The sequence below is a fragment of the Diplotaxodon limnothrissa genome, linkage group LG3 (genome assembly GCF_057381915.1).
Source record: "Diplotaxodon limnothrissa isolate DT_005_m linkage group LG3, D_limnothrissa_male_GT1.1, whole genome shotgun sequence".
NCBI classification, from domain to species: domain Eukaryota; kingdom Metazoa; phylum Chordata; class Actinopteri; order Cichliformes; family Cichlidae; genus Diplotaxodon; species Diplotaxodon limnothrissa.
In genome coordinates this window covers 25,501,589-25,645,767 of record NC_140598.1, presented here as the reverse complement: position 1 = coordinate 25,645,767, position 144,179 = coordinate 25,501,589, and the positions used below count along the sequence as shown (strand labels likewise).

At 42.9% G+C, this 144,179-nt stretch overlaps 2 protein-coding genes and 3 pseudogenes across 3 annotated transcripts; 4 read left to right on the top strand and 1 right to left on the bottom strand.

Moving 5' to 3' along the window:
- The first annotated feature begins 15,739 nt into the window (after positions 1-15,739).
- LOC146635096 (zinc finger MYM-type protein 1-like) lies at positions 15,740-18,991 on the top strand. Its single transcript, XM_085350023.1, has 2 exons — positions 15,740-15,824; positions 16,605-18,991. The coding sequence occupies exons 1-2, from the start codon at positions 15,740-15,742 to the stop codon at positions 18,989-18,991; spliced, it is 2,472 nt and encodes an 823-aa protein (XP_085206149.1).
- A 7,426-nt stretch (positions 18,992-26,417) lies between these two features.
- LOC146635095 (sterile alpha motif domain-containing protein 3-like) lies at positions 26,418-44,283 on the bottom strand. Its single transcript, XM_085345207.1, has 10 exons — positions 44,190-44,283; positions 43,328-43,523; positions 43,079-43,240; positions 42,516-42,603; positions 42,261-42,425; positions 41,764-41,970; positions 40,739-40,907; positions 28,436-28,515; positions 27,917-27,958; positions 26,418-26,672 (listed from the first exon to the last, which is right to left on the bottom strand). Exons 1-10 carry the CDS (start codon positions 44,281-44,283, stop codon positions 26,418-26,420), a joined length of 1,458 nt encoding a protein of 485 aa, XP_085201333.1.
- Positions 44,284-46,372: 2,089 nt separating this feature from the next.
- On the top strand, positions 46,373-82,533 carry LOC146635094 (uncharacterized; annotated as a pseudogene). Its single transcript, XR_014905011.1, has 3 exons — positions 46,373-46,625; positions 80,708-80,848; positions 81,299-82,533. The product of XR_014905011.1 is annotated as an uncharacterized LOC146635094 (transcript).
- A 1,391-nt stretch (positions 82,534-83,924) lies between these two features.
- Positions 83,925-84,633, top strand: LOC146635093 (uncharacterized; annotated as a pseudogene).
- Positions 84,634-119,268: 34,635 nt separating this feature from the next.
- LOC146635092 (uncharacterized) lies at positions 119,269-138,082 on the top strand (annotated as a pseudogene).
- The last annotated feature ends 6,097 nt before the right edge of the window (positions 138,083-144,179 follow it).

Here is a 144,179-nt window from a genome sequence, read left to right as displayed (position 1 = left end):
GCTGTGTTTATTTCTGCAGTGACCTCATCCAAGTTGCCCAGCAAGCATACTAAAGGGGAGGCTGGAATGGTCCACATTTCCAGTACACGCTATTTTCTGCAAGTACCGTCTCTTTGCATCCTGACGCAATCTGTCTCTGTACTGTCCTTTTTATTTTAAACTGCTTTTAAGTATGTTTCTAGCACAGTTCTTCCAACACAAGCTGTGTCCCAAAACGTCGGCTGCATCCTCCGGAGGCCGCATTTGAAGGCCGATTACATCACAGTCAGGCGACGAAGGCTGTCCCAATTCGTCGACTCCTTCAAATGCGGCCGACAAACGCGTCCTTCATTTCCCCAAATTTGAAGGATGGGTCGGGTGTGTCCTTCGTGGCCCACCATATCCCAGAATTCATAGCGCGGCCTAGCCAAATTTCAGCTGCCAACAATAGCGGCCGCTGCTAAGTTTTAAAATTAGTCTTATTAATCTTTCTAGGTCACAAAATAAACTTTTAACATATTTTCAGGTGAGAAAGTAGTTGTGTAAATTACAAATATCTGCTTGGTTTATCAAGACATCGCTTATTTCGGAGACGTCTGTTACCCACCCGCTTGATAGCAAGCCGGGGGGGGGGGGGGGGGGGGGGGGGGGTTCAGTGGTCACTCGAGCCGGCGAGAGCAGCAGACTCGCGGCTTCATCGTTTTCAGACCCCCGCTCTTTCACTTCTCAGGTCAAACGTGATATATAAGTCACTCGGATAACTTAAAAAAGTAATTATTTGCCCTTTTTTGGTGTTTTATTTGTTCCGGAGTAAATCGGTTTGGCTGAGATCAAAGTTATTAGATTATTAGATTAAATAAAACTTTATTAATCCATCGGGTGGGTTCCTCTGGGATTTTCACACAGCTGAATAAACGTCAAACAGAAAACGTATTAAACAGAAGTGTGAGACGGTCGAGAATTTACCCCAGTGTCCTGTTATATTTTAGATAGCAAGGAGCAGACGGCCGAGTTTTTTTGTTTTTTTTTTGGAATACGCTTTATTGACAAAGCACAAAATACAGATATACAGATACAAAAACACAAACACAATGTCAGGGGGTTTCGTATAAAAAAAACAAGATAGACACAGTCTAATAGAGAATCACAAGATATTAAACAGGGAACATAAGTTTATGGTTTTGACAGCTTTTAGATTTTGAGAATGTTGTATGGTTTTAACATGTTGTTTGGTTTCATTTAAGAAACACTGAAAGGACAGTTTTGCGTTAGAAAAATTCGACTTATGTATATGAAATTTAGCCAGTAATATCAACAAATTAATCAAATAAAATTCGTTTGCCCTGTGCATGGGGTACTTACAGAAACCAAACACTATATTCTCGTAACTCAGAAAAGACAAAGGAAAAAACAAAAAAGTCCTGGTATAAGTTATTCCAGTAGGCGACAGCTGTTGGGACACAAGTTCTGTCTTTTTGAAACAGAGTTCGTATTTCACAATCGTTTTTCCTCTTTATAGGGGGGAAACACACCTGACCAACATAAGTAGTAAAGGGGTCAAATCACTAACAACAGGATTTCTAAACAACATTAAGACCCCAGCAGGGATAGCATCAAACACTATGGCATATTCCTTTGGTGGGACAGGAAGACCATATGTATTCAAAAATTCTGAGTAAGACAGTAAACCTCCAACAGGATTTATAAGTTGTGCAACACGATGAATCCCATTATCAAACCAATTACTTAAAAACACAGACTTATGTTTGTATAAAATGTCTCTATTGTTCCAAATATAGTATCTATGTGGAGAAAAGTTGTGTTCATAAATCAATGACCAGGAAAGAAGCATTTGTTTATGAAAGTTGGATTGTTTTAAAGGGATTTTATCAATATTGTAACTACAAAGCAAAAGAATGTTAAGACCACCAATTCATGAGAAAATATACCGTAATTGTCGGGCTATAAGCCGCTACTTTTTGCACAAGCTTTGAACCCTGCGGCTTTTAGTCAGGTGCGGCTTTTCTATGGATTGTCCATGATTTTTGTCATATCGTAAGACGATTTGTTTTGTTTGTTCCGCTGTTGTACGGCACTACGTGGCCTGGCGGAAGGGCATGTGATCAGACACACAGTATCGGGGTTCAAGAGTGGTATGTTGGTCACATGTCCATCCGCCAGGCAACATAGTGCCGTACAAGTAGCGCGAAAAACAAACTTCAAAGTAGCGCTATGTGTTCAGCGGGAGTCGTGGATGACGAGCGGCGATAAACTTGCGAAAAGCAAGTTATGCTCAATTCCACCGGTGGATTCTGACAGAGTGGAAAAGTGTGAAAACATCCACGATCACCAACGGATTTCAAAGGGCTGGTCTGTTGCATGATGGAGAGGAAGACACCGCCACGGCCCTTCAGAGGGTGTTCGACTCTGACACTGACAACGAGGACTTCTTTTGTTTTGAAAGTGACAACGAAGGAAAGAAGCTGAGAGTGGATGACGAAGCCATCCTGAGCCTGTTCGTATCCGACACTGGAGAAGAGGATTTTGGTGGTTTTAGTGCGCAGGAAGATGGTGGTGAATGACTGACTTTTCTCCTTGTTAAAGCTGTGTCACTGCACCTGATCCTAAAAGGTAGTCCGAATCTATTTTTCTGGTGTGCTGTAGGTTATTGTTATGTACTACATTTGTTACTCATTTATGAAGCACAGCACATGTGCAAATATGTACCCATAACTTGTTTTTCAAAATATTAATAAAAGGGGTGTGTCTCCAAACAGCCATCTCTTTCCTGACAATTCGCTTTGTGCATATTCTCTTACATATGATAAGTCAACATTGAAACACCTGCGGCTTTTGGTCAGGTGCGGCTAATGTATGTACAAAACAGGATTTTCCCCTGAATTTAGCTTGTGCGGCTAATATTCAGGTGCGCTCTGTAGTCCGGGAAATACGGTATACAGTGGGGCAAAAAAGTATTTAGTCAGCCACCGATTGTGCAAGTTCCCCCACTTAAAATGATGACAGAGGTCAGTAATTTGCACCAGAGGTACACTTCAACTGTGAGAGACAGAATGTGAAAAAAAAAATCCATGAATTCACATGGTAGGATTTGTAAAGAATTTATTCGTAAATCAGGGTGGAAAATAAGTATTTGGTCACCTCAAACAAGGAAAATCTCTGGCTCTCACAGACCTGTAACGTCTTCTGTAAGAAGCTTTTCTGTCCCCCACTCGTTACCTGTATGAATGGCACCTGTTTGAACTCATCATCTGTATAAAAGACACCTGGGCCCTGTTTCAGGAAGCCGGTTTAGTGGAAAAACTGAGTAAGTATACCCTGAGTTAACGAAAACTCTGGGTTTTCGGTTTCACAAAGCGAGTTCAGCTGAAGCCTGAGTGAGTCACTATGACGACACACGCCGTGAAGCTAACCTGCCCCCTAGCAGGTTTACTACAACTAACCCTGACTGTCTCCGCCCCTTTGTCGGAAACCTGACTGTAGGAAGTGTCAGACATGGCGTGTCCCTTCCTTGAAGAGCCAGTAGATCGTGAAGCCCAAATTCTCCGCAGAGCTCTCCGCCGGGAGAGAGTGATCAGAGCGCGTTTGGACATTTTATCATTTCCTGATGATTGTCTGTGCGAACGTTACCGTTTCTCAGCACAATCTATAATTTATTTGGATAACATCCTCAGGCCATATATTACGCATGTGACACATCGCGGACATGCTCTCAGTTCTGTACATATTATTTGTATTGCACTTCGGTTTTTTGCAAACGGGAGCTTTCTGTATAATATTGGTGACGCTGAGCACGTTTCCAAGGCTACCGTCTGTCGGGCAGTCAGGAATGTTACAGTTGCACTGAAACGTCTCCTGTACTGGTTTGTGGTGTTCCCCGGTCATAGACCCACAAGATTTATCAAAGAGGGATTCCACAAAATTGCAGGTATCAGGATGAACAAAACTTAATTCATGATGTGGTGATACTTGAACTACTACTTAAATTTTACATTTATTTTCAGGGTTCCCAGGCGTGATTGGCTGTATAGATGGTACTCACATTCCAATCATTGCTCCTTCAGTAAATGAAGGAGACTATGTGAACAGGAAGTCTTTCCACAGCATTAATGTACAGGTACATAGTTCCCTGTAGCATTTCAAACTAACAAATTATTTCATTATAGTAATGGATGCTAATTTGTGTTCTCTGCACTGTGAAGATCATATGTGATGCTGCCAACATTATCACAAATGTGGAAGCCAAGTGGCCAGGCTCTGTCCATGACTCACAAATATTCCGTGAATGTACACTGAGCACAAAATTTGGACATGGTGAGTTGAAAATACTTTAAAATATATAAAGACCAATTGCTTCAGGGACATTTGAACTGAAGTGTATCCTTCTGTCTTAGGAGAGTTCACTGGCTACTTGCTTGGTGATAGGGGGTATCCATGTTTACCCTATTTGCTTACCCCTTACTCTGACCCTGAACCGGGCCCACAGCAGCGATATAATCTGGCTAATTGCAGGACAAGAGCCAGAGTTGAAATGACTATCGGAATGCTTAAGGCCCGGTTCCAGTGCCTGCAAAGACTCAGGGTCACCCCAGAAAGGGCATGTGACATTATTGTGGCATGTGTGATTCTTCACAACATTGCCACAATTAGAGGAGAACACTGTCCTTCTGAACCAAACAGCAGTGATCCAAACCATGAACATCCTGACCCTCCCACGGACATACAAGATGGAAGAGCAGTCAGAGACACCATATGTCACAATCATTTCTTTTGACCCATCACCTCAACATGTTGAAAGAAGAATAAACAGATTTTTTGTTCAACTGGCTTTATTGGTCACCTGTGTTTCCTGTACACAAAGTATTAAAAGATGTAAACCTCATAAAGTGTCTCTGTTGCTTCCTCCTCTGTAACAGCTGTCAATGTTTCTTCATTATTTTCCTGTAGTAAAGAAATTAACAACATTGCTGTTCTACTGTAAACTCATATAATCTGTGGAGTATTACTCACAACTGCATGTTGGTCTGGCTCAACAGGAGGCTGCACCAGATGCAGTACACCATCACCATCAACTGATAGAATATGAGGTTTATACAGGTCACTTATAACTTACAAGGGACCAAATGGCAATTAACAAACATACCAATCACCTTACACTTCATTGTCATTATGCTCTCAAAGACAACCAAGACTGAGGGAAGGCAAGATCAGTAGGAAAATAACTTCACTACAAAATAATCCATTATGGTAAAGAGTTTATCAAATGAATGAGTAGCACTGCAAAGGTGACTGTGAAGAAAGGATGTATGCACATCATGTATTATTTTGAATTTACCCCCTATGTTGGCACTTGTGTCTTGCGGGGTTATTGACTCAGAGGATGTCCCCGCAGAGATGCCTTCGGCCACAGGGCGCCCACTGTTTTGGCTGAGGGCCAACTGCTCAGCCTCTGTGAGTGGTGGTGGTGGAGGACCCCCACCTGTTTTTCGGGCCTCCGCTTTTTTTCTGTTGGCTATAACGGGTCACATTTGAGCATACAGAGTAAGCAAATATGTACTTGTAATGTGCTCAGATAATTTCAATAAGTGCTTACAGAGGGGAAATTAATGTAGCCTCTAACTGCAATTGATTTACATCGGACAAACAGACCAAGCACTATGGCTCATAATACAATTACACCTTACCTGTTTGGACTATATTTTTATATTTCATTTTTACTTGCTGCCAGGAACGTTTGGGGCCTGTTGGGTTGCACCTGCGCTCACATCACGTCACAAAATAAAATGTATAAAATAACATGTGATAAAATAACGTGTTAAATGGGTGGAAATCCCTAGATCAATGTTTAAATTAACACTCACGCATTGACTCTGTCGGCTATGTTTTGCCATGCATGCTCACTTTCTTTTGCAGCTGTCGCTGTGTTACTTTTTTCCGCGGAATTTACATGTTATCGGCATATGCTGCCATCAGAATTTCGGCCTCAAGCGCTGTAAAATACATTGACCGCGCCTTCTTTCCCTCCGTCTCCATGGTGACTCGCTTAATCTGTGCTCCACTGATCAGGGCTTTATGTATCCTCGTCCGCGCGCTTCACTTGGGGTTAAAGCAACTCCGCGTTGACTGAACTACTTGTTATCAGCCTTTCTGAAACCGAATATTCCGAGTTGGACAGTTCGGGGTTACTCAACCCTGCGTATCGTTTTTCACTCTGAGTTTTCTAAACCGGCTTCCTGAAACAGGGCCCTGTCCACAGCCTCAAACAGTCAGACTCCAAACTCCGCCATGGCCAAGACCAAAGAGCTTTCGAAGGACACCAGGAAAAGTATTGTAGACCTGCACCAGACTGGGAAGAGTGAATCTACAATAGGCAAGCAGCTTGGTGTGAAAAAATCAACTGTGGGAGCAATCATCAGAAAATGGAAGACATACAAGACCACTGATAATCTCCCTCGATCTGGGGCTCCACGCAAGATCTCATCCCGTGGGGTCAAAATGATCATGAGAACGGTGAGCAAAGATCCCAGAACCACACGGGGGGACCTGGTGAATGACCTGCAGAGAGCTGGGACCAAAGTAACAAAGGTCACCATCAGTAACACACTACAACGGCAGGGAATCAAATCCCGCAGTGCCAGACGTGTTCCGCTGCTGAAGCCAGTGCATGTCCAGGCCCGTCTGAAGTTTGCCAGAGAGCACATGGATGATACAGCAGAGGATTGGGAGAATGTCATGTGGTCAGATGAAACCAAAGTAGAACTTTTTGGTATAAACTCAACTCGTCGTGTTTGGAGGAAGAAGAATACTGAGTTGCATCCCAAGAACACCATACCTACTGTGAAGCATGGGGGTGGAAACATCATGCTATGGGGCTGTTTTTCTGCCAAGGGGACAGGACGACTGATCCGTGTTAAGGACAGAATGAATTGGGCCATGTATCGTGAGATTTTGAGCCAAAACCTCCTTCCATCAGTGAGAACTTTGAAGATGAAACGAGGCTGGGTCTTCCAACATGACAATGATCCAAAACACACCGCCCGGGCAACAAAGGAGTGGCTCCGTAAGAAGCATTTGAAAGTCCTGGAGTGGCCTAGCCAGTCTCCAGACCTCAACCCCATAGAAAATCTGTGGCGGGAGTTGAAAGTCCGTGTTGCTCGGCGACAGCCCCAAAACATCACTGCTCTCGAGAAGATCTGCATGGAGGAATGGGCCAAAATACCAGCTACTGTGTGTGCAAACCTGGTAAAGACCTATAGTAAACGTTTGACCTCTGTTATTGCCAACAAAGGTTATGTTACAAAGTACTGAGTTGTATTTTTGTTATTGACCAAATACTTATTTTCCACCCTGATTTACGAATAAATTCTTTACAAATCCTACCATGTGGATTCATGGATTTTTTTCCACATTCTGTCTCTCACAGTTGAAGTGTACCTCTGGTGCAAATTACTGACCTCTGTCATCATTTTAGGTGGGGGAACTTGCACAATCGGTGGCTGACTAAATACTTTTTTGCCCCACTGTACCTGCTTGTAGTTTGATGGAGCAATTTACATTTTTGTACACTGTTTTAATTGCATTCTGAAAGTAAGGACCAAAGACAAATTTGTAAAAAGCCTGAAAAATAAAACCATGTTCAATCGTATCAAACGCTTTGCAGACATCTACGAATAAGATAAAGCTAGCATCCCTACACAAATCTGCATAATCAATTAGGTCAAAAACAAGTCTGATGTTGTTGGATATGTGTCTGTTAGCCATAAAGTCAGACTGAGTTTCCTCAATAATATAATTCAAAACAGCTTTCAGTATTTTGGCAAAGGTCTGAGCTAGGATTTTATAATCATTATTAAGGAGGCAAATTGGCCTCCAATTGTCAACATAAGTGGGATCTTTTTTTGGTTTTGGGATTAGGGTTAACAGAGCTTGTGGTAAAGTGGGGGGGGAGAGACTGATTTAAATGACTTTCAATGTATACATTAAGAAGAAATGGAGCCAGTTGATCTGCAAAAGTAATGTAAAATTCAGAGGTTAAGCCCTCGGTTCCTGGGGATTTATTACGTTTAAGATGTCGAATAGCAGGTAGCACTTCACTAATAGATATCGGCCTATCACAGAAACTCATCTGATCTTCTTTTACTGTTCACACATCAGGAATTTGTTCCATAAAGTTCAGAGCAGCACTCTAATCAAACTCTGACTTGTATAAATCTTTATAAAAATTGGAGCAATAGGTGGAGACTCTTCGGGGGTCATCAGTTATAATACCGTCAATATTAAGTCTCCGAACAGAACTAAGTTTAGAATTAGATTTCTCTCATTTAAAAAAGCAGGATGAATGTTGTTTACCTTCTTCTAACCATCTTCTCCTTGATCTCACAAAGGCTCCCTCTGCTTTCAGTTTATAGATATCATTTAACTTACTCTGTTGCAAAGCTAAGTCAGTTTTATCTTCTTCAGATAGGTACTCTTGTGGGATCTGAGTGAGAGCAGATATCCTAGTAATTACATTAATATCTTTATTTTTTCTTTGTTTTGCTGCAGATGAGCCATACTCTCTTAAATATTTACCGGCTTCAAATTTAAAGAGTTCCCAATTTTGACAGTAGAGATTACTGGTTAGGGCTTTATCCCAGAAATGTTCGATTAATGACAAAATATCTTCAATCACTTTTTCATGTTTTAGAAGGGAGTTATTAAGTTTCCAGTAGCAGCTCCTGCAAATTTGGGCAGCATTAGTATTGAAAAAGACCTGAAGTGATACCGATTTGTGGTCCGTGAGTGGAGTTGGCATTATATTGGCTATAACATTATTCCTATTTAAGCAATCAGATATTAACCACGAGTCAATACGGGATTTAGAAGAGTTGGATTTGTTACTCCATGTAAATAGTCTGGCTTTAGGGTTTTTTAATTCTCCAAATGTCTATTAAATGAAATTTTTACATAAATGTATTTAAACAACAGGTCAGAGAATTATTTGAGCTAGGTGGCCATCTGTCTAGTGAAGGATCTGGAGCAATGTTAAAATCGCCTCCAACTAATAACAGGAGATTAGGGTATTTTGGATAACCAGAACAAAAACCGTGGCTCAGGGGGTTGGGAAGCGCATCTGTAACCGGAAGGTCGCCAGTTCGATCCCCGGGCTCTCTGTCCTGGTTGTTGTGTCCTTGGGCAAGACACTTTACCCTACTTGCCTACTGGTGTTGGCCAGAGGGGCCGATGGCGCGATATGGCAGCCTCGCTTCTGTCAGTCTGCCCCAGGGCAGCTGTGGCTACAACTGTAGCTGCTTCCACCAGTGTGTGAATGTGAGAGTGAATGAATAGTGGCATTGTAAAGCGCTTTGGGTGCCTTGAAAAAGCGCTATATAAATCCAATCCATTATAAAAAGCGTGTTTCAAGGGCATCCAATAAGAAGTCATTCTGAAACCATACACATTGGCAAGAAGAAGAAGTGTACCATCAATGTTGACAATCATTAATCAGAATCAGAATACTTTATTCATCCCGAGGGAAATTAGGGTTACAGCAGGCAGCACGCTAATGGCACATGCGCACTCACAAAGGAACCTTCTGACCAACTTTACACAAACATCACATTAGGCAGACATGTCAGAAAGGTAGGCTGATAGGAAAAAACAACGAAAATACACTACATGAGGTAAGAGGAGGAGAAAAAAAACTCCACTCAGACTGAGCTCCTAGTGGGAGAACAGTTTGATAACAGAAAAAACACCTCAGCACAAAAGCACATGACTATCAATACACCATAGAAACACAAGACAAGCAACAGGGGCGGGTTGTCATGGTCCTGGGTCTTTTGACCCAGCGTTTTAAGTTTGAGTTTATTTTGTTCATTAGGTTATCTAAGTTCATTTGGTTATTAGACTCCTTGTGTTTTCTTCCCCTGTATTTAAGCTTCCCCTCACCCTTCGTGTTTCATGCTGCGTGTCTTATGTTATCAAGTTTGTATTATTATGCCTAAGTGTTTCTAGTTATTATTTTCCCCTCGTGTTTCCAACCATGTTAAATCTCCCCTGCTCTTCATGCGTTTCATGTCTGTGTCTTACGTTGTCAAGTTCGGGTTGTCATGTCTATGTCTCATTATGTTTCCTGTTTTATTGTGAAGAGGTCTGGTGTTCTGTGTTCATCATGTTCAGTTTTACTCTCCCACTGTGACGTCATTATGTTCATGTGTGCCAGCTGTTTCCTCATGTGTCTCCACTTCCCCTAATCACCTCCTGTGTATTTAAGTCCTCTGTTTTCAGTGTGTGATTGTCAGGTTGTCTGTTGTCCACGCCATGTTTCCTATGCCATGCTTCCAAGTTTCTTGTCTAGGTTTTTCTTATTGTTTGTTTAGATTTCCCAGTTTAGGTTTGTGTTAATTTTGCTTCAGTTTGCCTTGCCCTTTGTTTGTACCTTTTTTACCAGCCATATTAAACGGCTCACTTTTTGTTAACATTCAAGTTTTGTTCCCTGTTCCTTGGAGTCTGCATTTTGGGTCCTTTTTCAATTCATACAGTCTGCCCTCGCCAGACTGTGACAGAACGACCTGACCAGTCATGGACCCAGCAGATTCAGCTCTCACCGAGTGTCTGGAGGAGATGGCTCGCATCCAAGCGATCCTCGACTGCGTCCTTACAGCGCCCGATTTGAAGAGCAAGCTTGTGATGGTCAACGTTGCGGAAGCTATTATGGAGAGGGGTCCCTGTCTCCTTCAGCTCCCGGGCTCACCTGCTATAGTGGATGCTTTTACAAGGGTAAAAGAGATGCTGCAGGCCCAGGAACTGTCGAGTCAGGAAATGGCTTCCAGCACCCACCAGTCTCAACAACCCCACAATCAGTCATCTCCATTGCTGCCTCCGGAACCTGAGTGTGTTCGTGTCGGTTCGCTGAGATTCGCCGCAGCGTCACCACCTTTCAGCTCACCAGTTTCCACGCCCTCATCACAGTCTCGCCATACTCTTGCCACGGTCCAGTGCGAGGAAGCACTGGACGCCATAGATTTGGACTACGACGAACGTCAGTCAATATTCAGCGCTATATTGGAGGAGGAGCTCCGATGGAAGCCATGGCTCATTCCAGAGCACGAGCACTCTTTCCGTGGGACTCGACTGGCTCTCGGGGGTCCCCGGAGTTACCAGGGACTTCCACCCATTGCTCCGCCGTCTTCCACTCTCAAGAAAAAGCGGCGTGCGCGCCACCGACGCTCCTCACCACAAACGAAAGTGAGTGACTATATTTTGGCTCCTCATGTTTTTTCGCAGGAGGATATTAAAACTAACACTGCCTTACCAGTTCATGAGCCTGGCTATAATGAGACTGTTTATGATTTTGATGTTGCTAAGACTGAGAATATTTCGGCCGAGTCTTCCACGGAATATCTTATCCCTCTGCACAATTACCTAGCATCCCTGTGTATTGATCATGCTACGAACTTTGCTTCCAAGAAGCCAAATTATAAGACATTTTGCACTGGAAGTGCTAGCCATGAGGCTCAGCTAAGCCACTGTGGGACCGAGATCCAGGCCAGGTTGGAGCCAGGGGCTGAGGTGCAGTTTGTGCAGCCTTTTCCAGTGTCGGCTGGAGGGCCCGAGGAGCCCGTCCAGCCTCCTGCCACGTCAGCTGGGGGGCCCGAGGAGCCCGTCCAGCCTCCTGCCACGTCAGCTGGGGGGCCCGAGGAGCCCGTCCAGCCTCCTGCCACGTCAGCTGGAGGGCCCGAGGAGCCCGTCCAGCCTCACGCCACGTCAGCTGGAGGGCCCGAGGAGCCCGTCCAGCCTCACGCCACGTCAGCTGGAGGGCCCGAGGAGCCCGTTCAGCCTCACCCCACGTCAGCTGGAGGGCCTGAGGAGCCCATCTGGCCACCTTCTGCTTCACCACCTGTGGTTGCAGCGCCACCTCCTGCGGCTCCTGTGCCGACGCCTGCAGGACCACCACCTGCTGCGCTACTGCTTGCTGCTTCTACGCCTCAGCCTGAGGACGACGCCTCACCTGGTTCTGCCACACCTCAGTCTGAGAACTCATACAAACTCATTTCACCCACTATAGACTGTGTGTTGCTGCAACTTGAAAAGCAACCTGCCTCGTCAGCTGGAGGGCCCGAGGAGCCCGTCCAGCCTCATGCCTCGTCAGCTGGAGGGTCCGAGGGGACCGTTCAGCCGCCATCTGCGGCCGCCTCGTCATCGGCTGGTCCAGCTTCAGCCTGTGCTTCGCCTGGTCCAGCTTCATCAGAGTCTTCATCCTCGCCTGGTCCAGCTTCATCAGAGTCTTCATCCTCGCCTGGTCCAGCTTCAGCCTGTGCCTCGCCTGGTCCGGCTTCATCCGAGTCTTCGTCCTCGTCTGGTCCGGCCTCAGCCTGTGCCTCGCCAGGCCCAGCCTCATCAGAGCCTTCAGCCTCGCCAGGCCCAGCCTCATCAGAGCCTTCAGCCTCGCCAGGCCCAGCCTCCGTGTCTTCAGCCTCGCCAGGTCCAGCTTCTGCCTGTGCTTCGCCTGGTCCGGCCCCGCCGTCGTCTGGTCCTGCCTCGCCTGATCCTGCCACGACCCAGCCAGTGGTCGACGCCACGCCTCTGCTCGTCTCGCCTGCCAAGCCACGTCCAGCATGGCTATTTCCGGGGCCTGTCAAAACAGCCTGTTCACGGAAACCCACCAAGCCGCCCGACGGGTCTTGTCCACGTCGCCGCCGGCCGCCAGCCAAGCCGCCCGACGGGTCTTGTCCACGTCGCCGCCGGCCGCCAGCCAAGCCGCCCGACGGGTCTTGTCCACGTCGCCGCCGGCCACGAGCCAAACCGCCCGAGTGTGGCCAGCCATACCTGCTTCGCCACTGCCGCCTTCCTCATGGCCGACCCCCTGAACCCTTGAACTATGGACTACTGTGCCATCGGCCTCCAGGTCGGCCACCTGAACTACTCCGCCATGAACTCCTTTTCTGCCGAGATCATGGTCGCCCTCCTGAAACAGGGTCTCGGACTCTTAAGCCCTTGTGTTTGGACTGAGTGCTTCAGATTCTTTGTTTTTGTGGTTTTGTTTCAGGCCCTCCGTCCTGGACCCCCGCCGCCCGCCCTGGGTGGGTTGTTTTGGTTTTGTTTCATGTTTGTTTTCTTGTTGCTGCATTTCTTTGTTCATGGTTTTGGGCGTCTGGAATCCGCCCTTGAAGGGGGGGCTCTGTCATGGTCCTGGGTCTTTTGACCCAGCGTTTTGAGTTTATTTTGTTCATTAGGTTATCTAAGTTCATTTGGTTATTAGACTCCTTGTGTTTTCTTCCCCTGTATTTAAGCTTCCCCTCACCCTTCGTGTTTCATGCTGCGTGTCTTATGTTATCAAGTTTGTATTATTATGCCTAAGTGTTTCTAGTTATTATTTTCCCCTCGTGTTTCCAACCATGTTAAATCTCCCCTGCTCTTCATGCGTTTCATGTCTGTGTCTTACGTTGTCAAGTTCGGGTTGTCATGTCTATGTCTCATTATGTTTCCTGTTTTATTGTGAAGAGGTCTGGTGTTCTGTGTTCATCATGTTCAGTTTTACTCTCCCACTGTGACGTCATTATGTTCATGTATGCCAGCTGTTTCCTCATGTGTCTCCACTTCCCCTAATCACCTCCTGTGTATTTAAGTCCTCTGTTTTCAGTGTGTGATTGTCAGGTCGTCTGTTGTCCACGCCATGTTTCCTATGCCATGCTTCCAAGTTTCTTGTCTAGGTTTTTCTTATTGTTTGTTTAGATTTCCCAGTTTAGGTTTGTGTTAATTTTGCTTCAGTTTGCCTTGCCCTTTGTTTGTACCTTTTTTACCAGCCATATTAAACGGCTCACTTTTTGTTAACATTCAAGTTTTGTTCCCTGTTCCTTGGAGTCTGCATTTTGGGTCCTTTTTCAATTCATACAGTCTGCCCTCGCCAGACTGACACGGGTAAAGGGTAAGAGAGAGCCGGTGTAGACAGCGCATCCGGTCCTGCAGCATCTGTGCTGGTCCAGTTGACTGCCATCTTCCCCGGTAGGGCACAAGCATCGAAGGCGTTGGAAAGGGAGGGGGGATGAGTGAGTGCTTATCAGTGTGTGTGTGTGTGTGTGTGTGTGTGTGTGTGCGCATGTCCATAGTTTAGCTGAGACTGTGTCCTTCGGCCTATCAGGCTAAGTAAACAGTCCTCCAGCCAATCCAGGTGTCCTTGCATGGGATGGGAAGAATAGCCGTAACACAGTCATTATCAGGGAGTGATTGTTCGGCTCCAGCCTTGGGCCTGCAGCTGGCGCCGTGATGGGGATCCGCAATGTTTATGTTGGTTTTGTTAATTTCCATGCGAGCAGCCCAGGAGAATTTTTCAGGCTGCTCTTTAACACTCCGACAGTGGCCTCTCGATCTCCCGTTGGAGAGTCGCGAGCCTCCCCATGATGGTATCAAACTTCTGTTCCATGGTGTTATCGTTCTTTTGATTCTGAGACCTCACAACTGCAGTGATCCGTTCCGCGATGTTTTCCAACTGTCGCTCAAGGGTCTCATTTTGAGCAGGCCTCTCTCTGATGTTTCCCCTCATACGCTCAATGGTGTTGTTTTGAGCCTTCACAGCAGCTGCAAGCGTCTCCAAGGTGTTGACCATATTACGTTCGTTGTGAGAGGTTGCGCCTCGTTCCATTTCGATTCCAGCGGGCAGCCTTGGAATCAAAATGGAACGAGGACACAGTGTCCTTCTGAGTCCATTTCAGAGTGCATAAGGTTCCCATTAAATTTGTTCTTCAGAGTAATAACTCCTGCCGATCTTTCTGATCCATTTGAGAATCATAGTTCCTTGCCCCACCATGTTTTCCAAAAAGCAGTATCCTTAATAACAGAGTGTGATTCTTGAAAAAAACAAAACAAAGTCAGTATTCTGTTGATTTGCAAAAAGAAACAAAGCTTTTCTCTTAACAGTGTCTCTTAAACCCCTGACATTGAGAGAACAAAGTGATATAGACAGTGCGGCTTTAACACAAAATAATGAACAGTTTACTTCCCTTAATTAACATAGAACTGGTATTAACGTTTATCCTGAACCTCAAAATTATAAATAACTCAATTCAATTTTATTTATATAGCGCCAAATCACAACATAAGGCGCTTCATAGATACAGAGAAAAACCCAACAATCATATGACCCCCTATGAGCAAGCACTTTGGCAACAGTGGGAAGGAAAAACTCCCTTTTAACAGGAAGAAACCTCCGGCAGAACCAGGCTCAGGGAGGGGCGGCCATCTGCTGCGACCGATGTCAACTCCTTTGACACCTGTAACTTTATACCTCAAGGAGGGCATGAAACCTCCATCAACGCAGGTGCAGCTTGATCCTCAGGCTAAGTGAGCGTTGGGTGCACCTCTTTCCCTTCAATGATTACACGGACCCCGGCAAAGTGAGCTCCTTTTCCTTCTTTCCTTGCTGCATCAATAAGAGGCCAAAGCTTCTCTTGAATTGCTCTGTCTGCAGAGGACAGATCTGTCATGATCCTGGGCAGTGCCGTAGCTCCGCTAACGCACACTGCGTAGGGCACCAAATGGCCGGTAGGGCACCAAAAAAATCAGGGTCGTAAAAAAAAAAAAGTAAACCATATTAATACTATAAATATCATATGCATTAATATGGTTAAACAATACAAAAGCAACATAAAACAATTTTCCCGAGAAAAGGGGTGAATCTGCTTTGTGCCCTGTCTCCAGTCTCCTCCTGGTGCCCCCCCACTCCCAGTGGTCTGTTCTATAATTGGTAAACACCTGTTTGAACATGGCCTCGAAACGGCAACAGGAGTCGGGAGCGGAGAAAAGAAAGAAGAAGAGGAAGCATGATGAAACTCAGGCGTCGCTTGCCGGTAAGGCAATGTTTAAATAATAATAATAAAAAAAGTTCATTATTGTAGCCCTTGCTTGCACGCTCATGTCCGTCAACTCTGTGATAGCTCCTGTTAGCAGTGTTCATACTGTGTTAACAAATGTTGCAAATGATTGATGTTGGGTAGTTTGTTTACGTTGTGGATATGAATATAGAATGGACTACTAAAAGCAACTCATCATGGTCACTCAATTGACGGTTTTCAGATAACGTTAGCAATCGTGACTCACGATTGCTAACGTTATCGTGATTCGTGAGACTAGCATTTCCCTCCTCAGGTTGCTAGCTGGCTAACGTCATGCATGCTACTGATTAACCTTAACTTTGGGATAGGTCAGTGATGCAGTCAAGTATTATTATCAGATTAGACAAGATTACTTTGTATGTTGCTGCATTTCAGGATATCTATAAAGACGCATATCTTATTTATGCCATTGACGTCTGAACACATAAATAGTTCTCGTCTTTCTTTAGGTTCATAGATCAAGGGCGACATCTGTTGGTGAAACTGTAATATGAAACCTATATCTTCCAGTAATATAGATTTCCTACTTGCGCATTTATATCAAATTATGTACAGCATGTTTATATTGCCATTTGCCATTATGAAAATCTATACATGTAAAATATAGTTAGTAATTTTTAAATGTACCAGTGACTTACTTAATTTATTAGTCTTATAATGCAATCTTTCGTAGGCCTACTGTAGATTCAAAATTGTATTTCTGTAAAATCCCTGAATATTTTCTCTTGTATGCAGGGTCAATGCTTAAATATGTTCAAGGAGGATCTCAAGGACAGGATGAACCATCCAGTAGTAGTGCCATCCCTGGACATCAACCACCAGCCATTGTAGACCCTGCAACAATCCCTAGCCAAGAAGAACAAGAACCATCAACCACCAGTTCAGGTACAGTTCCATACACAAGTACCACTGAGAGTCCTGTCACTGAGAGACTATCAGAAAGTGACACTCTGGAGACATGTGTGCCCCCTTCAACCGATCCTGCTCTTTGGCCAGCTCACATTGTAGATGCTGATCGTGTTGAAATTGTGCGGAGAGGTCCTTTTAATGTCAGCTCTGATTTTAATTTTCCAAAGGGGCCTGATGGAAGAGCATTTCACACTAGCCTTAAGTTCAAAATTCTTCCCAATGGAGAAAAGGTTCACCGGAGCTGGTTAGTGTACTCACCGCAGAACAATGCTGTGTTCTGCTTTGCATGTAAGCTTTTCAGTGTGAAGGATATAAAGCTGAGTACAGAGGGCTTCAGTGACTGGTCGAACATCAACATCCGTTTGAGGGGTCATGAGTGTAGCCAAGACCACATACAGTGCATGCTTAAGTGGAGAGAACTGGACACACGGCTAAAGAAAAGCATGGCAATAGATCAACAGGAGTTGACCTTACTAGAGGCAGAAAGGAAAAAGTGGCGAGAGATTCTCAAACGATTACTCTCAATAACTCTCTCACTGGCTTCCAGAAATTTGTCTTTTAGGGGCTCTTCTGACTGTCTTTATGAGCCGGACAATGGCAACTTCTTGAAGGAAGTAGAGCTTATGGCAACATATGACCTTGTAATGGCAAATCACTTGGCCAACATAAAAGATGAAGGTTCCCACACACATTACCTCAGCCCTGAGACACAGAACGAACTAATTCAGATTATCTCTTCAGAAACATTCCGCGCCATTGTGAAGCAAATCCAGTTGGCAAAATACTTCTCCATCATTCTTGACTGTACTCCAGATGTGAGTCACACTGAACAAATGTCAGTCATAGTACGCATTGTTTGTTTCCAAGCACAACCAGATATTAAAGAATACTTTCTTGGCTATATAAATGTGGAGCAAACAACTGGCCTTAACCTGTCCAATGTTGTCCTTGACAAGTTGAAGGAGCTTGGCATTCCATTTGAAAACTGTCGAGGACAGGCCTATGACAATGGGGCCAACATGAAGGGGAAGAAGCAAGGTGTTCAGGCCAGACTGCTACAATTAAACCCGAGAGCATTGTTTGTGCCTTGTGGAGCTCACACGATGAATCTGGTCATAGCTGATGCTGCCAAGTCCTCTCCAGATGCAACTGGCTACTTTGGGTATTTGCAGAAGCTGTTCAATTTCTTTTCCAGTGCCACCCAGCGATGGGCCATTTTAACAAAACATGTGAAATTGACACTTAAATCTTGGAGTGACGTTAGATGGGAAAGCAGGCTTCAAAGTGTAACTGCTGTCCGGAGTCAGACAAAAGAAGTGAGGGATGCTCTCCTGGAGGCCAGAGAAGCTGTAAGTGATGCAGTCGCAAAGGTGGAGGCTCAAGTGCTTGCTGAGGAAGTAGCCTCATTTCGATTTTTGATTTGCTCCATCGTGTGGTGTGAACTTCTTACAATCACAAACCAGGTGAACAAGTTACTACAGTCCAGCTCCATGCAGCTCGATGTTGCTGTCAGGCTCATTGACACTGCCAAAAGTAACCTCTCTAAATACAGACAGTCTGGGTTTGATGAGGCTGTGTCAGCTGCCAAAGAACTCTGTGAGGCCCTGAACATAGAACCACAGTTGAAGGAGAAAAGGCTCAGGAGCACAAAAAGGCAGTTTGCATATGAAGCTGTTGATGAGCCCCTCCATGATGCCCTTAAAAAGCTTGAGGTCACATTTTTCAATTGTGTTGTGGACTCTGCTTTAATCTCCCTACAGGAGAGGTTTGAGACCATGAATCAAGTGAAGGAGAAATATGGAGTGCTGCTTGATTTCAGCAAAGTGAATGGGATGTCCAAGGAGGATTTAAAAAAACACTGCACTGAAGTACAGAAGACACTGACAGATAAGGGAGTAGCTGACATTGATGGACCTGAGATGATGCAGGAAATCATCAACCTTCCTCAGCTGCCACCACAGACGTCTGCTTTGGAAATGCTGTCATTTTTACATGACAATCAGCTTCAAGAGGTATATCCCAATCTGTGGATTGCTCTGCGTATTGCACTGACCCTGCCTGTCACAGTTGCCTCTGCTGAGCGAAGCTTTTCAAAGCTCAAACTCATTAAAACGTACCTGCGTTCATCAATGGGGCAGGAACGTTTAAGTGGTCTGGCTGTTATCAGCATCAATGGTGACGTGGCTCAAAGCTATCATATGATGACCTTATAGCTGATTTTGCAACCAGAAAATGCAGGCGTGTGCCTCTCTAGGCCCTAGAGAGGCACACCACGCCTGCATTTTCTGGTTGTCAGAGTATGCCCTAGAGTCTAGGGCATACTCTGACAACGAATTGTAAAAATGTTTAACATAGTTACTTAAGGAATGTGGCTTTTGTGTTCAAATTCTTATTTTTCTTATTTAAGTTTCTTATTTAAATTCTATTGTGAAACTATTTGTAAATATATTAATAATAATACTATTATATTATATATATTATTTTTTTATAAAAAAAATTACACATTATTGCCAGGCTCTTTGTTCTTGTTCCAATGTTCAATTTTTGTTTCAGTATTTATTTGTAACAGTATTTTTAACCTCCTTTAACCTTATTTATTTGTTTAACTGTCATGTTTGTTGTTATTTAATTAAACAAATTCCACTGAGAAATTCAAAAGTATTAATGTTTTTTGTTTTTTTTTCAGTGGCGGGGGGCACCATAAAGCATTTGTGCTTAGGGCACCCAAATGGCTAGCAACGGCCCTGATCCTGGGTCCTTTTGACCCAGCGTTTTGTGTTTTCTCTTCGTGATTGTGGTTCTGTTAATTCTCTGGTTAGTGTTTACTCTGTTCTGCCCGTGTGTTCCTGTATCTAGTCTGCGTTTCTTAGTTTGTGTCTTTTCTTGTGTAAATTCCTGTTTTATTGTGAAGGTCTGTGTCTTATGTGAGTGTTTTCAGTTTGCCTCCCTAGTCTCGTCATGTTAATCACTCCCAGCTGTGTTCCCACCTGTATGTACGTAATCGCCCTGTGTTCTCTGAGTGTATTTAAGTTGTGTCTTCTGTCATAGTACCGTATTTTCACGACCATAAGGCGCACTTAAAAGTCTTAGATTTTCTTCAAAAAGTGCGGCGCGCCCTATAGCGCGGTGCGCCCTATGTGTTGTAAGGAGGACGTAGTAGAGAACACCATGAGAACGTTAAAGGGTGAAGTGTGGGCGTTGATCGTATATACCGGGACAATCGCACATACCTGTATAAAAGAACAGGTATGTGCATTATGCAGGACATCGTTGTTTTAACAACCCTGAAAATGGCAAAGAGACACGCTTATGAAGCACAGTTTAAACTGAAGGCCATCAGCTACGCGGAGGAACATGGAAATCGAGCAGCGGCGAGAGAATTTAAGATTAACGAATCGATGGTTCGCAAATGGAGGAAGCTGGAAAACAAGCTCCGGCAGGTCAAGAAAACGCAGCTGAGTTTCCGCGGACATAAGGCGAGGTGGCCCGAGTTGGAGGAAAGACTCGAGCGGTGGATCATCGAGCAAAGAGCGAGCGGGAGAAGCGTTTCGACGGTCACCATTCGGCTAAAAGCAGTTTCACTAGCTGAAGAGATGAACATTGAACATTTCCAAGGAGGTCCGTCTTGGTGCTTTCGTTTTATGAAACGGTGCCATTTTTCCATCCGGACCAGGACTACGGTAGTGCAGCAACTTCCAGCGGATTATAAGGAAAAGCTGGCCATCTTCCGCTCCTACTGCAGCAAACACATCGGCGACAAACACATCCAGCCCAGCCACATCACAAACATGGACGAGGTCCCGCTCACTTTTGACATCCCGGTGAGTCACACTGTGGAGAAGAAGGGGACCAGCACGGTAGCGATACGCACAACGGGGTATGAAAAGTTTTCTTTTACTGTTGTGCTTGGCTGCCATGCTAATGGACAGAAACTGCCGCCTATGGTGATTTTTAAGCGAAAGACTTTGCCTAAAGAGAAGTTTCCAGCAGAAATCATCATTAAGGCAAATGAAAAGGGCTGGATGGATGAGGAAATGATGAAAGACTGGCTGAGGGAGGTGTATGAAAGGAGACCAGGTGGTTTTTTCCACGCAGTTTCACTAAGAGTGGAAGGCAGCGTCGGGCGAGTTACGCCACAATTTGCCAATGGATTGTAGATGCTTGGGCTAACATGTCTGCTGGCACAGTTGTTCGAGCTTTCGCAAAAGCCGGCATCGTTTCCGAGGAGCCGCACGGCACGGAAAGTGACTCTGACAGTGAAGAATGTGAACTTGGCATGTTTGATGGAGATTTAGCGCAGCTGTTCAATTCAGACACAGAGGATGAGGACTTCGATGGGTTTGATTGATGATAAAAATGTGAGTACCAAACTTTGTTTTGCTCCTGCTTTATTTTTAAATACGCACACTTGTATGCTTGTGTGTTGTTGATGATGACGATTACTGGTAATAAAAATGTGAGTACCAAACTCAGTTTTGCTCCTGCTTTATTTTTAAATATGCACACTTGTATGCTTGTGTGTTGTTGATGATGACGATTACCGGCAATAGAAATGTGAGTAAGGTACCGAATTCAGGTTTGCTCCCGCTTTATTTTTAAATACGCATACGGTACTTGTATGCGCCCTATGGTCCAGTGCGCCTTATGTGTGTGTTAAATACAGTAAGGGCACACATAACTGAGACTGCGCCTTTTAGCACAGTGCGCCTTATGGTCGTGAAAATACGGTAATTGCTGGTTCGTCTGTGTTATTTCCCTTCCACCCTTCTGTGTTGATTCTCTGGTCATTCTCCCTGCAAGTCAAGTTCGTATTCCGGTTAGTGTTTTATTTAGTTTTCCCAGTTTAGAGTTTTCACCGTTCTGTTCCTCGCCACCCTGTCTGTTGTACCTTTTGGTTGCAAATAAACTCACCCTCCACTTCAGCAGCCTGCAGTTTGGATCCATTATTATTCACACGGCTTGCCCCGGCAAACCGTGACAAGATCTTCAGTGAACCTCATGTAATTTTCTTTCAGAAAGGAGCAATTTTTAGCTTTCCTCCAGATCGGTCGCGAGCTGATCTTATCACAAATAGAATGATAACCAGCCTTGGTTTCTTCTGAATTTCGCTGTAGTGGCCCAGGGAATGAACTACATCAATGCTGTTTTTGAATCCTGCACTTGTTTCCCCAGCAACAGTGCAGCAGATGTCAAGTACTTTTCTGGTGATGTCTTCTTGCTTTTGCTCAGGGACACCTGAGAGCCTGAGATTTCATCTCCGATGGTATCGTTCAACTTCGTTGACCTTCAGTTCTACTTGAGACAATCTGCTGCTGTTTTTTCACAAGTAGATTTAATTGTTTGGGTGACATTCTTCAAAGATTCTACTTCCAAGAACATGGTCTCGATGTTAACAGTATTCTTGCTGATCATAGCCTCAAGCCTCCAAGCATTTCGTGATACACAGTCATATTTACATTATTTGTACAGTATGAATGATTTGCTTTGGTACCTGGTCAAACTTCAGTTCTCTGTCTGCCTGGCTCTGTTTCTCCAATTAGTGAGTTGGAGAAAGTTTCTCCAACATTTTCACTGTTTTTCGCTTCACGCTGCAAGTCACACTTGTGTTTACGCTGAGCAGAGACGGCAAACAGAGCCTTGCATTTTCGCCCCTCCCCCCTCTGCTCAGCGCTGAGCTGAGGGGGCGGGGCGGTAGTTACACTCGCAACAGCAGTAGCACACAACAAGAGCAGGAGGGAGAGGGAAAGAAAGCGAGCCGGGAGCAACAAGAGAGAACACCGTCTCATTGGAAAGGTACAGTAAAGAAAATGAGTGACACCAAGAAAAGAAGCAAAGTCTGGAACCATTTCAGTCTTACTGACAAAACAAAGGCAGAGTGTAGAGTCTACAAGAAAAGGATATCATATAGAGCCGGCTCCACAAACAACATGCATAGGCACCTCAGAACTGTCCACCCATCAGTGCAATGGGAAGATTAAACGCAGTCAGTTGAGTGTGACATTAATATTTGTCAATGACAACCTTTCCCTTAATTAAAGATCTGGGCTTGTCGCTGGGCGTGTTCCTTTTTGAAGGACATTTCTGTACCCTTTAGGCTTGGTACATTTTTGTACCTTATGAAGTTGTACCATCTGAAGTACAATCATGTACTTTCCTAAGACATAAATGTACCTTCAAACTATAGTACAGAAATGTTCCCTTGAAAAGGGTACAATAGGGTACCTATGAGGGTAAGCCCCAGCGACAACCTATTTCGTACCTAAAGAGACAAAAATGTACCCCAATAGTCCAAAATATTTGGTTATTTAACCATTTATTTTCGATAATAGAATCACATCAAAGCATTTAAACAACCACAGGAATACCTCCTTGATTACATTCGTATATTGCCATAGGACATGTCAAGAAAAATACATTCATTTAAAAAAAGTAAACAATCACATAAAGACATTAAACACCTGGGCCCTGTTTCAGAAAGCCGGTTTAGAAAACTCAGAGTGAAAAACGATACGCAGGGTTGAGTAACCCCGAACTGTCCAACTCGGAATATTCGGTTTCAGAAAGGCTGATAACAAGTAGTTCAATCAACGCGGAGTTGCTTTAACCCCAAGTGAAGCGCGCGGACGAGGATACATAAAGCCCTGATCAGTGGAGCACAGATTAAGCGAGTCACCATGGAGACGGAGGGAAAGAAGGCGCGGTCAATGTATTTTACAGCGCTTGAGGCCGAAATTCTGATGGCAGCATATGCCGATAACATGCAAATTCCGCGGAAAAAAGTAACACAGCGACAGCTGCAAAAGAAAGTGAGCATGCATGGCAAAACATAGCCGACAGAGTCAATGCGTGAGTGTTAATTTAAACATTGATCTAGGGATTTCCACCCATTTAACACGTTATTTTATCATATGTTATTTTATTTGTTATTTTATACATTTTATTTTGTGACGTGATGTGAGCGCAGGTGCAACCCAACAGGCCCCAAACGTTCCTGGCAGCAAGTAAAAATGAAATATAAAAATATAGTCCAAACAGGTAAGGTGTAATTGTATTATGAGCCATAGTGCTTGGTCTGTTTGTCCGATGTAAATCAATTGCAGTTAGAGGCTACATTAATTTTCTGTCTGTAAGCACTTATTGAAATTATCTGAGCACATTACAAGTACATATTTGCTTACTCTGTATGCTCAAATGTGACCCGTTATAGCCAACAGAAAAAAAGCGGAGGCCCGAAAAACAGGTGGGGGTCCACCACCACCACCACTCACAGAGGCTGAGCAGTTGGCCCTCAGCCAAAACAGTGGGCGCCCTGTGGCCGAAGGCATCTCTGCGGGGACATCCTCTGTGTCAATAACCCCGCAAGACACAAGTGCCTACAAAAGGGGTAAATTCAAAATAATACATGATGTGCATACATCCTTTCTTCACAGTCACCTTTGCAGTGCTACTCATTCATTTGATAAACTCTTTACCATAATGGATTATTTTGTAGTGAAGTTATTTTCCTACTGATCTTGCCTTCCCTCAGTCTTGGTTGTCTTTGAGAGCATAATGACAATGAAGTGTAAGGTGATTGGTATGTTTGTTAATTGCCATTTGGTCCCTTGTAAGTTATAAGTGACCTGTATAAACCTCATATTCTATCAGTTGATGGTGATTGTGTACTGCATCTGGTGCAGCCTCCTGTTGAGCCAGACCAACATGCAGTTGTGAGTAATACTCCACAGATTATATGAGTTTACAGTAGAACAGCAATGTTGTTTATTTCTTTACTACAGGAAAATAATGAAGAAACATTGACAGCTGTTACAGAGGAGGAAGCAACAGAGACACTTTATGAGGTTTACATCTTTTAATACTTTGTGTACAGGAAACACAGGTGACCAATAAAGCCAGTTGAACAAAAAATCTGTTTATTCTTCTTTTAACATGTTGAGGTGATGGGTCAAAAGAAATGATTGTGACATATGGTGTCTCTGACTGTGCTTCCATCTTGTATGTCCGTGGGAGGGTCAGGATGTTCATGGTTTGGATCACTGCTGTTTGGTTCAGAAGGACAGTGTTCTCCTCTAATTGTGGCAATGTTGTGAAGAATCACACATGCCACAATAATGTCACATGCCCTTTCTGGGGTGACCCTGAGTCTTTGCAGGCACTGGAACCGGGCCTTAAGCATTCCGATAGTCATTTCAACTCTGGCTCTTGTCCTGCAATTAGCCAGATTATATCGCTGCTGTGGGCCCGGTTCAGGGTCAGAGTAAGGGGTAAGCAAATAGGGTAAACATGGATACCCCCTATCACCAAGCAAGTAGCCAGTGAACTCTCCTAAGACAGAAGGATACACTTCAGTTCAAATGTCCCTGAAGCAATTGGTCTTTATATATTTTAAAGTATTTTCAACTCACCATGTCCAAATTTTGTGCTCAGTGTACATTCACGGAATATTTGTGAGTCATGGACAGAGCCTGGCCACTTGGCTTCCACATTTGTGATAATGTTGGCAGCATCACATATGATCTTCACAGTGCAGAGAACACAAATTAGCATCCATTACTATAATGAAATAATTTGTTAGTTTGAAATGCTACAGGGAACTATGTACCTGTACATTAATGCTGTGGAAAGACTTCCTGTTCACATAGTCTCCTTCATTTACTGAAGGAGCAATGATTGGAATGTGAGTACCATCTATACAGCCAATCACGCCTGGGAACCCTGAAAATAAATGTAAAATTTAAGTAGTAGTTCAAGTATCACCACATCATAAATTAAGTTTTGGTCATCCTGATACCTGCAATTTTGTGGCATCCCTCTTTGATAAATCTTGTGGGTCTATGACCGGGGAACACCACAAACCAGTACAGGAGACGTTTCAGTGCAACTGTAACATTCCTGACTGCCCGACAGACGGTAGCCTTGGAAACGTGCTCAGCGTCACCAATATTATACAGAAAGCTCCCGTTTGCAAAAAACCGAAGTGTAATACAAATAATATGTACAGAACTGAGAGCATGTCCGCGATGTGTCACATGCGTAATATATGGCCTGAGGATGTTATCCAAATAAATTATAGATTGTGCTGAGAAACGGTAACGTTCGCACAGACAATCATCAGGAAATGATAAAATGTCCAAACGCGCTCTGATCACTCTTTCCCGGCGGAGAGCTCTGCGGAGAATTTGGGCTTCACGATCTACTGGCTCTTCAAGGAAGGGACACGCCATGTCTGACACTTCCTACTGTCAGGTTTCCGACAAAGGGGCGGAGACAGTCAGGGTTAGTTGTAGTAAACCTGCTAGGGGGCAGGTTAGCTTCACGGCGTGTGTCGTCATAGTGACTCACTCAGGCTTCAGCTGAACTCGCTTTGTGAAACCGAAAACCCAGAGTTTTCGTTAACTCAGGGTATACTTACTCAGTTTTTCCACTAAACCGGCTTCCTGAAACAGGGCCCAGAACACAATGTTTTGACGGATCACACATGGCGTTGAAAAGAGTGATACTTGGAAAAAGCTGCCTGGCAGTCATTTATTCCACAAGTGATGCTGAAATGAGGCTCATGTGCGTGTACTAACCCAACATGTGTAATCAACTTCCTCAGAGTAAATGTCCTTTTTGAACATTTGTGGAGTAGGGGCATATTTAATAGAGTTGGTTAAGTACCCTGGTGACACTTACTGGCAGGGGTTTGTCTCCCTGGTCTCCTATGTTGACAATGCAGTTCTGAAGAAAGACAAGTGTTTTCTTGAAGTATGCAGGGTAGGTCATGTTGAACACGAAGAAGGTGGAGTATGCCGAGATGTAGGCCTCATCCAGCGAGCAGCATGAGCAAACATCCACTCTTTCATCTGTGACAACACAGCGACACTGTCTTGAGAGGGCAGTTGTCCAACTTTTTTTTTTTTTTTTTTTTTTTTTTTGCCTGTCCCGTTTGGCTCTTTTGCCATCAGAATTGTTGTCTAAAGGCAAAGAAAGATGCCCAACAGATTTACTTTACCAAATTGACCATCCCAGCCTTGCCGTAATGGTCCATTTGATTCACCTTTTATTGTTTATTTTATTTTCACTTACTGAATACGGGACAGACTTGACTGGGGGAAAGAAGGGGAGAAAGAAAGAGGGAAAGAGAAACAGCTGAGAAGAGGGACGGGGGAGAAGGGCAAAAGACAAAAACCAACAGAATGAGCAGAAAAAAAAAAGAAAAAAATGCATATATCAATCACCTGGATCACCTGCTGAGAAAGAAAAAAGAAAACAAGCAGAAGAGAACAAGAGTAATAGAATAAACAACATCACAATGATATATGGGAATATGACAGTAAATACTAAATATTAAACATTATTGTGCAGCACATAAGATCAACAGAACACAGTGTGCTTTGAGGTAGGAGCCAAAAAGAGTGTAGTTTGTGGGTGTGATCACCCGTGTGTACACCTGTGAGCATGGACGCGCTTGTTTTTTTTTTGTTTTTTTTTTTAAAAGGTTCCTTCATGTAATGATCTGCTAGAGGGTGTGGGGGGGCCACAGCCCCGTCCTCCAGGACATGAAGCAGGTATGGAGGAGATCAAAACTCCAGACATCCAGAGGGCCCCAGAACACAAGAGACCAAGGAAGAAAAACAGAGGGGCAGCTGCGCCACTGTCCCAGAAAGAGCTGAGGAGAGTCCCAGATGAGGGCTCACTCAGCAGCCGCGGAGCAGAAGCCAGGGGGAGTTGCAGTGACGCGCCCGTGAGCTCCACCGGCAGCCAGCCGTGCCTGAGTGACCGAGCCCCAGGCCGAGAGGCCGGGGGCACCCCACCTCCGAAGTGGTCCGAGCGAGCCCCAGGCTCCAGGCCCCGATAAGCGGCCGCCAAGGAGTGAGCCGGTGTGTACCTGGACGCCCATCCCCGGACACAAAGAACCACCAACGCACCGATGTCTGAGGGAGTCCGCCACTGGCAGGGGAAGTGGTGGTAGGGGGTGATAGGCCTCCAAACCTTGGAGGGCCTGAGATGTCCCCAGAGAGGTGGCGCCTGACACCCAACCTGACATATAGACACAGAAATACAGGCACACACATATACAAACATCCATTCCCACCCTCATGCTCTCATAGGGCAGTTCGAATGAAGGATAAGAGTTGGGCAGTTGTCCAACTCTTATCCTTCATTCGAATGGTTGGGTATGGACTCATGGGAGTATTCTGCAGAAGAGGAAGAAAAACATTAGTATACAGTATGTTTAAGCAATATGTGCCAAGTGGGTTTTCAACAGATTCCTCAAATTACCTTCTTTTTTTTTGCTGCAAAACAAAACTGTCTATTCTGATAACCTGTAAACATGGCCCCTACTCCAAACAAAAAGCTTCTTGACCAATGACTGTTGTGGTAGTGTTTGATAAGCTGCTAAAGTTTGACATAATATTCAAGGGCAAAAGCAATCACCCCTGACAGTGACAGTACCTGTGAAGAAGAATTTCCCTAAGGGGACAATAAAGGTCTATCTATCTATATAAACACCAGACAAAACCCAAGAGCACAGCAGCACTGTGGATTAACAGCAGTGTTTCCCCTACATTCGCTTAGCTGTGATGCTGAACCGCAGCTGAATTCAGCTCCATGCCAACAACACCGAGAATGAAACTTGTGGCCAAAGGCTATGCATTGCATCATGCATTTACCTTTCCAAGGATGATGAAATCTTCTATCTTCTCCTTGAAGATGGATGGCAAGAGGAGAAGTGCCCCCTCGAAGTCAATTCCTAGGTCATACAGATGCAAATGCACTTCATTAGATTTTGATAGCATGCAAATTCCCATTAACATGCTCTTGACATGTGTTAAGGTTCAAAATATTGGGGATGGAGACAAGAGAAAAAACCACAATAACAACACTGGTCCGGCCGGGTTGAGTCAAACGATGATTTAATGATCACACACGTGGGAGATGGACACTGATGCAGACAGCCTCAAAATCTCAAAATGGTGGAGCATTGCTCAAACTTTTATAACCTCTGGTGCCTCCACCTTATCATAAAAAGCCTAAACATTCACATGCTCTCTCTCACACAGCGCCTAAGCTACGACCTTGGCTCCCTGTTTATCTGCTCCTGCTGAAATGGGGCAGAAAACTCCAGCACACTCTGTTCTCTTCTACTCAGACAAATTAGACAATAACCTTCTGCGAACAGTATTTCTTATAACTCAGCAATATAATGCATCATAAAACAATATCATTCATTCACAACAAGTCAGCAATTTAATGTAATGCAAATCAGTTTAACTAATGCAATAGTTATCAGCTTCTAATTCAGGAGAATAATGCAAACTAAAACTACATAATAATTCACAATCTTTAATTAGGGGTATAACATGGCATAAAATAATATCATAATTTTACAATTCCCCCTGATGAGGTCATTAGAATAATGACCTCACAAACACCCTGTAGCCCAGTGTGGCCGGGTTCATCTCTTCTCACTCCTGAGGTCCTTTGTCCCCCTGACGGGCAAACCATATGTAAGATGACCTCTGTGTTTGCGCAAGTCAGGTGCAAGACAAACTATTACTACAAGGATAGCAGGTCCAGATGACACTCCCCTGTTCTCCCACAGCTTTATTTGGTGTTCCCTTATACCATTCAGACGTAGACTAGAACCTCTGTCCGAAGAGCTCTTAACCTTTATTTTATTGCTGCAGCTACCAGTTTCGTCCAGTTGGGTTATCCTCTGCTCTTAATTCTTCAACCTTAGGGGTTAGACAACCCTTCAGTCGTAACACAGATCAGGGGATTATTCTGCTCCGATTTCAAACAACGATCTGTGTATTCTCCAGAAAAAGGAACAGGAAGGTGTCCCCTTTTTGCCCAAAAGCCTCTCGAACTTCGTTGGTCTGGTGTTCCCGGATTTCCGCCAACCCCTTCATGGTTATTGCTGTGTTTATGGGATCCATCCTTTTGTGGTGACTAGCTGGAGCCCAAACGCCATGACCCTTGGACCCAGTTGATGTCTCGGCAGTCACTGTGTCTGACTCTGCTACGGAGGATCCTCGCATCTCTGTGACCTCGTCTGGTGTCTGTTCCTTTCTCTGTAAGAGACAGAAAACCAAAACACCTCTCTTCCTAACCCTAATAATCTAATGTTCTTATCTACTGACCTTCTAGTGATTCAGAATTGGTCTAAAACATTCAGAATGTCCCAGGGACTTATTCTAATCATATCTTATGTGTGTGTAAGCATGTTTGCATTTAGCCCTCCGCACTCAAGGCATTTCTTACACTTTATCAGTCCGGACAGTCACGCCGAACGAAGCTTCTGACCTTCAAAAGGCCGAGTGCCAACTCGTTATAAGCACATTTGCAAGGTGTGTCTGAAAATTATTGAAACCCCTCTTTTTGACAAAAGACAAAAAATTAACAAATCTAAGCGCTATTCAGTTCATTTCAATGAGTAATGATTAAACATGAAAGTGATAGTTTATGCTTTTTCACTGATTCTCTAAAAGGTCCGTCTTCTCGGACCGCTATTAGCTTAAGCTTTACCATTCCTAAATTATTAAAGACACAAATGAAGTTATAAAATGTTCAAATAATCCTGGTTTGATGTTAAAGCTCAACCTTCCCCCCCTTTTTTGACACATTCCAATGTGTCAAATCAACGGAGCTAGAACATTCAAAAAAAAGTTAGGCAGCTACAAAGTTTCCCAGACTCTTAAGGTGATCCGCGTGTAACGTTCTGACTCAGGTATTTAATATTTTAATAAATCTCGTTTAATTAACTGCCACTATTTAAACTAACCTTAAAGACATAATTTAAGAAAAGATCACAAAGAATAACATGATATCAGTGTTTTGTAAGCGCGTGCGGCCTTCTATGCTCGAAGCCTTTCCCCTCAATAGATCAGTCAGACATTCGCGCTGACTGTAGCTTTTAACCCTTATTAACTTGAGCACAACTCTACAATGAGCAACAAGTTGCAATATGTATAAAAATGATCATGGTTACACCTGCAATGAAAAATTATATCATTATCCTAACACCTGTAAATGGAAGATTCATCAGAAGTTATAACAATCACAGGAACACAGATGTTAGTATAAGGTCAAAAGCTTCAATAAATGATCATCGATGCAATGCTTGTTGCATGATTCTCATACAATAATAATGCTGACATTGAAAATAACAGTATAACACCCCCTTTTGTCCCGTTTCACTTGACACCTAAACGTTTATAAATGCCTCTTTAATTCTTGATTTTATTTCCCCCTTTTCTCCCCTTACTGACCACAGCAGGGGGATCTTAGTTTTGAATCAGCCATGAATCCAGCTCACCTGATTCATCAGTGAGCTCCACCATCACTGGCGTCTGACAGGGTGGCGCTGCATACTCTTCCTTTAATATCACTATTTTCAACCTGTTAATGAGAGTGTTTAAACCTGAAGTCGACTACGTCCACAACAAGTCAATACAGCTGTAAATGTGGCCAATTATCAATCTATTACCAATCAATAACAACAGATAACTTCTATTTTATGCATGCTTTTAATCAACCACTCACCCAGAGGATCTCCAATCCCAGCAAGTTCCTTCTCCTCCTTTAATGAGTCTGTCCTCCTTCCATGCCCTGGTAACCGGTCCATCCAGAGCCATATGATCTCAAATATACATACAACAAGCCAAACCACACCTTGGTCACACCAACCCCGTTCCACCCCCAAGATGTCCAATGCCACCCTAGTATGGACTGTCAAATGTGGCTTTAACGCTGACTGTTCTGACAATCCATTTTATAACGTTCCTGGTCAGATTTGCCAATCTCTGCACCAGAGTTTTAAACGTTTTGCCATTTTCATTAGGTTTTATCTTTTATCTAGTTTCGACTCCAGATTTTCAATTTTTTGCCAGTTGTAATTAGTTTTTACCAATTCTTTGCTAGTTTAGTCTAGTTTTTATTTTCTGAAAATCCTTAGTTTCAATTTAGTTTTATTTGTGTTTTGCAAAAGTTAAGTGTAACAAAATCTCAGTTCCATCATATCAGTCATGCTCTTCTAATTATCCTTGGGTGTTGAGACTAATAACTATTAACTCTTGCCGCACCGAGTGGTCCTAATTTTGGTTAAAGTTAATTGATAACCTTTTGAAGGCGATTGTTTCACACCTTTATTTAGATGTCCCAGTCCTGTTATCTCGGGATACATCACGCTGCCTTATCTGGGGTTAGCTATTTTCTTGGGATGCGAGTTAAGTGGGTGAGCTCTTCAACGAGGGGGAGCGTGCTCCCCCTGATGAGGTCTTCTAGGTAAGCTAGGTTAACCTTCTTGTGTGAGCTTTTCAAGTGCACTTTTAAGGTTTGTGGGATTTTTTGTTTTATAAATGTCCCTCAAGACCCCCTGATGACCCAGTAATTCATTTTTGCGCACTGTAGTACACATTTAGTTTTTTGCTTGTAGCTCTCATACTCTACTTGCCACTCCTCTAAGTCCTGATGTTTCTTAGAGAGGACAACAGTACCTTTAAAATTATGTCACATGTGTGGGGGTGTGGCCTTGCCAATTGTTTTTCCCACCTTTTCAAAATGGCTGGCGTGCCCACAAGCACATTTTATGGAAGAGAGAAAGGTAAGCTTGATATTTACATTTAAAATGTTTTGTTAAACTCAGATTTTTATTTTATTCAAAAAATAAACATCTGGTAAATAATTTCAGGGGTCTTTAAGAATTAGGCTCATTTACTTTCACAGGGAACATGACTAATTTATTAATGTGTGCTCTACACATTGGGACTTTATATTTATATTTATTTCACTTTTTCCTAATACCCAACTTTTGACAAAGGCGGAGAGAATTCTTAACACAATTATTAAGGGAGATTCAAACATAGATTTTTCAAAATATGAGAGGGTCAGGACCCACTAAAAGCCACAGAGAAGATTATCGAGATGCAGTGGCAGATGTAATAGAGAAAGACACAGGGCCACCTGGAATCTGTCGTCCTATCTGGTGCAAAACCAACATGTAGTAGAATCTGGAATTTTGATTTTGAGTTAAAAATAAAATATGGGTAAAATGCAGAAATGTTTTCCAGTAAAGAAAAATAAGAGTCGCAATTATAGTTGAATCCATAACACCTAATTGTTTCTACGAGATCACGTCGTTGCTGAGAGTTATCAGTGATCTCAACGTGTGAAAGAACTCACAGTATCTGGGGTTTAAGCTCCTCTTGGCTGAGAAACCTGGGACAAACATGTGAACAAGACCTGAATAATACCAGTAATGAAGACTTCTCTCCAAAGATCAATAAAAGGAAGCCCCAATCTGATGAGAGTCTAGCAAAATATGGTTCACTCCACTTGCCTGAAATGGTTAGCAGTCCAAGGCATTTCAGTTGTAGAATGATTGGGTACAACAATGAAACAGATGTGAGATGAGGGAAGTGCCAAATGTTCCTTTGTGTCTCCAAATAAAATCAGTACTTCCTCAGATATCCTAAATAAATTGACTTTTGTGAAATAGAAAGTTCAGTGCCATCACTTATTCCTAAACCAATAGTTTACAGTTAGTGAAGTGTCAGTGACTTCTGGGTTGGTCCCTGATCTTCATCTTATGAGATTGTTATTTTAATAACACTTGATTCATTTAAAAGAAAAAAGAAAAAAAAAAAAAAGAAAAAACGAAAATATTTTCTCCCTGTTTTTTCTTATTCTCTGGGTCTCAGGAGGACATTATGTCCCTCTCCACTACAAGACTCTTGTTATGTCTACAAAACAGTCATATTAAAATCATCCTCAATTCTATTCTGGCGCTGTCTCCCGACTTTTCCTGACCTGATTCTGCGCGTGAACGGAGCAGCAACACAGACGACTCGACTAACGTACTACCTTAATTTCACTATAGCAGGGCACGCACACATCAATGCAACCAAACACATTTTGCTATAAATCCAGTTAATTTTAGTTAGTTTTGTGAACATTCAGTACAGTTTTAGTTAGTATTCCTTTTTGTTTTGATTTTATTACCGTTAACGCAAATTCTTTCCACTTCTACTTTTCGTTATTTCATTTGTTGTCTTTAATAATAATAATAATCTCCTCTGCACCCTTGAATAAACACCATTAACATGATCAACCTTTTGCTGCTTGTTATTTCACCATGTTATTGAATCAAATACTACATGCTTATGTGGTTTACGACATTATAAATGTTTTAAGAATTTTTGAGGGTCAAATTTTGAGAATTTGACCATAGTGAAAGTTATGGCATTATCACCCCCTTTGGGGATTACCTTTTTCCATTTTTGATGATATTCCTCCCCGTTCTTTATTTTTTTCAAGTACCCCTCTTCGGTGGCGAGAAACTGTTGGTGTGATCAAGCGGGTGCTGTAAAAACAAAAGCTCAGGACAGAACAGTCACCAGTCATGTACTTCATTCAAAATTAACAAATATCAAGCTTCATATTGATCCTCTGAGTGTAATGGTACATTTTAATTTGCACTTCTTAAAAACAATATTTTCTTTATTTTACTCTTGTTCTTGTGCAGCACCACCCCTCAGCACATGCCCCTGTTATTTTATCTTACTTTTAAATTGTTGACTACTTCAAGAGAGCGCCCAAAAGACGGGGACCAGTGTTTATCATTACATATCTCCATTTTGAGTGTGGCTGTCTATCATTCCCCTCTTATTCATAGACCTCCGTGGAGGGTTTTTTTGTTTGTTTGTTTTTTTCTAAAATTAATTGACTCTCTATAGTGACCCACTATGGTTAATAATAACATGCTCAGTCATGAGTGGGATCAAACCTTTTCTTCACTTTAGCATTTAATATTCCCAACAATATAATGTAATACCTTAATTAAAACACAGCTACTAAAACACAATTTCCTTAATGCAAACATCAGTAGCTCAAAATTAGCAACCAAAGGGTTCAGTCTGCAGTTCACACTGCTGTGAAGCTACAGCTCTTTGGTCTCTGTCATTCTTCTGTTCTTGCAGACAAAACAAAGCAAAACAAAACATCCACCCTTCTTTTACAGGCTGGGTGAATTGTCTGTGGACATTCAATAATCCTAAAGTCAGCACCGTTTTTGTCTCAGTATCAAGTCAGTTAAACTTTTAGTCGTCAGTCCATGACTTTTAGTCGTCAGTCATATGCATACATCCACACACATTCATACCAAAAGTTGCTGATAATGGAGTCTCACGCGCAGCCTATTCGAGGCTCCATCACCAGCAAGATGACGTCATCATTTTAAAGGAAACAGCTCCTTGTTTGTTTTTCCTTCTTTGGACTGGATTGACTCGCTGCAATCCTTTTAGGCTTCAGGATCAGTGTCCCATATAAGTGAATTTTCTCCCAAGCTCATTATAATCATGGAGAAAAAATACTTTGCGACTGTTTTCAATAAGAATATTTTATAGCGCTTTAAAGTTCAATCTCTCAGGCCTGGATTAAAGAGCTGATTTGTTAAATCAGGAACTCACAAAATACCAAAATATCACCACCGGTGGATCACACCTCTCAGATGTTCTTATCTCAGTGCACTGTAACAAAAGCAAAAACAAACGTAAACAATAAAACACTCATATAATAACAGATACTGGGGCCCATTGCAAACATGTCCAAAGTTCAAACCATCTTTCTCTCTCTTAGAGAAAGAGAACAATCCAAACCTCACTGATAGAATCAACCTAGTGTCAAACAAAACCCAAAGATCAACCAAAACTCCTTTTTGCACCAACAAAACATGTTGGATTTACTTGACTCAATAGTGGACACTAGTTACACACCAACTCTTTACCTTGGCAAAAACGTAAACAACTAAGTTGAATCAACACAACCTTTTCATAATCTCTTCGAAATAAAACTCACACCATTCATTCATCATTTTCGCTCTGTACCACTGCTCCTTGTTAGACTGTGTGAAGCACAGTAAACAATTCAGTGGAGGCTTTGAGCCATAAACAGACATCACGCACAGACATTGTTTTCATTATCAAAGTGCTTCAGACCATGTCCTCTAAATCTACACAAATGCCCTCTGCGTGGCATGAAATACATTTAAGCAATAAATAATCAATCAGTTCTTGCTGTTGTAACCAACTCCGTATTTGGATGTTTGTGTGCAGCATTTGTTAGTAAAGCATTCTTCATTGCATCAGCGTGTGTGTGTGTGGATCACTTCTCAGTTCATTGAATCAACATTTTAATTTGTGTGTGTGTGTGTGTGTGTGTGTGTCATTTCTCCCTCAATCAACGAGTGCATATGTTCATATGTATGTTTCTTTTCACTCTGAGTCGGTGCATGTAGATGTGTGTGTTTGTGTGGGTGTTTGTGTTCATCACTTTCCTGTTGTAGTGTTCTGGGTAAACCACGGCCTGAAGCGTGCCCTGGGTCCTGCCCTCCTCCTTTTCAGTCTGTTTGCATCCATTGGTGCTGCTGCTCAGAGTTCTGTCCATACTGGTTCTGGCCCCAATTGAGGCAGTCCTTTTCTCCAGTGTCCAGCATCTTCTCCTTATTTCGCTCCTCCTTAACTTGACCCTTTTGCTTCGGTCTTCCTTCAGGGTTTTGATACGCAGCTCAATTGTCTGGATGTCCGTTTGTTGCTTGCACAAGTACGACTGCTGTCCGTTTGTTTGCAGGTGGAACGGCTGACATCCAGAAGGTGTATAGGAGAGTCTGCAGCTTCCACCTCCCCAGTGGAAGACCTCAATCTTTGTTCTGTTAGTTTTACACAGGCCTCAAGGCTCTCTGGGATCCCTTCTTGCACTCTCAAGCCCACGGCTGAGGTCGTAGTCGTGGTCCCATTCCAGGGGAATGGAGTCCATGGTTGTTTGGGTGTCTCGGCCCGAGCGTTCAGTCCAGAGCTGGGCAGCCCAGGACGCTGAGCGATCGGAGGACGGCAGAGGCGACAGGAAGCCATCCCCCTAACGTTCGCTCCATAGCAGACCGGACAAATCACACTGCTCATCTAGCTCCAGGATGCTCCGGCCTGATTTCAAGTCCGGTGTCTTGGACTCCAAGCCTGATGGGTTCGATTTTCAGCTAGCTCCTCCTGGGCCATGCTCAGTTTCTGCTCTGATGCCTCGAGGTCTTATTGAGGGCAGAAACCTCAGAGTCTTTTCCGCAGAAATCAGATTTAAGTCCATTGATGTTTTCCTTGCTTTGCTCCACGGCCTTTTGCGGCTCTGCTGTTCGGCTCTTCTCAGAGGTCAGCTCCTGGCTGCGCCCCGACACCTGTGCCTTCAGCTTATTTTCTCCTGGTGTTTTGTCCATTCTGAGGTGCCTCCTGACCTCAGTTACTCCTCCTGTCTCTGGCACGCCCTTTTTGCTGCCCCATGGTCATTTTTGGTCCGTCACTGTCCTGCACATTCTTAATGCAGAGTGGTTAAGGTCAGCATGGTTTTGCTCGGCCTCACTTTTCATCTGGGCTTAATGGGCGTCTCGTCACAGCTCTGTCAGCTGAAGCTGTCTTTTTCCATATGGCAAGAATGTAAAGAGTGTGTGAGAGGGGTGTGTCCAATCAGGCACAATGCTGGTGGCTTTGCGAGTGCCTCGTTTTCCAAATCCAGATGTTTATTTGTCACGTACACAGCAACAGAGAGAACAGTCTGTTGTTGGGATGGCTGAGCTCCTTCACGATCTTCCTGGTCTTGGTCCAGCACCGCCTGCTATAGATTGAGTGCAGGTCAGGGTGCTCGGAGCGGATGGTGCGCTCAGCTGATTGCACAACCCTCTGTAGTGCTTGTCTGTCCGGCATGGTGCTGTTCCCGAACCAGACAGTGATATAGCTGCTCAGGATGCTCTCAATAATTCCTTTATATAAGGTGGTCAGAATCGGTGGTGGGAGCCGGGCCTTTCTCAGTCTTCTCAGAAAGAAAAGACGCTGACAGAAATCTCCCCGTGTAGTGAAACGGGCCTTGGATTACCGCTCTCCGTCTCTGCTGCATGAGATCATTTTCCTGCAGCACTGTTGACATTTTCAAGTTGTTGTTGCGGGTTCAGCTGCTTTAGCATTTGGTCAGGGTCACATCAAAGATGGTAGAGGAGAGAGCAAAGATGGTAGAGGGGAGAGCAGGAGTCCAGGGTCAGCCTCGGCTTTTCCGGGCCGACAAAGCAGCCTGTAATCAAGCATAAAGAGAAAAAACAAAACAAAACAAAAACAAAACAAACGAACAGGAAAATCATGTTGTATTGGCTGTGTTACTCAGAGAGGGGAAAAACAACGGGACCAGGCCCTGTGTCAGCCTTCTCTCCCCCTTTTTTTTTTTTTTTTTTTTTTTCACCATATAATCCTCTCATAACCCACCAAGCTGACAGGACAACACAGGTACATGTTAAAATTCTTAAGATCATGTTTAAAGCACAAAAATGGAATTTTCTTTCATTCAGTAATCACTTGTATTAATCAATCAGAAGAAAACATGTCACAATTTGACTTTTATTAACCACTAAATTTGTCGTGTTATCACTGGTTGTGATTTTTTTTTTTTTTTTTTTTTTTGAAGTTAAGTTGTTGTCCTGCAACCCAGAGGGTTTATTTGTTAGTAGTGGATAAACTTTATTGTGTAACGGCGGGTGTATGTTAAGTTTCACTGCTTTAAACTTGCTGGAAAATCTTCACGTGTTCATGGGTGTAAGCTGTTTCTTCATTGCGTGTATGTGCGTTTGTACATGGGCTAATTTAACGTTTTTTCTCAAACGAGGCATTTCTCTAGCACGTGCCTCTCTCTCACATTTCTCTGCTTGTGTGTTTTTGTTTCACCTTCTTGTTGTGATGCTCCAGGCGCCTTCCCAACCTCCACAAGTCTGTTGGCCGCAATTTTATGTGTAAAACTTCTCTTAATTTCTCCTTTAATTCTCTGCTAGCTGCTGTCTTTTCCACAGCTGCTGATTCTTGCTGAGTTTGGTTTCCATTACTATAATTTTGCTTCGGCCGCCGTGCTTGTGGGGGCAGTTGGTCCAGCCCCATAGCCACCTGTATCAACACACTGAGAGATTTATTTAATATCATTTTCATCACTGTTAAATAGACTAGCAGGCAAAACGCCCACCTTTGCACTGCAGATTACATGCCAGTCTCCCAACACACTCCTCTCTGAGTTTCCGCTTTAAACTCCAACATCATTCACACCCTAGTCATTCAACACCTTATTTGTAGTATCATAATCAGCAAAATCAGCGTTTTACTTACAGGCATGTATCATTGTTTGCAAATCAAAATTATAAAACTCAAAAACACGCTAAACAGGAAGCAAAGTCCTCTGTGCGCGTCACAGCTCATTTGCATGTTCACACACCGTCTAAAAATAGCTCGCAGCGCTGCAGTGCGCTGTCGTCACACACAGGGTCACACAAAGCTCAGACAAAACTCTTTTATTTTATATTACAAAGACGTCTTATATTCACAATCACTGACAGGCCTGACAGATTCAGCACCTAACAAATTTCGACAAATTTAAAATAACGGGTCTCACCGAAGAAAGTCCAACTTTTTTGTAGTCAATCAAACAGTATCTGTTACTTCTGGGAACAGTTTCTGACCTAACTTCTAAATCCCTAACTCAATTTAACTTTGTCCAAACAAGCACATGACACCATTTAAAACGGTGAGGAGATTCTAACTCCTAGCTTATTTCGGGATGCCCTGTACCCCACAGTTAAAGCCAAACTGAACTACCCCTGTTCGCCGACAGGTCAAGACCGCGCGTCCACGGCCAGGAGGGGGCGTAACCCCCGGGCTATGTGCTTCTTAGCAGACTTCTGGGCTGCCGTCCTATAATAATTTTCACCTAACCGATTTTGAGAAATTTTACCATAACGGGTCTCACCGAAGAAAGATAACTTTTTTACGACCAATTAAACAGTCTCTGTTACTACTGGGAACAGTTTCTGACCTAATTTGTAAAACTATTAAACAGTCTCTGTTACTTCTGGGAACAGTTTCTGTCCTAATTTCCCTACCAAACTACCTGAGCCTTCAGCTCAATATCCAGGGACTCAAACCCAACATTCTCTGTTACTTCTGGGAACAGTTTCATATTTCTTCAACTTCATTAAATACTCTTAAGCAACTTTAACTGCATAACACACGGTGATTCTCATCAAAATCAAAACAGACACTCTACCAGTAATTTCAGTGAGTAGACTTTAATTTAGTCATATCCAATTTGGCACATTTTGGAAATAATTCAACAGGTAGTGCCTTACCTTTAGATAAGCCGGCTTTTGTCCACTCAAATCAGACCACTGGCTCGTGCCTGTCCGTTCGACAACCTCGGACCGTCCAAACTTTTAAATTCCACCCCAATACCACAGGACGAGCCCCCAAGCTGTTAAGGTTCAAAATATTGGGGATGGAGACAAGAGAAAAAACCACAATAACAACACTGGTCCGGCCGGGTTGAGTCAAACGATGATTTAATGATCACACACGTGGGAGATGGACACTGATGCAGACAGCCTCAAAATCTCAAAATGGTGGAGCATTGCTCAAACTTTTATAACCTCTGGTGCCTCCACCTTATCATAAAAAGCCTAAACATTCACATGCTCTCTCTCACACAGCGCCTAAGCTACGACCTTGGCTCCCTGTTTATCTGCTCCTGCTGAAATGGGGCAGAAAACTCCAGCACACTCTGTTCTCTTCTACTCAGACAAATTAGACAATAACCTTCTGCGAACAGTATTTCTTATAACTCAGCAATATAATGCATCATAAAACAATATCATTCATTCACAACAAGTCAGCAATTTAATGTAATGCAAATCAGTTTAACTAATGCAATAGTTATCAGCTTCTTCTAATTCAGGAGAATAATGCAAACTAAAACTACATAATAATTCACAATCTTTAATTAGGGGTATAACATGGCATAAAATAATATCATAATTTTACACATGGCACTATGGTACATCAATTATCTTTGGAAGAGAGAGCAAATGAAGTGTCACAAAATTTACTATTTGTATGAGGTCAAATTAGCACCTATAATGTCTTCAGCCAGTGCATTCTCTCTTGCCTCCATGTAGACCTTCTTCAGTGGCAAATCCTTGGTCATTTGAAGAACATTTTGAAGAATAGCAGTGAAGTTTTTGCTAAAGCGGCGACAGATGTTGTCTTGGCAGGGATGCATTAAATCAACCTCATCACACAACTGGAAATGAAAAGAGCAGAATAGACAAAAGAATGACATTTTACATTGAGGATTTGAACTTTTGAAATGTTTAAAGACACAGACTGTGTCATGATAGCTGTGTGGCAGGCAGGATGAGGACCCAAAATGCAAACTCACGGACTCAGGGGATAAACTCAAAATCACAGCTTTAATGCTGGAAGGCAGATCACAAGAAATACAAAACTTAAACCGGGAACAATAACTAACACTTGCAGAGAGACACAGGGAAATCCACGCAGCTATGAGGGAGACTACGACACAGAACTGAGGGAGACGCAGACATAAATACACAGAGGGTTAACGAGGGAAGTGGGAGCACACGGGGAACACAGCTGACACAGATAATCATAACGAGACAGGGCAGGAGTGAACACAACATGACGCATACTGACGAGAGACTGTCAAAGTAAAACAGGAAGTACACAGAGGTTCAGACAGGAGGAGAGAGAGCACGGGGAGAACACAGACATAACAGGCTGGGGAAAACATGGAATAAAACACGAAAGGGGACAAGGGCTCATGAATACATAGAGGGGCACACAGGGGGTGAGAGTCACAAAGGGAAAGCACACAGGGAACAACATAACAGGGCAACTCAGGAAACAGAACCTAAACAGGGAACTGAATACAAAAATACAAGAGAACTAAGAATACTGGGCCAACACGGCCCAGGACCATGACAGACTGGAGATAAATGTAAAGTGCTTTAACCCTTGAACAAAAATTCTAAAGATAATGAACAGATTGATTAATCAGTTAGTACAGAAAATAATAATCAGATTTAGAGACAAAAAAAATCATTAGCTGTTTCCCCAATCATCTTAACAATTCTTACCCCTGCAGATGTCCCCAGGAATGGATATCTCTTTAATAGGTCCACAGTACACATTCCTTCAGCTACCTCTCGACGTCTCCATGCAAAGGTTTTTGTCATGCGGTCTTTCACCAGTGCTGTGTCAGGATGTAGCTTCTTGTGCTGATCATTTAGCACCTTGATATGATCATCAACGGAGGCTGCATCTTCCCCCACAAAGGACAAATTCTTTGTCAAAGCAGATATCAGTATTATCATAAGTAAACTCTGATACGTTAATGTTACTCGAAATGCGGTAATTTGTACACCAAATGCTTTGAAAAAAATGCAAAAATGTTGAATAGGAATTGCAAGTTGAGCTGACTTTTGTTAAATCAACTGTGAAGTTCCTTTTTCTATGTTAATGTTATCTGTTAACATGTTTCTTTCAATTAATGTTTACTTTTAGCTTTACAGTGAACATAATAAGACTACATATGTTACCTTAGCTCTTAGAGGCTGAGGGTGTGAGGACTTACGAGAGAGGGCTTCAGTCTCTTCAGACAGGAGCTGCTCGATTCCTCTGTGGTCCGATGTTTCTGCGTGCGTCCAAACTTTTCTTTAACCCGGTTCACTTCTTCGTTGCTGATTAGCGGAGCCCGTTCTGCTTTGAACTTTCTCTTGAGTTGGCTGTGCCAGGTGTCCTAGTTGTTTCAAATGTATATAAGTAGTTAATTATGCTTACTTTATATTAATATAATCTATAAAAGAAACAAAAAAGGAGAGGTACTCACATAACCATTTCTGTGTACATCTCTTAAGAAAGGATACTTCACAATCAGGGCTTTGATTACCTGGATGTAGTCTGAGTGGGTTGGGTACCTGTTTCAAACATAAGAAAAACAACCCACAGTACACTGATTACTCTTATCCTTTCCTGGGGGCTTTTCTGTTCTTCAATTCTTCTAATCATATTGTTATTACCGTAAATAGTATGTTGTAGATCAAATCAATGTAGCTAAAGTTGATTTTAATTTTTTAAAAATGGGCGTGGACAAACAGCCACACCTCTCCCAATCTTCATTAATTAATTGACTGCAGTCCTGAATTATTAATTTACTCCTGAGCAAATTCGAAAATGAACACTTTGGATATCATAGTCCAGACAAGGTCTGGAGACACAGGATGTATGGTTTTACCACTATTGCCAGTTCATTGGAACCGTGTGTCACGCCAGACTCGAACGCTGGTCTCCAGATTGGGAGGCAGATGGGCTAAGCATTTGTTCTCTGCCTCTCTTACACCAGCAATATTAATATTAAGAAATTAATGTAATTATTCAGAAAGGAACCCTTACATTGTGTACTGTGACAGCATTTCATAAAGAGTCCCAATTATTTTGTTTCGGTACTTCTGTTCTTTCTGGACTGGTTCTTTGAGATCCAAGCGACTCTGGACATCTTGTGGGAATTTTGGAATGGAAATAACTGCAGGCAGTCTATGGCAAGAAGGTATAGAACTGCAATACAGTAGGAAAACAGCATTAACTAGCCATTTTGCAAGCGCTTAAATGCATATGCAAATTTAGACATTTATCGCAACCTACCTCTGGTTTGCTTGGGACACTGGACCTTCAACTGTACCTTCAAATGGGTCGACCGGTTGTAAAGTGATGATGACTTCCTTGTAGCGATTTGTGAAGTCTCTGAACTTCAGCTGCTTTTTGAAAGACTTGTCAAAAAGATATGCAACCATGGTCTCAGTGAGTCCACAGTCTACCGTCTCTCCATCTACATCGTTATCTGAAATATAAAGTACAGTATGAAATAAAAATAAAACCATTTTCAAATTTAGTTTTAAAGTGACATTATGGTCAATACATAATAATAATAATAATAATAATAATAATAATAATAATAAGCTATCATTGTGAATCTGTCTATATTCCCCAAAAGGAAGTTACAATTAATTCTCTTGATTAATTGTTAATATAAATTAACTGGTAATATAAAAATGTAAGTAAGTGTAAGTGTCCCTGCGCAGAGCTTACAGCTCTCATATTCGAAAATCCCACTAAGTAGGTGGAATGGTACAAATGTGTACCTTCCATTGTTTAAAATCCCTTTGAGCGGGAAACAAGTTAGATGCCATAAATTTTGCTTAGAAAACGATTTTGTTAATAGCTATATTTACATACTAGCATGTTTTGCGAAATTATTGATTTTTTTACATTGTTGTACACGGTTCGTCACTATTTATTGATAAAACACTCGAATACGGCGGGCAGATAGACGTTGAACATTCCACCAACAGTCTAAATAGTCCACATTTGTACCTTTCTTTGTTTAAAACTTAGCTAACTGCTAGCTTTCGCCCATGTTAAATCTAGCTCTTCGGACTTTTGCTAACTCTACTGTAAAATTACACGTTGTAATTTTTATAAAAACACAAAATCACACCCGACTTACCTCTAAATCTTTGCGCCTCGTCGTCTGACACATCAATGCCTTCTTCCATCAACCTTTTAAGGAGCTCCTTCGTCGATAACCCCCTGAGAGTCATTTTCTGCGTCAACGCTAGTCAGCGCGGAGGCGGAGCACTCATCGCTGCTGCCTTTTCGGCCTTTGGGATTAATGCGCGTTGCGAACTTGACACATGAAAATACAACATTGTGGTATTAATGCGCAGTTGTTTAGAAACCGTTATGCTGTCTTGGCGAACTATATTTGTAACTTACAAAATGTAGTCACCGTAACATAAAAATCTGCTTGACATTTTAACTTCCAAAGAACCTCGGTTTAACTTGATGTTGCAAATTCCATAAAAACCTCACAATTAATGAACAATTCTAGGATGTAGTAAAAGCAAAAAAGTAAATGGCCAAACATAACATTAAAATGATTTCACGTTTTTGAAAGATTTAAAACATTAAAAAATTATAACTGGAACTTAATAAAATGGAAATGGACCAGTTTTTTTTTAACATCATTTGGTTGTGCCTGCATGTCATTGTGTGTGTGTGTTTTTTAATATAATTTAACATAACTTACACAAAGGTAGGTTACAGATATTCTTTGCATCATAGGATAATTTACGTACAGAGGAGAGGACCAACAGATTTGATTATAACATGCAGCTTTTATGAGCACACTCACATCTCATATGAATTTTACAATTAACCAGGCCGATCCAGATGTTCCCATGCTGACCCATTACCACATTCTGCCACTGTCACTGCAGTACAGGTCAAAATGGTACAGATTTGTACTTTATTTCAAATTGAACCTTTAAAGGGGCATTTCTGGACTTTTAAAGACCAGTATTGTACTTTTAAGGGAACATTTAAAAAAAATGTACCTATAGGTACAAAAATGTTCTTCTCTCGTACCTCTATTTCTGAGAGTGTAGAGACAAAGCATGTACACACTTCAAAACACGTACAAACTCCGGAGCACGTACAAACTCTAAAACACAACAGAAGTGCTCCAGGATGCTAGGGGCCGTGTTGAGCTTTCGTTACCTAGTGGCTACACAAGCCAGGAAGTACCAACAATCAGATTGGGTGTGTGGTAGTAACAGGTAAATGAAGTTGTTTTTTATATATATATATATATTTTTTTTTTCCTTATATATATATATATATATATATATATATATATATATATATATATATATATATATATATATATAGTTCAGTTAACGCTAGAAATGTGTTTTGGAGTTTGTACATGTTTCGTCTCTAGGGACCCCCATAGATATTTATATATAAACATACATTAAAAAAAAAACATGTTTTTTTACATTACTAATTCCTTTTGTGCATAATTTTATATTGTTGTTGATAATTAATTAATTAAAGCAACAAAACAACCTGAAGAGTCGGCTGGGAGCCGAAAGAGCCGGTTCTCTAAAAAGAGCCGGAAATCCCATCACTATCTCCAACAGCACACTCGCAGGCAGCAGCTCCCCCCCGCCCCCTCGCTCAGTCGCTTTGTGTCTGAGTTCGGATCATACCAATATTAGGGTATTTACAGTTGTAAATTCCCACAGTGTGCACTATGTGCTTCGAATATTGTGTGTAGTTTTTGTCTTATACAGTTGTCAGTCAGGCATCTAACTATGAAAAATTGCACTCCAAAAGACCCCAGGCTTCTGAAAAAACAACCTGGGCTTAAGTCCAGTAAGCCCCCCCCCCCCTCCTATTCCGCCACTGTGCTGCAGATGTTAGTAAATCTGACCCTAAATGTTCCTTCTTCTTTAACATTCAAACGTTGTAATGAAGGGATATTTTTAGCAGGCTGTTCTCGTTTATATGACTTCCATAAAACAACAGGGTTAAAACACATTGTGACGAAGTAAGATGTTTGTTTTGTAGTCCATCTTCTGCACAATGTAGTTTCAACAGGCGGACATCCGGTGTCACATTGTTACAGAGAGACGAGTGTAAGGCTGTTCCAATTCTCAGAACCGCTCCTCTCTTTCCCTGAGTACTTAGCAATTCTCCTTCCCAAGATGACGTTTTCTTCGAGGCCAAGGAAAAGAGTTTAGATATGCCCTAATTTTGAAATAACACCTCACGTGGTTACGTTGTTCAGCTGAGTCACGTGACCGCACAGCAACAAATCACAGCAGAGCCGGAAAAGGAGGCGGAGCAAAGTGTGTGTGCAGGAGAGGAGTCGAGCAGAGAGAGCTGCTTTTTCATGAAACGGGAGTAAAGTAGTAAACTTACAGGAACATATACCACTGCCAACGTTGGGATTAATTTCTGCATCGATCAGCACACCCTTGTCTCCTGGATCGTAGCTCAGATCAGCGTGAACCACGTGGGTCTCTGCTCCCTGATTTGTTTAGAAAGACTTCCAGCTTCATCACGGAGTTTCTCTCGGTTTGTGGGCTCATAAAAGGTAAACACCGAGCTAACTTTAATGTGGGTTCAGTTTATGCTGTTGATAATAATAGATTGCTTGGTATACATTGGAGTTAGGCAGACTGTAGAGTTTGTGATTGCTTGCAACATTATAATATGGCGGTTTTTAGGGGATAAGAATACATATAGAAAAATATTCTTTAAATGTGAACAAAAGGATGGGGTGCAGGGCAGGAGAACAACCAAACCCCAGGACATGAATCCACGGGTACAAGCGTGGGGGAGGGAAACCAGCCTTTAGAATAGGACTTCATAGGACCGTCTCTGTCTTGTTTCTTTATGTTGTTGTGGGTTCTTAAGAATGACACCATTACTTGAAGATAAGGTATTTTATCGAACTGTGGTTCACATGTAAACAAAGCTTCGCCATCACAGTCTACCCCGAGGTAACTCCCTCTGCTCTCTAGCTCCCCCTACAGTCTAGGAGTGTTAACAACATAGGCAAGGCAAGTTTATTTGTATAGCACAATTCAACAACAAGGTGATTCAAAGTGCTTTACAGAGACATTAGAAACAAGAACAAATAAAAAGCATGATTTAAAATTGATTAAAACAAGCAAATAAACTAACTAACTAATTAACAAACAAACAAACAAAACAGTATATAAAATCAAAACAGATAAAATCAGAACAGTAGATAAAATCAGTAGTTAAATGTAAGTTTTGAAATTTAAGCTTAAAGTGTGGATTTGGTGCTTTATTCAAATGCAGCTGAGAACAGGTGAGTCTTCAACCTGGATTTAAATAAACTGAGTGTTTCAGCTGATCTGAGGCTTTCTGGGAGTTTGTTCCAGATATAAGGAGCATAAAAGCTGAATGCAGCTTCTCCGTGTCTGGTTCTGACTCTGGGAACTGATAAAAGACCGGATCCAGATGACCTGAGGGATCTGGATGGTTCATACTGGGTCAGGAGGTCATTGATGTATTTTGGTCCTAAACCATTCAGAGCTTTATAGGCCAGCATCAGAACTTTAAAGTCTATCCTCTGACGGACAGGCAGCCAGTGTAAGGACCTCAGAGCTGGACTGATGTGGTCCACTTTTTTGGTCTTAGTGAGGACTCGAGCAGCAGAGTTCTGAATGAGCTGTAGTTGTCTGACTGATTTTTTAGGTAGACCTGTAAAGATGCTGTTACAGTAATCAAGCCTACTAAAGATGAATGCATGGACTAGTTTTTCCAGGTCCTGTTGAGACATCAGATCTTTTATCCTTGATATATTCTTGAGGTGATAGTAAGCTGACTTTGTTATTGTCTTAATGTGTTTTTCTAAGTTTAGGTCTGCATCCATCACTATACCCAAATTTCTCGCCTGGTTTGTGGTTTTTAGATGTATAGATTGAAGTTCTCTGGTGACCTGTAATCGTTTTTCTTTGGCGCCAAAGACTATTACCTCAGTTTTGTTTTTGTTTAGCTGGAGAAAATTGTGGCACAACCAGTCATTGATTTCCTCAATGCATTTACCAAGAGCCTGTACAGGGCCTCGGTCTCCTGGTGACATTGTGATATATATTTGTGTGTCATCTGCATAGCTGTGATAGTTTATTTTGTTGTTGTTTATAATCTGTGCCAGTGGGAGCATGTAGATGTTAAACAGAAGGGGTCCCAAGATGGAACCTTGGGGAACTCCACATGTGATACTTGTCTGCTCAGATGTGAAGTTACCTATTGATACAAAGTATTTCCTGTTTTCTACGTATGTTTTGAACCAGTTTAGTACAGTTCCTGAAAGACCTGTCCAGTTCTCCAGTCGTTTGAGTAATATGTTGTGGTCAACTGTATCAAATGCTGCACTGAGATCCAGTAAAACTAGGACTGACATTTTTCCACTGTCTGTATTCAGACACATGTCATTAAACACTTTGGTCAGAGCGGTTTCAGTGCTGTGGTTCTGTCTAAAACCTGACTGGAAGGCATCGTAGCAATTATTCTGTTTTAAGAAGTAACTGAGCTGTTGAGCTGTTTTTCAATGATCTTACTTAAAAACGGGAGATTTGAGATCGGCCTGTAGTTGTTCATTTGTGTCTTGTCAAGATTGTCCTTTTTCAGTATAGGTTTGATTACAGCAGTTTTTAGTGATTCTGGAAACACACCTGATAATAAAGAAAAGTTGACGATCTGTAACAGGTCTGACTCTAAAGTCTTTGAGACCTTTTTGAAAAAACTTGTTGGCAGGACATCTAAACAGCAGGAGGAGGAGTTCAGTTGACCTAAGATGTCCTCCAGGTCTTTGCTGTTAATAGGTTGAAACTGTTTCATGGTGTTTAAACAGTTTTTTGGTGGACACAGTACATATCCTGGATCTGCTGTTGATGTACCAATTGCTTGTCTAATTTTTTGGATTTTTTCAGTGAAGAATTTGGCAAAGTCATTGCAGGCCATGGTCGAATGAAGTTCAGCTGCCACTGACACAGGAGGGTTTGTTAGCCTGTCAACTGTAGAAAATAAGACCCGAGCATTATGGCTGTTTTTAGTGATGATGTCAGAGAAGTAGGACCTCCTTGCATTCCTCAGTTGTAAATTATAATTGTGAAGTTTCTCTTTATAAATGTCATAATGAACCTGGAGGTTTGTTTTTCTCCATCTGCGCTCAGGTTTCCTACACTCTCTTTTTTCTTTTTTCACCAGTGTGGAGTTTCTCCATGGAGACTTTTTCCTTCCAGAGATAACCTTCACCTTAATGGGAGCAATAGTGTCCATTACATTTAACATGTTAGCATTGAAGCTATTGACGAGCTCATTGACTGACCCTCTGGGCAGGTCAGGTGTTAATGGGAAGACCTGGTTAAAAATTGCACTACTGTGTTCAGTTATACACCGTTTTGTGATCACTGTTGTTGATATATTTGTGTGGGCTGAGATTTTACTTTCAAAGAAAACACAGTAATGATCAGACAGGCCCACATCAGACACAGTAACCTTTGAAATGCTCAGGCCTTTGGAGATCAGTAGGTCAAGAGTGTGTCCTCTATTATGTGTGGCCTCTGTTACATGCTGAGTCAGCCCAAAGTTGCCCAGAGTGTTACTCAGGTCTTTAGTCCCTTTGTCCTGAGGGTTGTCCACATGAATGTTAAAATCCCCAGCAATAATTACACAGTCAAAATCAACACAAATCACAGACAGCAGTTCACTGAGGTCATTAAAAAAGTCTGTGCAGTATTTGGGAGGCCTGTAAACATTAAGAAACACAACTTTGGATGGGGCCTTCAGCTGTAAAGCCACATATTCAAAAGACTGAAAACTTCCAGGAGATAGCTGCTTACATTGAAATGATTCATTAAATAAGACAGCAACCCCTCCTCCTCTCCTGCTCGCCCTGACCTCACTGATAAAACTGTAGTTAGGAGGGGTCGTCTCGATGAGAACAGCTCCACTGTTACTTTGGTCCAACCAAGTTTCAGTTAAAAACATAAAATCAAGGCTGTGCTCAGTGATTAAATCATTAATTAAAAATGTTTTCCCAGCTAGAGATCTAATGTTTAATAAAGCCAACTTAAGTGTTTTAAAACATGATACTAGGCAAATAAGGATTTGCTGTTATCATTACATCTTCCTTTTTTTTCAACAATAAAATAACATACCTACTTTCACAAACATAAACAGTCTCTATTTGTTTTTTACTCGTTAAACCAGGCTTTGTCAAAGTAACGTTAACAACACAACTAGTTTTCAACAATTATGGTCCATTCAACACTAGTAAACAAACATAGTGAAACTTGCATAGATACTATGACATCATCTTCCAAACAACATGTCAACACATTACATCTGTTCAATCAGTCTCATAGGTGGCTTTACTTGTCTTACAGATCTTCTCAGTGTTTGTTCTTGTGTATGCATAGGTGTTTCAGGTGATAGTGTCTCATGTGTGTGTTGGGGTTGTTCAGCAGCCTCCAACCTCTGCTCCACTACTACTGGTCCCTTAAGAAGATCTCGGCGATTTCTTCTCAGCATAATTCCATCTTCTCTCTGAATGATGTATGATCGTGGTTGATCTTTCCTTAGAACAGTTGCTTTCTGTGCCCATGTGTTGGTTTTGTCTTTGAATCTCACTTGATCCCCAGCATGCAGTTCAGGTAGGTTTTTTGTTCCTCTGTCATAATAGAACTTCTGCTTTGCTTTTTGTTGCTCGTTAAACTTCTTCACGCTGTTTTCCTCTTTTGTTTTAAGCAGATTATCCTGAATGGGCAGGTTTGATCTCAGGCGTCGTCCCATAAGAAGCTGTGCTGGTGACATACCACACTCAAGTGGCATTGTGCGGTATACTAGCAGGCTTTGGTAGAAGTCAGCACCACTATCTCTCGCCTTACTCATCAGCCTCTTCACTGTTTGGACGGACTTTTCCACTAGTCCATTAGATTGTGGGTAGTGCGGGCTTGATGTTGTGTGAACAAAGTCCCATTCTTTGGCAAACTGTCCAAACCTAATATTGGAGAATTGTGGTCCATTGTCTGTGAACACTTCACTTGGCACACCGTGTCGTGCAAATACAGCTTTCATAGAGGTGATTACAGCCTCTGCTGTTGTTGTTTGCAGTCTACATACTTCTGGATACAAAGAGTAGTAGTCTGTGACCACAATATAGTGCCTCCAATATAGACACAAAGAGGTCAGCCCCCACTTTCTGATATGGTCGGTCTGGCACTGGGTGCGGCTTTAGTGGCTCGGCAGGATTGCTTGCTTGATATGTCAGACATGTTGAACAGTTCGACACTTCATTTGTCACATCCTGTTTAATCCGTGACCAGTACATCACCTCACGTGCTCTCCTTTTACATTTTTCCATGCCTAGATACCCTGCTTGTATCTTTTTGAGCATCTCTCCTCGCAGGCTCTTTGGGATGACAATTTTACTTCCCTTGAACACCACATCATCCACTACAGACAGTTCTGCTCTGCAGTTTCAATACTCTTGAATAACAGGTGAGCAGTTTTGCTTACAGCTGGGCCATCCATCTATGATGGTTTTGCGCAGTGTTTGTAACGTTCCATCTTTGCTTGTCTCCGTTCTGATGAGCTCCATCTTCCCTTCTGCAACAGGAAGTGCACTTGTGACCATGCTCACATATGCTCTTACATCATCATCCATCTTGGTGTTTGCTGGCTCATTCGGATCAATAGCTCGGGATAATGTGTCAGCTGTGTACATCAGCTTGCCAGGTGTGTACATCACGTTAAACGTGTAACGTTGCAGCCGGATCATCATTTTTTGGATTCTCAGTGGACAGTCATTTAGTGGTTTTTGGAACAATGCTATCAGTGGCTTGTGGTCAGTTTCAACACTGATGGCCTGCCCGGACACAAACTGGTGAAATCTCTCACAGGCGTACGTTATGCTGAGCAGTTCTTTTTCAATCTGTGCATATCTTGTCTCTGCGTCTGTCATGGATCGCGATGCATATGCAACAGGCTGCCACTCATCATACTTCTGCAGAAGAACAGCTCCAAGCCCACTCTGTGATGCATCTGATGAGATCTTAATAGGTCTCATTGGATCATAAAACTTCAGAACTGGTTCCTTTGTAAGCAGATCTTTCAAGTCACGCCATGCTTTCTCATGTTCATGATTCCACTACCATTCGATTCTCTTTTCAGTTAGCTGTCTCAGTGGCGCCATTTTTTCTGAGAGATTGGGTATGAATTTTCCCATGTAGTTTATCATGCCATTAAATCTCTGCACATCTTTCTTGCATTGCGGCCTCGGCATGTTTTCAATTGCAGACACCTTTTGAGGATCTGGTCTGATGCCTTCACTGCTCAGGATATCTCCAACGAATGTCAGTTCCTTCGCCCCAAGCTGACATTTCTCTTTGTTCAGCTTCAGATTGGCTTTTCTGGTTGCTTCAAGAACATTTCTCAGTCTCATGTCATGTTCAGCTTTTGTGCTACCCCACACAATGATGTCATCCATTGACGTGTCTACTCCTTCCAATTGTTCATAGATCATGTGTATTGTCTTGTGATACACCTCAGGTGCTGAAGCAATGCCAAACGGCAGTCGCTGGAATCTACCTGCCAAATGGGCTGTTGAACGTACACAGTTTTGAACTTGCTTCGTCCAGCTTCAGTTGCCAAAATCCTGATGAAGCGTCTAGCTTGCTAAAGTACTTCGCTTTTGCAAACTGTGACATTATCTCTTCTCTTGTAGGTAGTTTGAAATGTTCTCTCTTTATTGCTCTATTCAGATCTCTAGGATCCATGCAAACTCTGAGCTTTCCAGTCTTTTTCTCCACAATAACAAGAGAACTCACCCACTTCGTTGGCTCATCGATCTTTTCAATCACTTCCAGCTTTTCCATCCTGTCCAACTCGGCTTTCAGTGGCTTTTGTAGAGCATTCTCTTAGGTATGCAGTAAGCCTCAAACTTCTCCATTATTTTATTCAGCTTCATTCCGTCACCATCAGTAAACGCGAAGTTATTATAGACTTCCAGTGCCTCATCACCCACTATATGCAAAAACACTGACGCTTGCTTTTTATCACTTGCCTCGTCAAGTCCAATTGCTGATAGGTACAACGTGAAACGTTGCTTAAATCTTCTCCAATTTTCAGCCACATTTCCAGTCAACTGAAGAATCGGTGGTGGGTGTAAGCCGTCCATGCTTACGTCGCTAGGTCTCTTTTCTCTCCCTCGGCGAGTTAGCTACACTACGTTCACTGCTAAGCTGATCCGTCGGTACTGCTATATTGTAGTCCGTTTCCTTTCTTCAAGTCCATCTTCTGACACCATGTCTTGTTTCTTTATGTTGTTGTGGGTTCTTAAGAATGACACCATTACTTGAAGAGAAGGTATTTTATCAAACTGTGGTTCACATGTAAACAAAGCTTCGCCATCACAGTCTACCCCGAGGTAACGCCATCTGCTCTCTAGCTCCCCCTACAGTCTAGGAGTATTAACAACATAAAACATGATACTAGGCAAATAAGGATTTGCTGTTATCATTACAGTCTCCAGATGCATCCAGGCCTGGCCGTTTTGACTGAGACCGGTGTTCCAGCTTAACTGGCGTGCATATTAACTGGCTTTGGTCGATCAGATGTGTGGCAGCACAGCCGGGGGTGGCATCACGGGCATCGGCAAAACAAAAAAAAAAATGCTCGTACTCATGTTGCCCTGACGTCATGCCAGTAGATTTTGGGAATGGTGTACGCACCGATCGGTTTTCTACCACCCATTTGCTGGGAGTAAGGGCACCCTGTCAGTGTCACTGCCCGATCCGTACCGGAAACCCGATCGGTACCCCGCATGCGCGAAATGTGTCTACATCCGGTCGAAGCGTTTTACGATAGTTAGGGGTCAGAGTATCTGTTAAGATGTTAAGAATAATAAGTATCTCTTAACATGTTTCCAATGATGAAGCATTTCAATATAATGTAGACAAAAACGAAAAATAAAAAGATAGTTACGGATCAGGACTCTCCGATCCTTATTGCACATGTGCAAAGTCGGACCGTACAAATCGGGTCTACCCAATCTGTACCGCACATGTGCAGGGGTTTTCTTCGTCTTCTCTTCGTTTAATGGCAGTTTACTCCCCAGTGTACAAGGATACTGCCACCTGCTGACCGAGCGAATGAACCCTATTGTAAACTGAATTAGCGTCATTACAAACGTGTGTTAAATTTGATTTAGTGATAGTCGAGTGTGTGGAGAAGATTGATTGGAATAGTGATGATGATGTCCGCTTACACTGTCAATTGTCAGTAAACACTTAATCTGGCTGATGAACCTACACGTGAGATATTACAAAGTCTGCATTATTAACTCTGTAATTAGGCGCCATTCTTCTTATTTTACGGCGCTATTGTTCAATCGGGGGACGCTCTCTGTTGAGGAGAAAAGCATGAATTTGTTTGTAAACAGATTATCCATTGTTTAAATGTCCCGGTAGTCGAAAAGGAGGCAAATCAAATCAAATCACTTTTATTGTCACATTACATGTGCAGGTACATTGGTACAGTACATGTGAGTGAAATTCTTGTGTGCGAGCTTCACAAGCAACAGAGTTGTGCAAAATACAATAACGTAAACAAGCAAAATACAAGAATGGCTACATCTGAAACTAATAAATATATGTACAATATATAATAGTATATGCATTTCTGGATGTGTATACTAAATGTTTTTCTACGTGTGTGTGTGTGTGTGTGTATACACATATTTTACAAATTGAATAGAGTAAACAATAAAATAAAATATATAAAAATATACAGAGTTTAGACATGTGCAAAACAGTGGCATTACTGTACAGTATGGAGTGCATAATGTTAAGTTCCAGTAGTGAAGCTGAGGTGTCTATGACGTGTTCAGCAGTCTGATGGCCTGGTGGAAGAAGCTGTCTCTCAGTCTGCTGGTTCGGGACCGGATGCCGGTCGAAGCGTTTTACGATAGTTACAGGTCAGAGTATCTGTTAAGATGTTAAGAATAACAAGTATCTCTTAAAATGTTTCCGATAATGAAACATTTAATATAATGTAGACAAAAACAAAAAAATAAAAAGATAGTGACAGATCGGGACTCCCGATCCTTACTGCGCATGTGCAAAGTCGGACCGTACAAATCGGGTCTACCCGATCCGTACCGCGCATGTGCAGGGGTTTTCTTCTTCTTCTGTTCGTTTAATGGCAGTGTACTCCCCAGTGTACGAGGATACCGCCACCTGCTGACTGAGCAAATGAACCCTATTTTAAACTGAATTAGCGTCATTACAAACGTGTGCTAAATTTGATTTAGTGATAGTCAAGTGTGTTTATGCTTGTCTGTGTGGAGAGGATTGTTGGAAAAGTGATGATAATGTCCGCTATCACTGTCAATTGCCAGTAAACACTTCATCTGGCTGCTGAATCTTCACATGACATATTGTAAAGTCTGTATTATTAACTCTGTAATTAGGTGCCATTCTTCTTATTTTACGGCGCTGTTGTTCAATCGGCAAACGCTCTCTGTTGAGGAGAAAAGCAAAAATTTGTTGCGAATACGGATTATCCATTGTTTAAATGTCCCAGTAGTCGAAAAGGAGGCAGAGCTGCTGAGAAATGCTGGGAGCTTACTGGGCGCTAACCGTGTCATTCGAATATATTGAATGTTGTAATATTGGCAAAGAGAGGAAGTGATGTAAGATTTGCGCATGCGGGGTACCGATCGGGTTTCCAGTACGGATCGGGTAGTGACACACCCTCCTTTTGCGAGGTGTGCCTTCTGCTTGCGGCACAGGGAGGAGATGGTGGGAGATTCTTTGGCTGGCTGGTGCAGCGTCTAATAACTGACCCGTAAAATAATCCAAAATAAAAACAAACCAACAAACACGAAAACACCAGAGATTATGATACGGACTTATTTGTTGTTTTGATATCCCAGCTGGAGAAGAAGGGTCAGATGAGGCTGAAATATTTTCCATCAAAGCTTTATTACTAATGCGCATTGATCCCACTACATCAGAGGTGGGTCGAGTATCCAAAAAGTGTACTCAAGTAAGAGTAGCATTACTTTAAAATATTATTACTGAAGTAAAAGTGAAAAGTAGTCGTCAAAAAAGTTACTCAAGTAAGAGTAAAAAAGTAGCAGCGAGTAACTGTTTGAAATGTCCGATTTCTTTTTTAAATAAATGCTATCAGACAAACAAAAATAAATAAATATACACATTTTACCATTTTCAAAAGGAATATATGTAAAAAGTAGGGGTGCAACAATACACAAAATTCACGGTTTGGTTCGGTTCGATACTTTGGTGTCACGGTTCGATATTTTTTCGATACAAAAAAAAATGTTCATGCCTTTTTAATTTGTCATTTATTAAAATTATAAATATATATTTTAACTCAAAAGTACAGTTTTTAAATTTAACCCTAACCCTTGTGCGTGTTTTTTATTTTGACAGCGAATGCGCACCTGCGGACCACTTATGTGCACCCCTGGTTATATAGCTCGTCATATTGCAGCCACAGAAATTATTTTGTCCATGAAACCATAAAGCTGCACTTTCTTTTTGCCTTATAGTCTGATTTGTCATAACTTTTCCGTTTTGTGGTAAGCTTTTCTTTGGCTGTCACTTCTTCACCCTGACCTGTCTTATTTGGCTCAGCAGAACTGAAATATAAATCCTGCTGCTTTTACACACGGACTCACATAAGCTCAGCGATTCTCTGCGCGATCAACCTCTCACATGTTTAAGCTTGCTGCGGGAGATTTCACTTGTCATGTTTGCATAGTAAGCTAACGATTAATAAGACGATGTCAGAGGAATTGGTGCACAAATTATCATCACTCACAGATCAGTGCTGTCGCTCTCTATACACAGTTCGCGCGATTGCAAAGTGAAAGCAAAAAAAAAACAAGCGCAAATTCAAACGCGATTTCAATATGTCACATATTGACAGTGGCTCACCCATGCCAATGACATAATTACCCAGCTACATTTCAGAAAGAATGCAAAAGCATTGACATATATTTTTGCTTCCTACAATAGCCCGACGGGCAGGGCAGAGATAGATTTTGGTAGCCCGACTGGAAAAATCGCTAGCCCAGGACGTCGGGCTAGCGATATTGCGAGCCCTGTATCTGATTGAGGAATCACTCATCTTTGGAAAAGAGAGTTTATTACAGAGAAATGTCTCTTTCCAAAATAAAAGCTATACTATCCGCTTCTTCTGGGGTATATTCTCAGCAGCATATTAAACATATCAGGTCCCCATAAGGAGAATCATGTGCTAACGGCTGTCTAAATGACTCGGGTAAAGTTTGTAGCATGCATGCTTGTCTTTGCACTAGGATGATGTAAATGTGCAGTTATATTCGTTGTGTTCCCACTAGTGCTTTCAGGTTAATCTCGTTGAAATGACCTTAACGCCACAACACGGCAAATCTCCGTTAACGAGCTACCCCTGATCGCCCCGTGCATGGGGCTAGACGGCCAACACGTTAACGAGCTAACTGCGCTAACACACTAGTTCCCACCCATGTAATTAAGCATTGCATGGCACATCCAACATACTGTTTTACTTTAGTCCATGACTCGCTTACCTTCAGGGTCATACGTCACATGAAAACCAAAATAATTCCAAACGCCAGATCTGAATGAGGGTGGGGGAGGTCCATGTTGTAAGGAGAGCTTAACTTCTGTCTCGCTAGCTTGCCCTGCGCTCTTCCTTCTGATGATGCTGTCTGTGTGGAGCGCTCAGTGGATCTGCGCTCGACAGTGCAGCCTAGGCGGAGTAGTCGAACGCAGATTCACTGAGCGCTCAACACAGACAGCATTGTCAGAAGGAAAGTTGATAAAATAAATTACAAATGTTGTATTGTTCGATACATATGCGTACCGAACCGAAAGCACTGTATCGAACGGTTCAATATCGATATGAATATCGTTGCACCCCTAGTAAAAAGATCAACAAAATAAGGCACAATTCTAATTTCCCAGATTTCAGTTTTTCACAACATAAAGCTTTTTTCACCAATACCTACAGTAAATAATATAGATATACAGGGAGTGCAGAATTATTAGGCAAGTTGTATTTTTGAGGAATAATTTTATTATTGAACAACAACCATGTTCTCAGTGAACCCAAAAAACTCATTAATATCAAAGCTGAATGTTTTTGGAAGTAGTTTTTAGTTTGTTTTTAGTTTTAGCTATTTTAGGGGGATATATGTGTGTGCAGGTGACTATTATTGTGAATAATTATTAGGCAACTTAACAAAAAACAAATATATACCCATTTCAATAATTTATTTTTACCAGTGAAACCAATATAACATCTCCACATTCACAAATATACATTTCTGACATTCAAAAACAAAATAAAAACAAATCGGCAACCAATATAGCCACCTTTCTTTGCAAGGACACTCAAAAGCCTGCCATCCATGGATTCTGTCAGTGTTTTGATCTGTTCACCATCAACATTGCGTGCAGCAGCAACCACAGCCTCCCAGACACTGTTCAGAGAGGTGTACTGTTTTCCCTCCTTGTAAATCTCACATTTGATGATGGACCACAGGTTCTCAATGGGGTTCAGATCAGGTGAACAAGGTGGCCATGTCATTAGTTTTTCTTCTTTTATACCCTTTCTTGCCAGCCACGCTGTGGAGTACTTGGACGCGTGTGATGGAGCATTGTCCTGCATGAAAATCATGTTTTTCTTGAAGGATGCAGACTTCTTCCTGTACCACTGCTTGAAGAAGGTGTCTTCCAGAAACTGGCAGTAGGACTGGGAGTTGAGCTTGACTCCATCCTCAACCCGAAAAGGCCCCACAAGCTCATCTTTGATGATACCAGCCCAAACCAGTACTCCACCTCCACCTTGCTGGCGTCTGAGTCGGACTGGAGCTCTCTGCCCTTTACCAATCCAGCCACGGGCCCATCCATCTGGCCCATCAAGACTCACTCTCATTTCATCAGTCCATAAAACCTTAGAAAAATCAGTCTTGAGATATTTCTTGGCCCAGTCTTGACGTTTCAGCTTGTGTGTCTTGTTCAGTGGTGGTCGTCTTTCAGCCTTTCTTACCTTGGCCATGTCTCTGAGTATTGCACACCTTGTGCTTTTTGCACTCCAGTGATGTTGCAGCTCTGAAATATGGCCAAACTGGTGGCAAGTGGCATCTTGGCAGCTGCACGCTTGACTTTTCTCAGTTCATGGGCAGTTATTTTGCGCCTTGGTTTTTCCACGCACTTCTCGTGACCCTGTTGACTATTTTGAATGAAACGCTTGATTGTTCGATGATCACGCTTCAGAAGCTTTGCAATTTTGAGACTGCTGCATCCCTCTGCAAGATACCTCACTATTTTTGACTTTTCTGAGCCTGTCAAGTCCTTCTTTTGACCCATTTTGCCAAAGGAAAGGACGTTGCCTAATAATTATGCACACCTGATATAGGGTGTTGATGTCATTAGACCACACCCCTTCTCATTACAGAGATGCACATCACCTAATATGCTTAATTGGTAGTAGGATTTTGGGCCTATACAGCTTGGAGTAAGACAACATGCATGAAGAGGATGATGTGGACAAAATACTCATTTGCCTAATGATTCTGCACTCCCTGTATAAACAGTGCAAATAATTTCCAGTGACAAGACATGCTGTAAACTTTTTTTTTAGCTTTTTATTTTGTACTTTTTCCAATTTTATAGTACATGCAAACAAAAATATGAAAAAGGAACACAAAAGAAACAAATTAAAAGGAATATATGCAGTAAACTATATATTCATTTTTGCTCCAAATGGCACAGCAGCCTCAGAGAAAACTTTAGAACGAGGCATCTTCAACATATGTTCATACAAGGCAGCTCAATTTACCATAAATTGTATGGGTGTGCATTTATTTTTGCATATTTAGCAAAAATGTGCCATTTCTTCACTCAGTGAGGTGATGGTTAAGCTTCAGCAGCAGTTTGCTCTCAAGGTTCTTTCTGTGAAGCTGTAACTGTTTAGCAGTGAACAGGAGTCCTGCATGACTAAGAAGTCCTTCATAAGCTCCAGATGCAGGAAGAGCTGTATTGATTTTGATCGACAGCTTCTTGATGTGAGGAAAGCCATGCAATAGATCCACACCTCCAGTGAATGGACATGAAAGGTATCTCTCCAGCTCCCCTGCTTCTGGTTTTCCTGACCCCATGGATCCATCATCTTAGTCGGTTAGGCTGCTGTTTGTGCTGGCCTCATCCAGCTCTGTGTCTAGGTGGTGTCTGATGAAGTGGAGACCTGTGGAAAGATATAACGTTTGCAAAAGAATTAGGTCTGGTCATTATAAGGAGAGCTACAGGCAGAAGATGGAGAACCAGCTTCAACAAAACAATGTTGGTGAAGTCTGGAGAGGCCTCAGAACCATCTCGGGCCACAAACAGCAGAACTCTCTGCCTGGGAGGGATGTGAGATGGGCAAATGAACTGAATCATTTCTTCAACAGATTTGATTCAGCCATGAGGCAGTCTGCAACATCGGCTGCAGACTCACCCACCCCCACTGCTGCTGTTCCACCTCAGACACTTCACACCTCCTCTATTCACCCTGCTCACTCCCCCCCACCCCCAACAACAGCATCCAATACACACTCAACACAAGGCTCCAGCCTGTCTCTCTCAACCACCCAGGTTAGGAGGGAACTGAGGAGGATTAATGGCAAGAAGGCAGCGGGTCCAGATGGCATCAGCTCGAGGGTCGTCAGGTCTTGCGCGGACCAACTGTGTGGGGTGATGGAGCACCTCTTCAACCTGAGCCTGAGGTTGGGAAGAGTCCCACAGCTCTGGAAAACCTCCTGTGTTGTACCAGTGCCAAAGACTTCACGCCCCAAGGACCTCAACAGCTACAGGCCGGTGGCTCTGACATCCCACCTGATGAAGACCCTGGAGCGGTTGGTCCTGGCTCAGCTTCGGCGCCTAACAAGCTCATCACTGGACCCACTTCAGTTTGCCTACCAGCCTGGCATTGGAGCGGATGATGCCGTCATTCACCTCCTACATCGTTCCCTCGCTCACCTGGAGACCGCTGGAAGCACTGTGAGAATCATGTTCTTTGATTTCTCCAGTGCCTTCAACACCATTCTTCCCTCGGTTCTAAAGGACAAGCTGGTGAACTCTGGAGTGGACCATCACCTCACTACCTGGATCCTGGACTACCTCACCGACCGACCACAGTATGTGAGAACTCAGGGCTGTGTGTCGGACAGGGTCGTCTGCAGTACGGGGGCCCCACAGGGAACGGTTCTGGCTCCGTTCCTCTTCACCATCTACACTGCAGACTTCTCCCACAATTCCACCCAGTGCTTCCTGCAGAAGTTCTCTGATGACTCTGCAATAGTCGGCCTCATCACTGATGGGGACGACAAGGAGTACAGAGGTCTGACCCAAGACTTTGTGGACTGGTGCCAGCTGAACTACCTCCAGATCAACGCCAGTAAAACCAAGGAACTGGTGGTAGACTTCCGCAGGCACAAGCATTCTCCACTGCAACCACTGAACATCCAAGGTATGGACATTGAGGCTGTGGACAGCTACAGGTACCTTGGTGTTCATCTGAACAATAGACTGGACTGGACTCATAACTCAGACGCCCTCTACAGGAAAGGGCAGAGCAGGCTGTACCTGCTGCGGAGACTCAGGTCGTTTGGAGTGGAGGGCCCACTCCTGAAGACCTTCTATGACTCTGTTGTGGCTTCTGCTATCTTTTATGGCGTGGTCTGCTGGGGCGGCAGCATCTCTGCTGGGGACAGGAAGAGACTGAACAGGGTGATCCGAAGGGCCAGCTCTGTTCTAGGATGCCCTCTGGACCCAGTGGAGGTGGTGAGTGACAGGAGAACGGCGGCTAAGCTGTCATCCCTGATGGACAACATCTCCCACCCCATGCAGCAGATTGTGACAGCACTGAGCAGCTCCTTCAGTGGGAGACTGCGGCACCCACGGTGTGGGACGGAGAGATTTCGCAGGTCTTTCCTCCCCACTGCTGTCAGACTCCATAATAAAGACTTTAACTAATCAAGCACACACATCCATACATATGCAATAATACTAAGTGCAATAATCCTTTCTGTCATCGTTGTATTTTTACTCAGTTGTATATAGTATTTGTATTTGTATTCTATTTTTATCTTATTGTATATTTATTTTATTTTATTCTACTGTATATAGTATTTTATTTTATTCTATTCTGTACAGTTGTGTACTGTATTTATTCTTATTGTATTCTAATTTTTGCCTCATAACTTTTGCACTGTCCACTTCCTGCTGTGACAAAACAAATTTCCCACGTGTGGGACTAATAAAGGTTATCTTATCTTATCTTATCTTATCTTATCTTATAGTGCTGTATACACTGCAAAGCTGCGGATGTTTTTTTGGAGCTAGCCTCCAAAAGCTGGCCATACACTGTGCGATTTTTGGCCCATTTTGAGCCAATTTTTCAGTCGCGCAACCGTTCTGGGGATCGGTGTAGTATACATGGGGTAACGAAAAGCAGTTAACACCTCACGACCAGCTCCCAATCATCAATCGCAAGGGACAGCAAGGGACAGATTTAATATGATAAGCTTCGTGTTATGGTCGCACTGTCATGGTCCTGCGGCCATGACTCAGTGACTTTGTATTTGTGTTCTTTATTGCTATTACTTTCATTATTATTCGTGACTGTTTTGGGATGGTTTGTGTTTTGGGATTTTAGATACTGGGTTCTGGGTTTGTGCTCCCTCTATTGGTCCCTGGTGTTAGTGTTCCCCTGTCTCGTCAGGTTAATCAGGTCCAGCTGTTTCCCCCACCTGTGTGTGATTTCCCAGTGTCTCTCTGTGTACTTATAGTGTGTGTTTTCCTCTGTTCCTCGTCGCGTCGTCTGTGTTCATTCTCTGTGAAATCCCCTGCGTGCTCTCCCTGCTGTTCTCCCTTCATGTCAGGTTTGCTACTCCGTGGTGTAGCTTTTCCCAGTTTAGTTCATCCTTAGTTCTGTTTTGCCATCTCCACTTTATGTTTGGTATTGTTAATAAATCGCCCTCACGTCTGAATAAGTACTGCATTTGAGTCCTCCTTCCACTCTTCACACGGCCGCTGCCCCGAGCCGTGACACGCACAGTTTGAGCACTCAGGTCGCATCAGAGCATCAGGCCGTATAGTGTGAGACCCTGCATCGTGATCTATGAACTTCTAACCCCTGAGATTTAATTGTACAGATTGAGCAGGAGCTGAATAACGCAACTGAAAATAAATCGCACAGTGTTTGCCCAGCTTAATGCAGACTGTTTAAACTAAACAAGCTGCTGTTTCACATAATAAACCCTGTCAGCCGCAGTATTGCCTTCTGTTTTAACAGTTAAAGCAGTAGAGACGAGCTGTTTGCATGTACGTGGAACTCTAGCGTCATTAACCAGGCAAGCTGTTAGCTTATAGCTCATGCTAGCTAACCAGCGAGCAGTTAAAAAGACAGCCGAAGCTGCACAAAACACCCACAAACTTATCTCACTACAACGTAGCGCCGAAAATATGACAGCTGTTACGGCCCGGCTCGGCTAGGCGGCAGCGGACGTAACATAAACGAGCCCAGAGACCAAGGAGTTAGATAGGACGACAAACATAAGGTTTATTAACACAACTGAAATCCGTTAGTGAAACAACTCACTAGGCAGCAGGGAAACTTTAAACAAACACCACGATTAATAACACCAGTAGAGCACTGCTCTACTAAACGTCTCGCAGGAGGCAACACAAAACACAGGCAGAAGGCAAAAGGCAAAAGGGAGGGACTCTCTGTACAGTCTGTTCAAATCAACAAGTCCCTCGACGAATGAAGACTCCTCAGCCTTTTATACTATCAGGTAACTGCAGTCAGCTGTGTCACTTGTCATAACTGCAGACAGCTGTGTCACTTGTCCGTCGTACTCCAGGCTCCTGCGGGAGCCAATGGTGTGTGTAGTCTGACAGGCTCGGATCCGCATGAAGTTGGGGCGGGCATATGTCCGGGCCAGCCAATCCCCCGTGAGTCCTGGAGCACTGTAGATTCCAGGGAGGAAGGCGGGGCCACCTGAGGCCAGCGGCCGTAACACCCCTCCCCTTAAAATACCAACTATGTTGGGCTGAAGCCAACGTTACAGAGCATAAACAACAACAAAAGACAAAAGCAGTAAAACATGTTTACAAACGGGACAGACCGTCAGCTAAAACATTTTCAGTCCCCTTTTTGTGGTGGATACTTAAGTTGTATTCCTGCAACAACAGAGCCCAGCGCATAAGGCGCTGGTTGTGATTAAACATACGCGCCAGGAACACAAGTGGGTTGTGGTCTGTGTACACGACAAGAGGCAACATGCTGGACCCCAGGTACACGTGAAAGTGCTGAAGAGCCAACAACAAAGCCAGGGTCTCCTTTTCAATGGTGGAGTAGTTTAACTGATTTTTATTGAACTTGCGGGAAAAGTAACAAGCGGGGTGGTTCAAACCCAACAAGTCTTCTTGCAACAGCACTGCCCCAGCCCCGACAGCACTGGCATCAACCTCGAGTTTGAATGGTCGCGTCAAATCAGGTGCAGTTAACACAGGAGAATGGCAGAGGAGGGCTTTTGCACTCTCAAAAGCATCCTGACACTCACTCGACCAGCTAAACTCAACCTTTGGGCTGAGCAGGTCAGTCAATGGGCACCTCCCCGTCGAGCCCGCACGAGCGGGCGCGGCTGCCGGTGTTGTTTAGCCAGAGCGTTGGCTTGATTCAAACGCTCACGGAAGTGTTTTACATAACTGCTGACGTTTGTTCTGAAAACCCCTTGTGGGCTCAAAAACGCCTCTTTCAGAGCTTTGAGGGGTCCCCGTGGCCTATGGCCAAATACTAGCTCAGAAGGGCTAAACCCAAGTGACTCCTGAACGGCGTCACGGGCAGCAAATAACACAAATGGAACACCCTCGTCCCAGCTTTTATCACTCTCCAGGCAGTATTTGCGTAACATCGTCTTCAAGGTCTGGTGCCACCGTTCTAATGCACCTTGCGATTCAGGAGGGTAAGCAGAGGACACAATATGCTTAACACCCAGAGTGCTAACTGCTTGTTTGAATACCTTAGACTGAAAGTTCGAGCCCTGGTCGGTTTGTACGACCTTAGGCAAGCCAAACACTGAAAAGAAGGTTGTCAACGCCTTAACGACAGATCTCGCTGTAATTTTATGTAACGGGACAGCCTCAGGGAAGCGGGTAGCGGCACACATGATCGTGAGTAGGTATTGCTTTCCTGATTTTGTTCTGGGTAGTGGACCCACACAGTCTACTATGACATGGTCAAACGGCTGATCCACTACAGGAATGGGACACAACGGAGCCGGGGGTATGACCTGATGGGGTTTACCTGCAATCTGACATACATGGCAACTGTGGCAAAATTTAGAAACATCACGCTTCATACCAGGCCAAAAGAAATGTTTTAATAGTAGCTGGTATGTTTTTGTGATGCCCAAGTGTCCTGACCACTGGCTTTCATGGGCAAGGGCCAGGATCTTCTGCCGGTACGCAGAGGGCACGACAATCTGCTTGACCTTACTCCAATCTGCACCTTCTGCACCTGGTGGAGACCACTGACGCATTAGAACATCATGTTCTATGAAATAGGCTTGTTGCTCCTTTTTGGCTTGCTCAGCACTTACCATACGTTTGAAACAGCTCTTTATTGTTTCATCAGCTAATTGAGCTGCTGACAGCTGGTCTCTAGTCAAGGGCAGTACGGAGTCCTTAGGAAATGGATCAGGCTCCTCAGGCGTCACAGAGTCTGGAGGTGACAGAACATTGTTTCTGTTAGTGGGTACATCATTCTCCCCGGAAAACGAGGACATCAACACAGAATCAGAGAGGGCAATATCAGTATCTTTCCGAGCTTGTGCTCGAGTAATTGCACAGGCTGGATACAGCCCAGGGTGCATAGACACATCAGAAGTTTTCTGATTCAGGGGGTTGTCTAAAACCTCCAGACGAGGGAGCACTACCCCTCCTGCGATGTCGTTGCCCAACAGCATGGCCACACCCTCTATTGGCAAGGCCGGGCAAACGGCAACAGGGAAAAATCCTGTAGCAAGGCTAGATTTAATAAAAATTCTGTGAACTGGTCTAGGAGCGTAACCCATCTCTATCCCCCGCAGAACAGAATTAAAACCACATTCACTTTTAGCAGAAAATGGTAATACTCTTGAGAGGATGACAGTTTGAGAACCTCCAGTGTCCCTTAAAATACGCACAGGTTTTAACTCTGATGGATTGTCTGTTAGCGATACTAAGCCATCAAAAATGAATGGTTCGAAACAGGGGTCAGGCACCCTACCACCACACTCATGGTCCTCGTGACGGGTCTCAGCTTTTACAAAACCCACCCCTTTGGGTGGTTGAGCATGTGATGTTTTGCGTTTTAATGCTAAACAGTCAGCAATCACATGTCCGGTTTTATGACAGTAAAAACATTCACGGTGTTCCCTGGACCCAGACTCTTTAGCTGTGTGGCGCTGCTGCACAGGGCTAACCCGTGGCTTCTCACTGTCAGTAAATGAGGCTTTGTGAGTGAGTACAAACTCATCAGCAAGAACAGCAGCAGATGTGAGTGACGTCACTTTCTGTTCATTCAAATACAGCACAATACGCTCAGGAATGCATTTCTTAAAGTCCTCTAACAAAACTAGTTCGCGCAGAGCGTCATAGTCAGTCGCTTTTGACGCAACACACCACTTATCAAAGAGAACCCCCTTTTCTCTTGCAAACTCCACATAAGTCTGCGACAGCAATCTCTTTTGCTGGCGAAACCTCTGCCTATAGGCCTCTGGAACTAGCTCATAGGCCTTCAAGACAGCTGCTTTAACACACGAGTAATCTAAACTGTCCTTTAAAGAAAGAGCAGCCACCACCTCTTGAGCTTTGCCGGACAGTTTGCACTGTAGCAAAAGAGGCCAAATCTCGCTAGGCCATTGCAGCGCACCAGCGATACGTTCAAATGCTGCAAAGTATGTATCCACCTCAGTTTCTCTAAAAGTGGGCACTAAAGAAATGCACTTATCAATTTTAAAAGCAGAAGTGGACGTGGAGGTGGGACCGGAATGAACAGCAGAGACAGATGAGGCTTGAGACTGTGACTCCAGCTCAAGCTGTCGGAGCCTAACGGCCTTGTCTGCCTCTATTTCCAGCCTCCTTATTTCAAGCTGAACCCGCCGGTTCTGAGCCTTCTCCTCAGCCTCCATCTGGAGACGTGCCAGCCGCACCTTCAGCCGAGCTCCTTCTCTCCCTTCGGAACTCCCAGAAGAGAGTGGATCATAGCGAGGAAGCGTGCGCGGCGTTTTTCCCCGCTCATCCCCCTCACCATCCCCACTGGAACCATTCTGGCCCTCTTCATCTACGGCAGCTTGGCCTGGCACACCAGAGACCACAGGCAAAACAGGCGCTTGAAGCACCCCAGCACCCACCAACTTGTCCACCACTAAGGCTTTTATTTCACTCTTACGGAGAGTTTTCGAAACCTGCAGCTGAAAGTGATCCACAATTTGCAGCAAATCATTTTTGCGACAGCTATTAATAATCTCAAGAGACGGGGCAGCTAAAAAGTGCTGTAAACAAAACGCAGCCGACATAGTGCTTAATCTTTAGCAAATTCAATTTCTCCTTTTTCCTTTTTTTTTTTTTTTTTTTTTTTTGTCCCCCCACTCCCAGGAACAAAGACCCCCTATGAGGGATCCCGGACGAGCCCCCACTTATGTTACGGCCCGGCTCGGCTAGGCGGCAGCGGACGTAACATAAACGAGCCCAGAGACCAAGGAGTTAGATAGGACGACAAACATAAGGTTTATTAACACAACTGAAATCCGTTAGTGAAACAACTCACTAGGCAGCAGGGAAACTTTAAACAAACACCACGATTAATAACACCAGTAGAGCACTGCTCTACTAAACGTCTCGCAGGAGGCAACACAAAACACAGGCAGAAGGCAAAAGGCAAAAGGGAGGGACTCTCTGTACAGTCTGTTCAAATCAACAAGTCCCTCGACGAATGAAGACTCCTCAGCCTTTTATACTATCAGGTAACTGCAGTCAGCTGTGTCACTTGTCATAACTGCAGACAGCTGTGTCACTTGTCCGTCGTACTCCAGGCTCCTGCGGGAGCCAATGGTGTGTGTAGTCTGACAGGCTCGGATCCGCATGAAGTTGGGGCGGGCATATGTCCGGGCCAGCCAATCCCCCGTGAGTCCTGGAGCACTGTAGATTCCAGGGAGGAAGGCGGGGCCACCTGAGGCCAGCGGCCGTAACACAGCTGCTGTAACATAAGACATCCAGCTAACCACAGCTAAAAAGATATTTACAGAAAACGTACCGTTTCCTCAGGTTACATGAGTTGAGTTATTTCACGCTGAAAAGTTGGTTTGTTTTGGCTCTCACTGAAGAGACCGACACTGAAGACATAGCTGTTCTTTTGTACTGGTTTTAAGTGAAACCTTTTTTGTATGTGAGGAAAAGGCTGTTAATCCTCTTCAGCTCTAGAGTAGACTCTGCCATGTTTTCATGTTTTTTCTTTCCGTGTGTCCGCTACTTTAAAACGCTTGGGCCGCTCTGCCCGCCACAGTTTCAAACTGGTCATGTGACTGCATGGCCACATCTCATTGGTAAAAACGTTACCGGAAACTCCACTGGCGGCATGTTATCTAATGTGTTAAACTATTTTATTTTATTTTTTTAAAGTAACGAGTCGAATTTTGCAAATGTAGCGGAGTAAAAGTACTGTTTCTTCTTGACAAATGTACTCAAGTAAAAGTAAAAAGTATCGTGCAAAAAAGGTACTTTAAAAGTAAATTTTTTTTCAAAAACTTACTCAAGTAAATGTCCATCCATCCATTCGCTTCCCCTTGTCCTTTTCAGGGTCGCGGGGGGCGCTGGAGCCTATCCCAGCTGTCATTGGGCGAGAGGCAGGGTACACCCTGGACAGGTCGCCAGTCTGTCGCAGGGCTAACACATAGGGACAGACAACCATTCACACTCACATTCACTCGCACATTCACACCTAGTGGCAATTTGGATTATCCAATTAACCTGTCCCCACAAGTTGCATGTCTTTGGACGGTGGGAGGAAGCCAGAGTACCCGGAGAGAACCCACGCAAACACGGGGAGAACATGCAAACTCCACACAGAAAGACCCCGGCCTGATGGTGGAATTGAACTCAGGACCTTCTTGCTGTGCGGCAACAGTGCTAACCACCGTGCCACCGTGCTGCCCCTCAAGTAAATGTAACGGAGTAAATGTAACTTGTTACTACCCACCTCTGCACTACATGCAGTCACAACAAACACCAAGTGGATCTGAGGAGTACTTCTCAAAGACACCTTTATCCACAGGTTTCTGTAAGAGCGTACGTAGGCTGCCATAACAGACCACTACTTTCGTTGTCCGGTTTTATACTTCCGGTTACTCAAAGCGAAAGCCAGCGTTCAGTCGTTGCTAAGAACAAAATCAGTTACTTTGTGCTGTAATAAGCCATCTGCTGCGACCGGTTGGGGTGAGAGAAGGAAGACAGGATAAAAGACATGCTGTGGAAGAGAGGCAGAGGTTAATAACAGATATGATTCAATGCAGAGAGGTGTCACGGTTTGCAAGCCGTGTGGAGTTGTAGAAAGGACCAAAAAGGCGGCAGCTCTGGTGCAGGTGAGTATTTATTTACAGGAGTGGGTACTAACAGCAATGGTGGGAAAACATGAACCCGGAAACCTAAACTGGGTAAAACTAACAAAACCAACCAGAAACTAACAAAACCAACCAGAAACAAAGATGCAGAGAGATCCGGGGAAATACACATGGAGAGATGCAGGGAGACCGAGCGGAAACAACACAGACGACATAAGACATAAGATGCAGACCTTCACAATAAAACAGGAAACACATACACGCAATGACATAACACACCAGCTTAACACAGACTGGGGGACACAGAACATAGGAACATGAACCATGAAACAGAAGAGTACAAACACCCAAGGTAACCAAAACCACAGAATACTAATAAACTAAACATAAACACGGAGTCGCAGACTCCGGACCATGACAAGAGGTCTATTATTACATAGTGAGTGAGAAAGGTGACTGGAAAGGAAAAACTCAATGCTTCATGTGAATCCCCCGGCAGCCTACGTCTATTACAGCATAACTAAGGGAGGATTCAGGGTCACCTGGTCCAGCCCTAACTATATGCTTTAGCAAAAAATAAAGTTTTAAGCCTAATCTTGAAAGTAGAGATAGTGTCTGTCTCCTGAATCCAAACTGGAAGCTGGTTCCACAGAAGAGGGGCCTGAAAACTGAAGGCTCTCCCTCCCATTCTACTTTTAAATACTCTAGGAACAACAAGTAGGCCTGCAGAGCGAGAGCGAAGTGCTCTAATAGGGTGATATGGTACTACAAGGTCATTAAGATAAGATGGGGCCTGATTATTTAAGACCTTGTATGTGAGGAGCAGGATTTTGAATTCAATTCTGGATTTAACAGGAAGCCAATGAAGGGAAGCCAAAACAGGGGAAATATGCTCTCTCTTTCTAGTCCCTGTCAGTACTCTTGCTGCAGCATTTTGGATTAGCTGAAGGCTTTTCAGTGAGTTTTTTGGACATCCTTATAATAATGAATTACAGTAGTCCAGCCTGGAAGTAATAAATGCATGAACTAGTTTTTTAGCGTCACTCTGAGACAGGATATTTCTAATTTTAGAGATGTTGCGCAAATAGAAGAAAGCAGTTTTACATACACTCAACAAAAATATAAACGCAACACCTTTGTTACTGCTCCCATTCCCCATGGGATGGACGTAGAGACCTAAAATTCATTCCAGATACACAATATAACCATCCCTCCCAAACAGTGGTCACAAATCAGTCCAAATGTGTGGTAGTGGGCACATCTGCTATATTGAGATAATCCATCCCACCTCACAGGTGTGCCACATCAGGATGCTGATCTGACATCATGAATAGTGCACAGGTGTACCTCAGACTGCCCACAACAAAAGGCCACCCTGGAATGTGCAGTTTTTTGCGCCATTGGGGGTCTGGGGACCCAGAACCGGTCAGTATCTGGTGTGACCACCATTTGCCTCATGCAGTGCAACACATCGTCGCATGGAGTCTATCAGATTGTCAATTGTGGCCTGTGGAATGTTGGTCCACTCCACTTCAATGGCTGTGCGAGGTTGTTGGATATTCGTGGGAACTGGTACACGCTGTCGTATACGCCGGTCAAGCACATCCCGAACATGCTCAATGGGTGACATTTCTGGTGAGTATGCTGGCCATGCAAGAACTGGGACATTCTCAGCTGCCCTCTGCCCTGAACAATGTGAACCATGATTCATCCGTGAAGCGCACACCTCTCCAACGTGCCAGACACCATCGAATGTGAGCATTTGCCCACACAAGTCTGTTACGGCGACGAGCTGGAGTCAGGTCAAGACCCCGATGAGGATGACGTGCATGCAGTTGAGCGTCCCTGAGACGGTTTCTGACAGTTTGTGCAGAAATTGTTTGGTTGTGCAAACCAATTGTTCCAGCAGCTGTCTGGGTGGCTGGTCTCAGACGATCTTGGAGGTGAACCTGCTGGATGTGGAGGTCCTGGGCTGGTGTGGTTACACGAGGTCTGCGGTTGTGAGGCCGGTTGGATGTGCTGCCATATTCTCTGAAACGCCTGTGGAGACGGCTTATGGTTGAGAAATGAACATTCAATGCACGGGCAACAGATCTGGTTGACATTCCTGCTGTCAGCATGCCAATTGCACGCTACCTCATTGCTTGTGGCATCTGTGGCATTTTGCTGTGAGACAAAACTGCACATTCCAGGGTGGCCTTTTGTTGTGGGCAGTCTGAGGTACACCTGTGCACTACTCATGATGTCAGATCAACATCCTGATGTGGCACACCTGTGAGGTGGGATGGATTATCTCAATATAGCAGATGTGCCCACTACCACACATTTGGACTGATTTGTGACCACTGTTTGGGAGGGATGGTTATATTGTGTATCTGGAATGAATTTTAGGTCTCTACGTCCATCCCATGGGGAATGGGAGCAGTAACAAAGGTGTTGCGTTTATATTTTTGTTGAGTGTATTTGTTTAATATGTGCGTTGAAGGACATATCCTGGTCAAAAATGACTCCAAGGTTCCTCACAGTGTTACTGGAGGCCAAGGTAATGCCATCCAGAGTAAGAATCTGGTTAGATACCATATTTCTAAGCTTTTCAGGGCCGAGTACAAAAACCTCAGTTTTATCTGAATTAAGAAGCAGAAAGTTAGCGGCCATCCAGGTCTTTATGTCTTTAAGACATGCCTGCAGTTTAACTCATTGGTGTGTGTTATCTGGCTTCATGGACAGATAGAGCTGGGTGTCATCTGCATAGCAGTGAAAATTTATGCTATGTCTTCTAATGATACTGCCTAATGGAAGCATGTATAATGTAAACAGAATTGGTCCTAGCACTGAACCCTGTGGAACTCCATAATTAATCTCAGTGTGTGACGAGGACTCTCCATTTACATGCACAAATTGGAGTCTATTAGATAGATATGATACAAACCACTGCAGTGCAGTACCTGTAATACCTACAGCATGTTCTAATCGCTCTAATAGGATATTATGGTCAACAGTATCGAATGCTGCACTAAGGTCTAGCAGGACAAGCACAGAGATGAGTCCACTGTCAGAGGCCATAAGAAGATCATTTGTAACCTTCACTAAAGCTGTTTCTGTGCTGTGATGAGCTCTGAAACCTGACTGAAACTCTTCAAATAAACCATTCCTCTGCAGATGATCTGTTAGCTGTTTGACAACTACTCTTTCAAGGATTTTTGATATGAAAGGAAGGTTGGAGATTGGCCTATAATTAGCTAAGTCTGCTGGGTCTAGAGATGGCTTTTTGAGTAAAGGTTTAACTACAGCCAGCTTGAAGGCCTGTGGTACATAGCCGATTATTAGAGATAGGTTGATCATATTTAAGATCGAACAATTAATTAATGGCAGGACTTCTTTGAGCAGTTTTGTAGGAATGGGGTCTAAAAGACACGTTGATGGTTTGGAGGAAGTAATTATTGAAGTTAACTCAGAAAGATCAATTGGAGAAAAAGAGTCTAACTTAACATCAATGGTACTAAGAGTAGCTGTAGATAATATTACATCTGTGGGATGATTATTGGTAATTTTTTCTCTAATGATAAAAATTTTATTTGTGAAGAAGTTCATGAAGTCATTACTAGTTAATGTTAAAGGGATGGCTGGCTCAAAAGAGCTCTGACTTTTTGTCAGCCTGGCTACAGTGCTGAAGAGAAACCTGCGGTTGTTTTTATTTTCTTCAATCAGTGATGAATAGTAAGATGTTCTGGCTTTGCGGAGGGCTTTCTTATAAAGCAGCAAACTATTTCTCCAGGCTAAATGATGATCCTCTAAATTTGTGACACGCCATTTCCTCTCCAGATTATGAGTCATCTGCTTTAGGGTACGTGTTTGAGAATTATACCACGGAGTCAGGTACTTCTGATTAGAAACCCTAGTTTTCACTGGAGCTACAGTATCCAGAGTCGTACGTAGTGAGGAGGTGAAATTATTAACAAGATAATCGACCTCTGTAGCGTTCAGATAGCTGCTCTGCTCTGTGTTGGTACAGGGCATTGAAGATGATAACAGTGGGTGGATTATATTCTTAAACTTAGTTACAGCGCTTTCAGAAAGACATCTACTTTGATAAAGTCTACTCTCCACCGCTGTGTAATCAATTATTGTAAATGTAAATGTTATCAGGAAATGATCAGACAGGAGAGGGTTTTCAGGAAACACTGTTAAATGTTCAGTTTCTATGCCATATGTTAAAACAAGATCTAGAGTGTGATTAAAGTGGTGGGTGGGTTCTTTTACATTTTGAGAGAAACCAATTGAGTCTAATAACAGATTAAATGCCATGTTGAGGCTGTCATTTTTAGCATCTACATGGATGTTAAAATCACCCACAATAATTATTTTATCTGAGCTCAGAACTAAATTAGATATAAAGTCTGAGAAATCAGACAGAAACGCTGTGTAAGGCCCAGGTGGACAATAGATGATAACAAGTAAGACTGGTTTCTGAGTTTCACAGCACGGGTGGACAATGTTAAGCATCAGGCTTTCAAATGAATTAAAAGTCTGTCTTGGTCTTTCATTAATTAATAGGCTGGTGTGAAAAATTGCTGCCACACCGCCCCCTCGGCCTGTGCGTCGAGATTTCTGGTAGTTAGAATGACTCGGGGGTGTTGATTCATTTAAACTAACATAATCATCCTGCTGCAACCCGGTTTCTGTAAGAAAGAGTAAATAAAATTTGTATAATCAATTCAATAATCAAAATAATCAATTATTAAGTCATGTACTAACAGAGACTTGGAGGAGAGAGACCTAATATTTAATAATCCACATTTCACTGTTTTACTCTTTGGTTCAGATGTGGATACCGTATTGTTCTTTCTTTGTAATTGTTTATGTTTAAGTTGTTTGTTGCTGGATTTTAGTTTGTCTTTTGTCTTTTTGGAAGCTGACACAGTCTCTATGGAGATGGGTTTTTGGGGGGGTAGCAAGAGGAGAGAAGCTGCAGACAGGCGTGTAAGACTGCAACTCTGCTTCCTGGTCCCAACTCTGGATAGTCATATTTTGGGGGGTTTAATAAATTTGTCCATATTTGTAGAAATGAGAGCTGCTCCATCCAAAGTGGGATGGATGCTGTCTCTCCTAACAAGACCAGGTTTCCTCCAGAAGGTTTGCCAATTATCTATGAAGCCCACATCGTTTCTGGGACACCAATCAGACAGCCAGCAATTTAAGGAGAACATGCGGCTAAACATGTCACTCCTGGTTTGATTGGGGAGGGGACCAGAGAAAACTACAGAGTCCGACATTGTTTTGGCAAAGTTGCACACCGATTCAATATTGATTTTAGTGACCTCCGATTGGCGTAACCGGGTGTCATTACTGCCGACGTGAATTATGATTTTACTGAATTTACGTTTACCCTTAGCCAGCAGTTTTAAATTTCCTTCAATGTCGCCTGCTCTGGCCCCTGGAAGACAATTGACTATGGTTGCCGGTGTCTCTAGCTTCACATGTCTGAGAACAGAATCACCAATTACCAGAGTTTGACTCCCGGCGGGTGTGTCGCCGAGTGGGGAAAAACGGTTAGACACATGAACGGGTTGGTGGTGTACCTGGGGCTTCTGTTTAGGACTATGCTTCCTCCTCACCGTCACCCAGCTGCCCTTTTTCCCCAGCTGCTTGGGGTCTGCCGGGGAACAGCTAGCGGGGCCTACGCTGTCTTCGGCTGAAAAAAGAATGTATTTAAAAGTTGTTAATTAAATTGCTAAGCAAATAAGCTACTCAGAAACACCACTGTGTTTGAGCAGGAACAGGAAGTGATACTCTACCGCAGAGCGAGCGAACACCAAGTGACAGCGCCACCAAGAGTGCAGGAAGGTCCCAGCATTGTTACTTCAAGGAAACTGAAAAACGAATTAGAAACATTTTGCCTTGAGCATCAACAACTTAGAGAGGCCTGTCCGTGCCCACCGCCCTACGCACTGCACTCTATGCCGAGGAAGGAGGATGGGAAACTAGCGTGGCTGGCAGCTTTAAGACTCAAACACCCTCCAAAGAGAATTTATGTTTGCTCCTTTCGTTTTATCGATAAAAAGCCCACAGAGCAACACCCCGACCCGGAGCTTTATCTGGGCTATGACCACCAAAGAAAAGAAAGAAAGAAAAGAAGAAAGCTATTGGGGCTCAAGAGTTGGGAGTTCGCCTTGTAATTGGAAGGTTGCCGGTTTGAGCCCCGGCTTGGACAGTCTCGGTCGTTGTGTCCTATGGCAAGACACTTCACCTACCGCCTACTGGTGTTGGCCAGAAGGGCCGATGGCACGATATGGCAGCCTCGCTTCTGTCAGTCTGCCCCAGGACAGCTGTGGCTACAACTGTAGCTTGCCTCCACCAGTGTGTGAATGTGTGTGTGAATGGGTTGATGACTGGGTGTGTAAAGGGGTCCCTAGGGGGGACTACTAAAAGCGCTATACAAATACAGGCCATTTACCATTTACTCACTTGGACCACTTTGAGTGTGACAGCTTCCAGTAACACGAACAAAAACACAGAATCTGTACCCGGTGTTGTGCCAAAAAGTGATTGTCTGCCAAAAACTGATTTCCGGTATTTGCCAAAAAGTGTTTACTCGTTTTTAAACTGCTATAAGTAACTTGTTGGGCTATAATATGTGAAACATATGTCAAATGCATCCCTAATGGATGACACAAAGTCATACTGAGCCACAAACAACATTCGTGTAACAAGGTAGAAGGCGCAATCAGCTTTTGGCAGCGACTTTTATATAACCTTTATTTATGCAGTTAAAAAAATGTCATTAACATTAAAAATGTCTTCTGTAAGAGTAAGTTGGCCAAGAGGACAGCAGAAATGGCAGCAAATATTACAATAGTTCTGAAAAAATATGTTAAGTGGGATAAAGGACCGGATTGGTTATAATGTAAGTACAATAACACAGAGTTGTAAAGATACTTGAAAAAACAGATAATTTTTGAGTTCTATATACAACCCCTTTGTAAATGCTGTTCACCGAAGTCTATTTACCAACATACGTAAAGATATTACACATAAAAAATACACAGAAACTAGGGCTGCTCGATTATGGCAAAAATGATAATCACGATTATTTTCACTGAAATTGAGATCTCGATTATTTGACGATATTTATTTAACCCTTTAAGACCTACTATAGAACCAAGTCCGCCAGAGCTTATATTATATTTTTACATGCTGTAGTGCCATTTGTGGGAGCATTTCAAGTTGCTATACAACTGTTATAGCCCATATTTTAATAATATGTATGCATTAAGTCCATAGTAACTACATTAATTGCAAAAAAGTGCAATAAACTACAAAAAAAATTGAAAATCGTTTTTTGTATATTTTACATATATTTCTACTTGGAGAAATTTAAGAGGCTTATCCCTCAAAGCTTTAAATACAAAAAAGTTGCAAAAAATAGTTTACAATAACAGGAAACTTATTTTGAGTGTCTTCATAGTTTTATTTTGGAGATACACCAATTTTTATATACTGCAGGAAAAACAAAAAAAACAATCCTATGATGCAAATTTGCAAAGAAAACAGCAGGTGCATTAAAATAAACTATTTCCAGCAGTGCAATTCGAGTTCTAAGCATCCCAGAAACTATTCAGAAAAATCAAACATGACCAGTATAGGCTTTTAAGGCCTACAAGTAAAAAACTACAATTTCTGCGAAAATGACGTCACTTCCGGTTTCGGCCAGGAAATGGCGGACATGTGATAGTTCGCGCTGACCTCTGTTTCACTGTGGGAAGTGTTACGAACAGCTGATCGGATCGGCAAAGCGTGTTTCTGGAATATTATGTTTTTGTTCCTGCAAGCGCTTTTTATGCAATTTTTGCAAAGCTTTATGTGGAAGGCAACCGTGACCGAGGGCAAGCTGATGGCACAACATGTAAGTACAACTCCTCCGGTTTCATATGCAAAACAAATTTTTGCGCTAGCTTACACGGTTCAGGGTTCTTCAGGGATTTAAAAAATAGTTACACAAAACGGAGCGTGCTGCTCTGACCGGCTTTAAAGGGTTAACAATGACTTTAAAAAATAATATAAAATAGTGTGCAACACCACTGAAGTTTTTTTTTACCTGTCTTTTCAGCCAACGGCAGTCACTCTCCTCTCCAAATAACTTCTGCTTAGCTTTCCGAGCTTCCCTCGGGTGCTCTTAATCAGCGGTCTCCAACCTTTTATGCGCCACGGACCGGTTTATGCCCGACAATATTTTCACGGACCGGCCTTTAAGGTGTCGCGGATAAATGAGGGAGGGGCTAATAATCGGCTCAGTCATTTTTAATGATCGTTGAAAGCCCAGATCGTAATCGTGATTAAAATTAGATTAATTGAGCAGCCCTAACGGAAACATTGGAAGTCAGTTTTAGGCAGGCGATCATCTTTTGGCACAACACCGGTAAGTGAAAGTCTAAATGTGGTTTGCCACAGTTTCACATTTTAATCACACAAATTAATCACGAAAATACTTTTTCTAAATAATAGCCTATGGTGAATGGCGTTAGTATCAGCACTAGCTGGTTATTAGCAGCAAAGTCTCAATTTTAATGAAAGTTTACACCCATGGTTAGTAATTAACACCAGCCACATGCTGCCAAAACTATATATGGCTTCATTTAATTGTCCCAGAGAGATTAGCCCCAAGGGCTGTAAAGGTCTTAGGTTTGTGTTTATGCAGAACATGTTAACAGAGTTATTAGAGGCAATTATTTTATCATTCATTTAAAGCGCTTGCAACTGCATGAAAACTCAGGTAAAAATTTTAAAGGCAACCTTTGCAAAAATACCAACATTTGTGACTTTTTTTAGAATGAAAAAATGGTTTATGATATTGCACTGTAAATGAAACATGCTCACTAGGTGTTCAGATCACAAGTGTGGCAGTCTTGAGCCCTGTGCAAAACATTGTAAGTTGCACTTGCATGTAATAGCCTCTGCTGCCAGTTTTCTGCAGCTGCAGCTCTCCATCTACCAGTTTGATATCGCTGCATTTCTGGGTAAGCTACTCCGTGATTGAAGAATAAGTTGGCACAGGACATTTTATTTCTTGAAGCACATCTGAGTCAATGACCCCGTCAGGACTCGCAGAGAGCCATGGCTCCTGGATGCTGATAACACTACCCATGTGAAGGATGTTCATACCCTGTTCTTTCAGCTGATGACAAGCTCTTCATTTTATTTACCATAGTTTGTTTCATAATTCCCACGAAAAGAAGGGTACATGTGCTCAGATAAAAATTTGTCATTTTTTGTGGTGGCACGTACTGGAACTTTTTTTAGCAGAGCTTGCTGTAAGTCTGAGTTTCCTACAGTTGTGCCACAAATCAGATGCACTTTGCTCTTTTGTTTCTTCTTGTAATTGTTCTGCTTGCTTTTCAGAAACTTGAATATATGCCTGGTAGAATGCCCTGCATGGAATACAGCTTAGTTTGTAAGTGCTTATGTGCTTGGTGTGGCTGAAAGAATTACTCATCAACTTAACTGTTGCGGTGAGGACCTGCAGATGGCGAGGCACTGTAACACTTTCCAATCAATGTGTTCTTGAGGAGGAAAAGTGGCTCCACTTGTGCTTTGCTAACGCTGTCAATAAAGTCTTGATGTGTAAGGTGATATGGTGTGTTAGGGAGAGTTTGTGTCACTGCAGTCCGGGAGTTCACATCGTACTGCTGCTCTGCCCTGTGATGTCTGAAGTTTATCTGGCTTAGACGTTTAGGTTCAAGGTTCTTTGCTGTCCCTGCATTCCACCTGCGTTGCTCATCTGTACATGCAAGCCTGGCCTTTCCACTGATCACAGAATTCTGCACCTGTAACAAACATTAATAGTTAGTACTACTAATCCAAAATACTCAAAGCTTCATAAAACTGAAACAAACATTTATTTTTAGCTCCATTCTGCTGCTGATACATACTTTAGGTTTCTGAATATTAAACTTGTTGTTGCCTTTCATAGTGTGTAACTTGAAGGTAGGGCTGGGCCGTTCACAGTAATGCATTGTTAGGCAACAATAAGAAAATGAAATATCGCGATAGAATATGGGTAAAACGCGCATGCACAGTGCCTTTGTGTTCATACACACATGGCTGAAAAAGCACGGCGGCAGCGTTGAATGAGAACCGGAGGAAAGCGGATTGTTGAGTGAAACGGATGAATCAGAATTGGTTTGTAAAAATGGTGCCACTTGACTGGTTTTGTGTTTGTCAGTCAGATACACAACAAAGCACTTTTTTTTTGTAGAACATACAAGCGGGCCATCATTATTCCCGGATTTGTCCGACTAAGGTGCTCGCAAATCTGGGAATAATCTAGGTCCTAAACCATTTCAGGTCCCAAAGTTAAACAAACACTGCGGCATCACTGAGAGTTTAAAACTGTCTAAATTCTTTCATCTTTAATAAAAAGATCAGCATTGGTGCTTTACCAGGTGTAACTATGAAGTTTAACATCCAGGCATTCATGAAAACAGAATTTATTACATTTAATGCGGTAAACGAGTTAGCAGGAGGTTAGCTTGCTAGTTTTGCTAGTTACCCAAGCATGATATAGCATGTTCTGACTGCGAGATTTCTGAATAAATTCTAACATACAGCTGTTGTGTGATTTTTGAAATGTTTTTTGAAAACCTCATTACCATCCACGGGGAGCTAGGATGGTAATGAGGTGCTTGGAAATGTTGTAGTTGGCTGAGTTTATACTGCTACCAATGAGTCTGAGCGGGACTCCTTTGTGGAACTATGTAATATTGACATATATACAGGGTGTAGCATCCCCTGGCTAAAGGCGGTGACATACAGGACAGTCAGTGGCTTTTTACCTTTCAAGTTCTTGTATGCAACTGATGACTTTCTATTTGTAGTTGCTTCTGGGGTTTTACCTTGAAGCTTTATAGGTACTGTTGTCACTGAGGAGTGTAGTAATGTTTATTTGCTCTGCTTCTTTTTGTCAGGGATAAAATACGTCTAAATAGTTTTTGTGTCCCAGCTGAGTAACAGGAGGACAAGAGTCTGGTGGTGCAGCATAGGAACAATTTCAGCCATTTGGACTCAGCTCAGCCACTACAGAGGAAACAATGACTTCAATACAGAAGGTGAGAAAAGTATCACAGTTACACTGTTATTGAAACTGTGTGCACAGCTGGTTGGTTTTTAAAACACGTTAACAGCAGCTTTATCTTTTCCATCCTGGGCTCCTCCATATATACAGACTCTACATTCACAACCAAAAACCACTGAAGTTAGAAGAAAATACAAAGATCATATTTTATCAGCACATATTGAAACAACAATATCATCTGTTGAACTCAAAACTTTTTATGAAGTAAAAGATTTTCTCCACTTATCAGTATTTCTTCAATAATGTCATTTTCATTACAACTCTCATTGCACATCATTGTAATGTGACACTATCACCAGAAGGTGTTGGAAATACACCAACAATGTGTTTGTTGTCACATTAAATTCCACTAATGGAGGGAGTTACAGTTTGTTCCACGACTGCATTTCACTCACTGCCTCTGTTTGTATCTCTGTCACTGCAGGACCAACGTGAGGCGGAAAAACAGTGCTCTCAGGAGGCCGACAAACCTCACAGAAGAAAGGGAGAGAAAACATACAGCTGTGATGAGTGTGGGAAGGATTTTACTCGGAATGACAGCCTAAAAATACACCAACTCATCCACAGTGGAGTTAAACCTTACAGCTGTGGTGAGTGTGGAAAATCTTTTACTCAGGCTGGAAGCTTAAAAAAACACCAACTCATCCACAGTGGACTTAAACCTTACAGTTGTGACTTGTGTGGAAAGTCTTTTAACCGGGCTGGAAGCTTAAAATTACACCAACTCATCCACAGTGGAGTTAAACCTTACAGCTGTGATGAGTGTGGGAAGGATTTTACCTGGTCTGAAAGCCTAAAAAGACACCAACTCATCCACCGTGGAGTTAAAGCGTACAGCTGTGACTTGTGTGGAAAGTCTTTCACCGAGGCTGGAGGCTTAAAAAAACACCAACTCATCCACAGTGGAGTTAAAGCGTACAGCTGTTACTTGTGTGGAAAGTCTTTTTCACGGGCTGGAGGCTTGAAGACGCACCAACTCATCCACAGTGGAGTTAAACCTTACAGCTGTGACTTGTGTGGAAAGTCTTTTACCCAGGCTGGAGGCTTACAAAGACACCGACTCATCCACAGTGGCGTTAAAGCATACAGCTGCGACTTGTGTGGAAAGACTTTTACCCAAGCTAAAGACTTAAAATCACATCATGTCATCCACAGTGGAGTAAAACCGTACAGCTGTAACTTGTGTGGAAATTCTTTTAGACGGGCTGGAGGCTTAAAAAAACACCAACTCATTCACAGTGGAGTTAAAGAGTACATCTGTGGCTTGTGTGGTAAAGCTTTTGCTCAAAATGGCCACTTGCAGAAGCATCTAGTTACCCACTCTGGAATTAAGGCGTACAGCTGCGACTTTTGTGGAAAAACTTTCAACGACAAACACAACCGAAATAGTCACCTACGGATTCACACTGGAAATGATGTTTACTGCTGTGATCAGTGTGGGAAACTGTTTGCAACAGACTCACAGTTAAAACAACACATGTTTATCCACACTGAGGAGAGACCTTATAAATGTGACCTGTGTGAGAAGACTTTTAAATCTCCACATCACCTGAATAAACACCAACAGATCCACACCAGAAAGTAACTCTACAAGTGCAGTTACTGTGAGATATGTATTGATTTTTTTTATCCTGTAATTCTAACCTGATTATTTGGAACAAGTCTCATCAGTAAACTCCACAGAGTTCAGATGGAATCTGTAGTTTTTATTAGAGATGGCACGATACCACTTTTTTATGTCCGATACCGATACCGATATCATAAATTTGGATATCTGCCGATACCGATTTGAATCCGATATAGTGTTTTTTAATCAACAAAACTGTTTTTTAAATATCTTGCTGCATTTTGTATAAGTTCATACTCAAGTTTAAAACAACAACTACACTAAAGCTATTCTGTTATACCTCAATGCAAAAAAAAATATTTCATAGTTCAGCAATACTGATCAATCTAATAAACTTAAACCTACACCATCCTCCCTATTCTGGTATTTTAAAGAGTACTTAGCATAAATATTAAGCAACCTAACTAATAGGGTTCCAACTCCCAGCAACAACAAAAATAAATAAATAAAAAATAGGGAACCACCCCTCACGCGCCACCTCATGATGCTTAATCGACGTAATCAACCTTAATTTGATGCAGTGTGAAAAAAAATGCACAGAAATCAATTATTTTTCAAGAAATATTAAATAGATTCAACATCTTTCTTCAACAAAATTGCAGACTGCACAGATGGTACCTTCCCAAAGGAAAAAGTACTATAGCTTATGAGGTTATATTAGACTTAATAGTTACTATATACAGTAATTGACTTCTATTCATTTTACATCAAATTAAAACTTTGGGTGTCAGATAATTATTTATTAAAAGCTAGACATTTTAAATGAGAATAAGAAAGAAAAATATGTCTTTGTGCCCCCTTTTCCCTGTTAATGCCCTATCGGCCCCCCTGGCTAAACTTTGCTAGATCCGCCCCTGCACAGTTACCAGCGTCAGCTACGTAGAAAAAGATCCTGGTGTAGAAAGTAATATTAAATAAATTCTAACAACAGCTGATCAAGCTTAAACGTGCTGCTGTTGTTCAGCCGCTGGTTTCCTCCTTCTGGTGCAAAGTCGGCCAAAATCAAACAAGAGAGACGGACTCGCGACAGAAAAGCCGATCAGCTGATCATTAAGCAGTTTCATGATTGAAGTAGCAGCAAGAAGAGGCAGTCGCTCCATATATCGTTTGTTAAGCTTAACGCAGGAATGCTTTACAAACATTCAGAGATGGACTTACACACTTGCTTTACTTCTCTCGGGGATAACTTTGTCGGAGATGAAATGCCGGGTTGCTAGCGAAGCTCCAAATGCTATCCAGACCACTGACAGGTCCCGCATGCCACAGCCGCTGTATCACGTGATGCATACTGCTCCGACGTGCTAACGTTCTGAGGTGAGTTATGGCGTGTCGCAAGTTTTGTGAGGTGCTTTCGTGATATTTAATGGATCGGATTACATTTTTTATTTTTCTCCGATATCCGATCCAGTAATTTAGGTCAGTATCGGACCGATACCGATACGTAATATCGGATCGGTCCATTTCTAGTTTTTATTATGAAAACTGTGGTGGTAGGAAAGAGTTTCTCTGTGACCTTTGTGGAAAAACTTCCAATCATCAACGGGACCTAAAACCACATCAACGTAGACACACTGGAGACAAAATGAACTACTGCAAAGAATGTGGAAGAGGCTTCCACACACCAAGTACATTAAAAATACACGAACTCTTCCACATTGGGGTCAAAAAGCACACCTGTGACTAGTGTGGGTCATCCTTCACCACTGCACGTGAGCTTAAAGAACAATCATAAGTGAATCCACACAAGAGAGACACCATGCAAGTGCAGACACTGTGACAAAAGCTTCTCACAATCAGGTCATCGTAACAAACATGAACGTACACACATGGAAGTGAACTTCAGCTGTGACCAGTGTGACAAGAGCTTCAGGAATCTCAGTTCATACTCCGAACACAAACGATCCCACACTGTAAATAAACTGTTTCACTGTTACCAATGTGCAAAAACATTCACTTCATTATCTGCTCTGTGCAAACATCAGCCTGATCATGCAGGACTGAAATCACTGGATCACAATGACTCTGAAGAGAGAGAAAGATCCTCTTCTGGTTTCAGAGTTGGACTTGAGATCAGGCTCCACAGAGTTCAGATGGAACGTGTAGTTTTTATTATGAAATCCTGATAATGTTAAAGCATTAGTTATATTTGATTAACTCTGTGTAAAGTTTGTCTTATTAAATAGTTTGGTGTGAAAAACAAAGAATTGGTCTCAGAACAAGTAGTTTGTTTCCGATTCAAACTAATTTAACTGTTTTCAGTGGTACATGTGGAGGTTTGTCAGAGGAGGAGACTCACACTGAACAGAGAGTATGTTTAAAATGCTTTGTGACTAACATCTCACACATTCCAATAAAGCTGTTGTTCCTTCATTGCAACAGCAGTTTGCAGATGTGTTGTGCACCTTTTTGAAATGCAGCCTGGCATGAAAGTGTGTCCATGGCCTAACAGGTTGCCTGAGCAGAAGAGACAAATTGTGAAAAAAGGAATTGGCTGAAATGGTGAAAATGCTGTTATCATAGGATGAAGTGAGGATTTGTTCCTCAGTGTTTGGTCTCCTATGCTTATCTGTTTGCCAGATGAGTTGTCCCAGGTTTTGAGAGGGGCCGGTTGTGTTTAAGGTACTTCAAGGTAATTAAGAAGTGAGCACATAGTTTTATACGGTTCTTTGATGATTATCACAAAGTGAACAAGGTCTCATGGTTTGATGCTTATCCCATGCCAAAGGTTGACCTGGACTTTATAAGCACTCCTTGGTTGTTTATGATGCTGGATTTAACCAATGCCTACTGGCAGATTCCCTTGTCTGCACAGTCCAAAGACAAAAACTGGTGATGGCCAGAGGGGCCGATGGCGTGTAATGGCAGCCTCGCAGTCAGTCTGCCCCAGGGCAGCTGTGGCTACAACTGTAGCTTACCTCCACCAGTGTGTGAATCTCAAAAGCACTGTATAAATGCATTTATTATTATTATTATTATTATTATCCATCCATCCATCCATCCATTCGCTTATCCTTTTCAGGGTCGCGGGGGGCGCTGCAGCCTATCCCAGCTGTCATAGGGCGAGAGGCGGGGTACACCCTGGACAGGTCGCCAGTCTGTCGCAGGGCCAACACACAGGGACAGACAACCATTCGCACTCACATTCACTCGCACATTCACACCTAATGGCAATTTGGATTTTCCAATTAACCTATCCCCACAAGCTGCATGTCTTTGGACGGTGGGAGGAAGCCGGAGTACCCGGAGGGAACCCACGCAAACACGGGGAGAACATGCAAACTCCACACAGAAAGACCCCGGCCTGATGTTGGAATTGAACTCAGGACCTTCTTGCTGTGCGGCAACAGTGCTAACCATCGTGCCACCGTGCTGCCTCTATTATTATTATCATCAAAAACGTCTTTCTCCACTCTTTATGGTTTGTACCAATTTGTCACACTTCCGTTTGGCTTGTTTGAAGCCGCGGCCATTTTCCAGCACGTGCTGGAGTGACAGCTGCGTCCTCACACTGCATATGCTGTTTCCTACCTCGATGATGTTGTCATTCATAGTGATTCATAGTGGTGGAGCATGTGCAGTGGTTGGTCACGGTCCCAGAGAACCTTAGGCAGGCAGGGCTTATGGCAAACCCAAAGAAGTGTATGGTTGGATGGAGGGAGGTACAGTATTTGGGTACAATTTGGGAGCTGGGCATGTGCATCCACACATGGATAAAACAGCAGCAATCACATCCTACCTATGTCCCAAGGCAAAAAAGAACATCCTGATAATAACCAATTGCAATAGTCCAGACTTGAAGTAATAAATGCATGAACGAGTTTTTCAGCATCACTCAGACAGGATATTTCTACTCTTAATAATATTGCAGAAATGGAAGAAAGTAAAGATTCATCGATTTGCTTCTGCTTATCCTTTTTGGGATCGCGAGGGCACTGGAGCCAATCCCAGCAGTCATAGGCCGAGAGACAAGAGTCTTTAATACTTGCTTAATATTTCCATTGATGAATGAATCTTGATTAAAGATTCCTCATAATGTTAATGGAGGCCAAGGTACTGCATCCAGAAGATGATAAAATCCTTATTTTGTTGATAAAATTGGCACAGAGTTTCTGCCATGCATTACCAAAGATTCACATCAAACTTATCCCATTCTTGGCTGCTTTAATGAAGATTTTTTTATTGTCACAGTTTGATACTGATGATTTCTTGTGAACACTCCTTTAGTTTGATCCCAGTGACAGTATCAATCAACGCAGTGACAGTATCTTCCTCGCTGGCTCCATATCTCTTTATAGAGTAATCAGTGGTTTGCTGTCTCTCACCATCAAAACACTACATAAATCCCACGTTTGACTTTCTTATAAATCACTGAATCAGTTACTTTCTAAATGAAGCTTCGAATGTCACTGATCACCTTCCTCTGGTTATACGAATCAAGCCTCGACACAGTGCTTCTGAAGCAATGTGTTGTTTTTTCTGACACACACACTGGAGCCTCAGGTTCAAGTTGGCCATCACTATTGTTGGCCACATGTCAGCAAAGTTATGTGACATCAGTGATGTTTATACTTTCTGCGTTAACTTGGTTTTAAAGCCTTGACTTTAAAATAGACACTGTTCAAAAGTTGATCTTAATCTTACAGAGAATATAATGATATTATGGATAATTAAAGTCAGTCATATATCCACAAACACATTAAGCTGAAAGTCAGTGAATGCTGCTCGGTTTGCAGTCCTGAATATCATGGCACAAGCAGGATTCACTGCACTGTTAATGTTAGCTATGTTATATTGCTGCCTCTGTTCGGTGGTCTCAAGCCAAACAAACTTTAACGTGTGTTTGAACGAGCTGATGGTTCACTCGTTAAGCTGAAAGAAAGATGCTTTAATCACAGGAGTCACACATGCAGGGCTGTAGACAGGGAGGATTGCCCTCCTTACAGACAATATTGATTTGTAAATGAATAACTAACGATTTTGTCAGCACAAAGTTGTGTATTTGGAGCACAATTCTACAAGAAAGATAAGTTAGTTCACAAATGCTTGTGGTTAAAGTGCTTTGGCACTCTTTGGCAAAACCAGAGTGTGCATGGGTGTATGACTGGATGTGTAAAGCGCTTTGGGGTCCTTAGGGACTAGTAAAGCGCAATACAAAATACAGGCCATTTACCATTTACCAATATTGTTGTTAAACTTAGTCATCATCTTGGCCTCTTCCCGTTTGCTGCTGCCTGCCATTAGTACTTGTACAGTACACCGTTATTCCCATCACTCCCTTACAGTAAATGTTTGCTGTGTCTTTCTGAGATGTATTGATAGAAACTGTTAGAGTAAATAGTTAAACATTTGTCATTTTTATATTTACCATTTGTCCATTGTTTTAACTCTGTGAAAGGAATTCTTTCTTTCCTCCCATCCCCAGATTCTCGAGGTTCTGGGTGCGAGGTTGAAGTGTTTTATCACAGGAACATCCTTTTGAAGGTCTGTTTGATGTTTGGTAGAACTTCCCACCCTTTGTATGGTTTGACTGTGTTATCTATGGTAAACCATACATTGGGTGTGGGGGAGACTACCCTCTTTATGACCAAGGATGTTGTTCCTGCTTTTAGGTTTTATGACCCTTTGATCAGCAGGAACAAACACACACACACACACACACACACACACACACACAGTCCTTGTCTATGTAACCAAAGGGGGTTGCAGGGGGAGGTGTTTTGTAAACCATTGTTTGAAGTTTGTCAATAAAAGGCAGCGAGAGGAGGCCACCATTGTGGTCATTTGTCGTGCTGGACACAGATGAGAGGCCTCCCTTGTGCAAGAAATCGATCGAACACTGTTGCCTTGTTTTTCTTTCATGGGAATAAGTCCTGGATACAGCGGGGTCTGAGTTTAGACCCAACAGAAACCTTTGCAGAGACAACAACAAAGTATAAACAGTGTTCTCACGGGTTTTGATAAAAAAACAAATATATACTTTTAGCTCTTAATTCTGCTTCAGTTTGTTTCCTGTAACCTTGAACTTCACTTGTTAACTTTGCAGATGGTGAGCTTAAGTTGCCAGAATGTAAATTTACTACAAAAAATACAAGTGTGTACTTGTGTGAGTGTTTTTACTGAGGAAGCTCAACAAAGCCAGTCCTTTGTATTACTTGACCTGACAAAACCAACAAACCCAGGCGAGAGGTAAAGGGTATCACAACAGCAGTTATCTGTTTTCTCTTATTTTGTTCTAAAACAGGAGACATTAAAGTCACTTTAGCAAAATGTATTTAAATAGTTAAAGGTTATTGGCAATAACCTACAAATACGACTGACCTCTGTTCTAATTTGAGCCCTGCTAGCTGAAAATCACCATATTTTAATCAATCAACAAAATGCAGTGAATGAACAAACACTGATGTACACTTTCTTCCTGGTATATGTATGATTTCTATACATTTTACATCAAATAAAAAAGAAAAGTATTTCTTTGTGGCCCCTTTCCCTGTTAATGCCCTACCTGGCCCCCTGGCAAAACTTTCCTAGACCCACCCCTGCACATTTACCAGCTGTCAGCTACGTAGAAAAGGATCCTGGTGTTATTTGTCTCTCAGAAACCTGTTCAGCTCTGATGATTCAGTAAGGACATCTCCTGGTTCCATCTTTATCTTTCCGTCTCACCACATATCAAACCAATATCATCAACAGCAGCTTTTACAATTGTGGCTCCAGCAAACATCAGCTGATCAAGCTGCATAAACGTGTTGCTGTTGTTTAGCGCGACATCCGCTGGTTTCCTCTTTCGAGCGCAAACTGGGCGATAAACAAACAAGAGAGAAAAGCCAATCAGGTGATAACTGATCAGTTTCATGATTGAAGTAGCAACAGGAGAGGGGGGGAGAGAATAAGAGAAGAGGCAGCTGACGGCATAAAGATGCAGAATAACTCCAGCATTGTGTCTTTTTCCATTCTAACTGAAGTCCTGGACAAACCGTTCCTTTTCGCCTCAACACGAAACGACTAATATTTTCTCTGAATACGAGACAATTCAGTTTTTTACAGGACGGTTGGCAACTCTACTAACTAACCTTAATGAATAAAATAAAGTTCACTATCAATAACATCATGGCACCCGCCCAGCTGTATATAAACTTAGTCATGCTAACTAGCACGCAGTTATTGTAACTGACAGTAAAACATCAGCACAACGAAAATAAACTATACCTTAACTTGGTTTATATCTGACCCAGATAGACTGCAGGTCATAACTTCTTACCTGAAGTTTAGTTCACCTGACACTAGGAGCTGCCGCCTCTGGTGTCTCCTCCTGCCTTCCCCTTTTCAATGACTGTAGCAAACATTAACGACAACAGCGCCTCCTCCCATTGTGTAAAAATGAAGCCAAAATATCCCGCTTGTGGAGGCTGCCATCTTGCATTTTTGGAGCCAGAGTCTCCGCATTAGTGTCTTGAGGTGGAGCGACTGTGCACGCCCACCCACGCACTGGACGTGACCGCAAATACACCCCCCTACACTTTTTTACATAGCCCGGCTGCTCCAGTTTATTTGCTGATGGGTTTACCGTGACTGATGACTCGTTCAATTAAGGTAAATACAACCATGTAACTGTTATGAAAAAGACACACACCTTATCATCTCATGGTTCTAAAACATCCAAAATCACTGTTATTAATTTGTTTGCTAGATTAGCCACTAGCATACGCAATGGGTTGGAGGCTTGTTGCTAGCTAGTTAGCTTTGCTACACATCTGTTACTCTAGTAGTCTGTATGATTAAACTATTCAGCACTCCTTATGTTTTTTTATCCATTTTTAGACAGCGATGAGATCAGCTGCACACTCCACAGAGGCCCAGAGTTAATATCAAAAATATAATGCTGTCCTTTGAGATTTTAACATAAGGATGTGAGTGTAATGGATCTGAAACTGTTTAAATCTTCAGAGCCCTCTACATCCTGGTAACATGTAAACTTTAAAAACAGCAGCAGCTTTCAGTGGTGTAGTCTAATTTGTTCTTTTCATTTAATAATAGAGTCCATATTATATCAATAGCTACATTCACGCTGGGGAGAAACTAGTGAGGGAGACCATGAGGACTAAGCTGGGTTTCCTGGGTCCAGAGGTTTGGAGAAACTTCTTCCCTTTCTTTCATCACAGCTATCCTGTGCCAGATGTTCTGTTGACCCACTGAGAGAGGCTTTATTTAAGAAACACCAGGAAGACTGAAGCTCATGGCATTGATCAAGTAGGACTCATGATCTTCACCAGCAGCTCCCTCACCGGGAAATCTTCAGCACTCCTCTGTAGGCCCACCCCAGAAGATGGATAAACCCAGCATTTCATGAACACTCTGGTTACTCTGGTACGAATACCTCTTAGTCTGTTATTTACCATAAAGTGATTATCTGCAAAAAAAACTGAAAGAATTCCAGATCACAAGTTTGTAGTTCAACATACAAGTGACAACCTTTGACCTTCATCAGATTTTATTTAACTGTGTCAGAGAAAATCAGCTTGTGCTCTTCCTGCAGCTGAGTACATCAAGTGTTTAAAACAGAAGCTGTGCAGGTCTGAGATCAGCAGCTTTGTGAAACACCAAACTGAGATCCTGTTGATGCTGATATATAGTGACAAAGTTAAATGGGCGATGAATGAACTTTTTGTCTTTAACTTTATCAGTAAAACAGCTGCAGCTTTCACTGACAGCACATGTGGTACTTTAACCTTTGTACTGTTTTCATCAGTTAATTTTGCTGTTAACATGTGAGCATGTTGGATGATCTGTCTGCTGTCACTGGGTGGTGTCAGGTTAGGGCTGTGTGCAGGCAGGAACGGAAGTAGAAGGACCCAATGTGCAGACACTCGGAGGCGGAAAGTAACTCAAAACTCAGCTTTTATTGCTAGATGGCAAAACGTAACAAAAATCCAAATAAACTTACATGACCAGGCAGACGGCACACACAGCATAAATGAGAGTAGATCACGACACAGACACAAAGAAACACAGGGCTTAAATACACAGAGGGAGCAATCAGGGAATGGGTAACAGGAGGGAAACACAGCTGGGGCAAATCAGGCCTAACGAGACAAGGGGAAGCAAAACCAGACACAATAACATCAGATATGGACTTTCAAAGTAAAACAGGAAACATAACACAGACTCAGGCAGGCACTATAACAAATGGAACAGAGACGTGGGACCAGGACAGACACTGACTGGACGTGGGGATATAGCAGACAGGGGAGACAGCAACTATGGAACACAGACAGAAAACCAGAACACTAAAACTCTAACCAAACCCCACCCAGAGAACCTAAACTAAGAATAATCCTAAAACCCATAAAGCAAAGCTAGAATATATAGGGAGTGCAGAATTATTAGGCAAGTTGTATTTTTGAGGAATAATTTTATTATTGAACAACAACCATGTTCTCAATGAACCCAAAAAACTCATTAATATCAAAGCTGAATGTTTTTGGAAGTAGTTTTTAGTTTTAGCTATTTTAGGGGGATATCTGTGTGTGCAGGTGACTATTACTGTGCATAATTATTAGGCAACTTAACAAAAAACGAATATATACCCATTTCAATTATTTATTTTTACCAGTGAAACCAATATAACATCTCCACATTCACAAATATACATTTCTGACATTCAAAAACAAAATAAAAACAAATCAGCGACCAATATAGCCACATTTCTTTGCAAGGACACTCAAAAGCCTGCCATCCATGGATTCTGTCAGTGTTTTGATCTGTTCACCATCAACATTGCGTGCAGCAGCAACCACAGCCTCCCAGACACTGTTCAGAGAGGTGTACTGTTTTCCCTCCTTGTAAATCTCACATTTGATGATGGACCACAGGTTCTCAATGGGGTTCAGATCAGGTGAACAAGGAGGCCATGTCATTAGTTTTTCTTCTTTTATACCCTTTCTTGCCAGCCACGCTGTGGAGTACTTGGACGCGTGTGATGGAGCATTGTCCTGCATGAAAATCATGTTTTTCTTGAAGGATGCAGACTTCTTCCTGTACCACTGCTTGAAGAAGGTGTCTTCCAGAAACTGGCAGTAGGACTGGGAGTTGAGCTTGACTCCATCCTCAACCCGAAAAGGCCCCACAAGCTCATCTTTGATGATACCAGCCCAAACCAGTACTCCACCTCCACCTTGCTGGCGTCTGAGTCGGACTGGAGCTCTCTGCCCTTTACCAATCCAGCCACGGGCCCATCCATCTGGCCCATCAAGACTCACTCTCATTTCATCAGTCCATAAAACCTTAGAAAAATCAGTCTTGAGATATTTCTTGGCCCAGTCTTGACGTTTCAGCTTGTGTGTCTTGTTCAGTGGTGGTCGTCTTTCAGCCTTTCTTACCTTGGCCATGTCTCTGAGTATTGCACACCTTGTGGTTTTGGGCACTCCAGTGATGTTGCAGCTCTGAAATATGGCCAAACTGTTGGCAAGTGGCATCTTGGCAGCTGCACGCTTGACTTTTCTCAGTTCATGGGCAGTTATTTTGCGCCTTGGTTTTTCCACACGCTTCTTGCGACCCTGTTGACTATTTTGAATGAAGCGCTTGATTGTTCGATGATCACGCTTCAGAAGCTTTGCAATTTTGAGACTGCTGCATCCCTCTGCAAGATATCTCACTATTTTTGACTTTTCTGAGCCTGTCAAGTCCTTCTTTTGACCCATTTTGCCAAAGGAAAGGACGTTGCCTAATAATTATGCACACCTGATATAGGGTGTTGATGTCATTAGACCACACCCCTTCTCATTACAGAGATGCACATCACCTAATATGCTTAATTGGTAGTAGGCTTTCGAGCCTATACAGCTTGGAGTAAGACAACATGCATGAAGAGGATGATGTGGACAAAATACTCATTTGCCTAATAATTCTGCACTCCCTGTAATGAAATAACAAAAATCAAAGAACCAAAAACACAAAACACTGGGTTGACGACCCATGGACCCTAACAGGTGGTGCTGAGGTCTGAATATGAGGGCAGCTCCTGTAATCACAAAGAGGACAGAACCATCACAAACTCAAATATAAAGTTTCTCTCAAATCTGAAATAAAAAACAAACAAACAAAAAAAAAACACTGATCCTTCTCTGTCCTCACCCACCCAGGATCTGAAGCTCTTCTCTTACATTTTTTTCAGTTCCACAGTTTTCTCTTGATGTCCATAGTTATTGATGAGGAGTTACTAAAGTACAAGCTTTTTTTTTAAAATGGTGTTACTGTCTTTAAAGATTTGGCAAGGGACTGAAAACATGCTGCTGTTTGAAGATACTTAATAATCAGTTCTGCACAGGAGCTGAAGCAGAGTGCAGCCTGTTGCATTTAAAGTACAATAGTTGTAATAAAAGTACAGTAACGATAATTAGTGACTGAGCAACCCGGGGCGTTTCGCTTGATTTCTTTAGTCAGGGTAACTGTGTTTTCACACCGAACGCGATAGACACGACCAAAAACGCGGCAGACGCCCCTAACTTGACGCGGGCAAATTTGCACCTCGACGCTGTGTGATACCTGTGCTAATATATGCTAAACTGTCCGTTTATACACTGCTAACATGGATGTGGTATGCTAACAGTGAATATCTCATCAAAAGGTCTCATCAAGTCCTGATTTAATTCGATTTATGTTATGTTATCAGTGCTAGCATATTCTATCTTGATATGCTATGTCTTATCACAGGTTAACTTTTCAAAAAATATTAACAATGATTTAAGCAAGGAAAGGGCTATATGTCAACATACAACTCTTTATTTCTATTAATGTCTTACTTCATTCCTACCTGATTGACATGTGTAGGAATTATGAGTGATTGGCTCACTGTAGGGGTAAAAGTTGCTACAAATCAAATTATGACATGTTAAAGTTAAAACAAAACACAACTGACTGTTTTATATTATATCTAATATATATCATGTAATTATACTTATAATTACAAAATGTTTTATATAAGGTTTATGTTTTGTAATTTAAACCTGACATCACAAAAGTATTTTGGACTTTGAATAATGTATTTTGTAACTGCAGTACACATAATACTAATTTTGAACAATTTTGTCCAGGTTCATTGCCACCGGGGGCTCCTTTATGACCATCGCATTCAGTTTCAGAGTTGGTGTGTCCACAGTGAGCCAGATCATCCCCCAGGTAGCAACGGCTATCTGGGACTGTCTAGTGGCCCGGTGGCCCGGTGGCGCCAGTGTCCGGCAGCCTCGCCTCTGTCAGTGCGCCCCAGGGCAGCTGTGGCTACAACGTAGCTTGCCATTGCCAGTGTGTGAATGTGTGTGTGAATGGGTGAATGACTGAATGTAGTGTAAAGCGCTTTGGGGTCCTTAGGGACTGAGTAAAAGCGCTACACAAAAGCAGGCCATAATAGACCTACACCTTAGTTCACAGATTCACTTTGTCTAAGGTGTATTTCTGGGATTTTGCACAACCCAGGATTCAGATCATGAATACATAATGGGTTTGGATTTACAACATTATGAATGAAATGTGCTCTATTTGGAAGCAGCAGGTCTCCCTCCCCTTTCGACGGGTTGTGTGTGAGACTTTAAATCATAAAACTGAAAATTATAAATTGTGTATGTTTATTGTCTTACTCTTCTTATATTTATTGTTTGTTTACTTGCACTGCTGTAACTGGAGCCTCGTCGTCTCTTCTCTCTGTATACTCTCTGTATACTATAGCGGAGACGACAAAGTTTACTTTGACTTAAGCAGCAATTAAGCGCACCAAGGGCTCTCTCGCTCACTTTTCACGTTTCAAAAAAACATTGGTGTAAGTCTGTATCATAATCTCTGGTGTTTTCGTGTTTGTTGTTTTGTTTTTATTTTGTTTTATTTTGCGAGTTGGTAATTAGATGCTGCTCCAGCCAGCAAGTGAATCCCCCGCCGACCTGCCCTCTCCTCCCTTTGCCGCAAGCAGCAGGCGCACCTCGCAAATGGAGGGCGCCCTTACTCCCAGCAAATGGGCGATAGAAAACCGATCGGTGCCTATGCCATTCTGAGCCATGAGCTGGCTGATGTCGGGGCAGCATGAGTACGCGCATTTTTTTTTCCCGCCGATGCCTGTGATGCCGCCCCAGGCTACCGCCCGTGTCACCCGTATCAAAAGCCGCTACTGCTGGATGTGAAGCACGTCCAGACAAAGGCACCCCATATATCATATAGGAGACACACACATTGATATACACTAAATATTTATTTCATTTCTTTTTTTGTGGTGCCCAAATTTATGCACCTGCTTGATTTTGTTTAAACAATTATTGCACACGTTCTGTAATTCCAATAAACTTCATTTCACATCTCAAATATCACTGTGTGTGACTCCTATATGATATATTTAACTGACATTTTTATTGTAACAACCAATTATTTATACAGGAAAATAATGGCCATGAACAAGGTTGCCCAAACTTTTGCATCCCACTTTATTAGCATATTTTGTCATTAGAATAATATGAAATAAATTCTACATGTGTCAAGTTGTGTGCCAATTTCAAATAATATTAAAATTCTCAAACAGAAAAACATTAAACATAAATATATAAAATATAACTATTTACAGAGAGACAGGAATAAAAAGGACCAGCTTAAAGTGGAAGAGCCTCAGGGAGAAGGAAGAGAAAAATAACACCATTGTTTCTGCACTGGAGAGCCTGCTGCCTCATCAGAAAACTACTGATTGCTCGGGTCCAATGTTTCCAAATTTAACACAGCTGTGCTGTTTTCAAAAACGAATTTATTAATTTGAAATTTCACTAATACTCTCATCTCGGCATGCTCTCCAGAGCAGGAACAAGGCTGACGAGGAAATGCTCCGTTGGAGAAGGTGTGGTCTCTTCAGGGACTCCAGGATGGCCAGCTCCATCGCCGATGGACCGTCCTGGGACCCATCACTCATCCGCCTCGGAGCTGTCCTCCTCTGTGGGCCTGTAAAACACAGCACAAAACAACACAAAGAAATGAGAAGGCTGCTACTATGTTTCCATTTTCAACATTGAAAAAAAAAACCCAGGACATAATCAGAATGGTTGTAGATATTTAGTGAAGGTAATCACAAGGGAATCCAACAGAGTAAATAGTTATCACTGCTTGCTGTACATCTGATGCTACAATTACATACCTGTGGGTGGAGCAGCAGGAGTGGAGGGACCAGGGACTGGGGTGCCAGGAGAAGCAACAAGTGATGGTTCTGCTGCAGAATCACTTGGCTCTGTCAAGACAATATTAAATGTTAACAGGTAGAAAACAGTAGTCATAGAGAAAGTATATACAGTGGTCCCTCATTTATTGCAGCAGGGGTTCTCAGAATAACTAGCCCCTTGCCACGCACGTTATACTCTTTTTTTTCCAAACACTCCTGAACATTAGTCACAGTTCTCACAAGTTGATTCTCAAAGTGCAAACCTTTGTAGATTTTAAAACGTAAAAGTATTATTATGCCACGTTTTTTCTTTGTCTGCTGGCCACTTGTGTGCGCCTTTTCCCTCGCAGAGAGAAATGAATGAGGGTCATAGTTATGGGTGTTTTTGTGCTGTTTTTTCTATTGGACGTGATGGTTATCAAAACAAAACATGATCAATTTGGCAAGCGCAGGAGACACGACACGAAGGAGATTTGTCAATCAGGCTGCAGAATGCAATGTGCATTGTTGAAAGCTGTACTGTGCAATAAAAAAAATCAGCGAAAAAAAAAAAGATAAAATATATTCCTAAAATATATTCCTATATGACAACATTTTATTCCTGTCTTGGTACAGAAAGCAGCAGGTGTTGTACAGCTCCGGGTGGTTTGCTACGGCGTTGATGAGCCTTTCCTCCATTTTGAATGAAGTATGAAGGGCTTTGGCTGCACCTGCCAATTTGACCTAGGTCAGAGCCACGTCACCAGGCTCCTGATTGGTTGTTGTGGCGCGAATTGACGCTGGAGTTCAGATTTTTCCAACTCGAGAGGTAGACGCGATACGCACGAATGAACAAAATGCAACACAAAAACTGACGCGCGTATTTTTATTTGCACGTCAAACGTGCTACTTTGACATGTGTTTGATGCGATTTCGCAACGCAAATCTGCTTCTGAATTTTCGCGGGACCCGCAATCGCATGTCTTCAAGCTTCTTCATTGACTTTACATGTAAACCTGACGCTATGGTGACGTCTATCGCGTTCGGTGTGAACACACTGTAACTTCATTCGCCTGCACGGATTAGCTAAACGAGCTTTACAAAACAAGTTTCCCCGACAGCCGAGTGCTCATCTTAGCTAGCTAGGTTTCAGGACCTAGCTAAGGACAGTAGTTACAGAGTAGCTTAAAAACACATTTACCTTGCCGAAAAAGTGTAGCGGGGCCTCGGGTCCTTCTGTCGGGTAATCCAGTTTACTGAAGAACACCTCAGTAGTGCTGTGCGAATCATGAACGAATCGTTCAATACTCGAGAATCACTTTACTGACTCGTGAATCATGATTCACAAGCCCAGCTGACTCACTGACTCATCCCTGTTGCTGTTAGCAAACGAATTTCATTAGTAGAAATATATCTAGCTTATAATTAAAATTGTGGGGGGAAAACAACCTCCAGCATCTTAACAAAAATATTTCTTCTCTGAACTGGAAGAAAAAACCCTGAGTAGAAGCTCACATCAAGACTGTCATGGTCCGTGGTCCTGTGTGTGTGGAATTGTCATGGTCCTGGGTCGTGCGACCCAGTGTTTTGTGTTTTAGCCTATTTTGATGTTTATTCTTTGTTTAGGGTCACTAAGGCAGTCCAGCCATTTGTACATATTACCCGTGTATTAAGTCTCCCTTGCCCTTCGTGTGTTTATGTCTGCGTGTCTTATATTGTCAAGTCCATGCTGTCGGTTATGTCATCTCCCCTGTACTACGTCTCCCCGGTTCATGTGTCTTGTCTAATCTCCATGTTTCCTGTTTTACTTTGAAAGTCTGTATTCACGGTCAGTGTATTCAGTTTCACTCCTTCTGTCCTGTCGTTAAGTTCATGTGTGTCAGCTGTGTTCCCATGTGTGGCCACTTCCCCTGATCATCCCTCATGTGTATTTAGTCTCTGTGTTTCATACAGTCTGTCTCGCGTCGTCTGTGTTACCACCTCCTGTGTTCTGTACCTCCAGCCATAGTCTTTCCTTAGTTTTGTCCAGTTTAGGTTTTCTGTTGAGTACTACACGTATGCTGCCCTCATTCTGTTTTTGTTCTTTTCATCAGCCATAATAAAAGGCTCGTTTTGGTTGGAATCCACTCCTGCATCCTCGTTTGTGTTCGCACCTGGGTCCACCACACACCTTTCCGCACGGTCTGCCTCCGCAGACCTTGACAGTACGACGCGAGCATGCCGGACCCAGCGACACATGACATGGAAATCGTCCGGACAGTGGAGTCGCTATGCGACCGATGGCTGCACTGTCCCAGAGAGGGGGAACGGGAAGAGTTAGCCCGCCAAGTAGGGGTGTGCGTGTCCGTGTTCCCCTGGTTATGGGAGACGCTGCACCCCCTCGTCAGCGACTTTCTCGTCTCCACTCTCCGACTCCGCCCGCAGCAGCAGCGGCCCGGCGAGCGTGAGTCGTCACCAGAGCCATGCTGTTGCGGTGTTACCCCGCTACCTCATGAACCAGTGGCGGTCAGAGTCGGAACGGTGAGGCTCACCACCGACACACACACTTCATCGGCTTCCGCATCTTCGCCACCGCCTGTCTGCACGGAGATGCCCGAGGCTATTGACTTCGGTGAGGAGGAGCGGCAGCAGGTGTTGCGGGCGTATCGGGAGGACGAGCTACGCTGGAAGCCCTGGCTTATCTCCGAGGAGGAGCTTCTGCCAGCCGCCCCGCCTCGGACCGGCCGCCCGTCCTCGCCGCCTCGATCGGACTACACTTCTCCCGCTTCTTATCTGGCGCGGATGTGGTCGGAAGACGAGGAGCCGCTCGCCACAGAAATCCAAGTTCCGTCCGCGTCCACTTCAAGACGGAAGCGACGTTCACGTCGCCGTCGCTCATCGCTACGGCATGTGTCGCCCTCCACTGAGCTACACGAGGAAGCTGTGGGGGGCATGGATTCCGACCTCGAGGGGCGGCAGCGCGCCGCATGCGCGCAACTGCAGGAGGAGCTACGGGAGGAGCCATGGCTCGCTCCTCACTACGGTGAGATCTTCCGCGGGACACGCCTAGCCCTTGGGGGCCCCCGGAGTTGCCTGGAGCTCCCGCCTGCCGCCCCGCCAACACTCGCCGCCTCAGCCTCTGCGACGCCGCAAGAGGCTCCACTTTCCACGTCAACGGGACCCACGGCCAAGAAGAAACGGCGTTCGCGTCGCCACCACATCGCCCGACGCTCGGAGGTTAGTGACGATGTTTTGTGTCCACCTAATCGCTCTGGATGTACTGAGAGCGAGGGGCTCGGAGGGACAATAAATGTCTCAGAGATGAAGACCCCGTGTACCGGTACTGTTAACTCTGTCACCCCCCCAGGCACCGTGTCACAGTCTGTTTTCTCGGAGGCCAGTGAAGAAGCTGTCTTTCCCGTGCCTCTGGCTACTGATATTGAAGGTGTTACTCTCGTGCCTACGTTTTGTATTGACAATAAAGCTAAGTTTTCTGGTGTTGGGCATGCTGTTTTTGGGGACGCCACACTGCCCTCACAGTACTGTGAACCTGACACTGCCAAACCGGCCATAGGCACTTCGGTTTTGGGGATCAACCCGTGCGATGTTCTGTTAAACCCTGTTATTGTGAGTGTGCAGGCTGAGGGGGAGGTTAGGGAGATAGAGGATAGAGAAGACGCTGCACACCCAGGACATGCGTCTTTCGCTAAGGAGGCTTCTTTTAAGACTGTTACGGCATCTGGAGCCTTTTCGAAGACTGTGTCTCAGCCCCTGCTATCCATTGACTATATATCACGTGAGAAAACGTCTGATCTGACTAGTAATAAGACTGTATTCCCTTTGACTAGCACCCACCTTTTGGGGTCTTTTTTCCCTGTTCCCAAGCCGAATAATGAATGTTCTGCTTATGTAACTAGCCCAGCGCAAGAAGGAACGTCTGGTGTTGATCAGGAAATTGTATGTTATGTTCCGGCGCTAATCGGGCCCCAGGTTCCTCACTCTGCTGATAATTTGACCAGAGTGAGTGCTTTGGGGTCTGACATCAGCAACCGCTCTTCTGCACCAGTCCGCCGGGGCTGGACGAGTATTAAGGGCCTGCCGGGTTTTCCTATGTCTGTGAATGGCATTGTGATTTCTGTTAATACTAAAGTGAAGGTCTGTTTATGTTGTGCTTTCCCCTTATCTAATGACAAGGCTGTATTTTGTGTTTCCAAGACTGTCGGGGGGGGCGCCACGCTAATCATCACAAACCAGCTAGCCCTTTAACCGCACCCCTGGGCCAGGGCCTTTTGACTGCAGTTAATGAACTGGCCGATCTAAGGACAATTCAGCCGGATTGCTCAGAGCCAGTCCACTATGTTTTCTATGCCACGCCAAGTCCATGTGCATCCCACTCACTAGCTTTCTACAGCCGCCTAGTGTGTGGGGCTGAACCCCTCCTTAACTCAGTCTCGCCAACAGGGCTCTTAGACTCCAGTAAGTGTAGTTGTCTCCCATGTGACTGCCAAATTATTGTGTTCAAATCATCTGCACCTAGTCCTGGTTGTGTTATGTGGGTTCATGCATCGAGTCTTGGCCTTAAGAGTCATGCTTCCTGGGACAACATAACTGTCACTTGTGTCACTGAGCCACCTTGCTTCTGGTCTGAAATATTGTTTGAATCGTGCTCCAAGACAGAAGGAGTGTTTAGCTCCCCAAGAAGGGCAACTAAGGACAATTCGGACTGTGTTAAGGACTTAGAGACATCTAGGTCCTTGTCTGTCGTTGCTCCTCTGCTTACATCTGCCAAGGACAGTGTCCGGAGCTTCGTGCCCTCATTCTGTTTTTGTTCTTTTCATCAGCCATAATAAAAGGCTCGTTTTGGTTGGAATCCACTCCTGCATCCTCGTTGTGGGTCCACCACACACCTTTCCGCACGGTCTGCCTCCGCAGACCTTGACAGGAATGTGGTCCTGTGTGTGTGTGGAATGTGTGATGCGCTACCCGCGCATCACACATTCCACACACACACAGGACCACAGCCCCAGGCTTGGCCATCACCGGCACACCTGCTCTCCATCGGGGTGATTACCTGAAGAGCTACTTAACCCGGCGCTGAAAGCAAAGTTATGCAGCATTTTAGCCACACTATTGCCCTATCAAATCAGTGAGCTGGAATTTTTTTTCTTCTAAACATGAACTACTGTTACAGCAACAGACATTAATACTACTGGTGCCCCACACAACAACTCAATGTCCACTATGTGAAGGAGCAAAACACATGCCTTCTCCTCTCATTAACTGAGATAAACTGCTGGCATATTTGTTTCACATACTGTCCAGTCTCACCTGGTGGACATGGCAACATGTTATTCATGGTTACATACAATTTTAGACTGATGTGGGCTAAAGCCTAGAACATACTTGTCAACCTTGAGACCTTAGAATTAGGGAGACATTTAAATGTCACCGTTATTATTGTCCAATTTCAGAGGCTGCGTCCACCTGAGGACCAGGTGTTGTGCCAAAAAGTGAGTGTCTGCCAAAAACTGATTGCTTGTATTTAAACTGCTATAAATAACTTGTTGGTCTATAATATGTGAAAAATATGTCAAATGTATCCCTTATGAATTTTACCAAGTCATCTTGAGCAACAAACAACATTCGTGTAACAAGGTAGACGCCGCAATCAGTTTTTGGCAGTGACTTTTAAATGGTAAATGAACGGATTCATATATAGTGCTTTTCTACTCTCCCGGAGTACTCAAAGCGCTCTATACAATAATGCCTCATTCACCCATTCATACAAGCACTTCTAAAGTCAAGTGCAAACTAAACTACATTCACACTCCGATGAACGCATCGGAGGGCAACTTGAGATTAGTATCTTGCCCAAGGATATTTGACATGTAGACTGGGGAAGCAAAGGATCAAACCACAAACCTTCCCATCAGTAGCTGATCTGCTCTACCACCTGAGCCACAGCCACAGCCACCACACTTTTATGTATCCTGTATTTATGCAGTTAAAAAAATATATTGTTTACTTAACTCTTAAGAGAGACACTTTTAATCTGGCCAAGAGGACAGCTGAGATTGCAAAAAATAGTTCTGTAAACATGTTTTTTTCCCCTCTTTATTTATAAAGTTTTGCACATGTAATTTGACATATCAGGCCCAATACAGCAAGTACCAACCGATATAAAGACATATATCAAAACAAATTAGGCCATCAAAATTCGGATAATAACAATAAAACAGAAAAAAGAAAGAAAAAAAACAACAACCCACACACAGAAAACAACAACAAAAAACAAACAAAATAAAAAAATTATTAAAAAATCAACTCCCTCCCAAAACCATAACAAAAGGGAACCCCATGGTTCAAAAGTTTAGTCTGTTGTAAGTGTTTTCAATGAGTTGAAGTAAATGATAAAAGGCTGCCACATCTGTGAGAACTTATTAACATTTCCTCTGAGTCTAAATTTTATTTTCTCCATTTTAAAAAGAACATAACATCTTCCATCTGTAAACATGTTTTAAGCGGACAAAAGGAAGCTGATTGATTATAATGTAAGTACAATAACACAGATATTTGAAGTTTACTCAGCTACATTCTCGCCTGAAAATATGTTAAAAGTTTATTTTGTGACCAGAAAAGAGTAATAAGAGTAATATCAAAACTAAGTAGCTGTAGTAGTAGTAGTAGCTATTGATTGAAACTGGAATTGGCTGGGCCAAGCTGGGATATGGTTTTTCAATTTTGTTGTCCGGGTGGAATTCAGGAGAAAATGGGGAGAATGGTGTGGCTGTGGGAGATTTTCGGGAAGGGCACTGAAATTCGGGATTCTCACAGAAAAATCGGGAGGGTTCACATGTATGGCCTAGCATAGCCTGTAACGTTTTTATGACGGACACATTTTATGGGTGAAACTTGACTTTAAGTGACTTACAGGTTTCTTTTTGAAAAATACTTTCTTATATCCAGGTTCTACCTTTTTGCTGCCATCCTCCTCTCCTCCCTGCAGGTCCTCGCAGTGCAGGCTTGCCGCTGCTAAAACTAAACGGAGCTCCCTGTAAGGCGCAGCCAATCACATTGTCCATATTTGTCACATGAGGTAGGACTCCAGTAGAGAACATAATTTAACTCTTTCTGCACCGCTGGGTGAATGAGACGTTGATTGATCGCTGTTTTTTTCTTCTTCTTTCTATCGTTTTTGTTTTAATTTACTGTCTTTACTTGAGAAGATCAAATTATTGGTGGGGACATGTCCCTTCCATCCATGCCAAATGTACGCCCTTGCGTTACACCCCAATTTAACATCACCGCACTAGAAATTAGAATCAGACCTATGGGAAAGGAGACCCCTTGGACATAAATCAGCGTGATGAGAACTATTGAAAAGAAAAGAAAAATTATCTAAGGAGAATTAATTAATTTCCATCTGCTAAATTCATGGGCTGCATCTTCTTGAGGCCGCATTTGTAGACCGATTACGTCACAGCGATGCGCCGAAGACTGTCCAAATTCGTAGACAGAAACTCCTTTTCCCCAAATTTGAAGGGTGGGTCGGGTGTGTCCTTCGTGGCCTACCATATCCCAGAATTCATAGCGCGGCCCAGCCAAACTCCAGTTTCCAATAATGGCGGCCGCTACTAAGTTTTAAAATTACTGTTACTAATCTTTCTGGGTCACAAAATAAACTTTTAACATATTTTCAGGCAAGAAAGTAGCTGTGTAAACATCAAATATCTGCTCGGTTTATCAAGATATCGCATATTTGCAAAAGTGCTTCGACGTTTTCGGAGCATCTGCTACCCACCAGCCCAACAATAACCTAAAAATGTTATTGTTGGGCTTTTTTCAGTGTTTTATTTGTTCGTGAGTAAATCGGTTTGGCTGAGATTAAAGTTATTAGATTAGATTAGATAAAATAAAACTTTATTCATCCCCCAGGATTTTCATACAGCTGAATAAACGTCAAGCAGAAAACTGATTAAACAGAAGTGTGAGACGGTTGAGAATTTACGCCAGTGTCCTGTTATATTTTAGATAGCAAGGAGCAGATGGCCGAGTTTATTAAACTCCACCGAGATAGCGGTGACGCTAATCAGAAGGCTAGACCGTCCAATTTCCCCAGCCGTTTACTTCCGGCCTACCCGACCTTCTGAGGACCCGGCCCACGTAGACCGCGAAGGCCGGGTCCTCAGGAGGATGCAGCCCATGAATTTGGACACATGCTCTATCGTCATTGATCTCTCCTCCTCCTGCCTCCCCTTTCCCTCATCCAACTCCTGGCCTCTGTGGAAGCTCCGCCACTATCAGCACCAAACAACGGGGTTATTTTTACACATCGGCCAGCATCTGGCCAATCCACCACCTTTCATTGTTTATACCATTAAAGAAAAACGAAAAATAACCATCGGCCCACCGGGCAAATGCCCGATGGCAAGTCCAGCTATGACTTCAGTCTTTCTGTCACTGAATTTTAAAAAGTTAAGAGTCTCTTTAGTAAATACAGCAGCAACGATCAAAAGACGTGTTTGAGCTGCTGTAGATGTTAGTAAATCTGACCCTAAATGTTCCTTTTTCTTTAACATTCAAACGTTGTAATGAAGGGATATTTTAACAGGCTATTCTCGTTTATATGACTTCCATAAAACAACAGGGTTAGAACACATCGTGACGAAGTAAGATGTTTGTTTTGTAGTCCATCTTCAGCACAATGTAGTTTCAACAGGCGGACATCCGGTGTCACATTGTTACAGAGAGACGAGTGTAAGGCTGTTCCAATTCTCAGCACCGCTCCTCTCTTTCCCTGAGTCCTTAGCAATTCTCCTTCCCACGATGACGTTTTCTTCGAGGCCAAGGAAAAGAGTTTGGGAAAAGGAGATAGGCCCTAATTTTGAAATTTTAAATAACACCCACGTGGTTACGTTGTCCAGCTGAGTCATGTGGCCGCACAGCAACAAATCACAGCAGAGCCGGAAAAGGAGGCGGAGCAAAGTGTGTGTGCAGGAGAGGAGTCGAGCAGAGAGAGCTGCTTTTTCCATGAAACGGGAGTAAAGTAGTAAACGTACAGGAACATATACCACTACCAACGTTTGGATCGATATCTGCATCGATCAGCACACCCTTGTCTCCTGGATCGTAGCTCAGATCAGCGTGAACCACGTGGGTCTCTGCTCCCTGATCTGTTTCTTAAGACTTCCAGCTTCATCACGGAGTTTCTCTCGGTTTGTGGGCTCATCTAAAGGTAAGCACCGAGCTAAATTTAATGTGGGTTCAGTTTATGTTGAGTTTAGCTCTGTTGAGAAATAATAGATTGCTTGCTATACATTGGAGTTAGACAGACTGTAGAGTTTGTGATTGCTTGCAACGTTAGAATATGGCGGTTGCTAGGGGGTAAGAACAAAAGGATGGGGTGCAGGGCAGGAGAACAACCAACCCCCAGGACAGGAAGCCACGGGTACAAGCGTGGGGGAGGGCAATCAGTCATTGAAATAGGACTTCATAGGACGATCTCCAGATGCATCCAGGGCTGGCCTGGGATAAAAAAAATCGACCCGGGCATTTTGACTGAGACCGGTGTTCCAGTTTAACTGGCGTCGCAGATTAACTGGCTTTGGACGAACAAATGTGTGGCAGCACGGGCAGGGCTGGACTGGCCATTGGGCATACCCAGCATTTGCCCAGTGGGCCGCCCTTGTTTTTTCGTTTTTATGGGCCGATGGGGTTTTATTTCCTTTCTCTTTTTTACGGTATAAATGAATGGTGGGGGATTGGCCAGTTGGTTATGATCAACTGAATTGGGCTGGACCAATTACAGCCGAGGAAGTCGAACTAAAGTTGAGGTGAAAAGCAAGGCGGTTTGTCCCATACTACTTCAGCTAGAAAGCTGCTAATTCAGTCATGAAACTGATCAGTGACCAGCTGATCGGCTTTTCTCTGCGCCAGAAAGAGAAAACCAGCGAGGTCGCATTAAACAACAGCAGCACGTTTAACCCTTGGATGCATAACCTACCAATACCTACACTCTTCCACGAGTGGGGTCAAAAATAACCCCAAATAAAATCAATGCATTTTGCTATAAACTCGGTTGTTATTCTTCAAAATCTTTAAAACGAAGAGTTGTAATATTTTCATATTTGAGGTATTCCTCATAAAACATGTTTGTGACATGAGTCCCGTTTCATTTTTATTTATTTTTTCATTAATTTTAAGAAATTGGAGTTTTTGTATCACTTCTATCACTTTTGTATGCTTGCTCTGCATATACTGCAGAAGCTGGGTCTTCCCTCTGAAAGGCACAAGTTGTTCATCCGCTGTAACACAATCACTGAGCATGAATTTCTGCCTGCAGTTGACCAGGAACAGGCCCCATACAGTGGGGCAAAAAAGTATTTAGTCAGCCACCGATTGTGCAAGTACCCCCACCTAAAATGATGACAGAGGTCAGTAATTTGCACCAGAGGTACACTTCAACTGTGAGAGACAGAATGTGAAAAAAAAAATCCATGAATCCACATGGTAGGATTTGTAAAGAATTTATTCGTAAATCAGGGTGGAAAATAAGTATTTGGTCAATAACAAAAATACAAGTCAATACTTTGTAACATAACCTTTGTTGGCAATAACAGAGGTCAAACGTTTACTATAGGTCTTTACCAGGTTTGCACACACAGTAGCTGGTATTTTGGCCCATTCCTCCATGCCATGCAGATCTTCTCGAGAGCAGTGATGTTTTGGGGCTGTCGCCGAGCAACACGGACTTTCAACTCCCGCCACAGATTTTCTATGGGGTTGAGGTCTGGAGACTGGCTAGGCCACTCCAGGACTTTCAAATGCTTCTTACGGAGCCACTCCTTTGTTGCCCGGGCGGTGTGTTTTGGATCATTGTCATGTTGGAAGACCCAGCCTCGTTTCATCTTCAAAGTTCTCACTGATGGAAGGAGGTTTTGGCTCAAAATCTCACGATACATGGCCCCATTCATTCTGTCCTTAACACGGATCAGTCGTCCTGTCCCCTTGGCAGAAAAACAGCCCCATAGCATGATGTTTCCACCCCCATGCTTCACAGTAGGTATGGTGTTCTTGGGATGCAACTCAGTATTCTTCTTCCTCCAAACACGACGAGTTGAGTTTATACCAAAAAGTTCTACTTTGGTTTCATCTGACCACATGACATTCTCCCAATCCTCTGCTGTATCATCCATGTGCTCTCTGGCAAACTTCAGACGGGCCTGGACATGCACTGGCTTCAGCAGCGGAACACGTCTGGCACTGCGGGATTTGATTCCCTGCCGTTGTAGTGTGTTACTGATGGTGACCTTTGTTCCTTTGGTCCCAGCTCTCTGCAGGTCATTCACCAGGTCCCCCCGTGTGGTTCTGGGATCTTTGCTCACCGTTCTCATGATCATTTTGACCCCACGGGATGAGATCTTGCGTGGAGCCCCAGATCGAGGGAGATTATCAGTGGTCTTGTATGTCTTCTATTTTCTGATGATTGCTCCCACAGTTGATTTTTTTCACACCAAGCTGCTTGCCTATTGTAGATTCACTCTTCCCAGTCTGGTGCAGGTCTACAATACTTTTCCTGGTGTCCTTCGAAAGCTCTTTGGTCTTGGCCATGGCGGAGTTTGGAGTCTGACTGTTTGAGGCTGTGGACAGGTGTCTTTTATACAGATGATGAGTTCAAACAGGTGCCATTCATACAGGTAACGAGTGGGGGACAGAAAAGCTTCTTACAGAAGACGTTACAGGTCTGTGAGAGCCAGAGATTTCCCTTGTTTGAGGTGACCAAATACTTATTTTCCACCCTGATTTACGAATAAATTCTTTACAAATCCTACCATGTGAATTCATGGATTTTTTTTTTCACATTCTGTCTCTCACAGTTGAAGTGTACCTCTGGTGCAAATTACTGAACTCTGTCATCATTTTAGGTGGGGGAACTTGCACAATCGGTGGCTGACTAAATACTTTTTTGCCCCACTGTATGTAGAAAGGAAAGCTGCCACGTGGTTTGTTTTCAGTCGGTAGGCTCTGGTCCTCTTGTCATCAAAGTGCAAGACGGACGAACATCTTCAAATCTTTGAAGCCAGCTTATGTTTGATTACATTTTTCCACTGTTTTCCCCTGTCTGTGGCTACTCTTTGTGCCTCCATGTTTGTGCATGTCAGCACCTCTTCTATTATATTATCAGACATGAACATCTTCCATACATCTATTGGGGAGACAGTACTAAACCCAGGTGCAAGCCCTGGCTGACTAATTCAGAATATTGTGGCTAGAGCAGTAAGAGGAGCTCATTCTGTTGGACTCAATATCCATTTCCTCTTCAGAGGACTCATCTGAGGACTCCTCTGTGTCTGACTGGCCTTGTTCAGTGGGGGGGACAATAGTCTGGGTCCTCTATATCTGAGATGGCCGAGTCAATGCCTCCGATGGGCTCTTCATCCCATCCATCTTGGATCATTTGTAGGGAAAGGTCCACAGGGATGCTAGCTGGCCTCATAGCAGCCATGTTACTTTAGATATTAAAAAAAAAACCATCAGAAAGTACAATGTTTGAAATGCACAGAAAACTATAAACAGGGCTGCACTTAAATGGTCCGCAGGTGCGCATTCGGTGTCAAAATAAAAGACGCATACCAGATAAGAAGTTGGAATGCTCGTTTGCGTACATAAGATGTTCTGGAGGAGGACAGACATTTGGTCAGAACTCTTAAAGATGTTGAAGAAGCAAGCTCTGTAGGCAATTACTTTGGTGTTCCTCCACCGCAAAAGAAGCGCATATTCTCAGAATTTCTGGGAATACTTTTTTTTTTACAGCCAATGTGCACCTGCAGACCATTAATGTGCAGCCCTAGCTATAAATCATATATGTTATTGTGTAAAAATTAATTCCTGATCCTTTAGAAGTGTAAGTCAGAGTTGCTTAGAATGAAAGTTTCCATAGGAACTGCTTGGGGTCATTTTTGACCCCACTTGTGGAAGAGTGGGGTAGTGATACAAAAACAGCCTTTTCTTTAAATTAATGAAAAAAAATGCAAATGGCCTCATGTTACAAACAGATTTTATGAGGAATACCTGGAATATGAATATATTACAACTTTTCATTTGAAAGATTTTGAAGAAAAACAACCCGTGGGGGTGCATCTAAGGGTTAAGCTTGATCAGCTGTTGTTAGAATTTATTTAATATTACTTTCTAGTATCAGTTGATGTTTGCTGGCGCCACAGCTGTAAAAGCTGGTCATGACATCGGTTTGGATATGTGGTGAGAGGGAAACATGAAGCTGAAACCAGGAGATGTCCTTACTGAATCATCAGAGCTGAACAGGTGATGGAGAAACAGGTTTACCTTTTAGGTGACATCAGGGCTCGCAAAATTTCAAAATCCCTGGTAGCCCTTCGGGCAGGGACTCTTCCATTTTTGGTAGCCCAGAATAAATTTAAGTAGCCCGAATAAAAAAGAGAGCAATTTTTTGATTGATGTTTTGTTTCCTGTTTTGTTTCCTTTACAATATTATACATTAAAGTATAATATTGTAACAGAAACATTAATCAAAACATTTTTGAAACCCAAATTACAACATTGTATAAAAATTACAATCATCATCTATGAACTTGTAAGAACTGTAGAACATTAATCAGTCTGTGTCAGATCCTGAATTTGAAATTTCCACTGAAGTCACGGGTAAGAGGCAAGTGGAACCAAGATCTAGGCCATTTGCTTTTGTGAAGTTTGCAAAGACTGCTAAATCGTGCCAGTGGTAGTTCACTCTTTCCAACATAGTACGCTGTTCTAAACAGATTTTTCAGGTTTATTTTTAGCATGTTATTTGCAATTGGTGTTTGTTCTGGGAAAGATATTGCAGACTGTGCAATAATGGATTTCTTGCATTTCTCATGGGTTCTAATGGGGGCCTTTCTTAAAATTACTGGTCCCAGTAACAAAGGCGCTTGTCGACTCAGAAATCAAGGAAAAACCAACAACACACCCGGCAGAACATTATGTTATTTACACGGGTGCACATAAGTGGTCCGCATGTGCACATTCGCTAAGACGTGCACCAGATAAGAAGTTGCAACGCACGTTTGCGTCCATATAAAAGGCAGTGTTTTTGTCCGCTAGAGTGGGATTTTCAGGGCACATTCTGCACCACATCTCTGTGCGTTCATCATTTGTTTGAAGCCAGCTCACCTCCTGGAACCAATTTTCCGAGAATACGTGCTTCTTTTGTGGTTCGGACTCTTTCTGAAATTTCTTTGGAGGTGGAGGTAGGGCTGTTCGATATAACGATATATATCGGATGACGATATAAAAACGTCTATCGTTTCATTTTACGCTATCGTTAGCGATATCGTTTAGGTGGACTGCTGGACTCCTGGCACCAGCTTTGGGGAGTCTTACCACATAAAATCATTTCAAGGTCAGTAAACACAATCAGAATTCATACATAAGGGATTATAAGGGGCACATTCGATTTTCAGAAAAATCAAAGGATTGATTTCAGTGTTGTGTTGTATTTTCCAAAAAACACGGTAATAACGACGGTCCGCTAGCACACTCTACCAAAAATAGTGCTTTGTTGTGTATCTAATGGACGAAAGCTAAACCAGTTCCACACCAGTGAAGTTGCAACATTTTTACAAACCAATTCTGGTTCATCCGTTTCATTCAACAATCCGCTTTCGCCCTTCTCATTCTCCGTCACCGCTGTGCTTTTTCCAGCGATGTGAATATGAAAACAAAGGCAATGCGCATGCATGTTTTACCCATATTTTATCGCAGTATTTCATTTTTTTTTTTTTATCGCTGCCCAACATTATACCGGTATTACCGTGAACGGTATGATATGACCATTAATGTGCATGGAAACTTTCATTCTAAGCAACTCTGACTTACACTTCTAAAGGATCAGGAATTAATTTTTACACAGTAACATATATGATTTATAGCTAGGGCTGCACATTAATGGTCTGCAGGTGCACATTGGCTGTCAAAAAAAAAGTATTCCCAGAAATTCTGAGAATATGCGCTTCTTTTGCGGTGGAGGAACACCAAAGTAATTGCTTACAGAGCTTGTTTCTTCACTTTTAAAAGTTTACTCTTTGGGTGCCCCACATCAACCATTCGCTGTTTTTCTTACCACTGTGCTATGAATTTTGTAATAGGTTGAATATGACCCATCCTTCAAATGCAGGTAAATGAAGGACGGATTTTCGGCCACATTTGGAGCAGGCTTTGAATTTGGAAACCCTTCATCACGTGACATAATCGGCCTTCAAATCCCGCTTTCAAAGCTGCAGACTCTGGGGATGTCCAAATTCATGGGCTGCATCCTCTTGAGGCCGCATTTGAAGTACATTTGTAGGATGTGTCCTCAAGAGGATGCATCCTATGGATTTTGACACCTCTTCTGAATTGGAATACAGCCATAGAGTGGGGGGCAGGATCTGGCTGAGGCAGCTCTTACTCCTCATTTAAAGACAGGCAGACCTCCACTGTCATTCTTGTGAGATTTAAGGCGACACAAAATGCTTGGAGAACAAAACTCAATTTCTGTCCTTTAACCCTTTAAGACCTACCATAGAACCAAGTCCGCCAGAGCTTATATTATATTTTTACCTGCTGTGGAGCCATTTTTGGGAGCATTTCAAGTTGCTATACATCAATACAACCATTATAGCCCAGATTTTAATAATATGTATTCATTAAGTGCATAGTAATTACATAAATTGCAAAAAAGTGCAATAAACTACAAAAAAAATTGAAAATCGTTTTTGTTTTTTAACATATATTTCTAGTTAGAGAAATTTAAGAGGCTTATCCCTCAAAACTGTAAATACAAAAAAGTTGCACAAAATAGTTTCCCAACAGGAAATTTATTTTGAGTGTCTTCATAGTTTTATTTTTGAAATACACCAATTTTTATACACTGCAGGAAAAACGGAAATAAATATTATACTGCAAATTTGCAAAAAAGCAGCATATGCATCAAAATAAACTATTTCCAGCAGTGCAATATGAGTCCTAAGCATCCCAGAAACGACACAGAAAGTCATAAAGTCAAAGATAACTTTTAAAAAGACGAGTATAGGCTCTGAGGGCCTGATAGTAAAAAAGATTACATTTCCGCGAAAATGACGTCACTTCCGGTTTCGGGCAGGTAATGGCGGAAATGCAAAAGTTCGCGCTGACGTCTATTCCAACGTAGGAAGTGTTATGAACAGCTGATCGGACCGACACAGCGTGTTTCTGGAATATTATGTTTTTGTTCCTGCAAGCGCTTTTTATGCAGTTTTTGCAAAGCTTTATGTGGAAGGAAACCGTGACCTAGGACAAGCTGATGGCATAAGATGTAAGTACAACTCCTCCGGTTTCATATGCAAAAAAAATTTTTGCGCTAGCTTACGTGGTTGCAGTGCTACTGGGATTTAAAAATAGTTACGCAAAACAGAGCGTGCCCGCTCCGATCGGCTGTAAAGGGTTAAACAGGGGTTAACAAAACACTAAGAATCATAGTGGTGTTTCCACTTCCATTGCAAATTCTTTGCAGTCTCTCTCCTAGTTTGTTAAAACGTCCTACATGTGTGAGTCACTGAAGCACATGTCGCGGTTCCCCCTTTTGTGCAAACTCAGGATGGCCAGTCACCACGTGCCTGTGATTCATCAAAACTCACCTGAGAAATCCTGCTCATCAAGGCCGAACTGTTATGGAAATTTTAGAAAACTCGCTGCAACATACCCTGTGAGCTGGGTTTGAAGTGTGTTTAATAAACACATTACAATTTGGGTGGGAACATCCCAGTCAACACAAGGATCATCTCTGAAGTTTTGCCGCCACCCTCACAGACACTCTCAAACAAAGAACATTCCACAGGACATCACGTATCCCTATACCTTCAGTCCAGCTCATCCTTGACCTCAGAGAAAAATTACAACCACCTGTCACCTCCCTTAAAGTAGGCTGTCTGGAGATCTTCCAGTCTACGATGGGTCCACTGTGAAGGTGCAATAACATGGGGCCCACTTGTGATAACATTCTATGTGAATGCATACAACTGATGAACACTGAAGTGAGGAAATAATATTACTATTACTAATGTGATATGATTAAAACATAGGAAAAGAAATCTGCCACCACATCATGAAAATAACATAAATGAACAATTACAATATTAAGTCTGCATAGCCCACAAGTTCATGCGACCCTAGGATGTCGCTGTCATCTTCCTGTTCCTGAAAAAAACATACATACATCAACCCTTTCCTTGTCTGCTTGGAGTAGGTACAATCTTGCATATCAGTGTCAAGTCAGTCAACCATTTGTCCCCATTATCAGTCCAGTCAGTCCCCGTATGTTTATTGGTGAAAGCACAACTTCTTCTGTCGACTTAAGTTTCTACTGCCAGTAGTGATGTGTCGTCGCAAACGAAATGAATCTCAGAGCCGGATCTTTGAAGTGAGCGTCACGAGCTGTAGGGTTTATTTTCTTTCTCTCACCTTCTCTGTCGCACTTTTTTCCGCTTCACTCCACACGCGAGCCTTGTGCTTTGCGCTGGGAAGAGGGGGGAGGGGCAGTAGTTACGCTCACAGTAGCACATGAAGAGAGCAAGACAGAAAGAGAGCCAGGGACAACAACATCACTTTAGAAAGGTATAGGAATCAACCACAACAATTTTCAGTTGTGGATGATAAAGGATTCAGAAAGTTTATTCATACATTTTATGTGGAGTGAATAAATAAAAGTATATTTACGGTGGTCCCTAGAGACAAAGCACGTATAAACCCTGAGGCACGCACAAACTCCAAAACACGTACAAAACACAACAGAAGTGCTCCAGGATGCTAGGCGCAGTGTAATTACATTAGTAATTCCTTTTGTGCATAATTTTATATTGTTGTTAATAATAAATTAATTAAAGCAACAAAACAACCTCAAGAGCTGGCTAGGAGGCGAAAGAGCCAGCTCTTTTTAGTGAGCCAAGACGAAAGAGCCGGTTCTCTAAAAAGAGCCGGAAATCCCATCACTAACTGCCAGCAACATGACATCATTTCAAAAAAGAAAAAAGATGAATTCAGAATGGATTACCTTGCTGATTCCTTTTAGACAAGGGACTTAGGACTTACTATCTAATCGTGTCCCACATAGGTGACTTTCTCCAGAGCCCATTGTAAGGTGGAGAAGCTCACTTTACCATCGTTTTTAAAGCAACAGTTTTGTATAGCACTTTTAGTTCCAATCATGCAGGCCTGCTTGAAGGAGAGCAGATTTTCAAACCTAACTTTCAGTGCACTCCTCAAACATAAATAAAATAAAATAAAATTCTACAAAATGTAAAAATATGAAAGCCTAGTTTTAGGATTTTTCACTTCCACTTGGTAACAAAAATGCAAGTTTCATCCCATGTAACACGGTGTATGTCATGGTAAAACTTCCCCTACACATCAGGAACAAGAAACTAAGAATCTACTAGTCTCACTCATTTAATCCCTCTGCTGCATTCTGTTCACCCCTGCTATAATTCAATCATCTTTCCTAATATAATATTAGTCCACTAGTTCATATATTGCTTCTCATCCCACTAAGTGAACCATGAAATCAGAAACACAGGCTTAAAATACTATCTGGTCTTCTTGAGCTTCATTACATGCGTGTATGTGTTAGTAGGATTAATACATTTTGTGCTCCTTGAAGGTTAAAATATCAATACTACACTCTCAATATCAGGAGAGCAAATCAATATGTCCTTCTTGTTTCAGAAACATCTAAAGTCAGGTTCAGCTAAATCCTAAGCGTTTGCGAGTTCACCAAGTGGATGTAAAGGTGTTGTTAACACCTTCAACAGGTGATGTGATGTGTGCCACTTCTATGATTTTTGTTATTTAATGAATCATTTCAATGTAAGCAGCTATCTCCTGGAAGTTTTCAGTCTTTTGAATATGTGGCTTTACAGCTGAAGGCCCCATCCAAAGTTGTGTTTACAGGCCTCCCAAATACTGCACAGACTTTTTTAATGACCTCAGTGAACTGCTGTCTGTGATCTGTGTTGATTTCGACTGTGTAATTATTGTTGGGGATTTTAACATCCATGTGGACAACCCTCAAGACAAAGGGACTAAAGACCTGAGTAACACTCTGGGCAACTTTGGGCTGACTCAGCATGTAACAGAGGCCACACATAATAGAGGACACACTCTTGATCTACTGATCTCCAAGGGCCTGAGCATTTCAAACATTACTGTGTCTGATGTGGGCTTATCTGATCATTACTGTGTTTTCTTTGAAAGTAAAATCTCAGCCCACACAAATATATCAACAGCAGTGATCACAAAACGGTGTATAACTGAAGACAGTAGTGAGATCTTTAACCAGGTCTTCCCATTAACACCTGACCTGTCCAAAGGTTCAGTCAATGAGCTCGTCAATAGCTTTAATGCAAAAATGTTAAATGTAATGGACACTATTACCCCCATTAAGGTGAAGGTTATCTCTGGAAGGAAAAAGTCTCCATGGAGAAACTCCACACTAGTGAAAAATGAAAAAAGAGAGTGTAGGAAAGCTGAGCACAGATGGAGAAAAACAAACCTCCAGGTTCATTATGACATCTATAAAGAGAAACTTCACAATTATAATTTACAACTGAGGAGTGCAAGAAGGTCCTACTTCTCTGACATCATCACTAAAAACAGCCATAATGCTCGGGTCTTATTTTCTACAGTTGACAGGCTAACAAACCCTCCTGTGCCAGTGGCAGCTGAACTTCATTCAACCATGGCCTGCAATGACTTTGCCAAATTCTTCACAGACAAAATCCAAAAGATTAGACAAGCAGTTGGTACATCAACAGCAGATCCAGGATATGTACTGTGTCCACCGAAAAACTGTTTAAACACCATCAAACAGTTTCACCCGATTAACAGCAAAGACCTGGAGGACATCTTAGGTCAACTGAACTCCTCCTCTTGCTGTTTAGATGTCCTGCCAACAAGTTTTTTCAAAAAGGTCTCAAAGACTTTAGAGTCAGACCTGTTACAGATCGTCAACTTTTCCTTAATGTCAGGTGTGTTTCCAGAACCACTAAAAACTGCTGTATATTCAAACCTATACTAAAAAAGGACAATCTTGACAAGACACAAAGGAAAAAATACAGGCCGATCTCAAATCTCCCATTTTTAAGTAAGATCATTGAAAAAGCAGTTTCTCAACAGCTCAATTACTTCTTAAAACAGAATAACTGCTACGATGCCTTCCAGTCAGGTTTTAGACAGAACCACAGCACTGAAACCGCTCTGACAAAAGTGTTTAATGACATATGTCTGAACACAGACAGTGGAAAAATGTCAGTCCTAGTTTTACTGGATCTCAGTGCAGCATTTGATACAGTTGACCACAACATATTACTCAAACGACTGGAGAACTGGGCAGGTCTTTCAGGAACTGTAACAAACTGGTTCAAAACATACTTAGAAAACAGGAAATACTTTGTATCAATAGGTAACTTCACATCCGAGCAGACAAGTATCACATGTGGAGTTCCCCAAGGTTCCATCTTGGGACCCCCTCTGTTTAACATTTACATGCTCCCACTGGCACAGATTATAAAGAACAACAAAATAAACTACCACAGCTATGCAGATGACACACAAATATATATCACAATGTCACCAGGAGACCGAGGCACTGTACAGGCTCTTGGTAAATGCATTGAGGAAATTAATGACTGGTTGTGCCACAATTTCCTCCAACTAAACAAAAACAAAACTGAGGTAATAGTCTTTGGCGCCAAAGAAAAATGATTACAGGTCACCAGAGAACTTCAATCTATACACCTAAAAACCACCAACCAGGTGAGAAATTTGGGTGTAGTGATGGATGCAGACCTAAACTTAGAAAAACACATTAAGACAATAACAAAATCAGCTTACTATCACCTCAAGAATATTTCAAGGATAAAAGATCTGATGTCTCAACAGGACCTGGAAAAACTAGTCCATGCTTTCATCTTTAGTAGGCTTGATTACTGTAACAGCATCTTTACAGGTCTACCTAAAAAATCAGTCAGACAACTACAGCTCATTCAGAACTCTGCTGCTCGAGTCCTCACTAAGACCAAAAAAGTGGACCACATCAGTCCAGCTCTGAGGTCTTTACACTGGCTGCCTGTCCGTCAGAGGATAGACTTTAAAGTTCTGATGCTGGCCTATAAAGCTCTGAATGGTTTAGGACCAAAATACATCAGTGACCTCCTGACCCAGTATGAACCTTCCAGATCCCTCAGGTCATCTGGATCCGGTCTTTTATCAGTTCCCAGAGTCAGAACCAGACACGGAGAAGCTGCATTCAGCTTTTATGCTCCTTATATCTGGAACAAACTCCCAGAAAGCCTCAGATCAGCTGAAACACTCAGTTTATTTAAATCCAGGTTGAAGACTCACCTATTCTCAGCTGCATTTGAATAAAGCACCAAATCCACACTTTTAAGCTTAAATTTCAAAACTTACACTAACTACAGATTTTATCTACTGTTCTGATTTTATCTCTTTTGATTTTATATACTGTTTTGTTTGTTTGTTAAGCTTAAATTTCAAAACTTACATTAACTACTGATTTTCTCTACTGTTCTGATTTTATCTGTTTTGATTTTATATACTGTTTTGTTTGTTTGTTTGTTTGTTTGTTTGTTTGTTTGTTTGTTTGTTTGTTTGTTTGTTAAGTGGGTTTAGAGCTCTGGGTAGCTCCCCAGCTGGGTCTAGACTGGGTCTAGAGAGTATTTTAAATTCAGGGAATTTAAAATAGAAAGTAGCTCGTCCACAGAAGGACTGGTAGCTCCCCTTACGATAAGGGTTCAGATCGCGCGAACAGGTGTGAAATGTGTGTGTTTAGTTAGTTTGTTTGTTTGCTTGTTTTAATCAATTTTAAATCATGCTTTTTATTTGTTTTTGTTTCTAATGTCTCTGTAAAGCACTTTGAATCACCTTGTTGTTGAATTGTGCTATACAAATAAATTTGCCTTGCCTTGCCTTACCTTAGCCCCATATGGAGGACCACAGCAGCCACGCACACCAAAATAAAGAATTCTGTGCTTAAATAATGAATTGTAGAATACATTCTCCATTTGTGAAATACTTTTTGAATTCCACATTAACAAAGTGATTTTTTAAATGTTTTTTAAAAACCTCATTACCATCCTAGGGGAGCTAGGATGGTAATGAGGTGCTTGGAAATGTTGTAGTTGGCTGAGTTTATACTGCTACAACATTTCCAAGCTGGACTCCTTTGTGGAACTATGGTAATCCATATATACAGGGTGTCGCATCCCCTGGGTAAAGGCGGTGGAACTATGGAAGTCCATATATACAGGGTGTCGCATCCCCCGGGTAAAGGCGGTGACATACAGGACAGTCAGTGGCTTTTTACCTTTCAGGTTCTTGTAGGCAACTGATGACTTTCTTTTTGTAGTTGCTTCTGGGGTTTTACCTTGAAGCTTCATGGGTATTTTTTGTCACTGAGGAGTGTAGTAATTTTTATTTGCTCTGCTTCTTTTTGTCAGGGATAAAATACGTCTATATAGTTTTTGTGTCCCAGCTGAGTAACAGGAGGAGAAGGGTCTGGTGGTGCAGCAGAGGAACAATTTCAGCCATTTGGACTCAGCTCAGCCACTACAGAGGAAACAATGACTTCAATACAGAAGGTGAGAAAAATATCACAGTTACACTGTTATTGAAACTGTGTGCACAGCTGGTTGGTTTTTAATAACACGTTAACAGCAGCTTTATCTTTTCCATCCTGGGCTCCTCCATATATACAGAATCTACATTCACAACCAAAAACCACAGAAGTTAGAAGAAAATACAAAAATCATATTTTATCAGCACATATTGAAACAACAATATCATCTGTTGAACTCAAAAATTTTTAAGAAGTAAAAGATTTTCTCCACTTATCAGTATTTCTTCAAGAATGTCATTTTCAGTACAACTCTCATTGCACATCATTGTAATGTGACACTACATGTGCACATGCGGACCACAAGGTGGTGGTAACACACCAACAATGTGTTTTTTGTCACATTAAATTCCACTAATGGAGGGAGTTACAGTTACAGAAATGCAGTCATGTTCCATGACTGCATTTCACTCACTGCCTCTGTTTGTATCTCTGTCACTGCAGGACCAACGTGAAGCGAGAAGTCAGGGCTCTCAGGAGGCCGACAAACCTCACAGAAGAAAGGGAGAGGAAACTTACAGCTGTGACTTGTGTGGAAAGTCTTTTAACTGGGCTGGAAGCTTAAAAAGACACCAACTCATCCACAGTGGAGTTAAACCTTACAGCTGTGATGAGTGTGGGAAGTCTTTTACCCAGGCTGGGCACTTAAAAACTCACCAACTCATCCACAATGGAGTTAAACCTTATAGCTGTGACTTGTGTGGAAAGTCTTTTACCCAGGCTGGAGGTTTAAAAAACCACAAACTCATCCACAGTGGAGTTAAAGAGTACATCTGTGGCTTGTGTGCAAAAGCTTTTGCTCGAAATGAACACTTACAGAAGCATAGGGTTACCCACTCTGGAATTAAGGCGTACAGCTGCGACTTTTGTGGAAAAACTTTCAACAACATACAGTACCGAAATATTCACCTACTGATTCACACTGGAAATGATGTTTACTGCTGTGATCAGTGTGGGAAACCGTTTACAACAGATGCACAGTTACAACAACACATGTTTAGCCACACTGAGGAGAGACCTTTCAAATGTGACCTGTGTCAGAAGACTTTTAAAACTCCATATCACCTGAAAAGACACCAACAGAGCCACACCAGAAAGTAACTCTACAAGTGCAGTTACTGTGAGGATGTATTTATGTTTTATCTTGTAATTTTAACCTGATTGTTTGGAACAAGTCTGACTTAGAAGACTTACTTGTAACCTGACTTACACTGTCTTTGTTTAGAAGTAGAGCAACACAGATGGATCCTGTTCTCAGCCTTATCGTTCACTGTGGTGGTGGGAAAGAGTTTCTCTGTGACCTTTGTGGAAAAACTTCAATCATCAACGGGACCTAAAACCACATCAACGTAGACACACTGGAGACAAAATGAACTACTGCAAAGAATGTGGAAGAGGCTTCCACACACCAAGTACATTAAAAATACACGAACTCTTCCACATTGGGGTCAAAAAGCACACCTGTGACTAGTGTGGGTCATCCTTCACCACTGCACGTGAGCTTAAAGAACAATCATAAGTGAATCCACAGAAGAGAGACACCATACAAGTGCAGACACTGTGACAAAAGCTTCTCACAATCAGGTCATCGTAACAAACATGAACGTACACACATGGAAGTGAACTTCAGCTGTGACCAGTGTGACAAGAGCTTCAGGAATCTCAGTTCATACTCCGAACACAAACGATCCCACGCTGTAAATAAACTGTTTCACTGTTACCAATGTGCAAAAACATTCACTTCATTATCTGCTCTGTGCAAACATCAGCCTGATCATGCAGGACTGAAATCACTGGATCACAATGACTCTGAAGAGAGAGAAAGATCCTCTTCTGGTTTCAGAGTTGGACTTGAGATCAGGCTCCACAGAGTTCAGATGGAATCTGTAGTTTTTATTATGAAATCCTGATAATGTTAAAGCATTAGTTATATTTGATTAACTCTGTGTAAAGTTTGTCTTATTAAATAGTTTGGTGTGAAAAATAAAGAATTGGTCGCAGAACAAGTACCGTAATTGTCAGGCTATAAGCCGCTACTTTTTGCACAAGCTTTGAACCCTGCGGCTTTTAGTCAGGTGCGGCTTTTCTATGGATTGTCCATGATTTTTGTGATATCGTAAGACGATTTGTTTTGTTTGTTCCGCTGTTGTACGGCACTACGTTGCCTGGCGGAAGGATCGGGGTTCAAGAGTGGTATGTTGGTCACATGTCCATCCGCAAGGCAACATAGTGCCGTACAAGTAGCGCGAAAAACAAACTTCAAAGTAGCGCTACGCGTTCAGCCGGAGTCGTGGATGACCAGCGGTGATAAACTTGCGAAAAGCAAGTTATGCTCAACTCCACCAGTGGATTCTGACAGCGTGGAAAAGTGTGAAAACATCCACGATCACCAACGGTTTTCGAAGGGCTGGACTGCTGCATGATGAAGAGGAGGACACTGCCACGGCCCTTCAGAGGGTGTTCGACTCTGACACTGACAACGAGGACTTCTTTTGTTTTGAAAGTGACAACGAAGGAAAGAAGCTGAGAGTGGATGACGAAGCCATCCTGAGCCTGTTCGTATCCGACACTGGAGAAGAGGATTTTGGTGGTTTTAGTGCGCAGGAAGAAGAGAAAGATGGTGCTGAATGACTGACTTTTCTTCTTGTTAAAGCCCTGTCACTGCACCTGAGCCTAAAAGGTAGTCCGAATCTATTTTTCTGGTGTGTTGTAGGTTATTGTTATGTACTACATTTGTTACTCATTTATGAAGCACAGTACATGTTTCGTACTTGTAATTACCGCTACTTGTACATATACCCTTGTCAGGGACCAAGCAGTAAAGCATAAAGGACACAGGTTGTTTAATTCAAAAAACGGGTTTTATTGACCCAAAAATATGAAAATATATTTAACAAAGCCAAAACTTAAACAGGCAGACCAATAAAAGAGGTCAACTCAATAGACTAAACTCAAGATAATAATTAACAAAACCTCAAACAAACATATGGTAAACTGACCTGCTGAAATGACACACAGGGGGACTTAAATACTGGTTTAGCTAAACCAAATGACACACACGGGGGAAAACAAGACGGCTGCCATATAACCAACTAATACAAAACATTTAAACAAACATGAAACACCCCCCAGGCAATGAAGCATGTGGTGCAATCCAATTAGGCTGTCAGCAGTATTTCAGGTCTCCCAGCCCTTTGCCACACCTTTTGCCAGACAGGAGGAGACACCAACCCCCAGGTAACTCAAACAAAGAAAGATGTATTAATATAACATAAAACAGAACTTTGACCTTGCAATGTGTGTGCACGCCATATAAACATTGGAAGGTGTGATGGAAAAATGAATACATTTAATAAAGAAACGATATTGAACAATAAGTAGAATATTTTAAAGTAGTGACTGTAAATTAAACTAAAGTGAATCAACGGGTGGTGAGGTGTGGAGCTTACCATGTGTGCCATGCCATCACAACCCTAAATGTCCATCACGCCACTCTTGTGTTAATCTATGCACGGTCTGAAGCATGTGTGTGGGAATGTATGTGAATGTTTTACTGTTATATCTTATTAGTATTTTAAGTATTCTATCTATTTTATTTATTGAATTTTATTGTTTTATTTATATTTTGATATTGCTAGGGATGATGCAATGATCGGGGACCATTCTTAATTTCGTTGTTCTCATGACAATGACAATAAAGTTTCTGATTCTCTGATTCTAAAAAGTTATGCAAATATGTACCCATAACTTGTTTTTCAAAATATTAATAAAAGTGATGTCTCCAAACAGCCATCTCTTTCCTGACAATTCGCTTTGTGCACATTCTCTTACATATGATAAGTCAACATTGAAACACCTGCGGCTTTTGGTCAGGTGTGGCTAATGTATGTAAAAAACAGGATTTCCCCCTGATTTTAGCTTGTGCGGCTAATATTCAGGTGCGCTCTGTAGTCCGGGAAATACGGTATACAGTGGGGCAAAAAAGTATTTAGTCAGCCACCGATTGTGCAAGTTCCCCCACTTAAAATGATGACAGAGGTCAGTAATTTGCACCAGAGGTACACTTCAACTGTGAGAGACAGAATGTGAAAAAAAAATCCATGAATTCACATGGTAGGATTTGTAAAGAATTTATTCGTAAATTAGGGTGGAAAATAAGTATTTGGTCACCTCAAACAAGGAAAATCTCTGGCTCTCACAGACCTGTAACGTCTTCTGTAAGAAGCTTTTCTGTCCCCCACTCGTTACCTGTATGAATGGCACCTGTTTGAACTCATCATCTGTATAAAAGACACCTGTCCACAGCCTCAAACAGTCAGACTCCAAACTCCGCCATGGCCAAGACCAAAGAGCTTTCGAAGGACACCAGGAAAAGTATTGTAGACCTGCACCAGACTGGGAAGAGTGAATCTACAATAGGCAAGCAGCTTGGTGTGAAAAAATCAACTGTGAGAGCAATCATCAGAAAATGGAAGACATACAAGACCACTGATAATCTCCCTCGATCTGGGGCTCCACGCAAGATCTCATCCCGTGGGGTCAAAATGATCATGAGAACGGTGAGCAAAGATCCCAGAACCACACGGGGGGACCTGGTGAATGACCTGCAGAGAGCTGGGACCAAAGTAACAAAGGTCACCATCGTCAAAGGAGCTTGCAAAGAAAAGCATCTGGACTTCTTTAAGTTGCTTGAAGACGTTTCACCTCTCATCCGAGAAACTTCTTCAGTTCTAAGGTCAAATGGTGGAGAGTCCCAGATATAAACCTAGTGGGAGTGACCCCCCACAGAGGGACAAAAGGACCCCCTGATGATCCTCTAATCGCCTGAGCCAAGGTGGGAAACTGGGCGTGGGTCCCAATCAGCCAGAGTTTCGGGTGTGTTCATTGTGAAACCTGGCCCCACCTTATCATGCGAATTCCTGAGGTCAGATGGCCCAGGATGTGAGTGGGCGTTAAGGCGTCTGGGAAGGGATCTCAAAACTGGATCATAGATGGCAGAGAGTTGGTGTCGTAAACCCCCGCCTCTGTTCAAAGATGGTCGCTCACAGTGGACATAGATGGCTTCTTTCACTCCTCTTTCAAACCATCTGTCCTCTCTGTCCAAAATGTGAACATTGGCATCCTCGAAAGAGTGTCCTTTATCCTTAAGATGCAGATGGACTGCTGAGTCTTGTCCTGTGGAGGTGGCTCTTCTGTGTTGTGCCATGCACTTGTGAAGTGGCTGTTTGGTCTCTCCAATGTAGAGGTCTGAGCATTCCTCGCTGCACTGTACAGCATACACCACATTGTTAAGTTTGTGTTTTGGCGTTTTGTCTTTCGGGTGAACCAGTTTCTGTCTGAGCGTGTTGCTGGGTCTGAAATACACTGGGATGTCATGCTTGGAGAAAACTCTCCTGAGTTTCTCTGATACACCGGCTACATAGGGGATGACAATGTTGTTGCGTCTGTCCTTCTTATCCTCCCTCGCTGGTGTCTGGTCTTCTTTTCTGTGCCTCTTTGCTGACTTTAAGAACGCACATTTAGGATAGCCGCATGTTTTGAGTGCTTCCTTTACATGTGTGTGTTCCTTCTTCTCCCACTAGGTTTATATCTGGGACTCTCCACCATTTAACCTTAGAACTGAAGAAGCTTCTCAGATGAGAGGTGAAATGTCTTCAAGCAACTTAAAGAAGTCCAGACGCTTTTCTTTGCAAGCTCCTTTGACTACGATGACCTGGATGACTGAGAACCTTCACAGACAAAGGTCACCATCAGTAACACACTACAATGGCAGGGAATCAAATCCCGCAGTGCCAGACGTGTTCCGCTGCTGAAGCCAGTGCATGTCCAGGCCCGTCTGAAGTTTGCCAGAGAGCACATGGATGATACAGCAGAGGATTGGGAGAATGTCATGTGGTCAGATGAAACCAAAGTAGAACTTTTTGGTATAAACTCAAGAAGAATACTGAGTTGCATCCCAAGAACACCATACCTACTGTGAAGCATGGGGGTGGAAACATCATGCTATGGGGCTGTTTTTCTGACAAGGGGACAAGACGACTGATCCGTGTTAAGGACAGAATGAATGGGGCCATGTATCGTGAGATTTTGAGCCAAAACCTCCTTCCATCAGTGAGAACTTTGAAGATGAAACGAGGCTGGGTCTTCCAACATGACAATGATCCAAAACACACCACCCGGGCAACAAAGGAGTGGCTCCGTAAGAAGCATTTGAAAGTCCTGGAGTGGCCTAGCCAGTCTCCAGACCTCAACCCCATAGAAAATCTGTGGCGGGAGTTGAAAGTCCGTGTTGCTCGGCGACAGCCCCAAAACATCACTGCTCTCGAGAAGATCTGCATGGAGGAATGGGCCAAAATACCAGCTACTGTGTGTGCAAACCTGGTAAAGACCTATAGTAAACGTTTGACCTCTGTTATTGCCAACAAAGGTTATGTTACAAAGTATTGAGTTGTATTTTTGTTATTGACCAAATACTTATTTTCCACCCTGATTTATGAATAAATTCTTTACAAATCCTACCATGTGGATTCATGGATTTTTTTTCACATTCTGTCTCTCACAGTTGAAGTGTACCTCTGGTGCAAATTACTGACCTCTGTCATCATTTTAAGTGGGGGAACTTGCACAATCGGTGGCTGACTAAATACTTTTTTGCCCCACTGTATTCTGTTCTCTTCTAATCAGACAAATAAGGCGATGACTTTCTGCGAACAGTATTTCTTATAACTCAGCAGTATAATGCATCATAAAACAATATCATTCATTCACAATAAATCAGCAGGCTAATGTAATGCAAATCAGTTTAACAAATGCAATAGTTATCACCTTCAGTCAATTCAGGAGAATAATGCAAACTAAAACTACAGTGGGGCAAAAAAGTATTTAGTCAGCCACCGATTGTGCAAGTTCCCCCACTTAAAATGATGACAGAGGTCAGTAATTTGCACCAGAGGTACACTTCAACTGTGAGAGACAGAATGTGGAAAAAAAATCCATGAATTCACATGGTAGGATTTGTAAAGAATTTATTCGTAAATTAGGGTGGAAAATAAGTATTTGGTCACCTCAAACAAGGAAAATCTCTGGCTCTCACAGACCTGTAACGTCTTCTGTAAGAAGCTTTTCTGTCCCCCACTCGTTACCTGTATGAATGGCACCTGTTTGAACTCATCATCTGTATAAAAGACACCTGTCCACAGCCTCAAACAGTCAGACTCCAAACTCCGCCATGGCCAAGACCAAAGAGCTTTCGAAGGTCACCAGGAAAAGTATTGTAGACCTGCACCAGACTGGGAAGAGTGAATCTACAATAGGCAAGCAGCTTGGTGTGAAAAAATCAACTGTGGGAGCAATCATCAGAAAATGGAAGACATACAAGACCACTGATAATCTCCCTCGATCTGGGGCTCCATGCAAGATCTCATCCCGTGGGGTCAAAATGATCATGAGAACGGTGAGCAAAGATCCCAGAACCACACGGGGGGACCTGGTGAATGACCTGCAGAGAGCTGGGACCAAAGTAACAAAGGTCACCATCAGTAACACACTACAACGGCAGGGAATCAAATCCCGCAGTGCCAGACGTGTTCCGCTGCTGAAGCCAGTGCATGTCCAGGCCCATCTGAAGTTTGCCAGAGAGCACATGGATGATACAGCAGAGGATTGGGAGAATGTCATGTGGTCAGATGAAACCAAAGTAGAACTTTTTGGTATAAACTCAACTCGTCGTGCTTGGAGGAAGAAGAATACTGAGTTGCATCCCAAGAACACCATACCTACTGTGAAGCATGGGGGTGGAAACATCATGCTATGGGGCTGTTTTTCTGCCAAGGGGACAGGACGACTGATCCGTGTTAAGGACAGAATGAATGGGGCCATGTATCATGAGATTTTGAGCCAAAACCTCCTTCCATCAGTGAGAACTTTGAAGATGAAACGAGGCTGGGTCTTCCAACATGATGATGATCCAAAACACACCGCCCGGGCAACAAAGGAGTGGCTCCGTAAGAAGCATTTGAAAGTCCTGGAGTGGCCTAGCCAGTCTCCAGACCTCAACCCCATAGAAAATCTGTGGCGGGAGTTGAAAGTCCGTGTTGCTCGGCGACAGCCCCAAAACATCACTGCTCTCGAGAAGATCTGCATGGAGGAATGGGCCAAAATACCAGCTACTGTGTGTGCAAACCTGGTAAAGACCTATAGTAAACGTTTGACCTCTGTTATTGCCAACAAAGGTTATGTTACAAAGTATTGAGTTGTATTTTTGTTATTGACCAAATACTTATTTTCCACCCTGATTTACGAATAAATTCTTTACAAATCCTACCATGTGGATTCATGGATTTTTTTTTCACATTCTGTCTCTCACAGTTGAAGTGTACCTCTGGTGCAAATTACTGACCTCTGTCATCATTTTAGGTGGGGGAACTTGCACAATCGGTGGCTGACTAAATACTTTTTTGCCCCACTGTATACTGGAGAGGTTTTCTGCCCCATCTCAGCAGGAGCAGATAAACAGGGAGCCAAGGTCGTAGCTTAGGCGCTGTGTGAGAGAAAGAATATGAATGTTTAGGCTTTTATGATTAGGTGGGGGCCACTAGAGGCTATAAGAGTTTGATCAATGCTCCACCATTTTGAGATCTGATGCTGTCTGCGTACGGTGTCCATCTCCCACGCGTGTGATCATTAAAATCATCGTTTGACTCAACCCGGCCGGACCAGTGTTGTTATTTTGGTTTTTCCTCTTGTATCCATCCCCAATATTTGAATCCGTAACAGTTTGGGGGCTCGTCCTGTGGTATTGGGGTGGAAGTTGGAGGTTTGGACGGTCCGAGGTTGTCGAACGGACAGGCACAAGCCAGTGGTCTGACGTGAGTGGGCATAAGCCGGCTTATACAAAGGTAAGGGACTACCTGTTGAATCTATTTCCAAAGTGTGCCAAATTGGACATGATAAAATTAAAGTCTACTCACTGAAATTACTGGTAGATGTCTGTTTTGATTTTGATGAAAAAATCTCATGAGAACTGAAGCTGAAGTAATGATAATGAAACGTTGAAAGTGACAGTACTGAGTATTTAAAGCAGTTGGACAGCTGAGAGATTTAAAGCAGTTGGACTGCTGATTGAAGTTAAAGCAGTTGGACTGCTGAGAGACTAATTCAAGTTGAAGTTTGTAAGTTAAAATACTGGGTTAGAGTCCCAAGGTAAAGTAAAACAGTGAAATTGGGTTAGAGTCCCAATTAGTTTGATAGGGAATTGGTCATTTTGTGGGTTAAAGTCCCAAATGGTCATAAAAGTGGAGTCACTACAAAACTTGATCTATTGATTGAACTAAATAATAAATAATAGCTTAAAATGTATATAGGCAACAATTACAAGCAAACCTGTATATGTAAGCATTTAAACACTGAAGATAATAAAATTAACAGTATTTTGTCTAAGTCTGCCATTGTAGGAATTCATGGCACCGAGACAAAAACTTGGCGCACAGTGTGGCGTCAAAATAGGCGCACACCTTTGACGCTGCGTTTTCTCCGTCTTCCTCGTCCACACGTAAATGCTAAACGCAGTTTACGTGTGGACAAAAGGTGCAAACGCAAGTTAGGTGAGCGTGCAGCGTAAAGTTAGGTGAGCGTGCAACGTAAAGTTTGAATTGAGTGCGAATCGAAGCGGGTGCTCTCCAATCATTAAAAGTAACAAAGTCATTGAACACATTTATACATTTACCTTTACGTTTATCAATCATATATCACAGATTTACAATTTTTTGTAGTACTATGCTAAAAAGCAACTACAGAGCGAAAGTCTGGGTCAAGCGCCGAGGTGACGGCAAGAACAAAGGAACCCTCGAAGCGTTAAAGCTAGCTTTGTAAGGGAATATAACGGAAAAGTATGAAACGAAAATGTTTTCTTTGTTGATAGACTTTGTTTGCAGTGCAATTTATTTGTTGCCGGATTGTAAGATGAAAGTAGACACAATTTCGGGCTCCCACATTTTATCCGAAACTTTACATTAACAAGTTTGTTTTGTTTTTTTTACTGTTATTCAAATACAACCGTGGAAATAACGAATAGAACAAAAGTCATTCATTCTTTCCTTATACTAATCGTGGTGCAGGCCAGTGCAGTGCATGAACTGATGCCTTCTCCGGTCAATTCCGCTGAGAGTAAATCTAATGTCCCGCTCTACTGTACAAGACAATGGTTACCTGGAGGGATGTACCAATGTGATAGGGGTGCTGCGGAATAGTCCAAGTGGCAGCAGCTTTAATTTCCCGCTCAACCATAAATCGATGGTTTTTCAACGCGATTGTTGTCACCTTGTCAACTATAAATAGATCAACAATCAACGATGACAGAACAACAGTGAATCAATGTTATTTCAATGTCAGTGTCAGGTTTCATCAGTATTTCAATGTTGTTTCAACATTAGTTTTATGTTGACATTTCAATCCTGACGATTCTGATGGTTCAGATAGAAAATCAACATCTGTTCAATGTCTCCTTGCTATCTGGGTATTGAACGGCAGAAATTAGGTTTTCTTTTCGGAAGTATTTAAATGGGAAAGAACAGCGGCTGACAAACAACAGAGGTCTTATGCGTAACAAACAAGCGAATAATGCAGAAAACTGATTTTTAGACGGGAAACTGTTCTTGAAGTATACTGTGTGTGTGTGTGTGTGTGTGTGTGTGTGTGTGTGTGTGTGTGTGTGTGTGTGAGAGAGAGTGAGAGAGAGAAAGCTGTGCATGAAGTGGGATTTTATCCTGGTGAAAGCAAAACAGCAAAAGTCAGAGGAAATTCATGACAATGTTTATGTGAAGCGTAGTTCTTTTTTTCTGCTGGTTCGGTCAATATTGTTTGAAGAGAAATAAAACCTGCAGCTTCAGAATCAGCGCAAAAAGGCGTAAACACGAAGCACGGACCCGCCGACGGATCAGAATCAGTGAACTGTCGGCTTTCAGCCCCGACCGTGTCCGTGCTGTCTGGTGAGAAAGGCGACATCTCACTGATTCTGATCCGTCAGCGGTCCACGCCTTGTGTTTACGTCTTTGTGCAGAATCGGTGTACCTCCTCTCATTTACATTTTTAGCTGTTTGGTGGTTGTTGAAATGTAGTAATATTTATATTAAAAATCAATTCAGGATTTTAATGAATCGATATCACGTTATCCAAGCTAGAATCGATTTTAATCGATAATCAAAACTAGAGATGGACCGATCCGATATTACGTATCGGTATCGGTCCGATATTGACCTAGATTACTGGATCGGATATCAGAAAAAAATAAAAAATGTAATCCGATCCATTAAATATCACGAAAGCACCTCACAAAACTTGCAACACGCCGTAACTCACCTCAGAACGTTAGCACGTCGGAGCAGTATGCATCACGTGATAGAGCGGCTGTGGCTGTCAGTGGTCTGGATAGCATTTGGAGCTTCGCTAGCAACCTGGCATTTCATCTCCGACAAAGTTATCCCGAGAGAAGTAAAGCAAGTGTGTAAGTCCATCTCTGAATGTTTGTAAAGCATTCCTGCGTTAAGCTTAACAAACAACTGCCTCTTCTTGCTGCTACTTCAATCATGAAACTGCTTAACGATCAGCTGATCGGCTTTTCTGTCGCGAGTCCATCTCTCTAGTTTGCTTTTGGCCCACTTTGCACCAGAAAGAGGAAACCAGCGGCTGAACAACAGCAGCACGTTTAAGCTTGATAAGCTGTTGTTAGAATTTATTTAATATTACTTTCTACTCGAGGATCTTTTTTCTATGCAGCTGACGGCTGGTAACTGTGCAGGGGCGGATCTAGCAAAGTTTAGCCAGGGGGGCCGATAGGGCATTAACAGGGAAAAGGGGGCACAAAGACATACTTTTCTTTCTTATTCTCATTTAAAATGTCTAGCTTTTAATAAATAATTATCTGACACCCAAAGTTTTAATTTGATGCAAAATGAATAGAAGTCCATTACTGTATATAGTAACTATTAAGTCTAATATATATATATATATATATACCCTAGTAAGCTATAGTACTTTTTCCTTTGGGAAGGTACCATCTGTGCAGTCTGCAATTTTGTTGAAGAAAGATGTTGAATCTATTTAATATTTCTTGAAAAATAATTGATTTCTGTGCATTTTTTTCACACTGCATCAAATTAAGGTTGATTACGTCGATTAAGCATCATGAGGTGGCGCGTGAGGGGTGGTTCCCTATTTTTTATTTATTTATTTTTGTTGTTGCTGAGAGTTGGAACCCTATTAGTTAGGTTGCTTAATATTTATGCTAAGTACTCTTTAAAATACCAGAATAGGGAGGATGGTGTAGGTTTAAGTTTATTAGATTGATCAGTATTGCTGAACTATGAAATATATTTTTTTGCATACAGGTATAACAGAATAGCTTTAGTGTAGTTGTTGTTTTAAACTTGAGTATGAACTTATACAAAATGCAGCAAGATATTTAAAAAAAACAGTTTTGTTGATTAAAAAACACTATATCGGATTCATATTGGTATCGGCAGATATCCAAATTTATGATATCGGTATCGGTATCGGACATAAAAAAGTGGTATCGTGCCATCTCTAATCAAAACCCGCTCCTAGTACCTGTGTAATCATGCTTATGTACATCTGGATAATGACACAAACTAGTGTTTGGTGCTTCACTTTTTAATAAACTAAAAGACAGAAATCAGATTATAGGACGTGTAGTGTTGTTTATTTATATTGTGGTGTTTATCATTTGTGATATTTATTACTGTGTGCATACTTTATTAGGAGAGACAAAATTAAAAAAAAAAACATGTCTTCCTTGCTGGTTCCATCGAAGAAGAAATGCTCAAGTAACTATGTAGCACGTACGTAATCCAATTCCACAACACAGTGTGATGGGGAATCAGCTGTTTTTCGGCCCATTTTATTTCGAATCTGGCGTGAACCGGTGAACCAGTCCCTGAATCAGTCACGTGGTACGGACTGCCCGCTAGGCCTCGAACGTCACTGCATACGTAATCAAGGCAAGCCTCGATACGCGCTTCACAAAAACGCCCCCGAGATTACCCGACACACGATTCGACGCTTCGACACACAGGACACATCACTAGTGAACACCCGTGTGCACACTTGTGTGGATCAGGGCGCTTGTATCCAAAAGGTTTCCCCATGTAATGGTCTGCTAGAGCAGTGGTTCCCAAACTCTTTTTGCTAGACCCCCTTTGTTTTGCTCCATTGCGGTTTATTTCACACCTCAAACATTTAGTAAGCAATTGAGCAAATACAAGTAATCTGCAATAAATTACAGGTAGTAACGAAATAAACTCTTTTATGCTACGTCCACACCTACATGGGTATTTTTGAAAACGCAGCTGTTTCGTCCACACGTAAACGGCGTTTCGAATCACCAAAAATCTATCAGTGCTCATGCGCCAACCAGTGTGCAGGCTGTTACAGTCGCTCCTGCTTTTTCTCTTAGTTTAGCTCTGTTTTCTTACTTATTCTTTTTTTTCTGACTTGTATTTTCATCCGTTTATTATCTTTTACTCAATCATGTGGATTGAGAGAGTTTTTGTTCTTCTGGTGGCCGTGGAACTATTACTTTTATCAAGGAACGGGACCGCGGCACATCTCCTACATGCACGAACCTTCCCTAAACCTGCTGGTCTGGACGTCCAGCAGTTCATCTAAACAAAAGGCACTTAGACTAAAACAGACATAGCCACATTTATCCTACCATAAAACAATAAGAGAAGGTACGACCTCTCCCATACTCCCAGGATGTGGGGGTGAACGCCAGAACACCCTGGAATGTTACAGACCTCCTAGGATGAGACATTCTTTCAATATGCCACCAACTATATACTTCTAAACACAAATGATTACATGCAGTATTCTACCATATGCAAACTTATATCATTAAAAGATTATACTGACTACTAAGTACAATTTTCCATTGACATTCCCTCCTGTTGTCAGTAAAACCTTCAATGAGACATCAGTATGTAACATCTTGTTGTACATTTTCTGTCACATCGTCATTAATCACACAAAATCTTCATGTTTCAACAGGTCAGAGTCATCATCATCATTTGTCACGGCTGTATATGCAGCAACAGTGGCAAATATTATGCGGTTAATCATGAGTTTTAGACATGGCAATATACACGTTACAAAGACATAAAATAAAAGTAAAAATATCCCAACTCCGATGAGTCGTCCTTTTAGCACCTGTAACCAGGAGCCAGTGTAAAGCCAAGAAAACCAGTCACTTGTATCACTTACATAGCCCTGATTTTGGGCCTGCTGGATCTGTCTCAAAGCATTCAGGGCGTCAGTCATGTTTGATGAATGTACATCGTCTGGTATGTAAGTGCAGCAGGTGTTGTTGAAGAGGACGCAAAGTCCCCCTTCCTCTGCTAGTATCATGGAGTGGTTCTTCCCTGGGAGTTGGTCCAGGAACACATATAGTGTGGGGTGTGTTGACATGCTGGGCATATGGGAACAGACATAATAGTCTGTATTTGCCGATTCTGTCTCTGTCCTGTAAAGGTGAGTGTCGTAGTCAAGGTAACCAGGAGGGTCCACCTTCCCATGGCTACGTAGGGGTCTGTCACAACCTACTACCTGGTTACTCTAAAGTTGGCCAATGGCTGGAGATTGAAGTGCGAGCAATTCCCTACGGGCGCCCAATCAGCACTTCCCCCTCGCCACTGAAGCAACCAAGTGAGGGTGAAACTTTCCTCTACTATCTAATCTCTTGGCTCTCAGCGAAGGCGGTCGCACTTTTCTCCTCTCCTCCTCACCCTTATCTTTCCTGCTTAGCCTCTATGTCCTTGTCTTGTCTCGTTTGAATTACTTTCCCTGGAATAGACTCACACGGTCGTTCTCTAAAACCTAAAAGAATTATGGATTTGATCAACTGGTCTCTGAATGCTATTGGCACCCTTTTCTTAACGAGAAGTCTGGGCTTGGGAGAGCCTGAGTGCCCTGGAGGGACTTTCCCTGCCGGATACACGATGCACGGGTGGCAGAACTGGAGGGTCATGTGCCTGGCGGGACTGTCGATCGAGGACGCTGAAGATATCTATCTATTCGGAACCGTGATAACAGGGTTCATGCTGATCGGAGTTGGCTTAGCCCTGGTTTATCGGAGAAATAAGAGAGCGGAACCGGCTGTTCAAACCCCCCCAAGGCTGCCCGCTGGAATCGAAGCGATGGGACGAGGCGCGACCCCTCACAACGAACGTAATATGGTCAACACCTTGGAGACATTTGCATCGGCTGTGAAGGCTCAAAGCAACAACATTGAGCGTATGGGGGGATACATCAGAGAGAGGCCTGCTCAAAATGGGACCCTTGAGCGACAGTTGGAAGACATCGCGGAATGGATCACTGCAGCTGTGAGGTCTCAGAATCAAAAGAATGACAACACCATGGTACAGAAGTTTGATACCATCATGGGGAGGCTCGCGGCTCTCCAACGGGAGATCGAGAGACCAGTGTCGGAATGTTAGGGCAGCCTGAAAATTCTCCTGGGCTGCTCGCATGGAAATTTACAAAATCAACATTGAGATTGCGGACCCACATAACGGCGCCAGCTGCAGGCCCAAGGCTGGAGCCGAACAATCACTCCCTGATAATGACTGTGTTACGGCTATTCTTCCCGTCCCATGCAAGGACACCTGGATTGGCTGGAGGACTGTTTACTTAGCCTGATAGGCCGAAGGACACTGTCTCAGCTAAACTATGGACATGCACACACATACACTTACACTGATAAGCACTCACTCATCCCCCCTCCCTTTCCAACGCCTTCGATGCTTGTGCCCTACCGGGGAAGATGGCAGTCAACTGGACCAGCGCAGATATGCTGCAGGACCGGATGTGCTGTCTACATCGGCTCTCTCTTACCCTTACCCGCCCCTGTTGCTTGTCTTGTGTTTCTATGGTGTATTGATAGTCATGTGCTTTTGTGCTGAGGTTTTTTTTCTGTTATCAAACTGTTCTCCCATTAGGAGCTCAGTCTGAGTGGAGTTTTTTTTCTCCTCCTCTTACCTCATGTAGTGTATTTTCGTTGTTTTTTCCTATCAGCCTACCTTTCTGACATGTCTCCCCAATGTGATGTTTGTGTAAAGTTGGTCAGAAGGTTCCTTTGTAAGTGCGCATGCGCCATTAGTGTGCTGCCTGCTGTAACCCTAATTTCCCTCGGGATTAATGAAGTATTCTGATTCTGATTCTGATACTAGTTGATTTCTGTGGAGGAAGTGGAATCCTCTGGGACCTCAACCTTTTTGCAGTGCCTCTGATGTATCCAGGAGGGTCTCTCCGCTATTTTTCAGGCAGTTGGAGTGGTCAGAAGCACTTGAAATGGCCTCTATCAACCCCCATCACCTCACTTTAGGCCTTCGTCCTGCGATAGGAATACTTGTGACTCTTCTGCTGTCCATCCTCTGCAGAAAAACCCCTCTGTGGAAAGGGTGCTGGGTCCAGTTATCTTACTGCTGTTATGATCCCAGCAGTCTTCAGTATGCCATTGTATGCACAGCATAGTGACACAGCATTAGGTGATGTTCATAGGAAACTGCTGTCATCATCACCATAGCTTCTGGTTCCTGTGCTTTCACAGAATCATGATGCCATCCTTAGACTCCCTCTCCGTTGTCGATGGAGCTTGGCACGCTCCCCTCATCCTTCAGGTGCCCGTCCATTGTCCACAATCTCCTCTGTTGGCCTCTGGAAATCCCCCTTGGCACAGCTCTCATTCTAACGCAGATTTGTGGTCCTTGCTGTGGCTCCAAAATCTGATCTCATGATGGGCCCCAACCAGCTCGACCTTTGACCTCAACCACTGCCTGGGCTGTCAGCTATGCCTGGAATGGTTCTCGCTCCTCACTGGGCCTCTGAAGATTTCTCAGGAGATCCCTTTCAGCAATACTCTGACTGCTGCACCTATATTTCCTTGCTAGAAGGAGTCAAAGGAGCTTGCAAAGAAAAGCGTCTGGACTTCTTTAAGTTACTTGAAGACGTTTCACCTCTCATCCGAGAAGCTTCTTCAGTTCTGAACTGAATCTGGTCAGTACTACATGTGCTGTAGTGAAAGCTGCAGCTGTTTTATTGATAAAGTTAAAGGCAAAAAACCAAAAGGATTAATCACTCATGTAACTGTGTCACTATATATCAGCATTAACAGGACCTCAGTTTGGTGTTTCAGAAAGCTGCTGATCTCAGACCTGCATGCTTCCGTTCTAAACACTTGATGTACTCAGCTGCATGGGTGGCTGTAGCTCAGGTGGCAGAGCAGATCAGCCACTAATCAGAAGGTCGGTGGTTCGATCCCAGGCTGCCTCCTGACTGCATGCCAAATATCCTTGGGCAAGATACTAACCCCATGTTTGCCTACTGGTGGTGGTCAGAGGGCCCGGTGGCGCCAGTGTCCGGCAGCCTCGCCTCTGTCAGTGGGCTGTGGCTACAATGTAGCTTGCCATCACCAGTATGTGAATGTGTGTGTGAATGGGTGAATGACTGAATGTAGTGTGAAGCGCTTTCGGGTCCTTAGGGACTAGAAAAGCGCTATACAAATGCAGGCCATTTACCATGAAGAGCACGCTTGAGGAGTTTGGGGAGTATCCGAGTATTTATAACATTACACAAACCAAAGGTCTCCATCACAGTGTTCATGAAATGCTGGGTTTATCCATCTTCTGGGGCGGGCCTACAGAGGAGTGCTGAAGATTTCCCTGTGAGGGAGCTGCTGGTGAAGAGCATGAGTCCTGCTTGATCAATGTGATGAGCTTAAGTGTTCCTGGTGTTTCTTAAATGATGCCTCTTTCAGTGGGTCAACAGAACTTCTGGCACAGGACAGCTGTGAGGAAACTGCCAGTGACCCTGCCAGAAAGGGATCTGGAAGTAGGCGTCCTTCAGGTCGATGGTGGCGAACCAGTCCCCCGCAACAATGGCCTGACGCACCCTGGGGACCGTGGGCATTTGGCACTTCAGGGGCCAGAGATAGCGATTGAGGCCCCTGAGGTCCAGAATAGGACGGAGACCCCCATCCCGCTTTGGGACCAAAAAGTAACGGGAGAAGAACCCCACCCGGCGGTCCCTGGCGTCCACCTCCCGTATGGCGCCCTTCGATAGAAGGGACGCCAGTTCCTACCGGCACCCGACCCTGACCCGGGTCGGCCACGCAGGTGAAGGTCGGAGTGGAAGTCAGGGGAGGTCTGCGGCAAAACTAAAGGCGATAACCCTGGGCCATGGTAGATACCACCCAAGGGTCCGCCCCCAGGGCCGACCAGGCAACCCTGCGCTGTTCTGTAGCCAGGGAGGCGGGCAGGGCGGCCTGGCCCAGGGAGACGTCAGGAAGGAGGGGGACGGCTGGAGAATGACTGTCCCTTGGCACCCCGGCCCCCTCACCGAGCCTGAGCGTGGCCGCTGCGCCTACAAAAGGCCTCCAGCTGGGTCCAGAGATCTTCAGGACCCCAAGTAGGAGCAGCAGGGGCAGGCGGAGGCACAGAAGCACGAGCCCACCCCACCCTGGCAGGACGCTTGCGCAAGCACGGCGAGTCTCCGTAGCCTGCTGGAGGAGCTGAGCCGCACCGGGGCCAAACATGGCCGCAGGGTCGACCGGGAGCCTCATGAGGCAATCCTGGTCACCCGAACGGAGCCGGGACTGAGACAGCCAGAGGTGGTGAAGCCTGTGGCAATAGCCAAGGAAGAGCTCGTGGCAATAGCCTGATGTTTCATGAGCGAGGCTAGGAGAGAGGACGTGGACAGCAACTCACCCATGCCCTCCAGATCACCCGAGGTAGCCTGCAACCGACGGGCCAAATGCCGAAGATGAAGTGACAATATTGCCGATGAATTAGACAGGCAGGCCTGGGTCGCCATACAGCTATGTAGCCGAGCCAAGAGCCCGTCCATGGTTTTCACATCCCTATTAGGGCACGCAGCCCGCCCCAGGATGGAGCCCAAAGGGCAACCAGGGGGGCCAGGGACGGATCAACCGGGGGAAGGGGCCGGCCGTCAATGCGCTCCCGGCCATGCATGGCCGAAAAGCGCTTACAGGCAGGGGACCAACGGTGCAGGGCCTCAAACTGTTTGCACACCAGGTCCTGAAAATCAGGCAGCAGCGGCACCTGAGATAAGTAGCGCTGAGGCCGTGAAGCGTAGTCAAACCGAGAAGACGCCGACACCATAGTCCACATCCAACAGCACAGGCTCAGGGGCTGGGCCACAGGAGGGAAAGGCATGGGAGGGGCCCAGTAGTTCGACAAATGAGGAAGGGGACCTGGCCCATGGAGCTGCGGGACTAGATTCTATGTCAGCAGCAGCTATTTTCCTCACTTTCGCCTGAGATTCCTGAGATGAGGGAGGTGCGGGTCGCTTGACAGAAAAAAACCTAGCACGAGCTTCCCTAGTCCATTCGGGCAGAATCAAACAATTCATGCACGAGGCAGGGGCTTCTCTAGTCAGCAAAGCATGCCCAGGACTTAGACACAGCACTCAGTGCTTGTGCCCATCCTCCAAAGGCATAGGAATGCCACACTCAAGGCAAGTTGGGGAGGCGTGGCCCACCATGCAGCGTGGCTAGCAAGGGGCGGGCCCCATACACCAACGGAGAAGTGCGAGCACGTCACAGTGTGTTGTACATTATTATATGTAAATTAAATGTATTATTCATCTATTGCATTTGCCAACACCAAGAAGTCACAAGCAAAGAACGACCACACCATGGTAAATGTTTAAAAAGGAAAGTATTGATAAAAATTATTTCAAAAATAAACATAACAATTTTCAAATCTGTTCAAAGCAACACAACAGTGGGCCAATGTCAAACAAAATTGTGAACTTCACTCTGTAGAGTGGGCAGTCATAATGAAGCAGTACACTTTCATTTGAAAATTCAAGCTGCGCTTCATATTTTTGGTCTCCAGATAGAAAGCTTTATTTGGCCATCACTGGCCAACAGTAATGATGTAATGTTCTTCCATATTTAACATTTGCACATAAATAAGTGACATAATATTTAATAATTTTTTTGAAAAGTTTCTTCACCCCACTTCTGCCATCCGCCGCTTTTATTAGAAAAAATTGGCCACAGCCACTGCGCCATGAATTCTGGGATATGTTGGGCCACAAATGATACACCGGACCCATTCTTCAAATCCGGGGAAAAGAAGGGCGCATTTTCGGCTGCATTTGGAATTGGGACAGGCTTCATTATGTTGCCGTGACGTAATCAGCCTTCAAATTGGGTCTTCAAGGATGCAGATCTTGAATTGGAACAGTTATTTTGGCGGAAGAAAATATGAAAGAGGAACATCACGTGGAGATACTTTAAGGTTGGAAATGAAAACACTGACATGAAAATAAACATAATAACTTGATACTGTCACTGGGTTCAAACTGAAGGAGTGTTCACAAGAAATCATCAGTATCAAACTGTGACAATAAAAAATGTTCATTAAAGTAACCAAGAATGGGATAAGTTTGATGTGAATCTTTCGTAATACATGGGGGAAGCTCTGTGCCAATTTTATCATACTGTACCTCCCTCCATCCAACCACACACTTCTTTGGGTTTGCCATCAGCCCTGCCTGCCTCACGGACTCCAGGACCGTGACCAACCACTGCTATCGCTCCAGCACGTGCTGAAAAATGGCCGCGGCTTCAAACAAGCCAAACAGTGTTGCTTATGTTTATGTCATTTATGTTGTTCGATCTGCATGTATGTATTGCCTTGTTTTATGTTTTTTCTGTTGTTGTTGTTGTTGTTGTGTTTTACTTATTTTATTTTATTTTTTATCTTTTTTTTTTTCTGTTTTTTTCCCCCTGTTCTGTTCACAGTCTACTACCTCAAATACAGACACCAGTTTTCCCCTGGCCACTGTCAACTTGTCAAATCAAAGACCTGTCTGAATACAGTAAGGTATGTCGAGCACAATCAATGGTCTTAGAATTGTCTCCTGGAATGTGAGAGGGGTGAGGAAAGCAACCAAAGTTAACAAAGTTATGGCGCATTTACAGCAGCTTAAAGGAGATGTGTTTTTTCTTCAAGAGACACATCTCTGCAACAAAGAAGTGAGGCGACTCAAGAGAAACTGGATCGGCAATATATATCATTCCAAATTTAACGCCAAGGCTAGAGGGACAGCCATACTTATTCGTAATAATATTCTGTTTGAGCAACATAAAGTTATTGCTGATCCAGATGGCCGTTTCACATTTGTGTCAGGAAACTTGCAGGGCTCACTTGTGATACTGGCTAGCGTGTACGGGCCGAACTGGGACGACGACTCTTTTATAGCTAAACTTTTCTCTTCACTTCCAAATTTGGAAAACTATCATCTTATTATTGGAGGTGACTTTAACTTGGTTCAGGACACTCTGCTGGATAGATCGTCAACTAAGGCCTGTTCCCTGAATAAATCTGCTAAAACCCTAGAATTTTTCAAAACTCAGCTGGGGATTGTGGATCCATGGCGACATACGAATCCCACTACTAAGGCATTTTCCTTTTTCTCTCATCCCCACCGTACATATACACGTATAGACTTTTTTCTTGTTGATATTAGGTTTCTCTGTAAAATTAGCCATTGTCAGTATCATGCTATCGCCATTTCAGATCACTCACCAGTTTCTTTTGATGTGGTATTAGCCACCCCGTCTCGACCCATTAAACATTGGAGATTTAACTCTAGCCTGTTGATAAGGGATGACTACACACATTTTTTGAGATCACAGTTCTCACTTTTCCTTGAGTTGAACGATTCTACTAAAGTGTCAAGAGGTGTATTATGGGAAACGTCGAAAGCCTACATGAGAGGCCAGCTTATAGGATTTGTGTCAAATTTAAAGAAGAAAGAGTTAACTTACACGTCCAGTTTATTGAATAAGATCAAAGATCTAGATGGCAGATATGCATCAAACCCAGATCCTAACCTCTATACAGAACGTGTGAAAGTTCAAGCCAGCCTCAATTTAACCACCACCGCAACAGCTATGGTTCAATTAATTAAGACTAAGCAACGCTTTTTTGAATCGGGCGACAAGGCAGGGAAACTTCTGGCTTATCAAGCCCGTGCCGAAGCAACCTCCAAGCTAATCCCAAAGGTCAAGTCTGCTGCTGGTGACATAATACCGGACCCAGAGGGAATTAATGAAGTATTTGTGAGTTTCTATTCCAATCTGTACACTTCAAGCTCTCCCCCTCTATCAGAAGAAACTCTCCAAAATATACATTTTCCAAGAATAGATAGAGATCTGACGAAGGGATTAGGGGGACCTATTACTGTAGTAGAGGTACAAGAAGCCATTAAATCCTTAAACACAGGTAAATCGCCGGGCCCTGACGGTTACTCTGCAGAATACTATAAAGTCAATTCTGATCTTATGGCACCGTTGTTGAAAGATATGTATAATGAAGCCTTTTCAAAATGTCAATTACCCAAGACTTTGTCCGAAGCTACTATTTGTTTAATCTTGAAAAAGGATAAGGATCCTCTGTGGTGCAGCAGTTACAGACCAATTTCTCTTTTAAATATTGATTTTAAAATACTATCTAAAATCCTTGCACTTAGGCTACAACGTGTTCTGTCACAAATTATCGCCTCTGACCAGACGGGATTTATGGCCGGCAGGCACTCATATGACAATTCAAGACGCCTCTTGAATATTATCCATACATCGTGCAACTCAATTCCAGAGGTTGTGGTATCTCTTGACGCGGAGAAAGCTTTCGACCGCGTCGAGTGGAGCTTTCTCTATGAGGTGATGGATAGGTTTGGCTTGGGGGCTGACTTTATTCTCTGGGTTAAGCTACTATATTCCTCGCCATCCACCTGTATTCGTACTAACAACAACTTGTCTTTGCCTTTTCCACTTGAGAGGGGCACTAGGCAAGGGTGCCCTCTCTCACCCCTCCTATTCGCCATTGCTATCGAGCCTCTTGCAATATGGCTGCGTTCAGAGGATAGATTTAAAGGCATTACAAGGTTCGGTGTGACTCACAAACTCTCCCTTTATGCAGATGACTTGCTCCTGTACATTTCTGACCCTCTAAACTCATTCCCGGTGCTTTTTGACATACTGGACCAATATGGTACACTGTCAGGATATAAGGTCAATTATCAAAAAAGCGAGTTGCAACCCCTCAATTCCCTGGCCAGAGCTCTTCCCCACTCAATAGTGCCTTTTAAGTGGGCAGAAACCGGATTTAGATATTTGGGGTTTTTTATTTCCTCTTCTATACATAAAATGATGAGGGAGAATTTTCTATCCCTACTAGAAAATGTTGGGAAAGATTGTGACCGTTGGACTTCTCTACCATTGTCAGTGGCAGGGAGAGTTAACCTGATAAAGATGAGTGTCCTCCCAAAATGCTTGTATCTTTTTCAACATGTCCCGATTTTTCTTACCAAGGCATTTTTTTGACAAGTTAGAAAAGATTCTGTCACATTTCATATGGGGAGGGTGTGGTAGGACTCGACTTAAGCGGTCAAAGAAGTGCAGGAGACTGATGCTGTCCAGTGTAGCAAGTGATTTATTCACCATTCTGTGGCCCAAGAATATTTACAAAGAAACAAATAAGAAACTCAACTCTATAATAAACTCAATTCAAATAAACATAACTGAACTTAAATCAACGGAAATTAAGGTCAAACTGCACACAGCTACACTGACCTGAACCCTTCTTCTGAAACACCTGAGTTCGTCTGCTTAAATAGTCCCCTTAATCAAACACTTTCTCCTCTGGACTATTCCATTCAGTAGGTAGGTGAGATGAACATGATTATATTCATCCTCTACTACTCCTCTTGACTGGCAACATAAACTCTGGTGTAATCAATACATATCACAACATTAAATCTATTTCTTTATAAACCCTTTAAAATCAACTTTATTAAATTATAAGAATTCTTCCCCTCCTGCACTTGGTCTCTTCCTGTGACCTCAGATGAACCCAGAAGGTATAAAGCAGGAAGTAGAACGACATTTCCTCCTTTTGCTTCTGGAAGACAGGTAGGTAAAGGTAAGTTCAAACAATACAAATTAACAGTTGAAATAAATAACATGTTAACTTAACAAACTTGCATGAATTGATTTAAACCAAGATGTTATATTATATAATCTGTAAAAGTGCAGAACATAAACAAACCCGGGATAGTAGATGTTTGCCTATTGCAGATTACATGTGAAATATGGTTAAATCAAAACAAGAATGTTAACTAAGAATGTAGACAAATGGTCTTCTCACCCACTTTGTCACAGAGGGAAACAAGCTAGAATTCGCAAGTCTATTCTTCAGTCCTCTAAAAGTGATGGTGGTCTTGGTCTGCCCAATTTTAGACACTACTATTGGGCAGCTAACATACAAAAACTTTTACAATGGGTTCATAATGACCCCCCTGTAACAGCCTGGGTACAAATGGAAACTGCATCTAGCTGTTACTCATTATCATCAATACTCAGCTCACCACTCCCTTTTTCTCCAACCTTTGTTGGGGATAATCCAATAGCTAAGGAAACAGTAACTATTTGGCGACAGTTCAGAAAATACTTCGGGCTACTTGGACCGTCTTTGCTAACACCTTTATCAAAAAATTGCAATTTTGCACCTTCAAACACTGATGCGGCCTTTAGTAGTTGGAAAGATAACGGACTTAGGACTGTTAAGGACTTGTACAGTCAGGACACCCTTCTATCATTTGCTGACCTATCGTCTAAATACGACCTGCCTAATTCCAACTTTTTTCGCTATCTTCAGGCTAGAAATTTTGTAAAAACGCAGTTCCCTCACTTTCCCAATCGGCCTCCAGAAACAAATCTGGAT

What these genes read in the sequence shown, in the direction of transcription:
- LOC146635096 (XM_085350023.1), top strand. Translation starts at nt 15,740, where the DNA reads ATGGCCTCGAAACGGCAACAGGAGTCGGGAGCGGAGAAAAGAAAGAAG. An exon ending in AACTCAGGCGTCGCTTGCCG is followed by an intron (nt 15,825 to 16,604) that starts GTAAGGCAATGT and finishes TCTTGTATGCAG; the next exon opens with GGTCAATGCTTAAATATGTT.
- LOC146635095 (XM_085345207.1), bottom strand. Translation starts at nt 44,283, where the DNA reads ATGACTCTCAGGGGGTTATCGACGAAGGAGCTCCTTAAAAGGTTGATG. An exon ending in ATTTCATCATCCTTGGAAAG is followed by an intron (nt 27,959 to 28,435) that starts GTAAATGCATGA and finishes CCTCTTCTGCAG; the next exon opens with AATACTCCCATGAGTCCATA. An exon ending in CAACCATTCGAATGAAGGAT is followed by an intron (nt 26,673 to 27,916) that starts AAGAGTTGGACA and finishes AAAAAAAAAAAA; the next exon opens with AAAAGTTGGACAACTGCCCT.